The sequence below is a fragment of the Pristiophorus japonicus genome, chromosome 6 (genome assembly GCF_044704955.1).
Source record: "Pristiophorus japonicus isolate sPriJap1 chromosome 6, sPriJap1.hap1, whole genome shotgun sequence".
In the NCBI taxonomy this organism is placed as follows: domain Eukaryota; kingdom Metazoa; phylum Chordata; class Chondrichthyes; family Pristiophoridae; genus Pristiophorus; species Pristiophorus japonicus.
This window is the reverse complement of record NC_091982.1, coordinates 116033764-116171710: the sequence shown is the minus strand read 5'-3', so window position 1 is coordinate 116171710 and position 137947 is coordinate 116033764. Positions and strand designations below refer to the sequence as shown.

Below are 137947 nucleotides of genomic sequence, written 5' to 3'. Positions count from 1 at the left end.
AGGGAGGGGGAGTGGAGAGAGAGAGGGAGGGAGGGGGAGAGGAGAGAGAGAGAGAGGGAGGGAGGGAGGAGAGGAGAGAGAGAGAGAGGGAGGGAGGGGGAGAGGAGAGAGAGAGGGAGGGAGGGAGGGGGAGAGGAGAGAGAGGGAGGGAGGGGGAGAGGAGAGAGAGGGAGGGAGGGGGAGAGGAAAGAGAGAGGGAGGGGGGGGAGAGGAGAGAGGGGAGGGAGGGGGGAGAGGAGAGAGGGAGGGGGGGAGAGGAGAGAGGGAGGGAGGGGAGAGGAGAGAGAGAGAGGGAGGGGAGGGTGGGAGAGGAGAGAGGGAGGGAGAGGAGAGAGGGAGGGAGGGGGGAGAGGAGAGAGAGAGGGGGAGGAGAGAGGGGGAGGAGAGAGAGGGAGGGGGAGAGGAGAGAGAAGAGAGAGAGAGAGAGGGAGGGAGGGAGAGGAGAGAGAGAGAGAGAGAGAGAGAGGGGGGAGAGGAGGAGGGGGGAGAGAGGAGGGAGGAGAGGAGAGGGAGGGAGGAGAGGGAGAGGGAGGGAGGAGGGAGAGGAGAGGGAGGGAGGAGGGAGAGGAGAGGGAGGGAGGAGAAGGAGGGGAAAGGAGTGGGAGGGAGGGAGGAGAGGAGAGGGAGGGAGGGAGGGAGGGGGAAGAGGGAGGGGGAGAGCGAGGAGAAGGAGGGTGGGAGAGTGGGGTGGGGGAGAGGAGAGGAGAGGGGGAGAGGAGAGGGAGGGAGGAGAGGGAGGGAGGGAGGAGAGGGGGAGAGGAGAGGGAGGGGGGGAGAGGACAGGAGAGAGGGGGGGAGAGGACAGGGAGGAAGGGGGAGGGAAGAGAAGAGAAGAGAGGAGAAGAGAAGGGGAGGAGAGGAGGAATGGGGCGGAGGCTGAATGGGCCCAGCCGACGAGAGGAAGCCGGGCTGAAGACTTCAGGCGGGGCCCGCCTCCAGAAAGATGTCGGGCGGGCAGGCGGGCCCCTCCGAGGACATGGAGGGAGGGGGATCGGCTGAACTGGAAGGAGGTAGCGGGGGGGGTGGGGGGAGGAGCAGACCGGACCGGGAGCTGAACGGGGAGGGAGGGAGGGGCGGGAGAGAGCCGGAATGGAGCGGGAGCTGAACGGGGAGGCGGAGGCTGGGGGTTGGGTGGTGGGGGGAGGTGGGTAGAGCGGGAGCTGCTACTTTTTCTGGCAACTTTGTATAACTCCTCTTTGAATCTAATATTATCCTTAATTTGTTTTGTTAGCTATCGTTGGGCCACTTTTCCTTTTGTGTTTTTACACCAGAAAGGAATGTATTACTGTTGCAATTCATGCATTCGTTCCTTAAATGTTAGCCATTGCCGATCCACCATCCTGCCTTTTAATGAATCTTCCCAATCTATCACAGCCAATTCATTCCTCATACCTTCGTAGTTTTGTTTGTTTAGATTTAGGACCCTAGTTTCGGATTGGGCTACTTCACTTTCCATCTTAAAGAATTCAATCATGTTATGGTCACTCTTCCCTAAAGGACCCCGCACAACAAGACTGTTAATTAACCCCTTCCCATTACACAATATCGAATCGAAGATAGCCTGTTCCCTCGTACGCTCCCCAACATATTGGTCTAAAAAACCATCTTGTACACATTCCAGGAATTCATCTTCCACAGTATTATTACTAATTTGGTTTGGCCAGTCTATATGTAGATTAAAGTCACCTACGATTACTGTAGTATGCTTGTTACATGCATCTCTAATTTCCTGTTTGATGCTGTCTCCTACACTACCACTACTTTTTGGAGGCCTGTAGACAACTCCCACTAATTTTTTCTGCCCCTTGGTGCTCCTTAGCTCCACCCTGACTAACTACATCTTGATTTTCTGAGCCAATATCGTCTCTCACTATTGCTCTGATTTCATCTTTTACTAACAATGCCACACCACTCCATTTTCCTTTTTGTCTGTCCTTCCTAAATGTCGAATATTCTTGGATATTCAGTTCCCAGTCCTGATCACCCTGTAACCATGTCTCCATGATTGCAACTATATCGTATCTGCTTACATCTATTTACAGTGTTAAATTCGTCTACCTTATTACAGATGCTACGTGCATTCAGATACAATGCTTTTAGATTTGTCTTTTTAACATTATTAGACATCTTAACATTATTTTGTACTATAGCCCTATTTGTCGTATCGCTATTTTTTCTTACCTGGATCCTATTTGTTCGTGCACTCTTTTGTTTGTATGCTCTGTCCTTTCCTGGCATAATCTGGTTATCCTTACCACAATCACTTTCCTGCATTGCTTCCTTTTCTTTTCTCTTTTGCATTCTAACTTTCTCTGCGACCATCCTCCTCCACCCCCACCCCCTTTATTTAGTTTAAGCCCTGTCTACCTCCCTAGTTATTTGGTTCGCTAGGACTCTGGTCCCAGCATAGTTCAGGTGTAGTCCGTCCCCACAGAACAGCTCTCTCTTTCCCGAGTATTGGTGCCAGTGCCCCATGAATCGAAACCCACTTCTCCCACACCAACCTCTGAGCTACGCATTCATCTTCCTGATTCTATTGACCCTATGCCAATTTGCTCGTGGCTCAGGTAATAATGCAGAGATTATTACCTTTGTGGTTTTGCTTTTCAATTTAGTCCCTAGCTATTCAAGCTCTCTCAGCAGAACCTCTTTCTTAGTCCTACCTATCTCATTGGTATGTACGTGTACTACGACAACAGGATCCGCTCCCTCTCACTCCAAATTCTTCTCCAGCCCGGAGGAGATGTCCTTTACCCCGACTCCGGGTAGGCAACACAGCCTTTGGGACGCACGCTCTCTGCTGCAGAGAACCCTATCTATCCCCCTAACTATACTGTCCCCTACTACAACCACCTGCATCTTTACTCCCCCCACTTGAATGGCTTTGTGCACCACGGTGCTTTGGTCAGTCTGCTCGTCCACCCCGCAGTCTGCACACTTGTCCACAAGGGTTGCAAAAACCCAAAATCTATTGGAGAAGTGCAGGGACTGAGGCTTCTGCAATACTATCTCCTGGATCCCCTTACCTGCTTCACTTGCAGTCACACCCTCCTGTCCCTGACCATGTGTCAATTCTAAAGTATTTAATCTAGAGGGTGTGGCTGCCTCTTGATGCAAAAGGTCCAGGTAACTTTCTCCCTCCCTGGTGTCTCGCAATGTCTGTAACTCAGATTCCAGCTCTTCAACCTGGAGCCGAAGTTCGTCGAGCCGCACACACTTACCACAGATGTAGTCGCCCTGGACCTCCCACATATTGTAGCAGCAACACATCTCCTGTTTTCCCATTATTTTATTTAATTAATTCGTTTAGAGTTAATCAAGTATTTACCCTATATAGTTTATTAAATTAGTTAAACAAATAAAGGTTAGTTTTTAGAATTTATTTATATGCTATATGTTAATTTAAAAGAAAAACTTAGCCCACAATCACTACCAATCACTTACCTGCCTTACTTGTGATGTCACACAGCAGAGTTCTCCTCACCTGGAGGCGTGCGATCCCCTGGGAGAGGCAAAAAAACAGATAAAAACCCAGGCCACTTGGGGAAGAGAACGTGTTGACCCAGACATGATGCTGCGTGGGATGAGCGATGTCGCAGCTGCCATTGCAGCACAGGCGGAGGTGACCCAATGTCTAAGTGCTGCAGCGGAAGCACAGACCACTTTCATGCAATCTTGGCTTGGTGCCACCCAAGCTAAGACTGCTCACATGCAATCTCAGATTGTTGCCACCCAAGCTCAGACTGCTGCCATCATGGCTTGGTTTACCACTGTCGACCAGGGCTTACAGGGTGTCGCAGCAATCCAGCAATCTGTGCTCCTACAAATTGCTACGAAGGCTGAGGCGCCGCCGCGGGGTGGGGTGGCAGTGGGTCATTGGAGCAGGACCATGCTGTCTTCTCTCAAAATGAAAGCATTCCTGTTCCCACCACTGCCACTCCGCCATTGCCCTTGCAGCTGCCAGTCACCCAGACTGCTGCTGCTCATGCCGAGATGATGCAGTCTACAGCGGGGCCGCCTTGGGCCAGAGTTGCTCGAGGTCATCTTGCAAGGCCTACCCTATGAAATCTCATGAGACTTCCATCAGCCATGCTGCAGCCACTGGGGGAACACTTTGTAGGAACCATGGTCAAGCCCATGTGGTGGCTGGTGTGCAACGGCGACCACACGTTAAAAAAATCCACGCACAGGCATCTTCCACCCTTAAAGATATAGTTCGGGATCTGGAATATTAGGTCCTTCATTGAAACATGTGAACTCATCCCTTTTCGGTGTGGAAGCAAGTCATCATCATTTCGAGGGACTGCCTATGATGATGATGATGATGACTTCGTAGGAGCACTAGAATGCACACCCAAGTGAAAGGTGCTAACACATTGCACAAGAGTGGTTAGTTAATATTGTGTGTAAAGTAATTTCTGATGAATTTATTCATTTTGTTTAGAATTTTTTGTGGTGGCTCACATTTCAGCTTTGTGCCTAGTAGTCCCTTCTCCTGGTGTAGAGAGCCTCAGTGACGTCCCGGATGCAGCAATGGACAGCGCACTGTGAGAAGTTAGCTATGTCTGCTGCTGTAGAGTGGAAGGATCGCTGACAAAGAAATTGAGGCCCACAGTGACCTTGACTGCCATTCGGAGAGCTGTGGTTGGCCTGCTCTCGGGCTGCAGTTCTGTTTGCAGGAGGTGGCAGAGTTCTGTGACCACCTCCTTGGTGAAGCAGAGTCTCCTAAGCAAGTCTCTTGCATTTTGTGGTGCATATCAATGATTTAGACTTTAATGTAGGGGCTATGATTAAGAACTTTGCAGATGATACAAAAATTGTCCGTTTGGTTGATAGTGAGGAAGAAAGCTGCAGACTGCAAGAAGATATCAATTGACTGGTCAGGTAGGCAAAAAGATGACAAATGGAATTACATCTGGAGAAGTGTGAGATAATGCATTTGGGGAGGGCTAACAAGACAAGGGAACACACGTTAAATGGTAGGGTACTGAGAAGTGTAGAGGAATAGAGGGACATTGGAGTGCATGTCCACAGATTGCTGAAGGTAGCAGGGCAAGTAGATAAGATGTTTAAGAAGGCATACGGGATACTTTATTAGCTGAGACATATAATATAAGAGCAGGGAGGTTATGTTTGAACTGTTTAAAACACCGATTAATTAGACCACAACAAGAGTACTGTATGCAGTTCTAGTCATCACATTACAGGAAAGATGGCTCCATTACAGGAAGGATGATATGTTGCCTCCCTGGTGCCAGGGTCAAGGATATCACTGAGTGGCTGTAGGGCATTCTGGGGGGAGACGGCGAACAGCCAGAGGTTATGGTCCACATTGGTACCAATGACCTAGGTAGGAAGAGGGATGAGGTCCTGCAGGCAGAGTTTAGGGAGCTAGGAGAGAGATTAAAAAGCAAGACCTCAAAGGTAGTAATCTCTGGATTACTCCCAATGCCATGAGCTAATGAGTACAGAAATAGGAAGATAGAGCAGATGAATACGTGGCTGGAGAGATGGTGCAGGCGGGAGGGCTTTAGATTCCTTAGACATTTTGAGACACTGGGGGAGGTGGGACCTATACAAGCCGGGCGGGTTGCACCTCAACGGAGCAGGGACCAATATCCACATGGTGGGGGGAGGTTGCTAATGCTGTTGGGGAGGGTTTAAACAGCTTGGCAGGGGGATGGGAACCTGAGAGTTGATTCAGTAGGGAGGGGAGAAAAGCGGAAATTGGAAAGCAAAAATAAAGAAAATGAGTATGAAGCAGGGAGGAAACAAGCAGGAAAAAAGGGTAAAATAACAAATTTCAAGGCAATTTGTCAAAATGCACGTAGCATTTGCAACAAAAGTGATGAGTTGACGGCACAAATTGAGACAAATGGATATGATCTGATAGCCATTACAGAGACGTGGTTGCAAGGTGACCAGGACTGGGAATTAAATATTCAGGGGTATTTGACAATCTGGAAGGACAGACAGAAAGGAAAAGGAGGTGGGGTAGTTCTATTGTTCAAAGATGGAATCACTGCAATAGTGAGAAATGATATATGCTCAAAGGATCAGGATGTTGAAACAGTTTGGGTCGAGATAAGGAATAATAAGGGGAAAAGTCACTGGTGGACATAGTATATAGGCCCCCGAACAGTAGCAACTCTATTGATCGGAGCTTAAACTAGGAAATAGTGGGGGCTTGTAAAAAGGGAACCGCAATAATCGTGGGTGATTTTAACCTCCATATTGATTGGACAAATCAAATCAGTCAGGGTAGCCTTGAGAAAGCGTTCATAGAGTGCATAAGGGATGGGTTTCTTGAGCAGTATGTAACGGAACCAACCAGGGGGCAGGCTATCCTAGATCTGATCCTGTGTAATGAGACAGGATTAATAAACAATCTCCTAGTAAAGGATCTCCTTGGAATGAGTGATCACAGCATGATTGAGTTTCAAATTCAGATAGAGGGTGAGAAAGTTGGATCTAACCATCGTACTAAGCTTAAATAAAGGAGACTATGAAAGTATGAGGGCAGAGTTGGCTAAAGTGGACTGGGACAAGAGATTAAAGTATAGGACGGTTGATGAACAGTGGTGTACATTTAAAGAGATATTTCACAACTCTCAAGTAAAATATATTCCAGTAAGGAGGAAAGGTTGCAAGAGAAAAGAAAGCCATCCATGGCTAACTAAAGAAATAAAGGATGGTATCCGATGTAAAAACAAGGGCATACAAAGTGGCCAAAACAAATGGGAGGACAGAAGATTGGGAAGCTTTTAACAGCCATCAAAAAATGACTTAAAAAAAATGAGTAAGAAAGGGAAGATAGACTATGAAAGTAAACTAGCACGAAATATAAAAACAGATAGCAAGAGTTTCTATAGGTATATACATAGAAAAAGAGTGGCTAAAATAAATGTTGGTCCCTCAGAGGACGAGACAGGGTAATTAGTAATGGGGAACATGGAGATGGCAGAAACTCTGAATAAATATTTTGTATCAGTCTTTACGGTAGAGGACACTAACAATATTCCAACAGTGGATAGTTAAGGGGCTATAGCGGGGGAGGAACTTAACACAATCACAATCACTAAGGAGGTGGTACTTAGTAAGGTAATGGGACTAAAGGCAGATAAATCCCCTGGACCTGATGGCTTGCATCCTAGGACCTTAAGAGAAGCAGCGGCAGGGATTGTGGATACATTGGTTGTAATTTACCAAAATTCCCTGGATTCTGGGGAGGTCCCAGTAGATTGGAAAACTGTAAATGTAACGCCCCTATTCAAAAAAGGAGGCAGACAAAAAGCAGGAAACTATAGACCAGTTAGCCTAACATCTGTGGTTGGGAAAATGTTGGAGTCCATTATTAAAGAAGCAGTAACAAGACATTTGGAAAAGCAAAATTTGGTCAGGCAAAGTCAGCATGGATTTATGAAGGGGAAGTCATGTTTGACAAATTTGCTGGAATTCTTTGAGGATGTAACAAACAGGATAAAGAGGAACCAGTGGATATAATGTACTTGGACTTCCAGAAGGCATTTGACAAGGTGCCACATAAGAGGTTACTGCTCAAGATAAAAGTTCACGAGGTTTGGGGTAATATATTAGCATGGATAGAAGATTGGTTGACAAACAGAAAACAGAGTCGGAATAAATGGTTCATTCTCTGGTTGGCAATCATAACGAGTGGGGTGCCGCAGGGATCAGTGCTGGGACCCCAACTATTTACAATCTATATTAACTACTTGGAAGAGGGGACTGAGTGTAACGTAGCCAAGTTTGCTAATGATCCAAAGATGGGAGGAAGAGTAATGTGTGAAGAGGACATAAAGAGGCTGCAGGAGGACATAGACAGGCTAAGTGAGTGGGCAAGAATTTGGCAGATGGAGTATAATGTTGGAAAATGTGGGGTCATGCAGAAAAGAATCAAAGAGCAAGTTATTATTGAAATGAAAAAGATTGCAAAGTGCTGCAGTACAGCGGGACCTGGGGGTACTTGTGCATGAAACACAAACAGATAGTATGCAGATAGAGCAAGTGATCAGGAAGGCCAATGATATGTTGGCCTTTACTGCAAAGGGGATAGAGTATAAAAGCAGGGAAGCCTTGTTGCAGCTGTACAGGGTATTGGTGAGGCCACACCTGGAATACTGTATGCAGTTTTGGTTTCCATATTTACGAAAGGATATACTTGCTGTGGAGGCAGTTCAGAGAACTGGGGATGAGTAGGTTGAGTAGGTCGGGCCTCTACTCATTGGAATTCAGAAGAATGAGAGGTGATCTTATGGAAACGTATAAGATTATGAGGGAGCTTGACAAGGTGGATGCAGAGAGGATGTTTCCTCTGGTGGGGGAGACTAGAACTAGATCTTAGGATAAGGGGCCACCCATTTAGAACTGAGATGAGGAAAAATTTCTTCTCAGAGGGTTGTGAATCTGTGGAATTCACTGCCTCAGAAAGCTGTGGAAGTTGGGACATTAAATAAATTTAAGACAGAAATAGACAGTTTCTTAAACGATAAGAGGTTATGGGGAGCAGGCAGGGAAGTGGAGCTGAGTCCATGATCAGATCAGCCATGATCTTATTGAATGGCGAAGCAGGCTCGAGGGGTCTTATGGCCTACTCATGCTCCAATTTCTTATTTTCTTATGTGATTGCACTGGATAGGGTGCAGAGCAGATTTGAGGATGTTGTCAGGACTGGAGAATTTTAGGTATAAGGAAAGATTGATAGGCTGGGGCTGTTTTCTTTGGAACAGAAGAGGTTGAGGGGAGATTTGATTGAGGTGTATAAAATTATGAAGGGCCTGGAAAGAGATGATGGGAAGGACCTGTGTTCCCTAGCACAAAGGTCAATAACCAGGGGGCATAGATTTAAAGTAATTGGTAGAAGGATTAAAGGGGAATTGAGAACTTTATTCACCCAGAGGGTTGTGGGGGTCTGGAACTCACTACCTGAAAGTATGGTTAGGGCAGAAACCCTATTCACAATTTAAAAATATTTGGATAGGCACTTGAAGTGTTGTCACCTACAAGGCTACGGACCAAGAGCTGGAAAGTGGGATTAGGCTGGATGGCTCTTTTTCGGCTGGCACGGACATGATGGGCCCATGGTCTCCTTCTGTGCCATAAATTTCTATGATTCTGTGATAATACATTGCTCCTGGCTTAACTGGTATAAGAGAAGTGCTCTCTGAAGACCTGAGGTGGCTAATGCCTTCTGTTGTGACCCCTCCTGGCCCTCCTCCTCCTCCCCCTGCACGCATCTTCTTCGCTGCCTCTGTTGTCTCTCCTGAGATACTCAAGTGTGAGGGGGACTGCCAGTAGGGCCCACAGGATTGTGAGCAAGTGTTGTGAGCAGATGTCTTTAAGTAAAAGTTAAGTAATTCTCCACTTGCAACAGCACTCCCTTAGAACTGTTAAGTATGGAAGAACTCCACAAGACTGAGTACTGTGAGCTAAAACTGATGTGACCTTAGTCTCTTTAATACAACTCCAGTGTGCCTAAGCAGCATGGCAGACAACTTTTTATACTCCTTTGCACGAGGTGTGCAGGTGACCTTTGGGCCTCCAACAGATGCACCCTCTGGTGACAAGTCTTACACAGTTACAATGTTTACATACATAACTTCACTCCGCCGCCCCCCTGCCCCCCCCCCCCCCCCTCCGCCAAAGTCTTTGATGCAAATTATTTACAAGTTGAGACGATCTGGGGCCCTACGCTCCTTGGTTGATCGTCTGAGTTCAAACTCTGGCATGGGTGAGTTGGTCGGACCATTGCTGTACTGCGGCGTGGCTGGTCTGACAGGACTGTTGGGAATGGTGGGTTCATCCCCTTGATTGACAGCGTGGTCGATTGCTGGTTGGGTGTGTGTTGGTGGATCGATGATGGTGATGTCCTCTTCAGGTTGTTTCTCGTTGTCAGTGAACCGCAGTTTGGTCTGATCCAAATGCTTTCTGCACATTTGTCCATTCAATAGTTTGACTATAAACACTTTATGGCCAAGACAGTGCCAACGACCCATTTAGGACCATGACCGTAATTCAGGATAAACACAGGGTTGTTAACATCAATGCCACGCAATACAGCCGTGCGATCGTGGTACATGTTTTGCCGAAGTCGCCGAGTTTCCACATGATCATTTAGATCAGGGCGGACTAGGGAGAGCCTGGTTTTGAGTGCTCTCTTCATTAACAATTCTGCAGGGGGAACCCCAGTGAGCGAGTGGGGATGCGTCCAGTAGCTGAGCAGAACCCGAGATAAGCGGGTCTGCAAGGAGCCTTCCGTCACGTGTTTCAAGCTCTGCTTGATAGTTTGGACTGCCCATTCCACTTGACCGTTGGATGCGGGCTTTAACGGGGCAGATCGGGCATGCTTGGTGCCATTGCGGGTCATAACCTCATTGAATTCCGAGCTGGTGAAACACGGTCCATCGTCACTGACAAGGACATCGGGCAAGCCATGGGTGGCGAACATAGCCCGGAGGCTTTCAATGGTGGCAGTGGATGTGCTGGATGACATGATTACGCATTCAATCCATTTAGAATAAGCGTCCACTACAACTAAAAACATCTTTCTGAGAAAGGGGCCAGTAAAATCTACTTGGATCCTGGACCACGGTTTGGAGAGCCATGACCACAGACACAATGGAGCCTCCCTTGGTGCATTGCTCAATTGTGTACGCGTGACTCTAAGTCCGAGTCAATGCTGGGCCACCAAACATGCGACCTGGCTATAGCCTTCTTCAAGTCTATGCCTGGGTGGGTATTGTGTAAGTTGCATATAAACATTTCCCTGCCTTTTTTTGGCAAAACCACGCGATTACCCCATAAGAGACAATCCGACATTTCATCTTTGCTTCAGTGAAACGGCTTAATTTCATCTTGCATTTCCCTGGGAACGGTCGACCAGCTCCCATTGAGGATGCAACTTTTTACAAGTGATAGCACAGGATCCAGGTCCTGATCTGGTGAGCAGTGACGGGTGACCCCTCGCTCTCAAAAGCATCCATGACCAGAAGCAAGTCTGCGGGCTGTGCCATTTCCACCCTGGTAGTGGGCAATGGTAGCTGACTGAGGGCATCAGCACAGTTCACCGTGCCTGGTTTGTGCGGATTACATAGTCATAGGCGGACAATGTTACTGCCCATCTTTGGATGCGGGACAAAGCATTGGTGTTTATACCTTTGCTTTCTGAAAACAGCGAAATGAATGGTTTGTGGTCGGTTTCAAGCTCAAACCGAAGTCCAAATAGGTATTGGTGCATTTTCTTAACCCCATATACACATGCGAACGCCTCTTTCTTGACCATACTGTAGGCTCTTTCAGCCTTAGACAGACTTCTAGATGCATATGCAACCGGTTAAAGTTTACCCGATGCATTGGTTTGCTGTAACACACAGCCGACCACGTACGAAGTTGCATCACAAGCTAGCACTAATCGTTTACACGGGTCATACAATACAAGTAACTTATTAGAACAAAGGAGATTTCTGGCCTTCTCAAAGGCTGTTTCTTGAGATTTGCCCCAAACCCAGTCGTCACCCTTACATAGCAACATGTGCAACGGTTCCAGCAAAGTGCTAAACATGGATAGAAAGTTACCAAAATAGTTGAGGATTCCCAGGAACGAACGCAGCTCCATCACATTCTGTGGTCTGGGTGCATTCTTGATGGCCTCTGTTTTTGAATCCGTGGGTCTGATGCCGTCTGCCGCAATCTTTCTCCCCCCAAAATTGACCTCTGGCACCAGGAAAACACACTTGGAGCGTTTCAGCCTGAGTCCCACTCTATCTAGTCGACATAGAACCTCTTCCAGTTGTGCAGTTGTTCGGTGGTGTCATGACCGGTGATCAGGATGTCATCTTGAAACACAACAGTGCACGGAACCGATTTCAGCAGACTCTCCATGTTCCTCTGGAAGATGGCAGCAGCCGAGCGAATCCCAAAAGAGCACCTGTGGAATATAAACAGTCCTTTGTGTGCGTTGATGCACGTTAATCTTTTTGAAGATTCAGCCAGCAGGCGGAGGTTAGGTCCAACTTGGTGAATGACTTCACCCCTGCTAACGTTGCGAACAGGTCATCAGCCTTGGATAGCGGGTACTGATCCTGCAACGAGACTCTGTTGATCGTTACCTTGTAGTCTCCGCAGATTCTGACCATGCCATCGCTCTTCAACAATCAGATTGGCCCACTCATTGAACTCGACTGGCAATATGATTCCCTCCCGTTGAAGTCTGTCCAGTTCGATTTCTACTTTCTCCCTCATCATATACGGAACCACTAGAGCCTTGTGATGAACGGGCCTTGCATCAGGGACTAGATATATTCTGTCTGTAATGTCCTGATGAATGAGTCCACGAGGCAATGTGTTAATAACCTTGGTCCTTTATTCCAAACTCCAGAGTGCGGCTGCCCTTTTATGCAGCCCCAGGGCAGGAAACCCTGGTCTCCACCAGTTGCACCCTCTAGTGGTACCAGCATAGTACATACACAGTGTAAACCATATTGATAGTACATCAAGTCTCCATCTTATGCAACTATACAGTGACTACGCAGAGAGTATCTCTAAAGTCTGCATATATAACATCACTCTCCCCCAATTCCTTTGTGCCAATTACCTTTGCACTGTGGGCTCTGGTTAGCTCTCTCCCAAATTAAGTGTCAATAGCCCTTGCACCTTGGCTGTGCTTTGGCTTGGCTCTCTCCTTGTTAACCCCCAAGTCCTTTTGCCACAACTTTGGGTAGTGGTTACCAGTTTGGAAGGTTCGATGATGCAATGGAGATTCCAGAGGGTTCTGGGTGTGATCCCTGTGTGTGTCCATGGCTAGATACATTCATTTCCTCGCCCGTCCCCCCACCCCCTGCCCTTCCCCACAGCGAGATCATGCAGCTGGCCCGTTACATTAACATACAAGATCAGACACAGGTCAAGTACAAAGAAAGAAAGAAAAATATTTTTTTTTACAGTTTGAATCATGACACTTTGGTTCCGAGACTTACATTCGTGTGCTCAGATTGGGTAGATTGCATTCATGGTTTAGTCATGGTCAGTACTGAGATAACAGTACAGGTATGCAAGGACACTAGATCCAGAGCAACTGGACGGGGTCCTAGTCGTCTGATGGAGGCGCTGCACCCCCTGCTAGCAGGGTGGGCTTGGTTTGCTTACCTTGCCAGGACTCGGGGCCTTTGATGTTGCCTAGTGGTGGGCAGAGCCACAGATGTGTATGGTCTCCCTGTCCTCCTTTGAGGGCTGCAGAATCTTCTGCCTGCTCTCTAACGGTATTGGGAACCTGGCTGTTTCAGGTCCCGTTTGAGGAACTCGTTGGTTCTGACCTTTTGCTCCCGGACATGGCCGAGGTAGCGACAGGGTCTGGGGACTGTGCTGTCTCAACCCGGGTGGTGGGCAACGGCGGCCGACTGCGTGTATTGGCACCCTTTTCATTTCCAGGTCCGTGGCGAATAGTGCCATCGGGTGCCTGCAGCATGGGATAGACCTAGGGCAGGGTAGCAGGATCAGTGCCTTCAATTTCCTGAGGTTGCTGGCCTATAACTTGTGGGGACACCTGGGGCACGGCATCAGGATCAGCGCCTTTACCCTCCCGAATTCACTCGCTTGCTACTTTTGGGGACACTCTATTCCCGACATCTCGCAACAGCATTTTGTTCTTTACATTAGGAATAGTACCGGCATCTCGCAACAACATTTTGTTCACAATCCTAATCGGTTCGTTACATTGATTGTCATGCATACAATGTCTCTTTAAGTTCAGTTGGTTGCAGATCTTCTTTAAGAGAACCCTGCTGGCTTTACCCCAATCAAATCCTTTGTTAGACACCACGTGTTGGTCCCTCAGCTTTGCACCTCGTGGTATTGCCACAGCCATCTTTTTTTTCAGCCATGCTGCACCTCGTTGCAGCAGGGATGCCATCTTGCCTCTGTCCTCGAGGTCGACTGCCTTGATCCTTCTTTCCCGCGATTCTGCCACAAAAGCTGGAAGAGTGTCTGTGAATTTGATCTTCTTCCCCAAGAGTCCTGCCACTGGAGCCTGGAAGGTACTTTTCGGTCATTCTGGTCAGATCATTGCCACGCAGTCATGATGGACGGTCTGTGCCTCAGGTGCTGTGTTGGTCTGTTCTCTGGTGCCTGGCCCAAGCAAAGGTGAGGTTTTGCTCTGCCTCTGAGCATGGGGGACATCGATTGCTGGAGTGAAGAGGTCTTCCCATTTCCACTGGATCTTCCCCATCCACCTTCAAAGTAGCATTGGACCATCACCTGCAACAATCCACAGAGGTAACTTGTGCACCACGCCATTATGGATTACACTTACATCCACACAACCAAGGACTGGGATCAGCTCCTTGGTGTAGGTGTGCAATTTTTCCTGTACTGGAACCAGCTCGGATTGTTTTTCATTCCATAGCCTCTCAAAGGCATCCTGACTCATCACTGACTGGCTCACTCCCGTGGCCACTTCCATGAAGACTGGAACCCCGTTTATCTCAACTTCCATCTTCACTGGAGGACAATCGGTGGTGCAGGTATACACTCCATACACTTCTTCTTGGGGCTGAGCTGCCTCTCTGGCCAAATCATCATACTCCCCGCTGGATTCAAAGTCATCTACTGACTTCTCTGCTAGACAGTGAGTCGTATTTCTTTGCATACGTACTCAGCAAACTGACACTGGTGAGCCCTATGGTTTCCTCTGCAACACCAGTATGGTGCTACTCGATTAGCACCCCTCAGTGGACACTGAGTTCTGGAACCCTGAGGTCTGTGCTCTCTGCCCTGGGTAGAGCCACGTTCTGCAGACTTGCCTGTGAAAGGCACCATTCTGTGTACAGTACTTGCCGGGTTTGAGTCCACAGGATGAATAATTTGCTTAGTGTTGCAGGTCAAGGTCATGAATGCCTGATTGATACTGATGGCCTTCTGCAGATTGACTGTGATGTTGGCAGATAATAACTTGTGAAGGAGGCCCTCGTGGCTAATTCCTATAACGAAGATGTCTCGCAATGCTTCGTTGAGGTGCGTACCAAAATCACATGGTGCCACAAGTCTCCTGAGGTCGGCAGCATATTTTGCAATCTTGTGGCCCTCAGGTCTGCGTTGAGTGTAGAATCTGTGCCTGGCCGTGAGGAATCTCTTTTTTGGTTTTAGTTGGTCGTGAATTAGTTCAGTCAGCTCATCGTATGTCTTATCCTTGGCCTTCGTGGTGCCAGCAAGTCCCTGTCGAGACGTTAGACCTCAGGCCCACAACGGGTCAGCAGTATAGCCTTGCGCTTCTTTGCCAATGTGTCCATCTCCCCTGCCAGGTCGTTTGCCACAAAATATAGCTCGAGCCTTTCCGTGAAGGCATCCCAATCATCACCCTTTGCGAAGTCTTTTAGCGTGCCAAAGATAGCCATAATCGCGTGAAAGTCCGTAATCTCATCGCCAGTTATTATGTCTGTAATGTCCTTATGAATGACTCCACGAGGCAATGTGTTGTACTCAAACTGTAGTGACCTTGGTCCTTTATTCCAAACACCAGAGTGAGGCAGCCGCATGATGGCTGCCCTTTTATATAGCCCCTGCCACCAGGGCAGGAAACCCCGGTCTCCACCAGTTGCACCCTCTAGTGGTGCCAGCATAGTATATACACAGTGTAAACCTTACTGATATTAAATCAGGTAAACAAGTCTCCATCTTATGCAACTATACCGTGACTACACAGAGAGTATCTCTATAGTCTGCACATATAACAAGATGGATCTGCACCTTGGCACCTGTGAAGTTTCCGATGCCTGGTTCAGATAGCGAAGGTAACTTGCTCAGCACTTGGGTGCACGAAGCATCATCCACTGAAGATAGTGCTTTGATATCGTCCCAGCCCCATCGAATCTTTCCCAACCAACTTCTGCCGAATAGCATTGGGCCATCACCTGGTACAATCCACAGTGATAAATCATGCACAGCTCCATCGTACGATACCTTAACTGCCACACTGCCAATGACTGGTATGAGCTCTTTGGTGTCGGTGTGCAGCTTTGTCTGAATCAGAATCAGTTTGGGTCTTTGTGCCTTATTGCCCCACAGCTTCTCAAAAGCCTGGCTCATAATTGACTGACTCGCCCCCATGTCCAACTCCATTCATACCGGAATACCGTTCAATTTGACTTTCAGCATGATAGGAGGGTTCTTGGTGGTAAAGGTGTGTACCCCATACACATCTTCCTTGGGTTGAGTTGCCTTTCTTTGTTCTGCGTGATCCACGCCAGATCGATCATCCTCTACCGACCCTGCCACGTGGTGAGTCGCAGCACTCTTGCACATTGATGGGCTCGATGATTACCCCTGCAGCACCAACATGGTGCTAATGGATTTGCATTCATGCCCGATGGCGGACTCTGAGTCATCCCAGGTCTTGCAGCTGCAGAAGTGTAGCCCCGCCACATGCAGTTCTGCCTGCTAGCGATGTTATTTTAGGCACAGTACTTGCTGATGAGCTTCGATGCTGAGAAGATATCTGTCTGGTATTATCGTTCATGGACATGAAAGCCTGAGCTATCGTGATGGCCTTGCTTAGGTCTCGGGATTCGGCGGACAGCAGCTTGCGAAGAATGACCTCGTGGTCGATGCCAAGCATAAAAATTCCCGCAGCATTTCCCCCCCCAAAATCCAGTAAATTCGCAAGTTCCCGCAAGGTGTCTCAGATCGGCAATATAACTTGCCATGTCCTGGCCCTTGGAGTGGTGGTGTGTGTAGAAGCGATACCTGGCCATTAAGACGCTCTTCTTCGGCTTGAGGTGGTTCTGAACCAGCGTACACAACTCTATATATGCCTTTTCTGTTGGTTTCTCCGGTGCTAGCAGATTCTTGATGAGGCCGTATATTGTGGAGGAGAATCGCCCTGCGCTTGATCACTTTATCGTCCCCATCGAGCTGATTGTCCACAAAGTACTGGTCGAGATGCTAAATGAAGGCTTTCCAATCATCACCCTCTACAAATCTCTCTGAAATACCAATGGCAGCCATGACTGTATGAAAATTCGTAATCTGTTACTCGTCGCCAATTGTTAAGTATGGAAGAACTCCACAAGACTGAATACTGTGAGCTAAAACTGATGTGACCTTAGTCTCTTTAATACAACTCCAGAGTGCCTAAGCAGCATGGCAGACAACCCTTTATACTCCCTTGCACGAGGTATGCAGGTGATCCTTGGGCCTCCAACAGTTGTGCCCTCTGGTGGCAAGTCTTTCACAGTTACAAAAGTTACATACATAACCAGAACCTTGAAAGACGTTTATAAAGCTGCTGGAGTCGCAGAAAGTTGCACAGAGTGAGTCAAGCTGCAGGAACATGCAAGTAGTTGCTGTTGATCCCTTTAAGCACTACTGCTGGAGCCTCCTTACTGCTTCTCTATGCTTGCTCAGCTGGTTGCACTTAAGGCATGCCAGAACTTAAGCACATAAATCTCAGCTGACACTCCAGTGAAGTGCTGAGGGAGTGCTGCACTGTCGGAGGTGCCATCTTTCGGATGAGATGTTAAACCAAGGCCCTCTAGGTGGAATAAAAGATGCCATGGCATTATTTTGAAGAAGAGCAGGGGAGTTATCTCTTGTGTCCTGACCAATATTTATACCTCAATCAACATAACAAAAACAAATCTGAACATTATCACATTGCTTTTTGTGGGAGTTTGCTGTGCGCAAGTTGGTTGCCGCATTTACCATAGTACAACAGTGACTACACTCCAAAAGTACTTCATTGGCTGTAAAGCGCTTTGAGATGGCCGGTGATTGTGAAAGGTGCTATATAAATTCTAGTCTCTTTTTTTTAAGTGGAGCGACGGTGTTGAAACTCGCAGTTTGGGCATCAAGTGAACGTTGTACACTCATTAATGTCACGATCTGCATCATCTACATAATTTTGACGAGGGCCGACATCGGCAACGCGGTCAGCCACCCGAAAATGGTGGCCACTGTGGGACACGCCAGCAATGGGAGCAGAGGTGCGGTGTCCGCCATTTTTCCCCCAAAATCTGACGGTAATGGCGCTAAACCCCTGACTTTTAAGGGTTTTGAAAAAGTACTGAAAATTAGGGAAGAGACTTTTATTTTTATATATAAAAATGCCAGAGCAGTGGCGGACAGCTGATGTGATTCTTACCACTGTTCCTCCTAAGCTGCATGGCTGCTTGCCCTGCAGTTACTTCGAGTCTGCTGTGCACCAGCCATTGCAGGCCGCACATTCCCACTGGAACGGGCACCAGCCTCCAGCGCACAGCTGCTCTTTTTAATCCCATCCCACATGTTCATTCTTTAGGTCTGCAGGAGTGGGCTTCGGCGCCTGCACGCTTGATCCATCTCGGCACCTGCGCACTGGACCCATTTCAGTGCCTGTGTGCTGGAAGCCACTACAACCCGGAGCCTTGAGCCACTGATAATGTGAGCAGCTGCCAAATGTCGATACTGTTAGGAGTTGTAGTGTATTTGCTTAATGGATTCATTGCTTAAGAATTCATAACACATTGTTATTAAGAACTAGTTGGTTTTTTTAACAATCACACTACACAATACCAGTTCATCCACTTGGCTCAAAACTGCATACCTCATTGTGGATGACCTAAACCCAACTGACTAGGGTTTTATTGAGACCTGTGAACATCACGTGACTGGCTAAGCCACTCAAATTCAACAGCTCTACAACTATTTTGGTGAAACCATCAATCAAGTGACCCCTTCTTAGAGGGGCAATAAAACCGACACATTAAACAAATTAAACTTTTGACATTAAAAGGTCAACAGCTCTACAACTCTTTTGAGAGACAACATACACATTAGATCGTGTGCCCCCCGATCTGGGGGACACTCCAGACACTTATAACTGCCCTCTTTATTTTTGTTGTTTTTTTTGTGTTTTTTTCCTTTTTGTGATTTTTTTTTGGGGCATTAAAATCATATAATTTACAAGTGCCCCCTATAAAAGGGGAGGGGGACACTAAAACCGGCAATTAAAACAAATTAAACTGTAAAATAAATAAAATCAAATTAAAATTTTCAACAGCTCTACAAACCTATGAGTATACTCACAGGTGCATATATTACAGTAGTCCTGGCAAATGGCCATGTGCTTATATGTAGTGCCTGCGCACTGGAACCCATTACAGGCCTGAGCCGCAGAAAGGGAGGGGAGATAAGAATGGAGAGGGGGGAGAAGAAGGGAGGGAGAAGGATGGAGGGGAGAGAGTTGGGCCCAGCCAGAGGTTGCTCTTGCCTCAATTGAGGTTTTGCGCCCCCCTGCCACCCACCGCCCCCCCCCCCCCCCCACCCCGCCAAGTGTTCCCTTTCAATCTGTTTGGCCCTGCGTGACCCCTTTAAGTAGCCGCCTAGGCCATTCAAAATATAGCGCATGTTCATTTTTGTATTGAAAAGTCTGTTGCGTTGGTTCCCTGGATGGCTGCACAGCCGTGCAGATTACAGGGAATATTGCCTTGCCCCCCGCCCCCCTCCCCCACCTACCACGAGCAGTCATGAGAACATCGCAGGGTTTTTAGTTGGTTTGTTCCATCAATATACAGGAGAGTCTACTGATGATTTTAACACCATATTAGGTCAGCGTCCCATCCCATGTTTATTGAGAGCAGTGGAATAATTTTAACCTGCTCCCCGCCTGATAAAGTCTGTGCAGCCCAGAGCGAATCCTTTCTGTTACTTGGACTTTTCGATTCGATTCGAGTGGAGTGGACAGTGGATACTGTTATATATGTGGACTTGTATTTATTCTGTACAGCCACCAGAGGGCTCATTCCCCGGAGTCCCAAGGGATCCCATAATCCCTTGGGAGCACAGGTATTTAAGGAGGCTTCACAGATTGGAGAGGCACTCTGGAGACATGCAATAAAAGACTAAGGTCACACATTACTTTGAGCTCACAGTATTCAGTCTGACTCTTTCTCCATACACAACAGATACCATCTGTATTTGTAAGTTTGTTGGAGAGATAGAGTCTATCATTGCGTGTGAGTGACTTTGTTATCTCGGTGGGTAGCTTTGTCATTTTTGCTGCTATGTAATATTTATCCTACCTGTTTCACTCTCCTCACTGTGACAAAGCTTCCCTTGCGATACAGCACCGGCCGCCATGAGGTGGGGAAGAGGAGAGATGGAACCATCCATTGTCTGGCTCTGTGTTAATTCTCCGTGTTGTTTGATGCCAGAAATCCATTGTTTTGATGGAATTCAATGATAATTAAGCCAGTATCTAACCTGACCAAATGCTGTTAAGGGCATCATTTATCATCTGGGCTACTAGGTTTTTCTTTCTCAAATAACACTCGGCGAGCTGGTAACTTGGCAAGATGACGTTAAGCACTTTTTGGAAGGCTGACAGATTCCTACAGTTCTTCAGCAAACTCCCACAAACAGCAATGTATGATCATAATATAATCTGCTTCAGGTGTTGTTTCAAGGACACATATTCACCAGGACATCAGGTGAACATCCAGTTCTTCTTTGAAAGAAAGAGACCGACCTTCTTCACAACTTCGTCAGGTTAACTGTGTTTACAGTAATTATAGTGCTGGAAAGTATTAATCGGGATATTGGAGGAGCATGTAACAAAGGTAATGCAATAATTGTGGGGGACTTTAATCTTTATATAGACTGGGCAAACCAAATTGGCAGCTAGGAAACAGGCTCTTTTCGATCTAGTATTGTGTTAATAAGACATGGTTAATTATTAATCTTACAGTAATGGATCATCTGGGGAAGAGTGATCATAATATGATAGAATTTGATATTGAGTGCATAGAGGAACTCTCTTCAACTGTTGACCCCCTGCACAAAGCTCAAGAGTTCCTTGCAAGATCCAGCGTGCCATTTCTATAGCTTGTTGAGCCATTTGTGTCAGTGTTGAAGCACTTTCACCATTTTTTTACATGCAGCAAGCAATTCAGCTTTAAGAGCTGAACATTACTCAGTTTGGATTGATAGTTAATATTTTTTTCAGAAGGCAGTTGAGCTTTAATGGCTAGACATTGCCTATTTTTGAATATTTTTTTCAGGAGGCAGTTCACCTTTAAGAGCTCAGGTCTGCTTTCTAAAATGACAGCCTTGTCTTTAGAGAATGCAGCTTCGCTCCCGGGGCACTATTGCGATGAGACATTGACCTCCCGCTAAGCACACAGCCTGAAGTAGTGCGCTCGTCACTGGGCTGTGCACTAAAATCATTCAAATCAGCAGGCAACACCAAAATAACATGCTGCCTGTGCTTTTTAAACGGGCACGAGCAAATCTCACCCCATGGTGCCACCGCCGGCTTTCGGGCCTTCTCAAATATCTAGGCTGAGGTAAAGGTTGCATTTGGCAGGAAGAGAACCATAACCTAAAAGATTATAAGACAGATGCAATGTTTACTTAGTTAGAAAGCAGGAAGTAAGGAAAGACAGCTGCATTCGAGACTCTGGGGTGTGAACAGGAGAATGCACCTTCACCATTTCTCATTAAATCTACTCACAGTAATTTGTTAATAATTCATTAGAAAAAGGTGCAGTGACAGAGGACTGGAGGATAGCTAACATATACCTATATTTAAGAAGGGAGATAGAATATGTCCAGGGAACTATAGACCAGTCAGCTTAACATTGGTGGTAGGAAGAATAATGGAATCCCTACTAAAGGAGAAAATAGAAAAACATCTAGAAATCAAAAATATTATAATGAATAATCAACATGGATCTCAAAAGGGAAAATTTTGCTTGACCAACCTCATTGAATTCTTTTAAGAGATAACAGAGAGAGTAGACAAGGGTAATGTAGTCGATGTAATATTTCTAGATTTCCAAAAGGCCCTCTATTAGGTTCCACCTAATAGACTAATGAATAAGGTCAGAGCATGTGGAGTCAGGGGACAAGTGGCAGAATGGATAGCTAGCTCGCTTCAAGACAGAGAGCAGAGAGTTGGGTAAAAAGGTAGCTAGCTATTCACAGTGGCAGAAGGGTGCACAAGGATCAGTGCTGGGATTGCTGTTGTTCACAATTTATATTAATTTTTAGACTTTGGAATCAACAATACAATAAAAAAAATTGCAGACAACATCAATTGGGAGGTATGGTCAAAACTGAGGAGGACTGCAGCAAAATACAAGAACCAATTAATAAATTTGCAGAATGGGCATATAATTGGCAAATTAATTTCAACATAGATAAGTGTGAATTCTTACAATTTGGTAAGAAAAATAAGATCACATATTACTTGGAAAATAAGGATCTAAATGGGGTAGAGAAGCAAAGGGATCTGGGAGGACTACAGCACAAATCACTAAAAATAGCGATGCAGGTTAATAAGGCCATAAATAAAGTAAATCAAGCACTAGGGTTTATTTCTGGAGAAATCAAGGAAGACTTGGTTTTATATAGCGCCTTTCATGACCACCGGATGTCTCAAAGTGCTTTTGTACTTTTGGAGTATCACTGTTGTAATGTGGGAAATGCAGTAGCCAACTTGCGCATAGCAAACTCCCACAAACAGAAATGTGATAAGGACCAAATAATCTGTTTTTGTTATGTTGATTGAAGGATAAATATTGGCCAGGACACTGGGGATAACTCCCCTGCTCTTCTTCGAAATAGTGCCATGAGGTCTTTTATGTCCACCTGAGAGGGCAGACGGGGCCTTGGTTTAACGTCTCATCCAAAAGACAGCACCTCCGACAGTGCAGCACTCCTTCAGCACGGCACTGAAGTGTCGGCCTAGATTTTTATGTGCCCAAGTTCCTGGAGTGGGACTTGAACACATAATGTTCTGACTCAGAGGAGAGTGAGCTACCCACTGAGCCATAGAATTGAGGGATAGAATTGAAAAGTAGTGAAGTTATGCTAAACTTGTAATGGACCTTGGTTAGACCACACTTTGAGTACTACGTACAATTATGATCATATTATAAAAAGAATATTGAGGCACAGGAGAAGGTGCAAGAAGGATTTACGAGAATAATAACAGAACTGAGAAGTTATCCAATCAGGAAAGGATGAACGGGCTGTGTCTCCGTTCTCTTGAAAAGAGAAGTCTGAGTGGTGATCTAATATAAAGTCTTAAATTATGAAAGGTTGTGATAAAGTAGACACAGAAATAATGTTTCCACTTGTGGGGAAGAGCAAAACTAGAGGCCATTAATATAAGATAGTAACCAAAAAAATGAAATAATGAATTCAGAAGAGACTTCTTTACCCAGAGAGTGGTGAAAATGTGGAACTCGCTACCACAGGGAGTAATTGAGGCAATTAGTGTAGATGCATATAAGTGAGTGGGGGCGGGTGGGGGGGGCAGCTAGATGGGCATATGAGGAGGAATAGAGGATTATGCTGATAGTTAGATGAGGAAGGATGGGAAGAGACTAGAGGAGAGTTTAAACAGCAGCCTGGACTAGTTGGGCTGAATGGCCTGTTTCTGTGTTGTATATTCTGTGTAATTCTATGTGGTAAATTTTGGATGCAGGCCTAGCGTGAGCTTCTTTGCATGATTGGTTAGGGTGTTTAAGATTAATGTATGATTGGTTAGGGTGTTTAAGATTAATGTACGATTGGTTAGGGTGTTTAAGATTAATGTATGATTGGTTAGCATGATTCAGATTAATGTTTTGTCAATATGAAGTGAATTCTCAAACATATCACTGTCTCGAGTGGTATAAATATGATTATATAGGATAGTCAGGAATTATCCAAAAAGATTCTCCAATTTTTGAGCAAATACAAGCAAAGTTCTGCATTACCTGAGCACCTGATTGGTGCAGATGCTCTTGGTGCTGTCCCCTTTTAAAAATGCCACTGCTGTCAAAGTAGATGCAAAATAACTGCACTTTGATACTCAGTGAACTGAAACTAATGCAAATAGCCTGCAATAAGAACATTTAGTCTGGAAATTAAATAATTAACAGCAAAAATACTCTGGGAGCTTGGGTATCAGCAGACCCTGAGTAAACAGAGCTACGCCCCCTTTTAAACAGCGTAAGGGAGTGGCTTCTGACTAGAAGAGTCATTGCCTGGTGTGGAGGTGAATCATCCTTAACGAGAATCCCGGAGCAGTACAAAGTTCGAAGACCTTTGGACAAAAGTGTCCTCCTCAAGGTTTACTCCCAACCCCTGAGCAAGTGGAAGAATTGTTCAACATTGTCCTGAAATGGACCAGAGAGAATTGTCTTTATCTGTGTTCTCACGGAATATCCACCAAACACACCCTCCCCAGGACACGGTGAGTATTTTATCAAAACATGACAGTAAACTCATGTAAAACCTTGAGAGGTGCTGATGATTTGGGGATTTTGGTTGTTGTGTGAATTGCAGAGGGTCTCTGTGGGGTTCAAGGTGTTTCCAAACTACCAACCGATTGCTGCTCAATGGAGTATTTCTGTAGCGGGTGAAAACTGTACTTTTTACTTGAGTTTTAGTCTGACAAAATCTAACTTCTGAGTCGGCCATTTCCTGTCTTTCCCCCAGATTGCCACCAATGAACATGTGGGTGAAAGTGATGAGAATGTAGAGCGAGGTAACTGGTCCTCGAAAACTGACTACTTGTTCTCAATGATCGGCTGTGCTGTGGGTCTGGGCAATGTCTGGCGATTCCCTTACCTGGCTTACAGAAATGGAGGAGGTACTGTAGTCAAATCCATAATACAGGGAGAGAACGGAAGGAAATAAAGGGAACAATTCATTGAATTTAATATTCTTGATAAAGTAATGAACCAAGAAACCTTTTATTGTACTAGATAAATAATGCAGGGTTGAACATTGCTGATATAAGCAACGATGAATTGAATCTCAGTTTTAAACTATCAATTCTTTTTCTTGGGAAGTGTGAAATGTGACAGGGTGATAGTTTATATTTATAGTTAAGAGTGATATACATCAAGTAGATGATATTTTAAAACTTAAATGAATGATCCTTGGCAGGTGAGTAGAACTGATGATTTATTACTTTTGAATACCTTTTAAAGTCTTATTGTTTAAGATGCATGAACTGATCACATCAGGCACTTTTAGTGCGCAATATCTGAAATCCTCAGTTATCAATCTCCCAGTCAGGCTCTGGGCTCAGGTTTGTAAGTTAGGATCATACCTGCTCGTATCAGCTGCTCTTCACAACTCCACAAAACTGGATCAATGGAAACCGAGAGCAAAAGTGTAAAAATATTGTAACACGGTTGCTCAATGTCTTTAATTAAAGAGATGGAAAGTATTTCAATTCAGTTAGAGAGTAAATTTTACAAGGGAATTTTCCTGATAACTTCATTCATTTACTGACCTTTCAGAATTGTAGCTGAGACCTAAACACCTCCCATATATTAATGTACATTCACATTGTAAAATCTTATAGGAATCATGGTCCGGCCAATGAAATAGGAGACACTGAAGATAAATTGACTATTCTGTATAGTCATAGCTACAAATATAAATATTTTGGAATAGGTAACTAGATGACAGGCAAACATCTTTTCAAAGAGATTTAAGGGTAATTTTAACCCAACTTGCCTGGCGGGAACGAGGTTCAGCTTGAACACCTGTTTTAGCCCCACTCAATTTTACACTCCGTTGAACTCCATTACTATATTTTCCAGGCGCGTTCCTTATTCCCTACACACTTATGCTGGCACTCGCTGGGATGCCAATGTTTTTCTTGGAATCTTCCTTTGGGCAGTTTGCCAGCCTCGGACCTGTTAAAGTCTGGAAAGCCGTACCAATGCTACAAGGTTAGTGGTTATTCAGCAACACAAGGCAACAGTTTAAATGAGTAATCGTATTGAACTAATGTTAATATGCTGGTTATAATTTCCTTATAAGCCTTGCTGAAGTACTGTTTATGATCTGATCTGTCGTACACTTTACAAAGACAGATACAGACAGTGAAATGTTTTATTTTTTTGTTCTAAATTTAGTTAGATATTAGACCCAATACCTGGAGAACTTTCTATCTGTCATTCAATTATTAACACAGCTTCATGTTTCATTTTTCTAATAGAGATGAAGATTAATTGAGATTGTGTTAAAAGAAAGACTTGCATTTTTATCGCACCTTTCATGACCATAGGACATCCCATAGCACTTCCACAGCCAATGCGCTATTTTTGAAGTGTAGTCACTGTTGTAATGTAGGGAAACACTGCATTAATTTGTGCACAACAAGATCCACAAACAGCAATGAGCTAATTGCCAGACAATCTCTTTCAGTGATGTTGATTGATCAATAAATATTGGCCAAGACAACGGGAGAGCTCTCCTGCACTTCGTTGAGCAATGCCATGGGATCTTTTAGGTTTATCTGACAGGGCCCACTGCTTGGTTTAACATCTCATCCAAATCACCCCAACTCCATGCAGCATTCCCTCAGTACTGCACTGAAGTGTCAACCTGGATTATCTCTGGAGTGGGACTTGAACAAACCATCTTCTGATTCAGAGGCAAGAGTGCTACCACTGAGTATTGTTGGTTTGATTTAGATGCAGTATTTGGAGTGTAATCAGGTTATTGAAAGAGATTGAAGGATTTGGATAAATATTTTCCAGTGATATAAAGTGGAGGGAATTCAATCTCTCCGAGTGCAGTAGTGTGCCTGTGGAATGAGAAGCATAATGATATTGAAAACAAATTAACAGAGCTTTGAGAGAACGAAAGGAAGCTGGTATGCTGCTTAGGATAAAATAAAACCTAAATCACATGGGTAGCTCAACAGTGCAGCTCGTCCCGGGCAAAAGTGAGGGCTTTAGAGCTGTCCTGTGTCCTTAGACTGAGGAAGAAAACATCAGCCAAGGATCCTGTTACTGATCACCAACTCCTGTTAAAAAGTACATGTGGGTTATGAACAATAGGTGAGGACAGGACTGGGCCCAGCTGGGATGCCCTCCTGGTTAATAGTTAATGATGTTCACTGCTTAGGTTCTTGGGGGAAGAATGTTTACTTGGACAGGAGGTCAGAGGGTGTGCAGCATCTGTGGAACCAAACCGCAGAATGAGTTACACCTTCAGGAAAATGGAGGATGGTTTAGCAGCCAATTTGTGTAATTCAGCTAATTCAGTTTTTAATTTTATTCCCGAATTGAAAATGATAACAGTTTTTCATTTAAATGGTACAAAATTTGGATCCATTTCTGGGTGTTCCAAGTGCCCCTAGAGGTACAAAATGGCATCTGAGGCATGCGCACACGTGCCATATTGGTGAGTGCAAATTTGACGCCAGTGCTGCCACTTTGGAGCTCAACACTCTAGCTAACACACTCTCATATGCTTGCATAGCTGACCATGCATTCAGCAACAGGATGGACTTTCCACTAGTGCTATTTAAAGGGATCACCAACTACTTACAGATTAATTGCTGATTGATTTGTACTGGCTGTTGCTATGATTCTACAAGTGTTTAGTGCTTTCTAGTGTTCTCTAAAATTGTTGAAATCTACAGGGAGTGGTGTTACAGGTACTGAAGTACTTTTCCTGACTTCAAGGTTTCTGCAGAAACCACTTGCTCCCAGACATGGATGCAGTAGGCATTCCCCTTGGAATACAGCATGACTGGGAGAATGAGCAGAGGCTACACAGAGCAGAGCAAGCTGCTAGAATAAGGAAGGGGAGGAGAAGGGCTCTCAATAGGGGGCCATGTCCACCCAGGATGTTCAGGGAGTAATTATCCTACCTGAACCTCATTGAGGATTAACGTGTGAGACGTCTGCTTTTTAGTAAGGACATCCTCACTGAAATTTGCCATCTGCTGCAGCCACAACTGCAACCTCAGAGCAGGGTGAGGACCACATTGCTAGTGGCTGTAAAGGTGACCGTGGTGATGAACTTTTATGCACGGGCTCCTTCCAGGCTGGAGCTGGAGATATTTGCAATATCTTGCAGTTTGCCACCCACTGTTGCATAAGGGAGGTCACTGAGTCTCTCTATTCAAAGAGAGCTGACTACATTTCATTCTCTCTGTGAGCGAGCACACGGCTTGCGAGGATTGCAAGCTTTCTCATGATGCAGGGTGCCATTGACTGCATGCACATTGCTTTGTGGACACCGACTGTCAATTCTGAGAAATACCAGAGCTGCAAAGGATTCCACTCGCTCAACGTCCAGCTGGTGTGCGACCATAGGTAGCGAATCATGCAGGTCAATGCCCGGTATCCTTGCAGCAGTCATGATACCTTCCTTCTGTGGCAGTCCACTGTGACATTTGGTTTTGAGCCACCATGACAAACAAAAGGGTAGCTACTGGCCAACAAGTGCTGTCCACTGGCGACATGGTTCATGACTCCGGTGCAAAATCCAGACATATGTGTGCAGCAAGCATACAATGAAAGCCATACTGCCACAAGAAATATGATAGAGCAGAAAATTGGTGTGATGAAACAACTCTTCCACTGCCTAGACCGCTCTGGAGGAGCCCTGCAGTACTCGGCACAGCGGGTGTCGAGATTTGTGGTGATCTGCTGCATGCTGCATAACCTCGCTATCATGAGGGCACAGCTCTTGCTGCCAATTATACAGTGAGCAGCTAAGGAGCAGGAGGACGAGGAAGAGAAAGGGAGGAGGCAACCTAGACAGCCCTTTCTGGCCGGGCTGTCCTTGAACAACCCATCTGACCAATAATTGTAACCCCAATTCTCCATTCACCAACAGTCCCACACCTTACCTTCCCGCTGACACGGACCATCACATCTGCTTGGACGCGATGCCAAAATCATAGCCAACACCAAATAAACATTCTAAACCAAATTTATAAATCAAAGCATGCCATATTGCATACAAACATCAACTCATCACCCTTGTGCATTCCCTTAGTGCCTGCCTTCCGTATGCCTTTGCCTATCCTAGTGCTCCTACGCAGTTCTACCCCCCCAGTGGATGCAGCGTGGCGAGTGGGAGGCTGCTGACTTTCAGTGGGGATTCCGTAAACGGCCTTAGAGGATGACCTCGAGTAATACTCTGGGCTGAGAAGGCCCGGCTTCGGACTGCACCACCTCGGCATGGGCAGCAGGAGTCTGCGCTGCCTCGCTGACAGGTAACAGCAAAGGCACTGGTGGAGTAGCAGGGGTGGGAGGATGATTTCTGTCATCCTGAGAGAGGGCAGCAGGTTTGTGCTCCATGAATCCACACCACTCCCTCGGGGCGACATCTCAGCAATTCTAGTAATCTGTTGGAAGACAGATCGATGGACTGCTGTGACACGCTGCACGCATCTTTGAACACTGGTATCAGTCTGATGGCAGCAGTCTGAGCTTGTGTGGCAACACGCTGGCCTTGCATGACAGAAGTATGAGCTTCCACCCAGATGTTGGGTGGCTTCTGCTTATGCTGCAATAGAAGCTCAAACCTCGACCATCAGATGCTGCTTCATGGTTGGGTTCACAAGTGTGCTCATGGAGTTGGCGACCATTTCCCTGCTGGACATGATGGATTCCAAACTCTGCGAGAAGCTCTGTGCCAAGTTGATGCTGGACTTCTCCATGCTCCTTGACATTGAATGGAGGCTTTCTGGCAGGTCTGCCAATTCACCAAGCATTTCATTGTGCATACCCATCAGCCTGCCCGATTGAAGTCCTCATCTGAGTCCTCGTGTGCGACCTCGTCCTGAGGTAAGCTGGCACCTACAGAAGCCTTGCCCCCTGTCCTGGCTGCAGGCTACACATGCCAGGTGTCTCAAAACGTGCAGATCCCGCCTCTATGCTATCCTCTAAATTACACACCGTGTCATTACCCGAGGTGGTGGCTTTAAGTGTGAAATCAAATGAACATGTTTCTTCATCATCCATGTCTTGTTGCTCTTCCACCTGTTGTTCTTCTACCACTGCCTGGCGAAGTAAAGTTTTTGGGTATCTGAAAGGAGAAAGGCATAAGGGTAAGGTTGTGGTGAGTGGAAGGTGGCTGGGTGGGGAGGTGGAGGGGGGGGGGGTGAGTAACAGGTGATTGCTCACACCATCTGCAGCTTATAAATCTGAAGAGATTGTGGGATGAGAGAACAAGGATAAGATATGCGAAGATCATCATCTTTTACAGTTTCTGCCCCGCCACTGGCCATGGCCTCAGCAATGGCTGCTCCAATGATGGTGAGCACCGTCTCCTCCATGAGGATGTGCAGGTGTGCCTGTCCCCCGCTGGTTAGCTTCCGCTGCCTCCTGTTGTGCGCCACCTTGTCCTGGAAGAGAGAGAGAAAAGTGTATCAGTGAATGTGGTGCAATCTCTTTTGGCGATGTGGCTGTCATGGTTGAATAGCTGGCAATGAATGCAAGCTGTGAGATGTGGGTGTGAAGGTGAGGTGAAGCTACAACTGTTAGATATTTTTGTAATTCATTGCTGGGATATGGGCGTCAACTGACAAGGCCAGCATTTATTGCCCATCCCTAATTGCCCTCAAGAAGATGATGGTGAGCCGCCTGCCTGAACCGCTGCAGCCGTGCTCCACAGTGCTGTTAGGGAGGGAGTTCCAAGATGTTGACCCAGTGATAATGAAGGAATGGAGACATATTTCCATATTGGGATTCTGTGTGACTTGGAGGGGAACTTTGAGGTAGTGGTGTTCCCATGCACCTGCTCCCTTGTCCTTCTAGTTGGTAGAGGTCATGGGTTTGGTAGCTGCCCTCGAAGAAGCCATAGTAAGTTGCTGCAGTGCATCTTGTAAATGGTACACATTGCAGTCACGGTGCGCCGGTGGTGGAGGGAGTGAATGTTTAAGGTGGTGGGTGGGATGCCAATCAAGCAAGCTGCTTCGTCCTGGATTGTGTCAAGCTTGTTGAGTTTTGTTCGAGCTGCACTTATCCGGGCAAGTGGAGGGTATTCTATCACACTCCTGACTTGTGCCTTGTAGATGGTGGAAAGGCTTTGGGGAGTCAGGAGGGAAGACACTCACCTCAGAATACCTGGCCTTTGATCTGTTCTTGTAACAACAGTATTTATGTGGCTGGTCCAGTTAAGTTTCTGGTCAATGGTGATCCTCAGGATGGTAATGGTGGATGATTCGACAATGGTAATGCCATTGAATATCAAGGGGAGGTGGTTAGACCCTCTCTTGTTGGAGATGATCATTGCCTGGCACAAATGCTACTTGCCACTTATCAGCCCAAGCCTGGTTATTGTCCAGGTCTTGCTGCATGCAGGCATGAACTGCTTCATTATCTGAGGAGTTGCGAATGAAACTGAACACTGTGCAATCATCAGCGATCATCCCTACTTCTGACCCCATGATAGAGGGAAGGTCATTGATGAAGCAGCTGAAGATGGTTGGATGTAGGACACTGCCCTGAGGAACCCCTGCAGCAATGTCCTGGGGCTAAGATGATAGACCTCCCACAATTATATTCCTTTGTGCTAGGTATGACTCCAGCCAGATATCCCTTTGGTTCCCATTAAAATTCAATTTTACTAGGATTCCTTAATGCCACACTCGGTCAAATGCTGCCTTGATATCAAGGTCAGTGATTCTCACCTCGCCTCTGGAATTTAGCTCTTTTGGTGCATTGAGCAGTGGCGGAGGCTAATGGTGCAGTTGGTAGGATATGGCATTTGAGGATGCATTCACTGATCTTCATCACTCATGTGAAGTAATTAAACTTCTGACGGCAATGCATCCAGGTCCTCGGGGCTTGATTTCTGGCATTGACCACAACGGCTACCTGCTCCCATTTCCTTCTGAGTGTGTGTTTGGAGGGCATCCTGGTCCCCATGTCAATAGAGCAATTCTCTCCTTTCCACCTCCTCCAATGAGGCCTCCAGCTCAGCCTCATCAATCTTGGAGCCCGCTCTCTCCATGTTGTACCATCATTTCATCTTTTTCCACATAGGGAATAATGGCCATAATATGATCGAGTTTTATATTGAGTTTGAAAGTGATTTAGTTAAATCTGAAACTAGAGTCTTGTATCTAAACAAAGCAAGCTATGTAGGTATGAAGGGTGAGTTGGCTGAGGCGGATTGGGAAACTACGCTAAAAGGTATAATGGTAGACAAGCAATGGTTAGCATTTAAAGAATTAATACATAATTTACAACAAACATACATTTCTTTAAGGCACAAAACCCCCACAGGAAAAGTGGTCCAACCGTGGCTAACAAGAGAAGTTAAAGATATTATTAGATGAATGGAAGAGGCTTATAATGTTGCCAAAAAAGGCAGTAAGCCTAAGGATTGGGAGGATTTTACAAATCAGCAAAGGAGGACCAAGAAATTGATAAAGAAAGGGAAAATAAAATATGAGAGTAAACTAGCGAGAGACATAAAAACAGATGGTAAAAGCTGCTATAGATATGTAAGAAGGAAAAGAATAATGAAGGATATATTTGCATTGGAGGCAGTTCAGAGAAGGTTTATGAAGTTGATTCCGGAGATGAGGGGGTTGACTTATGAGGATAGGTTGAGTAGGTTGGGCCTATACACATTAGAGTTCAGAAGAATGAGAGGTGATCTTATTGAAACTTATAAGATAATGAGGGGGCTTCTCGAGGTGGATGCATAGAGGATATTTCCACTCATAGGGGAAACTAAAACTAGGGGACATAGTCTTAGAATAAGGGACCACCCATTTAAAACTGAGATGAGGAGAAATTTCTTCTCTCGGTGGATGGTAAATTTATGGAATTCTCTGCCCCAGAGAGCTGTGGAGGCTGGGTCATTGAATATATTTAAGGTGGAGATATATAGATTTTTGAGCGATAAGGGAGTAAAGGGTTTTGGGGAGCAGGCAAGGAATGGGAGCTGAGTCCATGATCAGATCAGCCATGATCTTATTGAATGGTGGAGTGGGCTCGAGGGGCCAAATGGCCTACTTCTGCTCCTATTTCTTATGTTCCTATGAAAGTAAATGTGGGTACCTTATAGGCTGAGACGGGAGAAATTATAATGGGGAATTAGGAAATGGCAGAAGACACAAAAAAAACTCTCAGAAATAATGGAGAACTAAGGGTCTAGCGAGAATGAGGAACTGAAAGAAATTAGTATTAGTAAAAAAATAGTACTGGAGAAATTAATGGGACTGAAAGCCAATAAATCCCCTGGACCTAATGGCCGACATCCTAGGGTTTTGAAAGAGTTGGCTACAGAGATAATGGATGCATTGGTTCTCATCTTCCAAAATTTCATAGATTCTAGAACAGTTCTTGCAGACTGCAAGGTATTGAATGTAGCCCTGCTATTTAAGAAAGGAGGGAGAGAGAAAATGGGGATCTACAGACCAGTTAGTCTGACATCAGGAGTAGGGAAAATGTTAGAATTTATTATTAAGGACATGGAAACAGGGTACTTAGAAAATAATTATAGGATTGGGCAGAGTCAACCCGGATTTATGAAAAGTAAATCATGTTTGACAAATCTGTTAGAGTTTTTAGAGGTTGTAACTAGTAGAATAGATAAGGGGGAACCAGTGGATTTTCATAAGACATTCGATAAGGTGCCACACAAGAGGTTTGTTGTGGAAAAATATTTCCGAGACTGTATAATATATAAAGAGAGGTTTATTAAATCGGAGACAAAGCTTTGGGAGAAGTGTTAGAGACCCCTGCCTCTGAACCACTTCTCAAATTGGTATCTCCAGTGAGGTTCTTTTATCTTAAAAATTGTCACTTTACATCACATGCTTTAGCACTAGTCCTTGAGTCTAATCATCGCATTCATACAATTACTATCCAAGGCTGAGCTCTTGATATAAACCAGCCTGCATTGTGACAGGGCATTATAAACAAGTGCAGGCCATTTTGGCACCGGTATAGATAAACATACCTCCACTTATCTCTCCAGTCGTTCATTATCTCACTTTCCTATCTCCATAACTCAAGGCCAGCATACCTTGAAGTCTATAACTGTTTTTTTTATATAAAGCATATTGCATCAGTATTGTCCCTTACAAAATTCATTAAAGGGAAAATAAAAACAAATGTTTGGTCCCGTATACTAGTCAAGTATATGTCCAAAAATCCGCTCCAACAAGGTTATTGAACAAAAGTACGGCTCATGGGTGATATGTTCTTACTATACAGTATAAATGCACACGAGGCCCATACTTGAGAAAAGGTCACTGTGTGACCAGTTACCTTTATTACCAAAACCTTAAGAGCATGAAGGTGGGTGGAGCTTCCGCTTTTATATCGGAAAGTCCAGGTTTGGAGTGTCTCCCACAAGTTCGCCCCCTTGTGGTCAATGTTCTCAAGGTGTACAACGTAGGTCAGTTTATACATGGATTACAATGATAGTTGAATACATGACATCACCTCCCCCCCAAAGTCTTATTGGGATCACAGGTTAAGTCCCTCTGGTGGTTTACGCTCCCTTGTAGAGCGCCTGAGTTGGGGCTCCGGTTGTTGGGCGCTGGCCTGAGTGTCTGCTGTTTGCGGTGCCTCAGGCCTGTCCAGATTGCCCATAGTGACTGGGCTCTCCTCCACTTAGTTCTGGTGTTCGGTCACCTGTGGTGGAGTAAATTCTACATCGTGTTCTTCCTCTGCTTCTTCTATGGGGTTGCTGAACCTCCTTTTAGTTTGATCCACGTGTTTGCGGCAGATTTGTCCATTGGTAAGTTTAACTACCAAAACCCTATTCCCCTCTTTGACAATCACAGTGCCTGCAAGCCAATTGGGCCCTGCAGCGTAGTTAAGGACAAAAACATGGTCATTGACCTCAATACATCGCGCCCTCGCATTCCTGTCATGGTAGTCACATTGTGACTGGCGCCTGCTCTCAACAATTTCTTTCATAGTAGGGTGTATAAGGGATAACCTGGTTTTGAGAATCCTTTTCATGAGCAGCTCTGCGGGTGGAACCCCTGTGAGCGAATGTGGTCGTGATCTATTGGCCAACAAGAGGCGTGATAAACGGCTTTGTAGGGAACCCCCTTGGATTCTGAGCATCCCCTGAATGATTATCTGCACTGCTCGTTCCACCTGGCCGTTTGAGGCCGGCTTGAACGGTGCCGTTCTGACTTGGTTGATTCCATTGCCTGCCATGAAGTCCTGGAATTCAGTGCTTGTGAAGTACGGGCCATTGTCGCTGACCAAGACGTCCGGTAGCCCATGGGTGGCGAACATTGCCCGTAGACTTTCTACCGTGGCAGAGGATGTGCTTGAATTTAAAATGGCACACTCAATCCATTTGGAGTAGGTGTCTACTACAACCAACAACATTTTTCCCATGAAAGGACCTGCGTAGTCCACATGGATGCGTGACCATGGCTTGGCGGGCCAGGGGCTAAGGGGGGCTTCCCTGGGTGGGTTGCCCAGCTGAGCACATGTGTTGCACCTGCGAACACAAAGTTCCAGATCTGCATCTATCCCTGGCCACCAAACGTGTGACCTGGCAATTGCCTTCATCATGACGATGCCTGGGTGCTCATTGTGAAGTTCTCTGATAAACACCTCTCTGCCCTTCTGGGCCATGCATGATTACTCTGTTTCCCCACAGTAGGCAATCGGCCTGAATCGAGAGTTCATCCTTGCGCCTCTGAAATGGTTTAAACTCCTCAAGGCATGTCCCGTACGTGGCTGCCCAGTCCCCATTCAGGCCACATTTCTTAAATAAAGACAGTAGCGGGTCTTTATTTGTCCAGACTTTAATCTGACGGGCTGTCACACGTGAGCCTTCGCTTTCGAAAGCTTCAACAGCCGTGACCATCTCAGCATCATGCTCAGTTGCCCACTCAGTGGTGGCTAGTGGGAGCCTGCTGAGTGCATTGGGGTTTTCAGGGCCCGGTCTGTGCCAAATTGTGTAGTCATAGGCAGCTAACAGAAGTGCCCACCTCTGTATGCGGGCCAATGCATTCGCATTTATGGCCTTGTTGTCAGCCAAAAGGGACGTTAGGGATTTGTGACCTGTCTCCAGCTCAAATTTCCTGCCAAACAGGTACTGGTGCATTTTTTTTACTGCATAAACACATGCTAGCGCTTCCTTTTCTACAATCCCGTAGCCCCTTTCTGCCTGGGACAGACTTCTGGAGGCATAAGCTACCGGCTGTAACTGACCATTGGCATTCACATGCTGCAACACACACCCGACCCCATAGAACGACGCATCGCACGTTAAAACAAGTTTCTTACATGGGTCATATAACATTAGCAGTTTGTTGGAGCAGAACAAATTGCGTGCTCTATCAAAAGCCCTTTCCTGGCTGTCCCCCCAGACCCAATCGCGACCTTTGCGTAGGAGCATGTGTAGCGGCTCTGACAGCATGCTCAATTTGGGAAGAAAGTTACCAAAATAGTTCAGGAGCTCCAGGAACGAACGCAACTCCGTCGTGTTACGGGGTCTGGGTGCTCTCTGGATCGCTTCCGTTTTGGATGCAGTAGGTCTGATCCCATCTGCTGCTACCCTCCTCCCCAGGAATTCTGCCTCTGGAGCTAAGAAGACGCACTTCGCCTTTTTCAGTCGCAGCCCTACCTGGTCCAATCTGCGTAGCACCTCCTCCAGGTTGTTGAGGTGTTCTTCAGTATCGCGACCCTTGATGAGGATGTTATCTTGAAAAACCACCGTCCTTGGAATCGGCTTGAGGAGGCTTTCTATATTTCGCTGAAAGATCGCGGCAGACGAACGAATCCCAAACTGACATCTGTTATACTCAAACAACCGCTTGTGTGTCGTGGTCAGCTTCTTTGACTCACTCGCCAGCTCCTGGGGTCATGTAAGCTGAGGTCAGGTCCAATTTTGAAAAAAGTTAGCCACCGGAGAACGTCGCAAAGAGGTCCTCCACTCTTAGTAGCGGGTACTGGTCTTGGAGTGACATCCGATTGATGGTGGCCTTGTAATCGCCACATATCCTGACCGACCCATCCACCTTGAGCACCGGCATGATCGGGCTCGCCCAGTCACTGAATTCGACTGGCGAGATGATGCCTTCCTTCAGCAGGCGGTCCAATTTGCATTCTATCTTTTCCCGCATCACGTACGGCACCGCTCTGGCCTGGTGTCCGGGTTTATGTGAATCACTACCTTGGTCCCCATGAAAATGCCGGTGCCGGGTTGAAATAATGAATCAAATTTGTCTAGGACCTGTGAGCATGATACTCGCTCCACAGAAGAAATGGCATTGACATCGCTCCATTTCCAGCAAGCCAACTCCTTCCCAGTAGTGCAGGACCGTCCCCCGGGACAATCCAGAGTGGTAACCTGTTCTCTGAATCTTTGTGGGTCACGAGTACCGTGGCAATGCCTAGCACCGGAATGATCTCCTTTGTATATGTCCAAAGCAGTGCGTCAATCGGCAATAATTTTGGCCTCCTGGCCTTGGACACCCACAACCTTTCAAATAGTTTGATACTCATCAGGGACTGGCTGGCCCCTATGTCTAGCTCCATTAATACTAGGATGTCATTGAGGAGCACTTTCATCATTATCGGTGACATCCTGGTATATGAACTGTATATGTGCTCCACATGAACTCTCTGAACTTCAGCTTCCAGCGATTTCCCCCAGTATTCATTCGGCCTCGTAGGGCTTCCATCAGACACGTCCTCCTTGTACATCAACCTAGCTGCAGGCTTCCTGCGCATACTTGTCAAGTGACCGCTGACGTTGCAGTTACTGCAGGTATATTGCTGATACCTGCAAGCTCTGGCTGGGTGTTTGCCTCCACACCTCCAGTATGAGCTGGAGGCCCCATTGTTGGAAACAAAAGGTCCATTACCAGTCGATCGTCTCGGACTGTCTCTGTAACTGTCTTTAAGCACACCATTAACAGGTGTTGATGGCCCCATTACTGGCTGCATTGTCTATTGCGATGGCATGAATCGCCGTTCAGTTAGCCATTGTCTCTGTTAAATTTCCCCTTTGGGTTCGACTGCATGCTGGGGCATGTCCGATTGCCCTTGTCTGCCTAGAGAACTGTGTGCCGTGTTAACAATGTTGACTCCCTGGTCGTTTGCCACATTTGAGCCAAGATTTGAGCCAAGATTTTTGCCATAAATCATTCTGGTCTCTTCCTCCCCTGAGATAATTGTCTGGGCTATCAGAGCTGCCGCTTCCAAGTTCAAGTCTTTGGTCTCAATCAGTTTCCTGAAAACCCTAGCATGCCCGATGCCTTCAATAAAAAAAAGTCTCGCAGCATCTCCGCTCTGCATGCATCTGGGAACTTACATAGGCTCGCCAGTCGCCGAGATCTGCCACAAAGTCTGGAACGCTTTACCCTTCTCGCCGCCGGTGCGTGTAAAACCGGTGTCTCGCCATGTGCATGCTGCTCGCCGGTTATAGGCGTTCCCCAATCAACTTACTGAGCTCTTCGAACGTCTTGTCCACCAGCTTCTCTGGCGCTAGAAGGTCCTTCATCAGGGAGTACGTTCTGGATCCACAAACCGTCAGGAGATGAGCCCTGCGTTTGTCGGCCGAATCCTGTCCCAACCATTCATTGGTGACAAAACTTTGCTGTCGTCTCTCAATAAAGTCGTCCCAATCACCACTAACACAGTACCTCTCTTCTGTGCTGCTCGTGGCCATGCTTGCGTGGTTTAAATCCCAGTTTCTCGTCGCCAATGATATGTCCTTACTATACAGTATAAATGCATGTGAGGCCCATACTTGAGAGAAGGTCACTCTGTGACCAGTTACCTTTATTACCAAGACATCAAGAGCATGAAGGTGGTGAAGCTTCCCCTTTTATACCAGAAAGTCCAGGGTAGGTGTGTCGCCCACATGTTCGCCCCCTGTGGTCAATGTTCTCAAGGTGCACAACTTCAGTCAGCTTATACATGGGTTACAATGATAGTTGAATACATGACGATGGATTTGGAGGTAATATACTTGCATGGATTGAAGATTGGTTAACAGACAGAAAAAAGAGAGTAGGAGTAAATGGATCATTTTCGTGTTGGCAGGCTGTAACTAGTGGGGTGCCGCAAGGATCGGTGCTTGGACCCCAGCTATTCACAATCTATATCAATGATTTGGATGAGGGGACAAAATGGAATATATCCAAATTTGCTGATGATACAAAGCTAGGTGGGAATGTAAGTTGTGAGGAGGATACAGAGAGACTTCAAGGGGATATAGACAGGCTAAGTGAGAGGGCGAGAACATGGCAAATGGAATATAATATGGAGAAATGTGAAATTATCCACTTTGGTAGGAAAAATAGAAAAGCAGAGTATTTTTAAAATGGTGCGAGATTGGGAAATGTTGGTGTTCAGAGAGACCTGGGTGTCCTCGTACACGAATCACTGAAAGTTAACGTGCCGGTATAGCAAGCAGTTAAAAAAGCAAATGGCATGTTGGCCTTTATTATGAGGATTTCAGTGTAAGATTAAAGACATCTTACTGCAATTATATATGGAGTATAGTGTACAGTTTTGGTCTCCTTACGTAAGGAAGAAGATACTTGCCATAGAGAGAGTGCAACGAAGGTTCAACAGACTGATTCCTGGGATGGGGGAATTGTCCTATGAGGAGAGATTGAGTAGACTAGGCCTATATTCTCTAGAGTTTAGAAGAATGAGAGGTGATCTCATTGAAACATACAAAATTCTTACAGGGCTTGACAGGGTAGATGCAGGGAGGATGTTTCCCTGGCTGGGGAGTTTAGAACCAGGGGTCACAGTCGCAGAATAAAGGGTCGGCCATTTAGGACTGAGGTGAGGAAAAACTTCTTCAGGTGGTGAATCTTTGGAATTCTCTATCCCAGAGGGCTGTGGAGGTTCTCTGTCTTGAATATACTCAGTCTTTGAGTATATTCAAGATAGAGATCGAGTAGAATTTTGGATATGAAGGGAATTTTGTGATATGAGGATAGTGCAGGAAAGTGGAGTTGAGGTAACCCCGCTGTTGAGAGGCTGCACGCTGCAATCATTTTAGTTAGCAGGCACCACAAAGTACGTGTTTTGCCTGCATCAGAAGCAACGGTCGCAGGTTAATCATGCATCGCGATCCCCGCGCCCATTTTTAGGGCTATCGAATTTAGCCCCCTAAATATTTTCACTAGCCTATCTCTCATAGTACTGCTCACAGTAGGTCAATTGATCAGCTGTTTATAAGGACAGACATTACACTATGCAACACACAATGTATTATTCTGCTGCTAAGGTAGCCCCATCTTTAACTTGACCCATGAGGCCACACTGTCTAAATGCTGCCCACAGCATGTCCTGAGGTCACTTAGCGGGTAATTGGTTCTGTGTGGATTGGCAGCTAGTTGCAAGTGCCTGCCTGCTCATTAAGGTCAGAAAAAGCAACAGGAAATAACTAACTCTCTTCCTCATTTTTAGATGTTATGGTTATCGAGTTTTTGCATCTGTAATAGAAGTGTGACATCTGAAGTCAGATAGACTCATTGAAGTGCAACTTGTCTTAATCTATGAAATAATTCCAGGGAATTATGGACACACAATAAGATAGAAACATTGGAACAAAGGCATTTCATTGCCTGAATATCCAACCAGTGTGTGATGACATGCAGCACATCATGGAGGTCTGCCCAGGTTTCCTGCTAGTTGCTATGATGTATGTAATCTGCTGTAATCCTCAGTCGCCCTTTCTTTCCTATGAACATAAGAACAGGAGTAGACTATTCAGCCTCTCGAGCCTGTTCCACCATTCAATTAGATCATAGCTGATCGATACCTCAACTTCATCTTTGCTCCATATCCCTTGTTATCCGTATCTAATGAAAATCTGTCAATCTTAATCTTCAATCTTAAGTTCACGGCGGAACAACAGCCTTTTGGGGAAGAGAATTCAAGCTTTCTACTAATCTTCTTTGTTTCCCAATTTCACTCGGGAAACTTGGAGCAGACCTCCCCTTGTGTCCCCTTGTTATAGATTACCACAAAACAAGAAATAGTTTCCCTTTATCTACACTATTGAATTCCTTTATCATTTAAAGCACCTCTATTAGATCATTCTTCAAGCTTCTAAACTCAGGGGAATATAAGCCAAGTTTACGTAACCTTTCCTCATAATTTAACCCTTTAAGCTCTGGCATTATTCCAGTGAATATGTGCTATCCCACCTCTAAGGCCTGTATATCCTTCCTGAGATACAGTGCCTAAACTGAAGGCAATATTTCAGATAGGGTCTGACCAAGGCTCTGTACAGCTGAAGCAGAACTTCATCCTTTTTTATTGCAGACCCCTGAGCTAAAGGCTAACATTCATTCATTTTCTGATTACATTTACTGATTTCTGTACCTGAACACCCAAATCCCTTTGCTGCGTCACAGTCCCTAGTCTCTTGCTATTAAGAAAATCTCCCAATTTGTTTTTTTTTGGATCCAAAGTTGAGGATTTCATACTTCCACACATTGAACTCTATCTGCCACAATTTCCCTACTCACTTAATCTGTCTACATTTATTTACAATGTCCTGCTCCTACGACACAACTTATTCTTGCTCCTAACTTAGTGTCATCTGCAAACTTGGATACAGAGTTCACTATTCCTTCATATAAGTCTTTGATATCTATGGTGAAAAGCTGAGGCACTAGAATACATCCCTGGTGAACATCACTTGTTAAATCCCAACAATCAGAGTATATTCCCTGCTCTGTCTCCCAACTAATTTCTAACCCATGTCACAAGATCATTTATATTTCTGTATGCTTTGTTTTTCTAATAATCTCTTATGTGGGACCTGATCAAATGCCTTCTGAAATTCCATATAGACAACATCCATGGACCCTCCCCCCGCCACCATGTTAATGACCTCCCCAACAATTCAACTACATTAGTCAGACATGATCTTTTCTTCACAAATCCATGCTGACACTCTTTTATTTAAAATAACCTTGCACTTAACTCACTTGAAGGTTTCAGAGGAGGGTGGAAGGTGTGAAAGAAAGACCACAGTGCAGCTAAAACTTTTGAAACCTACATAGCCAAATGGCAGAGAGCTGCACCATGCTTCTCTGATTCATCGCTGCGTACTCTTGTGGAGGCTGTTAGAGCATGCAGACTGGCCCTCTTCCCTGCTGACTGACAAAGGAGACCTCCACAAGAAACAAAAAGAGCTTGGCTGGTTTTGTATTGCTGCAAAAACTTCCTTGGAAACTTCCCACTGTTTGTCTGTGGGGTCACCCATTAACCCAGTTTATTGTGGTCAATTTAGTTCTCATCCATTCAAAAATCTTACTTTCGTTGTGACTCTTGCTTCTCCCACTCAAACCTAATATCAAATGAAATTATATACATATATTTCACCCACTCCCTTACGTGTCAGAATGTCTCTAGCTCAATGACTCTGAGCAGAGTGACTCGAGGCATTGACATTTCCTACAAGTGTAGTTATCCGGGACAGTCTCACTGTTCACAGCAGAAATTACCATGGTGCCCGATTGCAGTAAAAAACGCAATTGGTTTGTCCGACCAGTGGAATCCATGTGAAAGAATTTATTTCAATTAAATAGTTTCTAATCTAAGCTCCTGTTCCTCGTTCCATTTTAAGGTGTGGGGATCACCATGGTCCTTGTGATTACAATTTCCAACATTGTCTACCCTTGCATCATCGGCTACAGCCTGTTCTACTTATTTGTTTCCTTCCAATCCCCCCTGCCGTGGGCAGACTGCTTCAGGTGGTGGGGTGCAGATGAAACATGCAGCAGGACTCCCAAAGGTACTGTGTTAACTTCTATTGGGTAATTCTCTTTCTACATTGCATCTCAGCTTGTACATTTTTTTCTAGTGCTCTTTTTGCTTGTATCCACTGTTTGTGTCCACTGTTTGTGTGTGTCTCTCTGTTTATATTTCACATAGTTTCTCTTGTCTGTATATCTCTATGATTGTGCAGGAATCTTTTTTTTATCACTTTTTGTCTTAACGTTAGCTTTTCCCAATGTGTCTGCCATCTTCTGTATATTTTTTACTCTCCGTGCCTCTCTCAAACTCTCTGCCCTCTTGTCGCCTGTATTTCAAATGCCGTGTTCATTTTCTCTTGTCACCTCTCACGAAGTCCTGCCATTCGACTCATGACTCCAAATTCTAATTTGTAAGATATCAAAGATTAATTCTGCTTGAATTAAGCAGAAACAATTTCAAAATCTTAGATGTGACGGGTCAGTGTGAAACACCTAAAAGGAAGAAAAAAATGCTTTAAATTTTGAAGAAACTCTTATTATACAGACTGGGACAGTGGGCGATGTCTGACCTTATTATACAGACTGAGACTGTGGGTGATGTCTGACCTTATTATACAGACCGGAACAGTGGGTGATGTCTGACCTTATAGTACAGACTGGGACTGTGGGTGATGTCTGACCTTATTATACAGACCGGGACAGTGGGTGATGTCTGACCTTATAGTACAGACTGGGACTGTGGGTGATGTCTGACCTTATACAGACTGGGACAGTGGGTGATGTCTGACCTTATTATACAGACTGGGATTGTGGGTGATGTCTGACCTTATTATACAGATTGGGACAGTGGGTGATGTCTGACCTTATTATACAGACTGGGACAGTGGGTGATGTCTGACCTTATTATACAGACTGGGACAGTGGGTGATGTCTGACCTTATTATACAGACTGGGACTGTGGATGATATCTGACCTTATTATACAGACCGGAACAGTGGGTGATGTCTGACCTTATTGTACAGACTGGAACTGTGGGTGATGTCTGACCTTATACAGATTGGGACAGTGTATGATGTCTGACCTTATTATACAGACTGGGACAGTGGGTGATGTCTTACCTTATTATACAGACTGGGACTGTGGATGATGTCTGACCTTATTATACAGATTGGGACAGTGGGTGATGTTTGACCTTATTATACAGAAGGGACTGTGGATGATGTCTGACCTTATTATACAGATTGGGACTGTGGGGATATCTGACCTTATTATACAGACCGGGACTGTGGGTGAAGTTGGACATACAGACTGGAAACTGGGGATGATGTCTGACCTTTTGTGATGATTGAAAATTTTGGGCACAATTCGAGTCATAATTTAAGGGATTGTTGTTTTCATATCTTAAAGCTCTTCCCTTGGAGAACAGTGCAAAGTAGTGGAATGATTCACCGGCTGATTAACTGTAGGACAGGTCATAATTTAATTGCTTCTTCCACAAAAGGAACCATCTATATTCCAGCCGATAAGATGGTTAGTTTTACATGACTGGAGAGTTTTATGGGCAACCCCTACTCAAAAGACACAGATTTCTCACTGGATGCCAACCAGAATTAAGAGCCAGAGCTCCTTGTCTCCACTCACCAGGACTGTCTGGAATGGGGATCGAATTCTACACCTCCTGACACAGGGGCGGGAATGTTACCTCTAAGCCACCATCTCACTCCAATATTAGAGGTACTTTTTGGCCCACAATTTCCCACAGCAGGTCATCAGCTGGTCTTTCCCTTGCATGTTTAGGGGCTGAAATTCGGTGGTTACCATCAGACAATAATGTCCCGGAGAACCGAAAACCTCTGCGCAAATGGCTTAGCGCCCGTGTTCTGTGATGTTACCGCCTGTTGCAAACTTTGCTTGAGCTTTTACGACGGCACAAAGAAGTACCGCCACGCCTTCTGCCGCCAGAAAAATCATGACGTCATTATGCGTGCAACGCCTCCCTAGTGTCAGTGACCCAATCTCCGTTTTTTGCGCTTCACCGGCTGGCGTGAACTCGGCACAAAAAGTTGGCATTTACAACTCATGATTGCGATGCCGCGGCGGTATGTAAAGGAAGTAGCAACCAGGGCACAGAGATCACGGTGAGCACTACATATTCTCCTAGCAGAGTGCGTTGATGTTGGCATGCTGCTGCTGCTGAGTACTTATGTTGATGACTACCATTTCAGCAGTATTGAAGAGTTCCATTTCAGATCCATTGCCGAATACCATCTCACTCTTGCCTTTGGCAACTTGATGGGGGCAGTGCTGGCACACCAGCTGGCGGTGACTACTTCGAAGGTGCCAGCGACATCGATGGGATATGGCCAATGTGGGTCCATGCCTGAGGAGGGGCAGGTGGCCTTAACCCCCTAGGGTTTACCATGCACATTCTTCATACCTTGATATGTCGGAGGAGCAGTGCATAAGAACAGTGCACCTTCTGCAAGAAGGTGGTCACGGAGCTCTGCCATCTCCTGCACACAAACCTCTAAGCTGAAATTGGCACCAGGACCTCGCTGTCAGTGGCAGTGAAAGTGACAGTAGCACTCAACCTCGATGCTACCGGGTCCTTCCAGGCTCCTGTAAGCGATATATGCAACATTTCGCAATTTGCAGTACATTGCGGCATTCGCCAGGTGACCAACGTTCTTTACAGCCTCGAATGAACTACGTAAAGTTCAGCATGTCCAGGGAGAACCAGGATCAGTACTCCTGTGGCTCCGCCATGTTTCAGGGAGCCATTGATTGCACACATAGAATCATAAAAATTTACAGCAGGGAAAGAGGCCATTTCGACCCATCGTGTCTGCGCTGGCCGACTAAGAGCTATCCAGCCTAATCTCACTATCCAGCTCTTGATCCATAGCCCTGTAGGTTACGGCACTTTAAGTGCACATCTAAGTATCTTTTAAATGTGGTGAGAGTTTCTGTCTCTCCCACTCTTTCAGGCAGTGACTTCCAGACTCCCACCACCCACTAGGTGAAGAAATTGCACCTCATAAGAACATAAGAAATCGGAGCAGGACTAGGCCATTTAGCCACTTGAGCCTGCTGTGCCATTCAATAAGATCATGGCTGATCTGATCATGGGCTCAGCTCCACTTCCCTGCCCGCTCCCCATAATCCTTTACTCCCTTATCGCTCAAAAATCTATCTATCTCCGCCTTAAATATATTCAATGATCCAGTCTCCGTAACTCTCTGGAGCAGAAAATTCCACAGATTTACAACCCTCTAAGAGAAGAAATTCTTCCTCATCTTTAAATAGGTGACCCCTTATTCTAAAACTTTGCCCCTTAGTTCTAGATTCCCCCATGAGTGGAAACATCCTCTCTGCATCTACCTTGTCGAGCCCCCTCAGAAATTATATGTCCCAATAAGATCACCTCTCATTCTTCTGAACTCCAGTGATTACAAGCCCAACCTGCTCAACCTTTCTTCATAAGTCAACCCCTTCATCTCAGGAATCAACCAAGTGAACTTTCTCTGAACTGCCTCCAATGCAAGTATACCCCTCCTTAAATAAGGGGACCAAAACTGGACGTAGTACTCCAGACGTGGTCTCACCAAAGCCCTGTAAAATTGTAGCAGGACTTCCCTGCTTTTATACTCCATCCCTCTTGCAATAAAGGCCAACATTCCATTTGCCTTCCTGATTACTTGCTGTACCTGCATACTAACTTTTTGTGTTTCATGCACAAGGAACCCCAGGTCCCCCTGTACTGCAGCATTTTGTAATCTCCATTTAAATAATAATTTGCTTTTTTATTTTTTCTACTAAAGTGGATAACCTCACACTTTCCTACGTTATACTCCATCTGCCAAATGTTTGCCCATTCACTTAACCTATCTTTATCCCTTTGCAGATTACTTGTGTCCTCTTCACAACTTGCTTTCCACCCAGCTTTGCATCAATAGCAAACTTGGCTACATTACGCTCGGTCCCTTCATCCAAGTCATTAATATAGATTGTAAATAGTTGAGGCCCCAGCACTGATTCCTGTGGCACCCCACTTGTTTCCATTTGCCAACCAGAAAATGACCCATTCATCCCGACTCTCTGTTTCCTGTTAGTTAGCCAATCCTCTATCCATGCTAATTATCACCCACAAGCCCAGGAGCTCTTATCTTGTGCGGTAACCTTTTATGTGGCATCTTATCAAATGCCTGCTGGAAATCCAAATGCACCACATCCCATTATTAAAGATTAAAGTGTCAGATGGTTGATGAGCAGTGGCGGACAGTTAAGTAGATATTTCATAACTCTCAACAAAAATTTATTCCAATGAGAAGGAAAGACTTTAAGAGAATAGATATCCATCCGTGGCTAAGGAAGTAAAGGATGGTATCAATTTGAAAACAACAGCATACAAAGTCACCAAGACTAGTGGGAAGCCAGAGGAATGGGAAACATTTAAAAACCAGCAAAGAACGACTAAAAAAATAATAGAGAGGGAAGATAGATTATGAAAGTAAACCAGCAAGAAATAAAAAGACAGATAGTAAAAGTTTCTACAGGTACATAAAGAGGAAGAGAGTGGCTAAAGTAAATTATGGTCCCCTAGAGGATGAGACTGAGGAATTAATAATGGAAAACAGCAAAATGGCAGAGACTTTGAACAAATATTTTGTATTGGTCTTCACGGTAAAAGACACTAAAAACATCCCAATGCTGGATAATCAAGGGGCTATTGGGAGGAACTTAAAACTATCACTAACAAAGAATTACTTTATAAAATAATGGGACTAAAGGGGAACAAGTCCCCTGGACCTGATGGCTTGCATCCTACAGTCTTAAAAGAAGTGGCTGCAGAGATAGTGGATGCAATGGCTGTAATCTACCAAAACTTCCTCGATTCTGAGGAGGTCCCGGAGGATTGGAAAACCACAAATGTAAAACACCCCTATTTAAAAAAAGGAGGCAGACAGAAAGCAGGAAACTATAGACCAGTTAACCTAGCATCTGCCATCGGGGAAATGCTGGAGTCGATTATTAAGGAAGCAATAGCAGGACTTTTGGAAAAGCATAATTTAGTCAAGCAGTCAGCATGGTTTTATGAAAGGGAAATCGTGTTTGACGAATTTGCTGGAGTTCTTTGAGGATGTAACGAGCAGGGTGGATAAGGGGGAACCAGTGGCTGTGGTGTATTTGGATTTCCAGAAGGCATTCGATAAGGTGCCATGTAAAAGGTTACTGCATAAGATAAAAGTTGTGGGTAACATATTAGCATAGATGTGGATTGGCTAACTAACAGAAAACTGAGAGTCGGGATAAATGGGTAATTTTCTGGTTGATAAACAGTAACTAGTGGGGCGCTACTGGGGCCTCAACTATTTACAATCCATATTAATGATTTGGATGAAGAGACCAAGTGTAATGCAGCCAAGTTTGCTGATGATACAAAGATAGGTGGGAAAGCAAGTTGTGAGGAGGACACAAAAAATCTGCAAAGGGATAAAATCAGGCTAGGTGAGTGGGCAAAAATTTGGCAGATGGAGTATAATGTGGGAATGTGTGAGGTTACCCACTTTGGCAAAAAAATTAAAAAAGCAAATTATTATTTAAATGTAGAAAAATTACAAATTGCTGCAGTACAGAGGGACCTGGGGCTCCTTATGCATGAAACACAAAGTTAGTTTGCAGGTATAGCAAGTAATCAGGAAGGCAAATGGAATGTTGGCCTTTATTGCAAGGGGGATGGAGTATAAAAGCAGGGAAGTCCTGCTACAATTGTACAGGGTATTGGTGAGGCCACACCTAGAGTACTGCGTACAGTTTTTGTCTCATTATTTAAGGATGGATATAGTTGGATTGGAGGCAGTTCAGAGAAGTTTCACTTGGTTAATTCCTGAGATGAAGGGGTTGACTTATGAAGAAAGGTTGAGCAGGTTGGGCCTGTACTCATTGGAGTTCAGAAGATTGAGAGGTGATTTTATTGAGACATATAAGATAATGAGGGGGTTCGACAAGGTTGAAGCAGAGAGGATGTTTCCACTCATGGGGGAATCTAGAACTAGGGGGCACAGTTTTAGAATAGGGGGTCGCCCATTTAAAACTGAGATGTGGAGGAATTTCTTCTCTGAGCGTTGTAAATCTGTGGAATTTTCTGCCCCAGAGAGCTGTGGAGGCTGGGTCAATGAATATATTTAAGGCAGAGATAGACAGATGTTTGAGCGATAAGGGAGTAAAGGGTTATGGGGAGCGGGCAGGGAAGTGGAGCTGAGTCCATGATCAGATCAGCCATGATTTTATTGAATGGCGCAGCAGGCTCGAGGGGCCAAATGGCCTACTCCTGCTCCTAATTGTTATGTTGTTATTCACTTGTTCCCCCTTTCCTCTCAGCTCGTTACATCCTCAAAGATCTCCAGCAAATTTATCAAACATGATTTACCTTTCATAATACCATGTTGACTCTGCTTGACTGTATTATGCTTTTCCAAATGTCTTGCTATTGCTTCCTTAATAATGGACTCCAGCATTTTCCCAATGACAGATGTTAGGTTAACTGGTCTTTGGTTTCCTGCTTTCTGTCTAGCTCCTTTTTTAAATAGATGCGTTACATTTGCGGTTTTCAAATCCTGCTGGGATCTCTCCAGAATCCAGGGAATTTTGGGGTAGATTGCAACTAATGCATCCAATATCTCCGCAGCCACTTCTTTTAAGACCCTAGAATGCAGACTTGTCCACCTTTATTTCCATTATTTTACAGAGTACTTTCGTTTTAGTGATAGTGATTATTTTATGTTCCCCTTTCCTATAGCCCCTTGATTATCTATTATTATTCGGATGTTTTAATGTCTTCTACCAGGAAGATCGATGCAAAATATTTGTTCAAAATCTCTGCCATTTCCCTATTCCCCAGTCTCATCCTCTAAGGGAGCAACGATTACCGTAGCTACTCTCTTCCTTTTTATATACCTGTAGAAGCTCTTACTATCTGTTTTTATATTTCTTGCAAGTTTACTCTCATAAACCATCTAATCTCTCTGTTATTTTTTTTAGTTGTCTTTTGCTGTTTTTTTTTTAGATTTCCTTGCATCGTTCCCAATGAAATGTATTTCTAAAACACATTCCACAATTTCCAGATCCACTCTGCAATCTCACTCTGGATGATGGATATTTTGAAATAATTAATACAACATGGCTGCAGGCAAACAATGAAACATGCACGAATGGATCAGAAATCTACGTTCCTTACCAGGGTCCAAGTGAGCAATACTGGGAGTAAGTAAATTGCTACAGATCGCTGCACCTATAACCTGCACAGCTGTACCAGTAGCTTCCTCTTGGGAAGGTCAGTTGGGTGAATGTCCTGTTTAATGAGTGAAAAGCTGTTTGATTTAGATAGAGGCATTATTTACATCATATGTCTGTTACAAACTAACATCACAACAGGGGCCCTTTCATTAGTTAACAGAGCCCTGGTCTAACCCTGCAGGTTTACTTTAACAATATATATATACAGTGAGACGTTTTTTATTTTCTTCTTCACGGAAGAGATTCACCACTAGAACTGCTAAACATTAAATGGTTCAAATTATCTGTGACTGATATCCCTTTCACTGCTTTTAATTGAATACAGTATTGTGTTTAACCCACAGACCTGGTGATTGAATTGGGGAAACTGTTTGGGAGCAGGTCCCATGTTTAACAATATGAAGGAGCTGAATTCATTGGGAAATACATTGACTAACCCAAGTAGTTTTAACAGTGCTTTGTAAGTCAGTCAATGAAGCACTGATAGGAACTCCTTCAAATCAGCTCTCCAGGGAATCTCTTCAGCAATCACTGTTTAAACAAAGTTTTATGTTTAAAAGCATCAATAAAAACAGAGAAAATTCATAAAGGATATCAAATTTAATCTTAATTCTTGGTAGCAATTCAGTTCTAAAAGAACTTAAATTGGATATTGTTGAATGCCATTTTTTTGTATTCGTTCCTTGGATATGGGAGTCTCTGGCAAGGCCAGTATTTATTGCCCATCCGCAATTGCCCTTGAAGGTGGTGATGAGCCACCTTCTTGAACCACTGCATCTAGTAGATGGTACACACTGCAGCCACGGTGTGCCAGTGCTGGAGGGAGTGAATGTTTAAGGTGGTGGATGGAGTGCCAATCAAGCGGGCTGCTTTGTCCTGGATGGTGTCAAGCTTCTTAAATGTTGTTGGAACTGAACTCATCCAGGCAAGTGGAGAGTATTCCATTACACTCCTGACCTGTGCCCTGTAGATGTTGGAATGGCTTTGGGGAATCAGAAGATGAGACACTTTATGAAAAATACCTAGCCTCTGACCTGCTCTTGGAGCCACAGTATTTATGTGGCAGGTCCAGTTAGGTTTCTGGTCAATGGTGACCCCAGGATGTTGATGGTGGGAGATTCGGCGATGGTAATGCCATTGAATGTCAAGTGGCGGTGGTTAGACTACTGCTTGTTGGAGATAGTCATTGCCTGGCACTTGTGTGGCACGAATGTTACTTGCCACTTATCAGCCCAAGCCTGAATGTCATCTAGATCTTGTTGCATTCAGGCATAGACTGTTTCATTATCTGAGGAGTGGTGAATGGAACTGAACATTGTGCAATTTCCACTTCTGACATTATGATGGAGGCAAGGTCATTGATGAAGCAGCTGAAGATGGTTGGGCCTGAGACACTGCCTTGAGGAACCCCTCCAGGAATGTACTGGGGTTGTAATGATTGACCTCCAACACTACAATCGTCTTCCATTCTGCTGGGTATGACTCCAGCCAATGGAGAGTTTTCCTTGATTCCCATTGTCTTCAATTTTACTAGGGCTCCTTAATGCCACACTCGGTTAAATGTTGCCTTGATGTCAAGGGCAGTCACTCTCACCTCACCTCTGGAATTCAGTTTTTTAGTACATGTTTGGACTAAGGCTGTAATAAGGTCTTGAGCCAAGTGGTCCTGGCTGAACCCAAACTGAGCATCAGTGAGCAGGTTGGTCAGCAAGTGCCGCTTGATAGCACTGTCGACCACACCTTCCATCACTTTGCTGATGATTAAGAGTAGACTGATGGGGCGGTAATTGGCCGGATTGGATTTTCCTGCTTTTTGTGGAGAGGACATACATGGGCAGTTTTCCACCTTGTTAGGTAGATGCCATAGTTGTAGCTGTACTGGAACAGCTTGGTTAGAGGCACTGCTAGTTCTGGAGCACAAGTCTTCAACACAACAGCCGGGATGTTGGCAGGGCCCATAGCCTTTGCTGTATCCAGTGCGCTCGACCATTTCTTGATATCACATGGAGTGAATTGAATTGACTGAAGATTGGCTTCTGTGATGTTGGGGACCTCAGGTGGAGGTCGATATGGATCACCCACTCGGCACTTCGGGCTGAAGATGGTTGAAAATGCTTCAGCCTTGTCTTATGCTCTCGCGTGCTGAGCTCCGCAATTGTTGAGGATGGGGATATTCATGCAGCCTTCTCCTCCCGTTAGTTGTTTAATTGTCCAGCACTATTCATGACTGGATGTGGCAGGACCGCAGAGCTTTGATCTGATCCGTTGATTGTGGGATTGCTTAGCTCTGTCTACAGCATGCTGCTTCCGCTGTTTAGCATACATGTAGTTTAGAGGGAGCAGCCAACCCGGAAATCGGCGCGGTCCCGGCCTGCAAGACCATCAGCAGGCCGGGGCCATCAGAGGGAGCAGCGTGCAGCGGCATACCACTGCAGGAGGGCGACAGCTGAGAAGTCAGGTCACTGATTGCAGTGCGAGCAGGCACAGCAGGAGGGGGCGAAGGAGCGGCAAGAGTTTGTAGAAGGAAGTGACCAGGGCCCAGGAGAGGCGTGAGTCTGCGGCCCAGAAGAGGCGAGGGCCCAGGGGCAGCATGGGCCAGTCCACACTGCTATATGTGTGCACTAGATCCATGCAGCAGAGCTGGTCTCCAGTCGTCTTGGGTAATCCTTGCTACTGGACCAAGACCTAGCTCTGTCAAGCCCGTGTGGTGTCTGGTATACAATGGCCACCACACGTTAAAAGTCCAAGCACAAGCATCTTTCACCCTTCAACATGTAGTTCTGGATCTGGAATATTAAGTCCTTCATTGAAACATCTGTGAACTTATTCCTTTTTGGTGTGAAAGCAAGTCATCCTCGTTTCAAGGGACTGACTATGATGATGAGTTCTGTGTTGCACCTTCCCCAGGTTGGTGCTTCATTTTTAGGTACACCTGCTGCTGTTCCTGGCATGCTCTTCTGCACTCCTCATTGAACCAGGGTTGGTGGTAATGGTAGAATGAGTGATGTGCTGGGCTATGAGGTTACAGATTGTGGTGGAATACAATTCTGCTGCTGATGATGATCCACATTGCCTCATAGATGACCAGTTTTGAGTTGCTAGATCTGTTTTGAATCTATCCCATTTAGCATGGTGATAGTGTCACACAACACGATGGAGGGTTTCCTCAGTGTGAAGATGGGATTTTATCTCCACAATGACTCTGTGGTGGTCACTGTTACCAATACTGTCATGGACAGATGCATCTGCGACAGGTGCATTGATGTTGACGAGGTCACGTAGGTTTTTCCCCTCGTGTTGGTTCTCTCACTGTCTGCCGCAGATCTAGTCTGGCAGCTATATCCTTCAGGACTTGGCCAGCTCTGTCGGTAGTGGTGCTACCAAGCCACTCTTGGCAATGGACATTGAAGTCCCCCACCCAGAATGTCCTTGCTACCCTCAGTACTAATGTAAATGTAGATTCTTTTCTCTCAATCTGGTTCAGTAAAATTACTAAGTCGAATACCTCTTGTGCTTTGAACAAATCAGTCTTTATTTTACCGGCCGGCAAGACCTATCGGACAGAGGATATACATTCTCGGTCGAGCGTACACACTCCCTACGGATAAGTGAAGTTACATCGTAAAGCGACAACAGTTATACATTCTCGGCAAAAGATAACAAGATAGGGCTAGAGTGACATCCTAGTTCAACCTATCTCTTTTGGTCCCTCTTTCCCTTTGTCCACTCATAAGCCGACCTAAGTATGGTCTGATTTTAAACAAAGACCTTCTGTTAATGTTTCAGGTTAATAACATGATTTAATAAGACCTTGAGGTTTTTCTGCAAGCTGTGGGTTTTGTTTCAATATGTGTTAGTGTTGTAACATTTCGCAGTCTCGAGTCCGAGATGTCATGGCTATTCCTCCATAAATTCTTTGTTAGCTTATACTGTCCCTTTACAATTCCCACGTTCTCAACTTCAATGTCTCTATACATTTTAAACATTCACATTCCCCCCTTTTATCATTCCATGATAACACTTAGGATCATTCTAGGAGTAAAATGTATCGGGAATGTGAACACACCTAATATCCAGAAAAGTTCCCATTTTGCGCATAAACATAAGACATGTAGCTCTCGTCTCTGTCTCCCCTCCCATGCGCCGAAACTGTCTTATATCAACACTATTATACAGACTGTGGCATACAGACACAGTTTCATCTTATGGCTCAGGATTCAGATAAATAGTCCAATTATTTTGCTGATTAAAAGAGTTCAGTTTTCCCGTCTCTCTTCTCAGGTCACTGTCGGTGTAGCTGGCTGTCTATCACTACGGGTAAAAGTTCAAACTGGTCCACATTCCAATTAGGATGCCAACGGCCTTGTTCAGCTATGGAGAAGAGGAAGTCTGAAACAGAAACAGGAGTTAGAATAACCAGTAAAATAGGTTCGTTAGAGGGTGGTGAGCTTGCAGTGGTGCAGGTGAACCCAGGCACCCCTCCCCTCAACCTTGGCTGCAGTGGGGGTAGTGAGTAACACCTGAAAAGGCCCCTCCCATTGTGGCTCTAATCCCTTCCGAATCCATACTTCCCTGGTGCCACGAGGGACAATTCGGGTAAAACTGGGAGGTCGAGGTGAGCATCTTGAACCTGGTTGTGAACTCGTCGCAGAGCCTGAGTCAGAGAAAGAACATAGGTGGTCATCAGTCGAGCTGAGATCTCATATCTAGGAACAATTTCCCTCATTAACACCTTAACAACAGTTTGAGCATTATTGTCCAGGTGAGGGTAGGCTTCAATCCATCTGCTAAACACATCTACTATTACTAACACATATTTGTAACACTGAACTTTTTGCAACTCAATGTAGTCCAACTGAAATGTCTCAAGGGGACCTTCGGGTAGGGGCGTTTTACCCCAATCACAGGGGACTCCCTTCCCTGGATTATGTTGCTGGCCAACCAGGCAATGACTACTGATGTTCTGGGTGAGCGCCTGGAGTCTAGGGTGCCACCAAGTAGCCAAAAGTGTGTCACTCGTGGTCCTTGCTCCACAATGAGTAGCAAAATGCATACATTCAATAACCCATAGAGCCAACTTGTCAGACATGCAAGTCTGTTCCGTGGGAGTGGTCCAGAGTTTAGAAACATTGTCATAAGTACATGCATAATATTTCCACAACAGTTTATCTTTTTCAGGAGCGTCCTCCTGTGCTTTTATAACATCTTGGATGGTTGGCATTGGTTTTTCCAAGGCTAACTTATCCTTCGCAGGATTTTTAGTCTGACTCATAATTTTGGGCACTACCATCTGTTGGTCACGAAAGGCCTGTTTGGCCTCTTGGTCAGGACAACGATTCCCTATATCAACCAGAGAATTTCCAGTAGTGTGGGCGGTACATTTGACAATGGCAATGCGTTTGGGGAACATGAGGGCTTGCAACAAATCAGATACTAGCTGTTTATGAGATATCTCATTCCCCTGTGAGGTTAGGAATCCCCTATTTTTCCATAATTGTCCGAAATCATGGACCACCCCAAAGGCATACCTAGAGTCGGTATAGATATTGACTTTGAGATCTTTGGCCAAGATACAGGCTCAGGTGAGGGCGAATAGTTCAGCTTGTTGAGCAGAATAGGCGGTTTCAAAAGCGGCAGATTCCAAGACCTGATTCTCCTGGTTTACTATGGCGTATCCTGAGATTCATGTATCTTCTGGATTAATAGAAGTACTTCCGTCAACATACATAAACAATCATGACTGGGTTCTTCCTCATCTTGGGGTGGCTCAGTAAGAATACAGTCTGGATCTTCCATTGGTACATCAACTAAATCTTCCCTGACTGATGTGGCCTCTTAAATTAAAGATAAGCAATCATGACTGGGTTCTTCCTCATCTTGGGGTGGCTCAGTAAGAAAACAGGCCGGATTAATTGCAGTACAGTGCCGAAAGGTCAGTTTAGGATTGCCTGTGATTTCAGTGAGTTCTGTCGGATAGAGGGCCAGTCCACATTGCCCTGCACTGGGATCTCAATCGGATCAATGGGAGTATAACCCACTTGGGAGGGCTCCTCTGCCCACACATGAGGATCCACATAGTCAGGTATGTCCGAGCCAGTATGATGCTGTAGAGTCGTTAAGACCTTCTCGGGGTCCCCATGAAATTGGATTGTTCGGCCATGTTTTACGATTTGCACATCCCGGCTGGTAGGGTCAGCCTCATCTATGGCCTTACATACCATAACTCCCAAATCTTTAGCATGGTGAGGGGCTAATACTTCACGAGCAATATACGGTGCCATTGTTAGGGGCTGTTTCCACAGATTCTTATCCACTTCCACAAAATCTGCCTCTCTTTCCAGTCCAGTCACTCTAGCCCTTAATAGAATTCCCTTCACTTCCCCTTCGTGATCCTGATAAAAGTTCTGCAGGTCCTGATTCTTTCCACTGGGATCGTATGCTAGGATCACGTGATAGGGTGCCTGCGGCAGGTCCAGAGACCACCACTGAGGGGTTCTAGTGGTATAATACTGCCGCTTAAGGGTTTCCTGTTTTACAATAATCCCATCATCTCCACACTCCAAATGCAACTGGAATTTGCAGAGGAGATCTCTAGCCATCAAGTTACAGTCCAGATTGGTTGTGATAACAAATCGATGTTCCACCGATTCTTCCTGGTAATCCATTTTAACCGGTTCTGACACTGGTAATGTCTAGATTTGTCCCAGGAATCCTGAAAGTTCCTGTGTTTCAGTAGAGGCAGGGAGTTTAAGCTTTGATTGTACAGAAGACATGAAGGCTCCCGTATCTATCAAAAAGGGTTGCCACTCATTAAGAATTTTTAACAATATCATTGGTTCGTCGTCCGGGGAGGATCCCTGCACAATCAAGCTGCGTAGTCAATCGGGGGACAATTGACCAAAGGGGTTGTTCTGGGAGAAGTTAGTGTAAGATCCTCCTCTCCCCCCTTGTCCCCCTCCTCTTCCTCCTCTTCCTTTTCCATGCTGACGGTAGGGGCAATTTTTATTCCAATGTCCTTCCTGCCCACAGTCAATTCCTCTTACCCAGTCCCGGCCTCTTCCCATACCATGCCGGGGACAATAGGGAGGTTTATTAGCAGAGCTCGGGCCGTTTGGTTGTTTAGTATAACCGTATCCTTGCTTATCCATCCAATCCTGTATGCAACACTGCGGTTCTATTGATCCTTCCTCCCGAGATGGCTCTTCCTTTCTAGTCACGTATTCAGTCTTGACCCGGGTTGGGGGCGCACCTCCCCCCTCCCCTTTCTTTTCCTGCCAATAATATCTAACTGCCCTTTCCATTTGTCCGGATAGCGTGAGCAATCAAATAGTTGTTCGAAGATCACATAGACATCTATAGTGGGGTGGTCTGCGGCTTGTTGTGCATCAGGGTTTGGCATTGGTCTGACAGGGAATTGCTGTCGGGACTTTGGGATCTTGGAAATCATTTCTAGGTCGGAGGATGTTTCGGAGCTGTCTGACTGCTTGACAGTTCTGCGTCTCGATTGGCGGGCTGTTTGCTATATCTTTCACAACTTGGACTGGTAGATTGACTATAAGATTTACGGGACTGTCTGTGATGTCGAGATATAGTTCTGCCCTTTCGAGTGTGAGATCTGGTCCTTTCGGCTATATTGCTTGTGAACTGGGGATCCGAATCGCTATCAGAGGATGAGGAGTCAGTTTGGGTTTGTTGCTTTGGTAGTATGGGGTTATTTTTAACTCCTCTCGCCGGAGTGTAAGGTGGAGGGTGTTGGGAAGAGGACTGGAGCAAGGGGCCAGGGGGTGCGGGAGGCGCCGTTGGGCGCTGAGTCAGTGACCACTCATCAATTTCATCATCAGCCTCGGTTAACACAAGGCCAGCCATTTTACTACGTAGTCGGTCAATACCTTTCTCAGAGGTCCCAGAGGATCTCTTAGTAAGTTTCTCGTGCGCACATTCTTTTTTTTTTAAGACGTCTACAGTTTTAACATGTGTTCCCTCTGTCAATGAAAGTCCTAATTTAATAGCATTTATTTACCAACTTGACAGAAGTGATGCATCTTTTAATTTTTTTTTACAATCCCTGTGCTTTTTTGCTACTTCTACGCTTCTAGTGCCACCTAGAGGTCATTGATCATCTCCTAATAATTTGCTCAGGGCTCCTGATAATTTTCTAAAGTCTTCAGCTCTTTCAGAGAATTCCTCACATAACTTTTGTAGTGGACTATCCGCATCCGTTGTTTTATCCAACTGATTACCCATTTTCACGTTGCCCCTCGTATTACCGTGTTGTTACGCGTTCGTGTCGTCGTGCAATTTAAACAAACTTAAAATAAACACAGACTTTACGGAAACTAACACTGACTTTGAACCAACTCCAAATAAACAGACTTTACTAAATCTAACACTGATCCGCGTCGCCCCGCAGTTCGCGTCGCCGTGCGATTTAAAACACTTAAAACTAACAAAGACTTACTGACACTAGCACTGACTTTCGCGGTTCGCGTTGCTGCGCGTTCGCGTCGGCCCACGTTTACTTGGGCGCGTGCTGCTGCACGTCTCTCGTCACCACGCGTTAGCGTCGCTGCGCGTCTGCGTCACCACGCGTTAGTATCGCTGTGCGTCTGCGTCAGCCCTCCACTCGGCCGCACGCTCGCACCGCTGCACGTCTCGCATCGCTGCGCGTCTGCATCACTATGCGTTAGCGTCGCTGCGCGTCTACGTCAGCCCTTCACTCGGCTGCACGCTCGCGTCGCTGTGCGTCTCACGTCGTTGCCCGTCAGCACCGCTGCGCGTTTGTGTCGGCCCTACCTTCCGAGTTGCTGCGGGATTTAAATTCAATCAGTGCCTAGACGGGCCAAGTGATATACAAGGTCGACGTCGTACCTGAATTGAACACCTATCCTCTATTTAATTCCCCATTTTATTCCCTGTGAGCCTAATTTTCTAAATTTGATTTCTTATGAGCCTTATTTAATTTCTTTTAGTCTCCAAATTTCCCTATCCTTTCGCGTCACTGCGCAGTTTAAATTCAATTAATCAATGAAAGCCCTAATTTAATGGAGTTGTTCTGCCAACTGGACAGGAGTGATTTTTTTTTTTTACTGCAGTGGAATTTTTCCCATAATTTAAAATCTCAGAACATTTTTTTTTTTAGCACCTATTTAGTACGTTACTTTTTTTTTGTATTTTCCATAACTAGAGAGAAGTCTGGCACGTAGGCTGTGGACTGCTTTTCGTTATCTCAGTTGTTCCAGCCTCAAGGTCGTGTTATTTAATATAATATTTTTTTTTGAATCCTTTTGAATCCATCTCAGTTGTTTTGCTGTGCCTTCTCTGAATGTTTTCTTTCAACAAGTTTGTGAGCATGTTAAATCCTTTTTTTTTAACCACTGGGACCATGTAATTTTTTCTTTTTTTTTTAACAAACCTATCCTTTGTGCATTTCCTGGCTCCGTAACTTATCATCCGAATATACGTAACTCAATAAGGTTCACACTCTTAAACTTCCCACATACAGGACAACACTACGAAGGGTTAAAACAAACTTTCATTCTGTTTGAGATAAAACAAACCACAACTCCCCGGCTTTTTTTTTTACAGTAAAAATCACAGAAGCATTTCTCATTTAAACAGACATTCACCAGAGTCTCTTTTCTTTCCTATTTCTTTTTGGATCCATGATTGATCATCTATCCCCATCTAGCTCTAACTATAACTTATCTTTCCAAGTCGCCGCTTGGTTTGCGTCATCGCACAATTTCCCTATCTCTATCCCTATTCTAAGTTTGAAAGGTATTCACCAGATTGTCCTGGATCTCGTTCAGACACGACCTGAGAACCAGCGAGTGGCTAAACTTTCCTCAGACTTTTGAAACCGGGGGAAACTGGAGCAGTATTGAAATCATACTCACTCCAGTGGCCACTTTCCCCTCGTCTTGTCCAAGGCTAGTCTGGCTCTTAATTCGCAAGTTTTCTGCAGTCGTCCGTTGAGATCCCACTTCTGACACCAAATGTAAATGTAGATTCTTTTCTCTCAATCTGGTTCAGTAAAATTACTGAGTCGAATACCTCTTGTGCTTTGAACAAAGCAGTCTTTATTTTATCGGCCGGCAAGACCTATCGGACAGAGGATATACATTCTCGGTCGAGCGTACACACTCCCTACGGATAAGTGAAGTTACATCGTAAAGCGACAACAGTTATACATTCTCGGCAAAAGATAACAAGATAGGGCTAGAGTGACATCCTAGTTCAACCTATCTCTTTTGGTCCCTCTTTCCCTTTGTCCACTCATAAGCCGACCTAAGTATGGTCTGATTTTAAACAAAGACCTTCTGTTAATGTTTCAGGTTAATAACATGATTTAATAAGACCTTGAGGTTTTTCTGCAAGCTGTGGGTTTTGTTTCAATATGTGTTAGTGTTGTAACATTTCGCAGTCTCGAATCCGAGATGTCATGGCTATTCCTCCATAAATTCTTTGTTAGCTTATACTGTCCCTTTACAATTCCCACGTTCTCAACTTCAATGTCTCTATACATTTTAAACATTCACACTTCTTCCAAGTGGTGCTCAAGATGGAGGAGTACTGATTCATCAGCTGAGGGAGGGCAGTGGGTGGTATTCAGCAGGAGCTTTCCTTGCCCATGCTTGACCTGAAGCCATGAGATTTCATGGGGTCTGGAGTCAATGTTGAGGAATCCCAGGGCCATTCCAACCTGACTGTATACAACCAGGCCGCCACCTCTGGTGTGGCTACCCTACTGGTGGGACAGACATACCCAGGGATGGTGATGGAGGAGTCTGGGACATAGGCTGAAAGGTGATTTATATTTGACTACTCTGCTGCATTGTAGCTAATAGTGACTGTGTGTAATGAACAGTACTCTTATACAAGATGTTTTCTGTCATCATTTTTATTTAGTAAAGTGGCTTTGCGCCGTACAAGTTCAATGGATGAGACTGGGGAGATAGTCTGGCATTTAGCCCTCTGTCTACTTCTGGCCTGGCTGTTAGTTGGGACAACGCTATCTAAAGGAATAAAATCTTCAGGAAAGGTAAAACGATTGGTGAAAAATAGAGTTAAAACTCTGGTGACAAAATACAGATTTCTGCAACAATAAAACTGGAATTTATAAATCATTTGTGAAGTGGGCTGATTTATCTCTCCGGTGATAACAGTGACTCTTTGGGGAGTGTGAGATCCATAATTTATGAGCACTGCAGGCTTGAGTGATATCTGAAGATCTTTCTCCTGAGTGAAAGAACAGCAGTAATTCCCCAAACTCCTGAAATGTGCCCCTCATTCTCAGGGTTTCAGTCACTGATACAGGACTTTCGGTGAATTTCCAATTGTCCAATTGCTCTGGAAGGCTAGGCAGAGTTGGCTAAGTGAGTGAGCAGATTATGGTCATGGTTTTAGTTGAGTGAAATGTGATTTGTCAGGACAATGAGAATGGGAAAGAAACCCGAGGAGTAAATGTGAGGAATTAAATATATTCATATCACACTGTTCTATTCCTGTTTAAATGTGTTACTTCTCTGAATATGAGATATCAGTAAGTTAGAATAATATTGTGCTATTTAAATTTAGTTACAATATGCAGCTCAGTGTTAAATATACCTTCTATATAGTTATTACTCCTCCAATTGTCTTCTATTTCATTCTCTGCTTTCATTACAATCATTTTAGTTTCCCAATCAATTGGTTTTAATACTGTAGATGTTGTACCAGCAATACAGGAAAATATAACAATCTACTCTCCATGCTCAGGTGGTTTATTTCACTGCGACATTCCCTTATGTGGTTCTCACCATACTTCTGATCCGAGGAGTTACCCTGGAGGGAGCCTATAAAGGAATTAAATTCTACATTGGAAGCCAATCAGACTTCTCAAAACTTGCTGATGTGCAGGTAAATGCACCCGGATAATCGATAGAATTTCAGCTGTAGTTTTGAGTCAAAGGGCTAGAAATTGTGTCGCGCCCTGTTTGGGGCCATAACATTTCAGGGAGTGCAAAAGTAGCGTTGGGCAGAAAAAGAATGTTGGTCCTCGGAACATCCACTTTAGTGCTCCAAGAGGGAAGTGCAGCGCTAAATCAAGTGCTATCATTTCCCTTAGAGGGCTAAAATCAATGATAGGGGCGGAAGCGGCAGAGCACCGAACCATGTTCCATGCAGCGCTACCATCTTTGAAGGCTCCTTCCCTCACTTAAAGGGAAGGGCCAATGCTGGTGTGATTCAATCTTCATCCTGTCTCTGTGGGGCCATGGGACCTGCGCTACGTGCATAATAGCCTCAAACACTCTAAGTGAATGCAGGGCTGATGGATCACAGGATACAAAAAAAGCAAAAGGCACCAGACTGGGGAGATTAATACATTTTGCCCTTCCTGACTATCACTGCTTTTAAATAGTACTCCAAGTGGCAACGCCTCCTGCAGCTGCAGTTGTTGTCGCCCGGCTATGCTGCAAGGAGCGGGAGCGAATATCACATCCATGGCACTAACAGGGTGTTGCGCATCGGATGATGTCATGATCTGCGGAGAGGTAGTGAGTGAGGTGGTAAGTGGTAGCACCAGCGCAAAACCGCCAAGGAAGTTTACGGTCGTCGGTGAATTTGCCGCCCCCAGTCGGTAACCCTGTAGCGTCCCGTTACCGCCCCCCCCACAGGCGCTAACAGGAGGCGCAAACTAGGCAAATTTTTCTCACTTATGTTTCACTTGAATGCTTTTTTGTGTGCTTGTGTTATTCATTTTAAAATTTTTGTTCTGCTTTTGGATAATTGTTCAAATGTGGGAAATCTAATTTCAGTCATTGCATTTTGCTTCTGTAACACGATCTTTTGATAAATTCTAATGAGTTCGTTTATGGCTTTTATAATCTTCATGTTAGTGGGTGGGAAGGGTTGTGATGGGAGGAGAAGAGATAGGATGGAACAGGATGAGATGGGGTGACATGGAACAGGATGTAATGAAATAAAATAATTGATATTAGGATCTGATATTTAACTTAATGGGGTTTTGCTGCCCTTTAGATATGAGCCGTCATTTTATGGTGAAAATCTTTCCTTTGTCGCTGCTTTCAACAAAAGAATGGAGCCCACTGGGTGAGAGTGAACATGTTGCAAGTAAAGGATCGTCACTCACTAGAAAACATGGCTGACGGTGGAAAGCATCAAAGCTCCTGGAGGGAATTTGGCAGCAAGTAGTAGACAGGGAGGCAGAACGATGGCCTGACTATTTAAGGGAGACATTATTGATCAGCGGGAGCTCATTCAGTCAGTTTACCATTGAGCTGTGGATCTAGCCCAACCCTTGTTCCTCATGGTTAATGTTGTTTTATCTGCTAAATCACTTCTATGTAAAATCTCCCCGTGCTGATTAATTCTATCTTTTATTTACCAGGTATGGAAAGATGCTGCAACACAAATTTTCTATTCTGTTGCAGTGTGTTGGGGCAATTTAATAACACTATCATCCTACAACAAATTCCACAACAACTGCTACACCGATGCCATCATTGTCTGTGTTGTTAATTGTGCTACGAGTGTGTTTGCTGGATTTGCCATCTTCTCCATCCTTGGACACATGGCACATGTACAAGACAAGCCAGTTTCAGAGGTTGCACAATCAGGTATCTGCAGAGTCATAGAAACATAGAAACATAGAAAATAGGTGCAGGAGTAGGCCATTCGGCCTTCGACCCTGCACTGCCATTCAATAAGATCATGGCTGATCACTCACTCAGTACCCCTTTCCTGCTTTCTCTCCATACCCCTTGATCCCCTTAGCCATAAGGGCCATATCTAACTCCCTCTTGAATATATCCAATGAACTGGCATCAACAATTCTCTGTGGCAGGGATTTCCACAGGTTAACAACTCTCTGAGTGAAGAAGTTTCTCCTCATCTCAGTCCTAAATGGCCTACCCCTTATCCTAAGACTATGTCCCCTGGTTCTGGACTTCCCCAACATCGGGAACATTCATCTCGCATCTAACCTGTCCAGTCCCGTCAGAATCTTATACATTTCTATGAGATCCCCTCTCATCCTTCTAAACTCCAGTGAATAAAGGCTCCAGTTGATCCAGTCTCTCCTCATATGACAGTCCAGCCATCCCTGGAATCAGTCTGGTGAACCTTCGCTGCACTCCCTCAATAGCAAGAACGTCCTTCCTCAGATTAGGAGACCAAACCTGAACACAATATTCCAGGTGAGGCCTCATTAAGGTCCTGTACAACTGCAGTAAGACCTCCCTGTTCCTGTACTCAAATTCCCTAGCTATGAAGGCCAACATACCATTTGCCTTCTTCACCGCCTGCTGTACCTGCATGCCAACTTTCAATGACTGACGAACCATGACACCCAGGTCTCATTGCACCTCCCCTTTTCCTAATCTGTCGCCATTCAGATAATATTCTGCCTTTGTGTTTTAGCCCCCAAAATGGATAACCTCACATTTATCCACATTATACTGCATCTGCCATGCGCTTGCCCACTCACCTAACCTGCCCAAGTCACCCTGCAGCCTCTTAGCGTACTCCTCACAGCTCACACCGCCACCCAGTTTAGTGTCATGTGCAAACTTGGAGATATTACACTCAATTCCTTCATCTAAATCGTTAATGTATATTGTAAAGAGCTGGGTTCCCAGCACTGAGCCCTACGGCACTCCACTAGTCACTGTGTGCCAGTCTGAAAAGGACCAGTTTATCCCGACTCTCTGCTTCCTGTCTGCCAACCAGTTTTCTATCCACGTCAGTACATTACCCCCAATACCATGCACTTTGATTTTGCACACCAATCTCTTGTGCGGGACCTTGTCAAAAGTGCGGGACCTTGTCAAACTTAGTGGGCTGGATGTTGCTGGAGCGGGGCATTTTGCGGCGTGCCTTGAAAACTTCTTGATGCATCCTTCAACACATTATTTTTTGTACTGTAACTCGCTGGAAGTGTGATCTGATAACAAGGACAACAGGTCATCTGGGACCGTAATGAACGGTGGGACCAACAGTGTATCTTGTCAATGAGATTTAAGGATTGAGAAAGCTACAGAGGAATAGCAGAGAAGGAGGCTAAATTAGAGTCAAATCAGGTGCAAAAGGAGAAATACAGAGAGGGAAATAAAGATTGGATTAAGAAAGACCGAGAGAGAGAAAAAGGAAAAGTAAGAAAACAATTTTGGAATTATAAATTTGTCATTTTTTAAATCTCTAACAACAACTAGTGATGTCTTTTAAGTTGTTCCCTTTAAGATGAGAAATCTTAATTGACATTGCATAAACCGTTATAACATTGCTGAAAGGGTACTTGCACTCTTAATCACCAGACATAGCATTCTGTAGTGAGTTTAACGGACAATTAATGTACAAATCCAGCAAGTCCTTAAAAATAAAGGGGAGGCTGAGGGCGAGATTCTGTTTGTGCTGAGCAAATGGCAGCGCAGCTTAACTCAACCAGCAAGTTATGGAGATTCGCAACTCACGTCTTATCTTTTAATCCCCTGAATTTGCTGGTTGGTTTGTATTGTGTATGGAGAAAGAGTCAGACTGGATACTGTGAGCTCAAAGTAAATTGTGACCTTAGTCTTTTATTGCAGGTCTCCAGCGTGCCTCTCCAAACTGTGAAGCCTCCTTAAATACCTGTGCTCCCAAGGGATTATGGGAGCCCTTGGGACTCCAGGGGTTGAGCCTTCTGGTGGCTGTACAGAGTAAAAACAAGTATACATATATAACAACACTCCCCCTCCCCCCAAAGTCAATAGTGTAACTATTTACAATGTGAGTCGATCTGGGGCCCTTCTTGCCCTGGTTGATCGTCTCGGTGTGAAAGCTGGTATTGTTGAATCATTTGTTGGGCCCTCGCTGGGCTGCTGTGCAGCTGGCCTTGCTGGGCTCATTGGTGTGTTGGGCCCTGCTGGGCTGCTGTGGATGATGGGTTCTGCTTCGTGGTCAACCGTGGTGCCGGTTGCCACTGGTGTGTATGTTGGGGATCAAAAAAAGTAGGGTCCAAAGTGGGTTGCTCAGGATAGTATGTGAATCTGAGTTTGATTTGGTCCAAGTGTTTCCGGTGAATGTGTCCATTTGAAAGTTTGACCCAAAACACCCTGCTCCCCTCTTTGGCCACGACAGTGCCAGGAAGCCACTTGGGACCTTGTCCATAATTTAATACAAATACAAGATCATTAATTTCAATCTCGAGTGACACATTTACACTGTCATGGTATGCACTTTGTTGAAGCCGCCTGCTCTCTACCTTTTCATATGGATCAGGGTGAACTACGAGAGCCTTGTCTTAAGTGCTCTTTTCATGAGCAGTTCAGCAGGTGGGATCCCAGTGAGTGAGTGGGGTCTCGTGTGGTAGCTAAGCAGGACTCGGGATCGGCGAGTCCGCAGTGAGTCTTCAGTTACCCTCTTCAAGTCTTGCTTGATGGTTTGCACTGCTCTCTCTGCCTGACCATTGGACGCTGGTTTAAACGGGGCAGATGTGACATGTTTGATCCCGTTACAAGTCATGAATTCTTTGAACTCAGCACTGGTAAAACATGGCCCATTGTTGCTCACCAGGACATCGGGTAGGCCGTGTGTGGCAAACATGGCCCACAGGCTTTCAGTAGTGGCAGCAGACGTGCTAGCCGACATTATCTCACATTCAATCCACTTGGAGTACGCATCTACAACCACAAGGAACATTTTACCCAAGAACGGCCATGCATAGTCGACGTGTACCCTAGACCACAGTTTGGAGGGCAAAGACTATAAACTTAGTGGCGCATCCCTGGGTACATTGCTTAACTGTGAGCATGTATTACATCTGTGAATGCAGGACTCTAAGTCCGCATCGATACCGGGCCACCACACGTGGGATCTGGCTATCGCTTTCATCATTACGATGTCTGGGTGGGTACTGTGGAGGTCTTTGATGAAGGTGTCTCTGCCTTCATGGGGACCACTACTCGATTGCCCCACAGAACGCAATCTGCCTGTATAGACATTTCATCTTTGCGCTGCTGGAACAGCTTTATCCTCTTCCTGCATTTCCACTGGGACACTAGACCAGCTCCTGTGAAGCACACAGCTTTTGACTAGAGATAATTAAGGGGTCCTGGCTTGTCCGGGTTTTGATCTGCCAGGCAGTGATGGGTGATTGCTCACTCTCAAATGCTTCCATAACTATGGCTAGATCTGCGGGCTGCGCTATTTCCACCCCCATGGTGGGCAATGGCATCCAACTGAGAGCACCGGCACAGTTTTCTGTGCCTGGTCTGTGGCGGATGGCGTAGTTGTATGCGGACAACGTGAGCACCCATCTCTGGATGCGGGCTAATGCATTGGTAATTATCCCTTTACTCTCGGAGAACAGGGATATAAGTGGCTTATGGTCAGTTTCCAATTCGAATTTTAGCCCAAACAGGTATTGATGCATTTTCTTTACCCCATAGACACACGCTAATGCTTCTTTCTCAATCATGTTGTAGGCTCTCTCAGCCTTAGACAGACTCCTGGATGCATAAGCAACCGGTTGCAGTTTCCTGAAATCATTAGCTTGTCACACCCGAAGCCATATAACGACGCATCACATGCTAGTACCAAATGCTTACATGGATCATACAACATAAGCAATTTGTTTGAGCATAACAATTTTCTCGCTTTCACAAAGGCATTTTCTTGGCTTTTGCCCCAAGCTCATTCATCCCCTTTTCGTAGTAAGACATGCAGTGGTTCTAATAGTGTGCTAAGACCGGTTACAAAGTTACCAAAGTAGTTCAGGAGTCCCAGAAATGACCGCAGCTTCGTCACATTCTGTGGCCTCGGTGTGTTCTCGATTGCCTTCATCTTTGCGTTGGTGGGCCTGATGCTGTCCGCCGCAATCCTCCTTCCCAGGAACTCCACTTTAAGTGTTTTAACCTGAGTCCCATGCGGTTGAGTCGATTAAGAACCTTCTCCAGATTCTGCAGCTGCTCGACTGTGTTCTGACCTGTGACCAAGATGTCGTCCTGGAAGACCACGGTGTGCGGAACCGACTTCAGTAAGCTTTCCATGTTTCTTTGGAATATCGCCGCCGCTGATCAGATTCCAAACGGGCATCTGTTATGAACAAAAATACCTTTGTGCGTGTTGGTGCAGGTGAGGGCCTTTGATGATTCCTCCAGTTCTTGCATCATGTAGGCTGAAGTCAGATCCAGCTTCATGAACGTCTTTCCTCCCGCCAGCATTGCAAAGAGGTCGTCGGTCTTTGGTAGTGTGTATTGGTCTTGCAGGGAGAAACTATTGATAGTTACTTGCCACAGATTCTGATGGTGCCGTCTCCCTTGAGGAGTGGGACGATAGGACTGGCCCACTCGTTGAACTCGATCGGGAAATGATGCCCTCTCTTTGCAGCCGGTCTAGCTCGATCTCTACCCTTTCTCTCATCATGTACAATACTGCATTTACCTTGTGATGAATGGGTCACGCCCCTGGAATTAGGTGGATCTGCACTTTTGCTGCTTGAAATTTTCCGATGCCTGGTTCGAACAGCGAAGGAAATTTGTTTAAGACCTGGGCACAGCGGACGATAGCACTCAGACATCATCTCAGTTCCAGCGTATCTTTCCCAGCCAGCTCCTGCCGAGCAGCGTGGGACCATTAGCCGGTACCACCCATAGTGGTAGCTTGTGCACCGCTCCGTCGTAGGAGACCTTTACATTAGCACTGCCGATTACAGGAATCAGTTCTTTCGTGTAAGTTCTTTGTTTCATGCGAACTGGAGTTAAGACTGGCCTTGAGGCCTTGTTGCACCACAATCTTTCGAAAGTCTTTTTGCCCATGATGGACTGGCTCGCGCCCGTGTCCAGCTCCATTGACACCGGGACTCCATTTAGTTCAACATTCAGCAGTATCGGGGGACAATTCTGGTTCATCGTGATCCTCCGTGTATCTGTCCTCCTCTGCACATGTGGTTTTACAGGTTTAACAGGCTTTGCAGCTTGTCTGCACTCTCGTTGGAGGTATCCCATTGTTCCACAGCACAGCCCTTGCAAACGTACTCTTTGTATCGGCATGAATGGAAACGATGATCACCCCCGCAACGCCAACAAGGTGTTAGTGACCTTGCATTCATCACCCTTGATGGTGGACTCGGAGACATCTGCGGATGTGTAGCTGCAGGTATGTGTGACCTGCCCTGTATGTTACGATTCGAAAACAACATCACTTTGTTCACCGTACTTGTAGCAGCACTTGTGTGCTGAGAGATTTGCTTTGTATTGTCACTGGTGGCAATGAACGCCTGGGCTATCGTTATGGCCTTACTCAAGCTTAGGGTCTCTCCAGTCAAAGGTTTGCGAAGTATGGTTTCGTGGCCAATGCTAAGTACGAAAAAGTCTCTGAACATGTGCTTCAAATATCCTTCAAATTCGCAATGTCCTGCAAGGCGTCTTAGTTCGGTGACATAACTCGCCACTTCCTGGCCCTCAGACCTTTTGTAGGTGTAGAACCGGTACCTCGCCATCAGAACGCTTTCCTTCGGGTTCAAATGCTCTCGGACCAGTGTGCACACATCATCGTACGATTTATCTGTGTGTTTCACTGGAGTGAGCAGATTCTTCATGAGGCCATACGTTGGTGCCCCACAGACGGTGAGGAGGATCACCCTCTTCCCCATCTAGCTCGTTGGCCACGAAGTATTGGTCGATTCGCTCTACAAAAGTTGTTATATATGTGATAAGTCCTTACTATACAGTATAAATGCACACAAGGCCCATGTTTGAGAGAAGGTCACTCTGTGACCAGTAACCTTTATTCGCCAGCGCTGAAGTGATGAAGGTGGGTGGAGCTTCCCCTTTTATAGGAGTTAGGAGTGTCTCCCACAAGTTCACCACCTAGTGGTCAATGTTTTAACAGTGTACAACTAGTCAGTTTATACATGGGTTACAATGACAGTTAAATACATGACAATATATATACTTGTATTTACTCTGTACAGCCACCAGAGGGCTCATCCCCTGGAGTCCCAACCTGGGACTCCAGGGGATGAGCCCTCTGGTGGCTGTACAGAGTAAATACAAGTATACATATATAACAGTTTGCACATTAATAATGTTTCCAAACTGTGAGATAAAATTCAACAAGTTCAACAATCTCTGCATGTCCACTCTGTTGGTAAAATCTGTCCAGTAGTTTTGAACTAGATATAGTTTAACATAAACTTGCAAATGTTTGAATAAAATAACCACAGCACTAATTGACCAGCTGCTTGTAATTCATAAACAGGAATAACCAGAACTGGTAAAATATCAACCAGGGTCACACAGCTTTAACCATCTCTCTGAAATTAATTACCTGTTAGCTATGAAATTGCACACAATTGTTCCAGATTACAGACATTTCCAATAATCAATACTTGGATCCACAGCAGTAATTCTGGTGCAAAGTGATATTCAGGCCCGAATGTACCACACAATTAAATGGTGGTTAGATTATACTGGACAGGGATTGGAGCTCAATAATGAGCTGGAATGTCTGGAGATTAACAAACTTATTTGTTGAACCTTTCTCTTAACTGAGATACTCAAATAGAAACTGAACAGGATGTCACAGAGCAATCAATTATAAGTACAAAATGTAGGACCATTGATTTCCATTATAAATACATTAAAAGGGAGAAATTGCCTGTTTTAGCAACAGCCGTTAGCGCTAACGGGCCACAAAATTGTTTTCACCCGAGCATGGGGCAAAAATTGCCCTGCGCAGAACTGGGTGGGGGTTTTGCGGAGGTGCTACGCTCCAGTCAGGAGCGCCCCATTCAGCTGCGCGAGGCGATGATGATGATGATGTCATCACCGTGTGCATTACCCTGTTACCGCCCCAGAAGTTAAATTGCCCCACGCAATCTCACTTCCTGCCTGGCGATGACAACGACAGCATCAGCTGTCGCATTGCAGTCGGAAACCAGCTGGAGCTGCGCTATTTAAAGGTGCCATCTTGGGAAAAAAATTTCTGTCGGTCTTGACTCTTTTCTGCTTTCAAACATATAGGCAGAGTAGCTGGTCTTCTTCCTCCTAACTATTCCCCTGTATAACTCACGCAGATTTGAAGTTACAACATTTCTCTTTCTTGGGGCTGTGCTGGCACTCAACCTCCTGCTCCAACGTCACCATCATAAGACAAAGGCAGTGACAATTACAAAGAGAACGGCATGAGAGAAGGAAGAGAGAAATGCACTGACAAAGAGAGGGAGAGGCCCAAGGAAGAGGTATAGGGAGCAAGGCACAGACAAAGGCACAGACAAATGTGGCCAGAGGAAGAAGGCGGCACAGGGCTGGAAACGGGATGCCTTGCTTTCCCAGGGTATTCTGGCAGCATTTCTCTGACATCAATTTCATTGAGGAATAGTGTGTGCGAAGGCTGCGTTTCAGCAAGTACGTGGTCACAGAGTTCTGCCAAGAAAGGAAAGATAGATTACGAAAGTAAACTTGCGCAAAACATAAAAACAGATAGTAAAAGCTTTTACCGATATATAAAACGGAAGAGAGTGACTAAGGTAAATGTTGGTCCCTTAGAAGATGAGAAAGGGGATTTAATAATGGGAAATGTGGAAATGGCTGAGACCTTAAACAATTATTTTGCTTCGGTCTTCACAGTGGAAGACACAAAAACCATGCCAAAAATTGCTGGTCACGGGAATGTGGGAAGGGAGTGATTGTCTTGAGACAATCACTATCACGAGGGAGGTAGTGCTGGACAAGCTAATGGGACTCAAGGTAGACAAGTCCCCTGGTCCTGATGAAATGCATCCCAGGGTATTAAAAGAGATGGTGGAAGTTATAGCAGATGCATTCATTATAATCTATCAAAATTCTCTGGACTCTGGGGCGGTACAAGCGAATTGGAAAGCAGTTAATGTAACGCTTTGTTTAAAAAAGGGGGCAGACAAAAGACAGGTAACTATAGGCCGGTTAATTTAACATCTGTAGTGGGGAAAATGCTTGAAGCTATCATTAAGGAAGAAATAGCGGGACATCTTGATAGGAATAGTGCAATCAAGCAGACACAACATGGATTCATGAAGGGGAAATCATGCTTAACTAATTTACTGGAATTCTTTGAGGATATAACGAGCATGGTGGATAGAGGTATACCAATGGATGTGGTGTATTTAGATTTCCAAAAGGCATTTGATAAGGTGCCACACAAAATGTTACTGCAGAAGATAAAGGTACGCGGAGTCAGAGGAAATATATTAGCATGGATCGAGAATTGGCTGGCTTACAGAAAGCAGAGAGTCAGGATAAATGGGTCCTTTTCGGGTTGGAAATCGGTGATTAGCGGTGTGCCACAGGGATCGGTGCTGGGACCACAACTGTTTACAATATACATAGATGACCTGGAAGAGGGGACAGAGTGTAGTGTAACAAAATTTGCAGATGGCACTAAGATTAGTTGGAAAGCGGGTTGTGTAGAGGACACAGAGGACGCAAAGGGATTTAAATAGGTTAAGCGAATGGGCTAAGGTTTGGCAGATGGAATTCAATGTCGGAAAATGTGAGATCATCCACCTTGGGGGGAAAAAAAAACAGTAAAAGGGAATATTATTTGAATGGGGAGAAATTACAACATGCTGCGGTGCAGAGGGGCCTGGGAGTCCTTGTGCATGAAACTCTTTTGAGTTTACCTGCAAAAACAAAAACATTAAAACCATGCCACCCGCCTGGGTGACACAGCAGACATTTACAAGGCCTTTTTTTTTTTTTTTTTTTTGTTTTTGGGCACTAAAATCAAATTTTCCTTTTTTCCAGTGCCCCCTATAAAAGGAGAGGGGGACACTAAAAGCACCGGCAATTAAAACAAATTAAACTTAAAAACGTAAAATCAAATTAAAATTTGGTTGCCGGGCGTGATGATGCACTCCAGTCCCTCCGGTGCCCACCTCTCGCGGAAGGCCGCGAGCGTACCGGTGGACACCGCGTGCTCCATCTCCAAGGACACCCTGGACCGGATGCAAGAGCGGAAGAGAGGCAGGCAGTCAGGTTGAATGACCCCCTCGACCGCCCGCTGCCTGGACCAGCTGATGGCACCCTTGGCCGTGCCCAGGAGCAGTCCTACGAGGAGGCCCTCGGACCTACCCGCTCCCCTCCGCACAGGGTGCCCAAAGATCAGGAGAGTGGGACTGAAGTGCAGCCAGAATTTCAGGAGCAGCCCCTTCAAATAATGGAACAGGGGCTGCAACCTTGTGCACTCAATAAAAACATGGAACACGGACTCCTCCAGACCGCAGAAATTGCAGGCGGCCTGGGAGTCCGTGAACCGGCTTAAAAATTTGTTGCACGGCACTGCTCCGTGCACCAACCTCCAGGCCAAGTCCCCGATGAATAGTGGGAGGACCCCTGCGTAGAGTGCCCTCCATCGGGGACCCCCGCCTCCTCCGGACGGCAAGATGGTACGCCATGGCGTGTCCGGACGGCCGGCGAGGATGGCAAAGTTGAGGGTGTGCAGGAGCAGCCCGTACAGGAAACCCCTCCGCGCGGAACTGAAAGGCACGGAGGGGATTTCCCCGAGGCGGCTCAAGTTGTGAGGTGCCGGCCCCCGAGGGAGGTTCCGGGGTTTGGCGCCGATGAGGAATTCCGTCCGGACGGGGGTCAGTTCGGACGGGATCTCCCCACGTGCTTGAGCCTCCTCGATGCACCTAACGGAGTCAGGGCCCAGAGCTATTTTTAGCGACTCGATGACATCGGCCGCGTGGCGGACGTTGGCAGAATTTAGGCGCCGCGCCAGCGTGTCTGGCGCCATCCAGCCCGCTCCTCCGCCATCGAGCAGGTCCCTGACCCTGGTCACCTCACCAGCCACAGCCCTCTCTTCCGACCGCCACATAAAACCTCGGCCGTGGATGTACGGATTCCCGAGCAGCGGTTCCTGCAGGACGGCCGCCACTCCAGCCGGCGGAGAGCTGCGCTTGGTGGAGACTTTGTTCCAGACCCTGATGAGTTCCCTGTAAAAGACAGGCAGCTCCCGGAGGGCGGTCCTGGCACCCCCCAAGTTCACAAACAGGAGCTGCGTGTCATAATTGAGGTCGAGCTGCTGGCGGAAGAAATACCTCGCCAGAGCGCACCACCTAGGAGGGGGCTCGACGTAAAGGTATCTCTGCAGGGTCTGAAGACGGAAAGTCGCGAGCTGGGCGCTGACGCACACCAACGACTGACCGCCCTCCTCAAGCGGGAGACTCAAGACCGCGGCAGAGACCCAGTGCTTCCTGTTGTTCCAGAAGAAGTCCACCAGCTTCTTCTGTATCTTGGCGACAAACGCAGGGGGAGGGGTCAAAGTGACCAGCCGGTACCACAGCATTGCGGCCATCAGCTGGTTTATGACTAGCGCTCGACCCCTGTAGGACAGCACTCGGAGCAGTCCTGTCCAGCGCCCTAGGCGAGCGGCGACCTTGGCCTCCAGCTCCTGCCAGTTCGCCGGCCAGGCTCCCTCGTCGGGGCTAAGGTAGACTCCCAGATAGAGGAGATGGGTCGTGCTCCAGGCAAAAGGCCTGAGCTCCTCCGGCAGGGAGTCCACCCGCCACTGACCCACCAGGAGTCCGGAACATTTCTCCCAGTTGATCCTGGCGGAGGACGCGGCCGAGTAAATCTCCTGGCACTCACGCATCCTCCGCAGGTCAGCGGGATCGTCTACCGCGAGGAGCACGTCATCGGCGTAAGCCGAGAGGACGACCTCCACGCCCGGCCCTTGCAGAGCCAGTCCCATCAACCTCGTCCGCAAGAGGCGCAGGAAAGGCTCCACGCAAACGGCGTATAACTGGCCGGACATGGGGCATCCCTGGCGCACCCCTCTCCTAAAGCGAAGGGGCGCCGTCAAGGACCCGTTAACCTTAATCAGACACTCCGCGGCGGCGTACAAAAGTCGGATCCGGGCGACGAAATGCGTCCCGAACCCGAAAGCGCGCAGAGTTCCGAGCAGATAGTCGTGATCCACCCTGTCGAACGCCTTCTCTTGGTCGAGGGATAGGAAGGCGACCGACAGACCAGCCTCCTGGGAACAATGGATGAGGTCCCGGACCAGATGGATGTTATCGTGGATTGTCCGGCCCGGGACCGTGTAGGACTGGTCGGGGTGGATCATGTGGTCCAGCACGGCACCAAGGCGAGCAGACATCGCCCTGGCGAAGATTTTGTAGTCCGTGCTGAGGAGGGAGACCGGGCGCCAGTTCTTAAGGAGACGGAGATCGCCCTTTTTAGGCAGCAGGACGATGACTGCCCTGCGCCAAGAGAGGGGCATCTCCCCGGTCGCCAGACTTTCCCCCAGGACCCGCGCGTAGTCGCTCCCCAGGACGTCCCAGAACGCCCTGTGGAACTCCACGGTCAGCCCGTCCAGCCCCGGGGATTTTCCCCTCGAGAGCCGGGCGAGGGCACCGGTCAGCTCCGCCAGGCTTAGCGGAGCTTCCAGATTTTCGGCGCCCTCCGGGCTGACCTTCGGCAGGTCCTCCCACAAAACTCTACGCGCTTCCTCGCTGGACGGATCCGGAGAGAACAGAGCCCCGTAATATTCACGGACCCTGTTGTTGACGCCCTCCGGATCCGAGACGAGAGAGCCGTCGTCGGCCAGCAGCGTCAAGAGCTGCTTACGGACACTCTGCCTTTTTTCCAGCGAGTAGAAGAAGGGGGAGCCGCGGTCCAGATCTCGCAGGAACCGGATCCGCGACCTCACGAACGCGCCTCGGGACCCGACGAGCTGCAGGTCCTTCAGCGCGGCCTTCTTCGCTTCGTACACCGTCCGCAGGGCCGGGTCCTGGACGACTTGACCGAGACGGGCTTCCAGGTCGAGCACCTCTTTTTCTAGGCGCCCGACTCTGGCCGCCCGCCTCTTGGTCGACCCCCTCGCGTACTCTTGACAGAAGACGCGGACGTGAGCCTTGCCCACGTCCCACCATAGCCTCAAGGAGGGGAAGCCCCCCTGCTTCCTTCTCCAGTCGGACCAGAATCGACGGAACGAGTCCTGGAACCGCACGTCCTCCAGCAGCCGGTTGTTAAAGTGCCAGTACGCGGACCCCGTCCTCGCGCATAGCGAAGCGAGCTCCGCCCACACCAGGTGGTGGTCCGAACACGGCACCGGCCGCATGGAGGCCGCCGGGACGCAGGAAACGTACGCCCGAGACACGTAAAGGCGGTCGACTCTAGACCATCCAACTCCAGGCCTCACCCAAGTAAAGGCGCTGGAGTCGGGGTGGAGATTTCGCCAGACGTCCACCAAGTCGAAGGACCCGACCAGGTCCCTCAACTTCTCCATCGCCGTCATGCACTGCGGGGCACCGGAGCGGTCCCGCGCCTCGAGGGTGCAGTTAAAATCCCCCCCGAGGACAATGCAGTCGCCGACGTCGACGGAGCCAAGAAGAGCGGACACCTCTTCAAAGAAGCGCGTTTGCTGCGGGCCGGGCTGAGGGGCGTACACGTTCACGAGATGGAGCGGCACGTCCCCCAGGCGAACCGTTACGTGCAGCAAGCGGCCTGGCATGGGCTCCTCGACCCCCAAGATCTCCGGCTGAAAATGCGGGCCCAGCAAGATGGCCACCCCACTAGAAATGGCGGTGAGGTGGCTCATGCGGACCTCTCCTTGCCATTCCAGGAGCCACGTGACTTCGTCTCCCGGAACGGTGTGGGTTTCTTGCAGGAAGCACACCGCATATTTCCCCTCCCGCAGGAGCGAAAAATTGTCAAATCTACGGCGTGCCCCTCTGCCGCCGTTGATGTTGAGGCTGGCTATGGTTATCTTCATGGCAAAAGCATAGTGCAACCTCTACCTTAACCTATTGTGGGGGAGGGAGCGGAGTCTTTTGTTGAACTCCGCTCCCTCCGCAGCCCAGTGAGCTCGCGCAGCTCAAGCTGTTGCGCCTTTGTCAAGGGCCCGCCCGCGGCCAAGGTTTTGACGGCGGCGCGGACGGACCCCTTGATCAGCTCTGGCTCGGACCATTTTTCCAGGGCCAGTCGGGCTTGGTTGCAGCGACCCCGGCTCTGGGCCAAAAAGTCCCGGAGTTCCCGTGCAGGAATGAGGATGGTCTCGGCGGCGGCCGCGAGCAGATCCACCGCCTCGCTGGCGGTGGTCTCTAGATTTTCTCCCGCGTCCCCCACCGAGTCCGCGTCCTCCTCCGGGAGGTGGCCGCCAGCAGCCGGCCCATCGACCGCACAAGGTACGGCAAATGAACCGGCCGCTCCAACCGGCCCTGGCTCTGCCCCGATCCCACCCCCAGGATCGTCGGCAGAGGAGTCCCCACTGGGCTCTTTTAAAAATGGTGCTGGGTCGGGAAATGACAGCGGAAGGGGTTCCCCCTCCGCCCCAGGAACCGGGGAACAAGGAGAGACCCGGCCATAGGAAATCCCCAGGCTCCCCAAGTGCTCCAGCTCCAAAGTAAGGGGCGAGGGTGGGTGTTCCTCCCCCTCCCCGCTGCCACCCCCCGGCCCAGCATCTACAGTTTCATTAAAATCAGTAAATTGTGTTTCTGCCGGGTCGAGCGACTCCCGGGGGAAGTTGGGTATTGGCTGGGCGGGCTCAGGTTCGGCCTTTTCGGCCTCGCCCGCCTCAGTCCCCGGGACGCCCGGCCCGACGGCAATGCATTCTTCCGCTGGCCCCACGCCCCCCACGACAGGCAGATCTTCCACTCCATTCCCAGGAGGCAGCGGCTGGGCAGCCTCGACTGCCTCACCCTCCCCGGGGACAGACTCTTCGCGCCTGCAGCGCAATTTGGGAGCGCTGGTGGGGGACGCGGGACACGCGGCGGGCACCGACTCCTCCGCGGAGGGATGTTGTTCCCCCTCCGCCTCATCAGAGCCGCGCCTCCTTTTGTTCCTGGGGGCGCGCGGAGGCAGGGAGACCCCCATGTCTGCCGAGGCCTCCCGCTCCGCCCCCCCCTTTTCCTTTCCTTTCCCGCGCCCGGGCCCCTCTGTGGTGTTATTCAAGGGCTCGGGCACGGGCTCGGGGCACCACGCGCTCGCCGGTGACTGGGTTGGGCTGAGCGCGGTGGTCAAACTTTCCGGCGCACTGAGGGGACCCGCCTCTAGATGTCTCATCTTCTTCCGCGCCTTCCTTCCGTTCGGACGCTCTCCCTCCCCCCCGCCGGAGGCCCCGAAAACAAAGGCCTCCGACGATGCCCGCGCACCTATGGCTCCCGGCACGCGGACGCAACTAGGGGGAGGGGTGGCGGCGGCGCCAGCCTTGGCCGCCTTTGGTGGTTTGGCGGCCTTGGAGGCGGGGCAGTTCTTGCGAATGTGCCCCACCTCTCTGCAGATGGCACTAAGATTAGTTGGAAAGCGGGTTGTGTAGAGGACACAGAGGACGCAAAGGGATTTAAATAGGTTAAGCGAATGGGCTAAGGTTTGGCAGATGGAATTCAATGTCGGAAAATGTGAGGTCATCCACCTTGGGGGAAAAAAAACAGTAAAAGGGAATATTATTTGAATGGGGAGAAATTACAACATGCTGAGGTGCAGAGGGGCCTGGGAGTCCTTGTGCATGAATCCCAAAAAGATATTTGCAGGTGCAGCAGGTAATCAGGAAGGCGAATGGAATGTTGGCCTTCATTTCGAGAGGGATGGAGTACAAAAGCAGGGAGGTCGTGCTGCAACTGTACAGGGTATTGGTGAGGCCGCACCTGGAGTACTGCGTGCAGTTTTGGTCACCTTACTTAAGGAAGGATATACTAGCCTTGGAGAGGATACAGAGATGATTCACTAGGCTGATTCCGGAGATGAGGGGGTTACCTTATGATGATAGATTGAGTAGACTGGGTCTTTACTCGTTGGAGTTCAGAAGGATGAGGGGTGATCTGATAGAAACATTCAAAATAATGAAAGGGATAGACAATATAGAGGCAGAGAGGTTGTTTCCACTGGTCGGGGAGACTAGAACTAGGGGGCACAGCCTCAAAATACATGGGAGCCAATTTAAAACCGAGTTGAGAAGGAATTTCTTCACCCAGAGGGTTGTGAATCTGTGGAATTCTCTGCCCAAGGAAGCAGTTGAGGCTAGCTCATTGAATGTATTCAAATCACAGATAGATAGATTTTTAACCAATAAGGGAATTAAGGGTTATGGGGAGCGGTTGGGTAAGTGGAGCTGAGGCCACGGCCAGATCAGCCATGATCTTTTTCAATGGTGGAGCAGGCCAGATGGCCTACTCCTGTTCCTAATTCTTATGTTCTTATGTTCTGCAAGAAGATCTCAAGCCTCAGACCAGGGTGAGGATGGCATTTTTAGTGGCAATCAAGGTCACCATCACGCTTAATTTCTATGCCAATGGACCCTTCCAGGGAGCAACGAGGTTACAGATGCTCTGTATAGAAGGAGGAGGGACTACATCTCCTTCCCCATGAGCAGAGAGAAGCACACAAGAGTGCATTATCAGGATAGTGGGCATCCCCATGTTGCAGGGTGCCATTGACTGCAGCCACGTCGCCTTGCGGTCACCGCATCACAATTCTGAGATCTTCCATAACCGTGAAGGCTATCACTCACTGAATGTCCAGTTGGTGTGTGACCACACATGCAGAATACTCACCGTCAATGCTCGCTATCCTGGCAGCAGCCACAATGCCTTCATCCTGCGCCAGACAAGTGTGCCAGCTCTGTTCCAGTCCAGAAATGAAGCTTGCGGCTGGCTGCTCGGAGACAGGGGCTATTGGTTATCCACCTCGCTCATGACCCCCCCCCCCTGCCCTGCAACCCCACCACTCCTACCTAGCACTCATACAATGAGAACTATGCCACCACCAGGAACATCATTGAGCAGATATTTGGAGTGCTGACGCAATGGTTCCACTGTCTTGACCACATGGGAGGAGTCCTCCAGTACTTGTCTGAGCAGGTGTCCCAATTTGTCATCATCTGCTGCATACTGCACAACCTGGCCATCATGAGGGCACAGCCATTGGCACCAGGCATAGCCACACCACCTGAGGAGAAGGACCAGGAGGGGCGGGAGGAAGGTTAAGAAGAGCAGGAGCAGCAAGATGAGCAATGGAGGGGGACGTGAGGCCCTCGGACTGCTGCAAGGAATCTCAACAGACCGGGTTGCAGTGAATTCCATCCCACTTCCCGGTTCCTCTGGACATCCCTATGATCACATCCATTTTCCCTTCCATTGCAAATCCCCAAAACTGAAATGAGAGACATTAGCAATGATTAAACATTCCAATCAAAATGTATATCATAATAACAACAACAAAGACTTACATAATGTACTAACTAATGTATTAACCCTTGTGCATTTCCTTATATCCTCTCTTTGATCTAACTAATCTAGTGCTCTGCTGCAGCGTGTCCCCTGTGGCTGCAGCAAGGCTGAAGGAAGGCTGCTGAGTGTCACGGCCAGATGTTTTTGCAGGACGCCCTCGACCAGCTCTGGGCCGAGAAGACCTGGCTGCAGGCTGCACCACCTCAGGCTGGGCAGCAGCAGACTGGGCTGGTGACGAATGTAATGGCGGACTGGCAGTGGTGGACTCAGGAATGCAGTCATCCTGAGAGAGGACAGCAGGTTCCTGCTCCACTGACCCACTGCCATTCCCCCGAGGCAGCACCTCACCATCCCCACCGATCTGCTGGAGCACAGTTTGGTGGGCTGCTGTGACACCGTAAGATCTCTGGTGTACTGTGATGGATCCAATGGCAAGGCCAGCAGTCAGGCCACATCTGGCATCCAGCTGAGACTGTGAGAGCAATCTGAGACCGGATGCCAGCAGTCATTGATTGCATGCCACCAATCAGAATACGCATAGTATCAAGCTGAGACTGCAGGACAGCATTCTTGGACTCGATGCCAGCACTCACTGACTGCGTGACAGCACTAACACATTGTGTGGCATCAACCTGAGACTACATGAGAGCAGTCTGAGCTTTCATGTCACCGACCATTGCCTGCATTACAGCACTGAGACAATGAGTTGCTTCTACATGTGCTGCAATGGAAGCGGCAACATCGCCAATGACACATGTCATGAGGTCTGGATCCACACAGTCTCTCTGGGAGTCCACCATCGCCTTCAGACTGGCAATAATGGGCTCCATGTTGTGCGCAGAGCTCTCTGCAATGCTGGAAGCAGACTCCTCCACGCTCCATACCACTGCCGAGAGTCTCTCGATAACACTTGCCATCGCACTTATCATGTCAGAGTTCATGGCCATCACCCGTTTTGTGAATGCCTCCCCATCGAGGTTCTCATCTGAATCTTGTAAAGCAGAACTCGCCATCCCGGGAGATGGCTCCAGAGGTTCCCTTTGTCCTTAGCCTTGCTGCAGCCCAATAGGCCCCATTGCATCACCCAGTGCAGACCCCTGTACTAACCTAATCTCTAAGGAACACATAGTGCCAGTCTCTGAGCTGATGCCTGCGGGTGAGAGATTTAATGAAGCAGTGCTCAGCTCCTCCTTCTCCTCTTCCTTTTCTTCCTCTCCCTCAGGAGGGCTCAGGTGTAGGCTGCACAGCTTCTGCCTGGTTATCTGAAAGCATAAATGGCACATGACTCGCATTAAGCTGAGGGCAGTGGTGCAGGAATGGAGCAAGGAATGCACACAGTATGAGGAGCTGGAAAGTGATATAGCATTCTGGTGTGGGATGGGGGGAAAGTGGTATGAGAGAAGCAAAGGGTATAAAGGTAATATTGTTGCCCCTAGCGGGGTCGACGTCTTTGCCACGGCTAGTCATATGGGGATATGATAAAGTAAATAGAGAGAGAGGGATGGGTGGAGGTGCAAGATAAGTTGGTGTGAGTAAGGATATACAAGAGTAGGGTAGGGAAGATGCAGTGATGGGGATGTGATGAGTGGCACAGCAGGATGTGGCTTTGCAGTAATGTTTTGTGACCATTGAGATCATCTACCTGTAAATGTAGTCTGTTTGGATTTCCAGAAGGCATTCAATAAGGTGCCACATAAAAGGCTACTGCACAAGATAAGAGCTCACGGGGTTGGGGGTAATGTATTAACATGGATAAAGGATTAGCTAACTAACAGAAAACAGAGAGTCGGGATAAATGGGTCATTTTCCGGTTGGCAAGCAGTGACTAGTGGGGTGCCACAGGGATCAATGCTGAGGCTTCAACTATTTACAATCTATAATAATGACTTGGATGAAGGGATCGCGTTTAATGTAGCCAAATTTGCTGATGATACAAAGATAGGTGGGAAAGCAAGTTTTGAGGAGGGCAAAGAAACTGCAAAGGGATATAGACAGACTCAGTGAGTGGGCAAAAAATTGACAGATGAAGTATAATGGGAAAATGTGAGGTTATCCACTTTGGTAGGAAAAATAAAAAAACAAATTATTATTTAAATGGAGAGCGATTACAAAATGCTGCAGTACAGAGGGACCTGGGGATCCTTGTACATGAAACACAAAATGTGGGCATGTAGGTACTGCAAGTAATTATGAAGGTAAATGGAATGTAGGCCTTTATTGCAAGGGGGATGGAGTATAAAAGCAGGCAAGTCCTGTTACAACACCTAGAGTACTGCGTACAATTTTGGTCTCCTTATTTAAAGGATATACTTGCATGGGAGGCAGTTCAGAAAACGTTCACGAGGTTGATTCCTGAGATGAAGGGGCTGTCTTATGAAGAAATGTTGAGCAGGTTGGGCCAATATTCAATGGAATTTAGAAGAATGAGAGGTGATCTTATTGAAACATATAAGATTTTGATGCAGAGGATGTTTCCCCTCGTGGGGGAATCTAGAACTAGGAGGCATAGTTTCAGAATAAGGGGTTGCCCATTTAAACCGGAGATGAGGGATTTCTTCTCTCAGGGGGTCGTGAATCTGTGGAATTCTCTACCCCGGTGAGCTGTGGAGGCTGGGTCATTAAATATATTTAAGGTGGAGATAGACAGATTTTTGAATGATATGTGTGTTAAGTCCTGACTCTAATGTACTGACTTACACAAGACACATGCTGAAGTCAAGGTCACTCAGGACCTGCACCTTTAATTCCAGCTCTCCAGTGCTGCACTTGCCTGAGACCTCCCTTTATATAACTCAGTGGGACAGGTATGAGTGTCTCCTGCAAGTGCACCTCTGGTGGTAAGGTATGCTTATTGTTACAGGTCATATCCAGTTACAGTCATGTATAGCATGGTAAGATACAGTTATATACAGTAATGTGAGATACATGACATCAAAACAGTGGTGACGAGATACGGGATCACAGAATGCACAGAATGGCTACCAACAGCTCAGATGAGAAATACAATGCTGGAGACAATTGGGATGACTTTATAGAAAGGCTCCAGCAAAGCTTTGTGACCAAAGACTGGCTGGGCGACGATAAGGTAGACAAGAGAAAAGCCCATCTTTTGACCAGCTGTGGCTCGAAAACATACGCTTTAATGAAAGACCTGCTGGCACCCGAGAAACCAGCAAGCAAGTCGTTTGAGGAGTTGAGCACACTAGTGAGAGACCAGCTGAAGCCAGTTAGCAGTCTACACATACTCATCACGGGCAGGGACACCGACTCTCATCTCCACAATCTTGAGGAAGTACTAAGTCGATTGGATCGGGTAGGCCTAAGAGTTAAGAAATCCAAGTGTCTGTTTCTCGCGCCTGAGGTTGAATTTTTGGGCAGAAGGATGCCGCTGATGGAATCCACCCAACCGAATCCAAAACCGAAGCGATTCGCCTGGCACCCAGGCCCCGGAATGTCTTGGAACTGCGCCCCTTTCTCAGGCTACTCAATTACTTTGGGAACTTTATGCAGAACTTGAGCATGCTGCTGGAGGCTCTCCATGTGCTACTCAGAAAGGGGTGCGATTGGTTTTGGGGGGATGCCCAAGAACGCGCCTTCAATAAGGCACGCAACCTTCTATGTTCCAAGAGTGTTTTAGCCTTTTTTGACCCAGGTAAAAAGTTAGTCCTTTTACGGGGTCGGGTGCGTTTTACAGCACGTCAGTGATGCGGGTAAATTGCAGCCCATTGCTTATGCCTCCAGGTCATTTTCGCGGGCAGAGCGCCGGTACGGTATGGTTGAGAAGGAGGCGCTCGCCTGGGTGTATGGTGTCAAAAAGATGCACCAATACCTTTTCGGGGCCAAGTTTGTGTTAGAAACCGACCACAAACCCCTCACGTCCCTACTATCCGAGTGCAAGGCAATCAACGCCAACGCCTCGGCGCGCATTCAGCGGTGGGCACTCATGCTGGTGGCTTACGACTACACGATAAGGCACAGACCAGGCACAGACAATTGTGCCGATGCGCTTGGCAGGCTACCCCTGGCGACCACAGAAGGGTCCGACAAACAGGACTGTGAGATGGTCATGGCAATCAATGCCTTTGAATCCACAGGTTCGCCCATCACGGCTTGCCAAATCAGAGCCTGGACGACCAGGAACCCCACATTATCTCTCGTTAAAAGATGCGTTTTAACCGGTGACTGGGCAGAGGTTCACGATGCCTGCCCCGAGGAGGTCAAACCCTTCCATAGGCACATGCATGGACTCTCATTACAGGCAGACTGCCTGATGTGGGGCAGCCGAGTAGTTATGCCCTTACGAGGCAGGGAGGCGTTTATCCGGGAACTCCATCGTGAGCACCTGGGGATCGTCCTTATGAAGGCCATAGCCAGATCTCATGTCTGGTGGCTTGGCATTGACGCGGACTTGGAGCTCTGCATCCGTCGGTACACCATTTGTGCCCAACTCAGTAATGCCCCCAGGGAGGCCCCCCCTAAGCCCCTGGCCCTGGCCCACCAAACCGTGGTCGCGGGTGCATGTAAACTATGTGTGCCCATTCATAGTCAAATGTTCCTCGTAGTCGTTGATGCATTTTCAAAATGGATCGAGTGCACCATTTTAAACTCGAGCACCACCTCCACCACTGTGGAGAGCCTTACAACCATGTTTGCAACGCACGGCATTCCTGACATATTGGTCAGTGATAATGGTCTGTGCTTCACCAGCACAGAATTTCATGATTTTATAGTTGGCCACAATATAAATCACGTTAAGACGGCACCTTTCAAGCAGGCCTCCAATGGCCAGGCGGAGCGAGCAGTGCAGATCATTAAACAAGGCATGCTCAGAATCCAAGGTCCCATGCTGCAGAGCCTCCTGTCGCGACTGCTGCTGGCATACAGATCTCGTCTGCATTCGTTGACTGGGCTTCCCCCCATGCAACTATTGATCTATTGATGAAACGAACCTTAAAGACCAGGCTCTCGTTAATCCTTCCAGACATGCATGAAATTGTTGAGGCTAAGCGTCAAAAGCTAACTGAGTACCATGACCGAAATTCAAGGGGGAGGTGGAATGAGATAGGGGACAAAGTGTTTGTGCTAAACTATGGCCGGGGTCCCAAATGGTTTGCAGGGACAGTAACAGACAAAGAGGGAAACAGGCTACTGGTTGTACAAATGGACAATGGCCAAACCTGCCGGAGGCATGTAGACCAAGTAAAAAGTAGATTCAGTGATAACACTGAAGAGCCAGAGGCAGACTACAATGTGGAACTCACACCACACCTGGTGGACAGACAGGTGGAACAACCTGAGGAAAGGGCAGTCTCAACAGACAGCCCAGGCGAGATACCAGCAATCACACCGAACAAAACAGACAGCCCAGGTGAGATACCAGCAATCACACCGAACAAAAAACAGGCATAAAGGCAAACAACTGAACCACAACTAAGATGCTCCATGCGAGAGCGCAGACCGGCTGAGAGACTGAATCTATAAAGGCAATAAGACCTTGTGGGAGGGTGATGTCATGTATCTCACATTACTGTATATAACTGTATCTTACCATGCTATACATGACCTGTAACAATAAGCATACCTTACCACCAGGGGTGCACTTGCAAGAGACCCTCCATACCTGTCCCACTGAGGTATATAAAGGGAGGTCTCAGGCAAGTGCAGCACTGGAGAGCTGGAATTAAAGGTGCAGGTCCTGAGTGACCTTGACTTCAGCATGTGTCTTGTGTAAGTCAGTACATTAGAGTCAGGACTTAACAACGTGAGTCAAGGGTTATGGGGAGTGGGCAGGGAAGTGGAGTTGAGGCCAAGATCAGATCAGCCATGATCTTATTGAATGGCGGAGCAGGCTCAAGGGGCCAAACAGCCTACTCCTGCTCCTATTTCTTATATTCTTATGTTTGCGCCACTGCAGCTAGGTCCTCCTGATGACTTCCCTGTTGGTATCCTCCTGTGCAATGTGCAACTAGGCTGCATTGGTCTCCTTTGGGAGATCTCTTTTGTCTATTGGAAGGGAAGAGCATCTCCCTGTGTGCTGTGACTCCCTGCATGAGCATATGGAGGGAGGCATGGGAGAGCCTGGGTGCAGCTGTGCACCTTTTGAGAAGTGCTTTTCAGTGTTTGCAGCAGCTCAATGCTGCAGAATACTGACAGCACAACTGTCAAAATCAATGTGGACATGTCCCTTTAAGGAAACTAGCTGATGGCGTGTCATCAAATTACGTCATCCGACCCACTTCCTTTAATTGGCCAAGAACATAAGAATTAGGAACAGGAGTAGGCTATTCGGCTCCTCGAGCCTACTGCACCATTCAGTGAAATCATAGCTGATCTTCTACCTCAACTCCACTTTCCTGCAGTATTGCCATATCCATTGATTCCCTTAATATCCAAAAATGTATTAATCTCTGTCTTGAATATACTCAAAGACAGAGCCTCCATGGCTCTCTGGGGTAGAGAATTCCAGAGATTCACCACCCTCTGAGTGAAGAGGTTTCTCCTCATCTCAGTCCTAAATGGCAGACCCCTTAATCTGAGATTGTGACCCTGGTTCTAGACTCCTCAGCCAGAGGAAGCATCTTCCCTGTATCTACCTTGTCAAGCCCCATAAGAATTTTGCATGTTTCAATGAGCTCACCTCTCATTCTTCTAAACTCTAGAGAATATCGGCCTAGTCTACTCAATCTCTCCTCATTGGACAATTCTCCCATCCCAGGAATCAGTCTGGTGAACCTTTGTTTCACTCCCTCAATGGCAATTATCTCCTTCCTTAGGTAAGGAGACCAAAACTGTGCACAATACTCCAGGTGCAGTCTCGCCAGTGCCCTATATAATTGCAGTAAAACGTCTTTACTCTTATACTCAAATCCTCTTCTAATAAAGACCAATATACCATTTGCTTTCTTAGTTGCTTGCTGTACCTGCATGTTAACTTTCAGTGGTTCGTGTACAAGGACACCCAGATCCCTCAGAACACCAACACTTCCCAATCTCTCATCATTTAAAAAAATACTCTGCTTTTCTATTTTTCCTACCAAAATAGATAATTTCACATTCCTCCACATTATATTCCATTTGCCATGTTCTTGCCCATTCGCTTAGCCTGTCTATATCCCCTTGACGTTTCTTTGCATCTTCCTCACAACTTACATTCCCACCTAGCTTTGTATCATCAGCAAACTTGGATATATTACATTTGGTTTCGTCATCCAAATCATTGATATAGATTGTGAATAGCTGGGGCCCAAGCACTGATCCTTGCGGCACCCCACTAGTTACAGCCTGCCAACCTGAAAATGACCCGTTTATTCCTACTCTCTGTTTTCTGTCCATTAACCAATCCTCAATCCATGCTAATATATTACCCGCAAACCCATGAGCCCTAATTTTGTTCAATAACCTCTTGTCTGGTATCTTATTGAATGCCTTCTAAAAATCCAAATACAGGTTCGACCTCCAAAATCCGGAGTTCCGGAATCCAGAATGTTCCAGAATCCGGACACCGGGCCGATCCGTGGTGGGGTCATCTAGAAACTGGAAAATGTTTGATATCCAGACTCCCCCCACCTTGGCGAACTGACCTCGCCCCGGCCCAACTTCGCCCCGGCCCCCCTCCCTCCCCTTTACCTCGGCTGCCCGACCCCACCTACCTCGGGCCAGACAAGAAATTCCTCCACAGCGGCGGGGTCCCGCCTGATCAGGTCCTCGGTGGCGGGGCCCTGCGCGAACATCTCGACGGCGGGGTCCCAGGCGAACATTTCGACGGCGGGGTCCCAGGCGAACATCTCGACGGCGGGGTCCCAGGCGAACATCTCGACGGCGGGGCCCCACGCAAACATCTCGACGGCGGGGTCCCAGGCGAACATCTCGACGGCGGGGTCCCAGGCGAACATCTCGACGGCGGGGTCCCAGGCGAACATCTCGACGGCGGGGCCCCGCGCGAACATCTCGACGGCGAGGTCCCACGCAAACATCTCGACGGCGGGGTCCCAGGCGAACATCTCGACGGCGGGGTCCTACGCAAACATCTCGACGGCGGGGTCCCAGGCGAACATCTCGACGGCGGGGTCCTACGCAAACATCTCGACGGCGGGGTCCCAGGCGAACATCTCGACGGCGAGGCCCCGTGCAAACATCTCGACGGCGAGGCCCCACGCAAACATCTCGACGGCGAGGTCCTACGCAAACATCTCGACGGCGGGGTCCTACGCAAACATCTCGACGGCGGGGTCCTACGCAAACATCTCGACGGCGGGGTCCCGCGCAAACATCTCGACGGCGGGGTCCTACGCAAACATCTCGACGGCGGGGTCCCACGCAAACATCTCGACAGCAGGGTCCCAGGCGAACATCTCGACAGCGGGGTCCCACACAAACATCTCCGACGGCGGGATCCCACACAAACATCTCCGACAGCGGGGCCCCACACAAACATCTCCGACAGCGGGGTCCCACCCAAACATCTCCGACAGCGGGGTCCCACCCAAACATCTCGACGGCGGGGTCCCACGCAAACATCTCGACGGCGAGGCCCCGCGCGAACATCTCGGCAGCGGGACCTGCGCGAACACTTCCACGGCGGTGAAGCCCCACCCGGTGACCCGAATAGCTCATCGACGAGCATCCCCCCTCCCCCCATCTTTCTGACGTTCCGAAATCCGGAAATACCCGAACCTCTGCTCAGGTGTTTCCGGATTCGTGACGTCGGAAAGACGATCCAAAATCCAGCAAAACGCAAAATTCGGAATGGCCTCGGTCCCGAGGGTTCTGTATTCGGGATGCTGCACCTGTACAACACATCCACTGATCCCCACTTATCTATTTTGCTAGTTACAACCTCAAAAACCTCTTAACAGATTTGTCAAACATGACTTTCCTTTCATAAATCCGGGTTGACTCTGCCCAATCCTATATTCTTTTCTAAGTGCCCTGATACCACGTCCTTAATAATAGCTTCTAGCATTTTCCCGACTACTGATTTCAGGCTAACTGGTCTGTAGTTCCCCATTTTCTCTCTCCCTCCTTTCTTAAATAGCAGAGTTAAATAAAGGTAACTGGTCACAGAGTGACCTTCTCTCAAGTATGTGCCTCGTGTGCATTTATACTGTACAGTAAGAACATATCACTCATGAGCTGTACTTTTGTTCAATAACCTCTTGTGTGGCACCTTATCGAATGTCTTATGAAAATCCACTGGTTCCCCCTTATCTATTCTACTAGTTAAAACCTCTAAAAACTCTAACAGATTTGTCAAACATGATTTCACTTTCATAAATCCGGGTTGACTCTGCCCAATCCTATAATTATTTTCTAAGTGCTCTGTTACCACGTCCTTAATAATAGATTCTAACATTTTCCCTACTCCTGATGTCAGGCTAACTAGTCTGTAGTTCCCCACTTTCTCTCTTCCTCCTTTCTTAAATAGCAGGGTTACATTAGGTACCTTGCAATCTGTGGGAACCATTCTAGAATCTATGGAATTGTGAAAGATGACAACCAATGCATCCACTTTCTCTATAGCCACCTCTTTCAAAACCCTAGGATGTAGGCCATCAGGTCCAGGGGAGTTATCAGCTTTTCTGCAGATTAATTTCTCTTGCACTATTTTTTTACGAATACTAATGTTTTTCAGTTCCTCATTCTCGCTAGTATTGGGCAGGCTTAACAAGCCCAATCAAGATAAAATCTCTTCTACAGAACGGGATGGAGCCAGCAGCGGGTTGGGACCCTGCTACGGACATCGCCTGCCTCGCTCCTGCCTTGGAGGGGAAATCATGGCCAATGTGCCTGGGGAGTCTTCCCTGGCATGTAAACATCACGCAGAACTCACAATGTGTTACTGCTTCTAAATATTTTTAAATCATAATATAGGATCAGTAATTTATATTATATATACATCATATAATGTCAGAGATTAATATTATAAATACATAATACAGTCAGTGATATTATAAATAAATTATATAATTCGCTAAATATGATAGTTTCCAAAAATTGGTGCAGGGATCATGATGTGCGATTAACCCGTGCCCAGTGATTGAAATGCAGCAGCACACCAACTTTGTGCTGCCTACTCATGAACATGATTTCAGCATCCATAAGAACATAAAAATTAGGAGCAGGAGGAGACCATGTGGCTCCTTGAGCCTGGCCTGCCATTCAAAAAGCAAGGCCGGATTTCAACCTCAATTCCACTTTCCCACCTGATCTTCATATCCCTTGATTCCCGAAGAGTCCAAAAATCTATTGATCTCTACCTTGAATATACTCAATGATTCAGCATCCACACCCCTTTGGGGTAGAGAATTCCAAAGATTCACAGCCTTCGGAGTGAATAAATGTCTCCTCATCCCAGTTCTAAATAGCCGACTCCTTATCCTTAGAATATGACTCTTAGGGCCCAAGTTTCCACATGATAAAAAACGGGCGCCCCTCTGAGCTGGGCGCCCGTTTTTCGTGCCTAAAACGGCGCCGGAAAAAAAACGAGCGATTCTGGAGCGTTCTGCAGCTCCTTGTCTGCTTGGCGCGGCGCCCAGGGGGGCGGAGCCTACACTCGCGCCGATTTTGTAAGTGGGAGGGGGCGGGTACTATTTAAATTAGTTTTTTTCCTGCCGGCAACGCTGCGCGTGCGCGTTGGAGCGTTCGCACATGCTCAGTGTGAAAAAAACATTGGCACTCGCCCTTTTGCCGTTGGGAAATGGCTCCTCAATTTCTGAGGCTTCCTGCAGCCTTCTCTCTTTCCCGCCAGCCGTCTGGAACGGCTCCATTCCCTCCCCCCCCCCCCCCCCACCCCGCGTTCGGTCGGCTCCCTCCCTCCCCCCCCCCCCCCACCCCGCGTTCGGTCGGCTCCCTCCCTCCCCACCCCCCCACCCCCGCCCCTGCGTTCGGTGGGCTCCCTTCCCTCCCCCCGCGTTCGGTAGGCTCCCGCCCGCCCGCGTTCAGTCGGCTCTCTCCCTCCCGCCCCCCCCCCACCCCCGCGTTCGTCGGCTCCCTTCCCTTCCCTCCCCGACCCCCCCCCCCACGTTCGTTGGCTCCCTTCCCTTCCCTCCCCCCCCCCCGCGTTTGTCGGCTCCCTTCCCTTCCCTCCCCGACCCCCCCCCCCGCGTTCGTCGGCTCCCTTCCCTTCCCTTCCCCCCCCCCCCCCGCGTTCGTCGGCTCCCTTCCCTTCCCTCCCCGACCCCCCCCCCCCCGCGTTCGTCGGCTCCCTTCCCTTCCCTCCCCGACCCCCCCCCCCCACGTTCGTCGGCTCCCTTCCCTTCCCTCCCCCCCCCCTCCCGCGTTCGTCGGCTCCCTTCCCTTCCCTCCCCCCTCCCCCCCGCGTTCGTCGGCTCCCTTCCCTTCCCTTCCCCCCCCCCCCCCCGCGTTCGTCGGCTCCCTTCCCTTCCCTCCCCCCCGCCCCCCGCGTTCGTCGGCTCCCTTCCCTTCCCTCCCCCCCCCCCCACCCGCGTTCGTCGGCTCCCTTCCCTTCCCTCCCCCCCCCCCCCCCCGCGTTCGTCGGCTCCCTTCCCTTCCCTCCCCCCCCCCCCCCCCGCGTTCGTCGGCTCCCTTCCCTTCCCTCCCCCCCCCCCCCCCCGCGTTCGTCGGCTCCCTTCCCTTCCCTCCCCCCCCCCCCCCCCCGCGTTCGTCGGCTCCCTTCCCTTCCCTTCCCTCCCCCCCGCACACATTCGGTCGGCTCCCTCCTCCCCCCCCCACCCCCGGCCGGCGTTCGGTCGGCTTCCTCCTGCCTCCTCCCTCCCACCCCCCCCTACCGGCCCGCGTTCGGTCGGCTCTCTCCTCCCCCCCGCCCGCGTTCGGTCGGCTCTCTCCTCCCCCCCGCCCGCGTTCGGTCGGCTCTCTCCTCCCCCCCGCCCGCGTTCGGTCGGCTCTCTCCTCCCCCCCGCCCGCGTTCGGTCGGCTCTCTCCTCCCCCCCGCCCGCGTTCGGTCGGCTCTCTCCTCCCCCCCGCCCGCGTTCGGTCGGCTCTCTCCTCCCCCCCGCCCGCGTTCGGTCGGCTCTCTCCTCCCCCCCGCCCGCGTTCGGTCGGCTCTCTCCTCCCCCCCGCCCGCGTTCGGTCGGCTCCCTCGTTTTGTGAGGCTTGCTGCAGAATTCTCGCTGGCTGAAGCACTTTCACACAGGTCGGAAGATGGTTTATTTAATCTTTTCTTTGCTTATAAATGTTTATTCAGGTTGGATTTATTTATATAATATTCGTTTAAGTATAAATAAGAATTTAATGAGTTCCCTTCCCCCCTACCTCGTTCTGGACGCCTGATTTGCAACCTGCGCCTGATTTTTTAATGTGTAGAACAGGTTTTTTCAGTTCTACAAAAATCTTCACTTGCTCCATTCTACTTTAGTTTGGAGTACGTTTTCACTGTGGAAACTTTCAAATCAGGCGTCAGTGGCCGGACATGCCCCCTTTTGAAGAAAAAATTCTGTTCCAAAGTAGAACTGTTCTACCTGACTGGAACTGCAGAAAAAAAAATGTGGAGAATTACAAATTCTAAGATAGTCCGTTCTCCACCAGTTGCTCCTAAAAATCAGGCGCAAATCATGTGGAAACTTGGGCCCACAGATCTAGACTCTCCAGCCATGGGAAACAGCCTCTCAGCATCTACCTTGTCAAACCCTCTCAGAATTTTATGAGATCTTATTTTTCTCAACCCCAGAGAGTATAGGCCATTCTACTCACTCTCTCCCCATAGGACTACCTCCAGGTGTGGTCTCACCAAAGTCCTGTACAATTGCAGCAAGACTTACTTATTCTTTTACTCCAATCCTCTTGCAATAAAGGACAACCTACCATTTCCCTTCCTCATTGCTTCCTATACCTGTGTGTTAACTTTCTGGGTTTCATATACAGGGACACCCAAATCCCTCTGAACACCAACATTTACTCATTTCTCACCATTTAAAAAACATTCTGTTTTTCTATTCTTCTTCTCACAGCTTACTTTCCCACCTAGCTTTGTATTGTCAGCAAACTTGGATACATTACACTCTGTCCCTTCATCATTAATATAGATTGTAAATATCTGAGGCTCCACCACTGAACATTGCGGCACCTCGCTAATAACAGCCTGCCAACCTGAAAATGACACGTTTATTCCAACTCTCTGTTTTCTGTCCTTTAAACAATCCTTTATCCGTGCTAATTTATTGCCTCCAACCCCATGAGTCCAGCCAGTGCTAACAACACTGTTCATTGGCTAGGCGCATCAGCAGGGAGCCAATATCGTCACTTGCTAGCACTAGTTAAAGCTAGCCTGCACTACTTACTGCTAGCCTGCACCTCTTGAAGGGGAGGTGCATTGTGGCTGGAGCAGGTGCTGGAGGTCTGTGGATCTGTCCTGGGAAACAGTGAGGAATGGCACAACATGGGAGAGAATGGGCTCTAAGGTTTTTGGATGCTTTACTAGAGGCCTTGGTGGAGGAGGTGGAAATTAGTAGATGGGGCTAGGAGGCCCTGCAACACACGCTCAAAAGGCAGTGGGAGAAAATAGCCGTGGAGGTTAGTGCCAGGAGTCAAGCCCCAAGGACCAGGATGCAATGCCACAAGAAGTTGAATGAGCTCACACGAGTGGTCAAGGTCAGTGAATGCATCTTCAAATGCCGTATCCTACTAACTGCATCACTAACCTCACACACTGCTCAATGCACCACATCCCATCACTCACCTACTGACAATTTCTGTCAATCAGAACTCAAACCTAACATTCATGTGCTTCACCTCACCCTCACACACATAGCACTGCTGCAAGCCTCACACCCACATCTCACTGCTTGCATAGACTGCCAGCTATTCAACCATGACAGCTACCTCACCCATACTTATTGACACATTTCCCTCTCTGGCAGGACAAGGTGGCGCACAACCGGAGGCATCAGGAGCTATCCATAACGACACAGGTTCACCTGCATGTCCTAACCCCCATGGAGGAGATGTGCTGGCTTTTATTGGAATGGCAATTGTTGAGCCTGTGGTCAACGGCAGGGCTGTATCATTTGAAGATGATGGTATCCTCATACCTTCTTCCCACATCCCACTTCCTTCTCATCCCACAATCCCTTCTGATTTACAAGCTGCAGATGGTGTAAGCTTTAGCTGGAGAGTTGAGCTCCAAAATGGCTCCAATGGTGTCAAGATATCATGAGCTGCTTGTTCTGCATACTACCGGCAGTTGCTCACTGTGCACAGGCTAATGCCTGCACCAATATGGCATCCAACGCGATTAGCCTTTCATTGCTAAATGTTGCCAATCTGGATTCTAAATTAATCAATCGGACAAAAATTTGGTACCGCCCCATTCCGTGAGGTGGCAGTTCATGCACCAAATGGAGAAGTCCCGCTCCACTGGTAATTTTAGGCTTACCACCCCCGAGAGGAAGTGGAGCGCAAAATCTTTCTCTCGGGGTTGGGACCGGGGCGCAAAGGGATACAAATTTTCCAGCGTTGCGTAGTGGGATGCGTAGCGCTGGCGGGAAGACGGGCCCCCCCCCCCTTCCATTAAAGGTGACCTACAGCCCGGTTCACTCCCCCGAAGCTGTCGCAGGCATTGCCCGCAGCAGCTTCACAGGGCGCTACCGAATTTTCGTTCCGGGGTGAAAACGTGACGCTGCGTACGATGATGCCATTGTCATCGCCAGCGCCGCAGCCCAGGGCGCTATTGGTAGGAACGGGGCACTACCGATTAGTGCCGCCGCTAAACTCCTGTGGAATTTTGCGGAAGTCAATAGCAGCGTCGAGCTCAGGCAAAAAGTCGTTTGTGCCCTGTTAGCTAACAGGGCGCAATCAATCCAAATTTTCCCCCAATGAGTTCTAAAAAATTAACATCAATTTAGAGTATTTCTCGTTTAAGCACCATTAATTGCACCATTTCAATTGTATCCATTGTTTAGGTTTTGGATTGGCTTTCATTGCCTACCCAGAGGCTCTTGCACAGTTGCCGTGGGCACCTTTATGGTCCATTTTATTTTTCTTCATGCTGGTCACTCTGGGACTCGACACTCAGTTTGCAGCTGTAGGTAAGAATGACACTTTACACTTTTATAAAAGGAAGTGATGTAAATTATTATGTTTATAAAATAAGGTGAGAAATGACTGTTTGTGATGTTAGTGAATGAATGCGTAGGTGCCAAAATTGCCCCTTTCTATAAAGCCTCTGGCCACCAGAAAGCAGAGTCTCCGCGGAGGGGCCGCCATTTAAAAATTTGCCCTTCCTCAGGTTTGGAGCAGTGTACGGGACTGCTCCGCTGGTTTTTCCACTGCGGCGTGCACGCGCGAACCCCTTACTGACTGCCAGGGAGCTCTTCCCAAAATTGCCCCTCGGGAAATTGCCCCTGCAATTCTCTGTGCTCTCTGTGTCTTGGCGGCATGGCTGCCCTTAAACAGGAGGTGGTGCTACTGGTGACGCCAAGTTATTTTTTATCCCAAGCTCTGCCACCTCACATTTCTCAGCTTGCGCCCTGGGTGTCTGAGGATAATAATTATACAGGTTGAGATACATCCCTAAAGGTTTCCACACAACAGAGTAACAGGAACGGGATGGGTTTAAATGCATGATTCAGAGAGTGGACTCATGGATAGAGGAAGCTGTCCTCATCCGCTCCTCTGGTCTGCAGGGCTTTGGTCTCTCCAGTGGTGGGTTTCTCTGGGACTGTGTAAATTATTCATTAATTACTGATTTCATTTAACTTTTTGTTTCATCAGAAACAATTAGAACAATCCTGCAGGACCAGTTCCCTAAGTTTCTGCAACCAAAGCGCCTTTATCTGACAATTGGTATTTGCTTGTTACATTATTTCCTTGGCCTTGTATTTGTAACCCAGGTATGTGGTCCTTCAACAGTTTGTGATGTCTTCACATATAGTGCTGGTTATAACCCTATGAAGCGATAAATTTCACAGGATTAAGTAATAAAGAAGGACCTTGTGTGTTGGTCCTGTTGTTTTTCCATTTATTTAATATTGTGCATACTAAATACAGAGCCTGGTTAAAGAGATGAAACTCAGTTTTATTATCACCCTGTGAATCAGATTTACATTGTGTTCATTTTAAATCAACAGGATATTGTTGGAAATCTCTTTCAGTGAAGGGATGACCAGTTTGGTAAGTTTCTGTCTGAGTGTCAGCTTGGCTCAGTTGATAACAATCTCGCCTCTGATCAGAAGGTTGTGGCTTGTAAATCCCAACCCAGGATTTCAGCACATAATCGAGGCTGACACGGTGCAGTACTGAGGACGTGCTGCGTTGTCAGAACTGGAGGCTGTTGAGGTATTCGGGAGCTATGATGTGGTGAGAATATCAGAAACATGGGTAAATATAGAATGTGGAAATGAAAATAATATTCAGGGGTTTACAATGTTTAGAAATGGCAATGTGGACAAAACTAAGAAGCTGGTGCACGCCAGATGTCAGGGACACCTAGGAGGTAATTTCTTTGGGAGGAAGAAATGGCTTGTACAAAATCCTGCAGGGAGGTAAGAGGCAGGACTGACTGCAATGAATGCAAGAAAATGCAGACACACAATAAAAAATGATAAGTGAGACAATGAGAGACCTGGTAAAAAGGCATTGCAGTTGATGCTTAACTTAACAATAAACAGTTCCTTCAGTACCACGATAGCAGGAAGGCAGCAGAGAGTGTTATATATGCAGACTATAGATATACTCTCTGGGTAGTCACTGTATAGTTACATAAGATGGAAACTTGTTACCTGATGTACTTTCAATAAGGTTTACACTGTGTATATACTATGCTGGCACCACTAGAGGGTGCAATTGGTGGAGACCGGGGTTTCCTGCCCCTGTGGCAGAGGCTGTCCACCAGAGGGCACTGCGGTGGGAGACCTGAGGGTCACCTGCAGAGGTGGTCAGGGCCCAGTATAAAAGGCTGGCCACCATGCTTATAGCTCACTCTGGAGTTACGAATAAAGGACCAAGGTCACTACAGTTTGAGTACAACACGTTGCCTCAAGGAGTCATTCATAAGTGCATTACAGACATAACACAGAGGGTGTAAAAAACATAAAAAGACTCAAACAGCTTGAATCCGAGGATGGAAAATAGTGAAAATTCTGAATGATGACTGTCTCCAAGAATTCACAAGAGAAAACAAGCAACAAGCACTCTCCAGACAGCGATATCCCAACTAAAATCAATGACTTCTTCATAAATTACATGAAAATCCAAGACCCTCTAAATGGGCTTAATCCCCAGGGCTGCAATGTGTTTATCCCAGAGTGCCGAGAGAGGCTGTAGGGAGGAGATGTCTGAAGCACTGACAATCATTGTGATGGAGGCAATGAACACTGGAGCAGAAAGTGGACAACATACATACTTCATGAATGGTGTGAAACAACTAAGAAAGAAGCTGAACAAGATCAAGGAATCGTAGTAGACTCAATGCTAACCGGGTCCAAACAATGCAGATTAACAACAACAAAACCAAACAGAATGTTCAACTACATCGCAACAGCAGCATAATATAAATCAGAGAAGGTGATCATCAAACTTTATAATGCTCTAGTCAGACCCACCTTGACTACTACATCCAGTTCTTGCAAGAAAGGAGAGCGATATTCAAACACTGGAAGTCGTGCAGAGAAGAGCCACAGGCTGATTCCCAGTATCAGGGTTTGAGATAGAATCATGGAAACATAGAAAATAGGTGCAGGAGTAGGCCATTCGGCCCTTCAAGCCTGCACCACCATCTGATAAAATCATGGCTGATCATTCCCTCAGTACCCCTTTCCTGCTTTCTCTCCATACCGTTTGATCCCCTTAGCTGTAAGGGCCATATCTAACTCCCTCTTGAATATATCCAATGAACTGGCATCAACAACTCACTGTGGCAGGGAATTCCACAGGTTAACAACTCTCTGAGTGAAGAAGTTTCTCCTCATCTCGGTCCTAAATGGCCTATCCCTTATCCTAAAACTGTGTCCCCTGGTTCTGGACTTCCCCAACATCGGGAACAGTCTTCCCGCATCTAACCTGTCCCGTCCCGTCAGAATTTTGTATGTTTCTATAAGATCCCCTCTCATCCTTCTAAACTCCAATGTATAAAGGCACAGTTGATCCAGTCTCTCCTCATATGTCAGTCCAGCCATCCCGGGAATCAGTCTGGTGAACCTTTTGCTGCACTCCCTCAATAGCAAGAACGTCCTTCCTCAGATTAGGAGACCAAAACTGAACACAATATTCCAGGTGAGGCCTCACCAAGACCTTGTACAACTGCAGTAAAACCTCCCTGCTCCTATACTCAAATCTCCTAGCTATGCTGTACCTGTATGCCAACTTTCAATGACTGATGATCCATAACACCCAGGTCTTGTTGCACCTCCCCTTTTCCTAATCTGCCGCCATTCAGATAAAATTCTGTCTTCGCGTTTTTGCCCCCAAAGTGGATAACCTCACATTTATCGACATTATACTGCATCTGCCATGCATTTGCCCACTCACCTAACCTGTCTGAGTCACTCTGCAGCCTCTTAGCGTCCTCCTCACATTTCACACCGCCACCCAGTTTAGTGTCATCTGCAAACTTGGAGATATTACATTCAATTCCTTTATCTAAATCATTGATGTATATTGTAAAGAGCTGGGGTCCCAGCACTGAGCCCTGCGGCACTCCACTAGTCACTGCCTGCCATTCTGAAAAGGACTCGTTTATCCCGACTCTCTGCTTCCTGTCTGCCAACAAGCTCTCTATCCACGTCAGTATATTACCCCCAATACCATGTGCTTTGATTTTGCACACCAATCTCTTGTGTGGGACCTTGTCAAAAGCCTTCTGAAAGTCCAAATGCATCACATCCACTGGTTCTCCATTTTCCACTCTACTAGTTACATCCTCAAAAAATTCCAGAAGATTTGTCAAGCATGATTTCCCCTTCATAAATCCATGCTGACTTGGATCGATCCTATCACTGCTTTCCAAATGCGTTGCTATTTCATCCTTAATAAATGATTCCAACATTTTTTCCCACCACTGAGGTCAGGCTAACTGGTCTATAATTACCCGCTTTCTTGCTCCTTTTTTAAAAAGTGGTGTTACATTAGCTACCCTCCAGTCCATAGGAACTGATCCCGAGTCAATAGACTGTTGGAAAATGATCCACTATTTCTAGGGCCACTTCCTTAAGTACTCTGGGATGCAGACTATCAGGCCGGGGATTTATCGGCCTTCAATCCCATCAATTTCCCTAACACAGTGTCCCGCCTAATATGGATATCCTTCAGTTCCTCCTTCTCACTAGACCCTCGGTCTCCTTGTACTGCCGGAAGGTTATTTATGTCTTCCTTCATGAAGACAGAACTAAAGTATTTATTCAGTTGGTCTGCCATTTCTTCATTCCCCATTATAAATTCACCTGAATCCGACTGCAAGGGACCTACATTTGTCTTCACTAATCTTTTTCTTTTCACATATCTATAGAAGCTTTTGCAGTCAGTTTTTATGTTCCCGGCAAGCTTCTTCTTGTACTCTATTTCCCCCCTCTTAACTAAACCCTTTGTCCTCCTCTGCTGAATTCTAAATTTCTCCCAGGTTTGCTGCTTTTTCCAGCCAATTTATATGCCTCTTCCTTGGATTTAACACTATCCTTAATTTCCGTCGTTAGCCAGGGTTGAGCCACCTTCCCCGTTTTATTTTTATTCCAGACAGGGATGTACAATTGCTGAAGTTCATCCATGTGATCTTTAAATGTTTGCCATTGCCTATCCACCGTCAACCTTTTAAGTATCATTTGCCAGTCTATTCTAGCCAATTCATGCCTCAAACCATCGAAGTTACCTTTCCTTAAGTTCAGGACCCTAGTTTCTGAATTAACTGTGTCACTCTCCATCCTAATAAACAATTCTACCATGTTATGGTCACTCTTCCCCAAGGGGTTTCACACAACAAGATTGCTGATTAGTCCTTTCTCATTATGTTGTGTCCTTACAAACTACTATAAATTCACACGAGGCACATTCTGCAGACAAGGTCACTCTGTGACCCCACCTTTTATTCACAGGACCAAGAAGTGATGACCCTGCGTGGGACCTCCCTTTATATACCTAGATGACCAGGTGGGGAGTGTCTTCCGCAAGTTGACCCCCTGTGGTCAAGGTGTGCATTTCTTAGGTGTATACAGTATGCAGTGTTGTTACATGAAGGTTAAAGTTACATGAAGGTTACATACATGACATCACCTCCCCCCACGTCTTATGGGGTCAAAGATTAAGTCTTTCAGGTGGTCGACGCTCTCTCATAGAGCGCCGCAGTTGGGGCTCTGGTTGTTGAGCCTTGGCATGCATCTATGTCACCTGTGGTAATTCCGGCTTGTCCGGGCTGGCCGCAGGGACTGTGCATGCTGCTGAAAGTTCTTGTTGCTCGTTCACTGGCGGTGGTGTGGGCAGCATCTCATGATCTTCCTCAGGTTCCTCAGTGTCCATGCTGAACCTTTTTTTTTATTTGGTCCAGATGCTTGCGGCATATCTGTCCATTGTTAAGTCTGACCACTATGACCCTGTTCCCCTCTTTGCCAATTACAGTACCCTCAAGCCACTTGGGCCCCAAAGCGTGATTAAGAACAAATACAGGGTCATCGATTTCTATACATCTCCTCTTTGAGTTACGGTCATGGCACTCATTTTGGGACTGGCGCTTGCCCTCAACAATATCTGACAGGACTGGATGAATGAGGGACAGCCGAGTTTTGAGTGTACGTTTCATGAGTAGTTCCGCGGGCGGGATTCCCGTGAGTGAATGCGGTCGGGACCTATAGGCCAACAGGAGGCGCGATAGGCGGCATTGAAGGGAGGGTCCTTGAATCTGGAGCATGCCTTGTTTTATGATTTGGACCATACGTTCTGCCTGGCCATTGGAAGCCGGCTTGAACGGCGCTGTCTTGACATATTTGATGCCATTACCCGACATGAACTCCCGGAATTCATAGCTAGCGAAACATGGACCGTTATCGCTAACCAGGATGTCCGGCAAGCCATGGGTCGCAAAGACCGCACGCAGACTCTCCACAGTGGTGGATGTCGTGCACGAATTCAATATGATGCACTCGATCCATTTCGAGTACGAATCAACAACAATGAAGAACATTTTTCCCATGAACGGGCCCGCGTAGTCTACGTGAATGCGTGACCATGGCCTGGTGGGCCAGGGCCACAGGCTGAGTGGGGCCTCCCTGGGGTCATTGCCCAGCTGAGCACACGTCATGCACCTGCTAACAGTGTTCCAGGTCTGAGCCAATTCCCAGCCACCATACATGTGACTGGGCAATGGCCTTCATTAGCACGATGCCTGGTTGCTCGCTGTGGCGTTCCCTGATGAATGCTTCCCTTTCCTTCTGGGGCATGACTACCCAGCTGCCCCATAGTAGGCAGTCGGATTGAATGGAGAGCTCATCCATCCGTCTGTGAAACGGTCTGACCTCCTCGGTGCATGCTCCGTGTGCGGGCGCCCAATCCCCAATCAGGACACATTTCTTAATTAAGGATAGGAGCGGATCTCTGTTGGTCCAGATTTTGATCTGGCGGGCTGTGATGGGGGAGCCTGCACTGTCAAAAGCATCGACAGCCATGACCATCTCAGCACTTTGCTCCGCTGCCCCCTCAGTGGTGGCCAGTGGAAGCCTGCTGAGCGCGTCAGTGCAATTTTCGGTGCCTGGCCAGTGCCATATGGTGTAGTCATACGCAGCCAGCATAAGAGACCATCGCTGTATGCGAGCTAACGCATTGGCATTGACAGCATTGCTGTGAGACAACAGTGATGTTAATGACTTGTGGTCCGTTTCTAACTCGAACCTTCTGCAAAAAAGGTACTGGTGCATCTTTTTCACCCCGTAGACACATGCGAGTGCTTCCTTTTCAACCATCCCATATCCCCTTTCTGCTTGGGAGAGCGACCTGGAGGCATAAACCACAGGTGGCAGTTGGCCCTCATCATTACTCTGCTGCAACACGCACCCAACCCCATAAGATGATGCATCACATGTTAAAACCAATTTCTTACAGGGGTTGTACAGGGTCAACAGCTTATTAGAATAAAGCAGGTTCCGCGCCCGATTGAAAGCCCGTTCTGACAGTACCCCCAAACCCAATCGCAACCCTTACACAGGAGCACGTGTAGTGGCTCCAACAATGTGCTTAAGTTCGGCAGAAAGTTCCCGAAGTAGTTCAAGAGTCCCAGAAATGACCGCAACTCCGATGTGTTGCTGGACTTGGGCGCACGACGAATCGCCTCCGTTTTGGATTCGGTAGGCCGGATCCCGTCTGCGGCAACCCTCCTGACCAAAAACTCGACCTCTGGGGCCAAAAACACACACTTGGACTTCTTTAGTCACAGGCCTACCCGGTCCAGTCGGCGTAGCACCTCCTCCAGGTTGTGGAGGTGTTCCTCGGTGTCTCGACCCGTGATAAGGATGTCGTCCTGAAATACGATTGTTACAGGGATGGATTTGAGCAGGCTTTTCATGTTCCTTTGAAAGATAGCGGTTTCTGAACGAATGCCAAACGGACACCTGTTGTAGACAAACAGCCCCTTGTGCGTGGTGATGGTGGTCAGTAGCTTGGATTCTTCGGCCAGTTCCTGGGTCATGTAGGCCGAAGTGACGTCCAACTTGGTGAACATCTTGCCGCCTGCCAGCGTGGCAAAAAGATCCTCTGCTCTCAGAAGCGGGTATTGGTCTTGTAGTGACACTCGTTTGATAGTGGCCTTGTAATCGCCACAGATCCTGACCGAGCCATCTGTTTTTAGGACAGGGAGGATGGGGCTTGCCCAGTTGCTGAATTCAACAGGCAAAATTATGCCCTCTCTTAGCAACCTGTCCAACTCACTCTCAATTTTCTCCTGCATCACATACGGCACAGCTCCGGCTTTGTGGTGCACTGGTCTGGCGTCCGGGGTGATGCGTATCACTACTTTGGTACCTTTGAAAGTCCCGACACCAGGTTGAAATAGTGACTCAAATTTCTGTAGGACCTGTGAGCATGAACTTCGCTCCACAGATAAAATGGTGTGCACATCGCCCCATTTCCAGTTCATCTCGGCTAGCCAGCTCCTCCCCAAAAGCGCGGGACCATTTGCCGGGACAATCCAGAGTGGCAGCCGGTTCTCTGATCCATTATGTGTGACCACCAACATTGCACTGCCTAGCACTGGGATGATCTCTTTGGTGTACATCCATAATTGCATGCCAATGCGTTCTAGTTTGGGTCTGCTAGCTCTGAGTGGCCATAGTTTCTCGAATTGTTGGACACTCATAAATGACTGGTTGGCCCCTGTGTCCAGCTTCATGCGTACCGGGATGCCATTTAATAGGACTTTCATCATCATAGGTAGCGTTTTTGTATATGAGCTGTGGATGTTTGCCACATGAACTCGCTGAACTTCAGCATCTATTGCTTTGTCCCAAGCATCAACCTGCCTTGCAGACCCTTCTTGTGGTTCATCTGCCTCGTAAATTAGCCTCACTGCGGGCTTCCTGCAAATTCTGGCTAAATGTCCACTGAAGTTACAATTTCTACAGATAAATTGTTGAAACCTACAGGTTTTTGCAGCATGTCTGCCCCTGCACCTCCAGCCTGAGCTGAGATTGTTGTGAACAAAAGAGCTGTTACCAGGCATTCCTCTCTGATTGTCTCTTTGATTACTCTTGAGCACTCTGTTAGTGGGTGTCAATGGCCCCATCCCGGGACGTATTGTCTACTGTGATGGTGTAAATGTCTGTTCAACCTGCCATTGTCCCTGTTGAGGACCCACTCTAGAGTCTGTTGCTGCCTGGGTGGTGTCGAATTTGCCCTTGCCTGCCTGCGGGGTTCTGAGTCGCGTTTACAATATTAACTCCCTGATCCATCACCACGTTGGAAGCAGAGTTGCGCGCGTATATTATCTTGATTTCCTCCTCCCCCACCATGAAGGTCTGAGCCATCAACGCCGCCACTTCCAAGGTCAAGTCCTTGGTCTCAATTAGCTTTCTGAAAATCCTGGTATGACCAATGCCCTCAATGAAGAAATCCCTTAACATCTCCCCCCTGCAGGCGTCTGTGAACTTAGAGGCTGGCCAAGCGCTGAAGGTCCGCAACGAAGTCCGGTATGCTCTGTCCTTCCCGATGTCGGTGTGTATAGAATCGGTGTCGGGCCATGTGTATACTGCTTGTCGCTTTGAGGTGCTCACCGTTCAGTTTGCTGAGCTCTTCAAAGGTTTTGTCCGCCGGCTTCTCGGGTGCGAGCAGGTCTTTCATCAGCGCGTGCGTCTCGGGTCCACAGCTGGTCAGTAGATGCACCCTTCGCTTGTCAGCCGCTGCATCTCCCAGCCAGTCCTTCGTGACAAAGCTCTGCTGGAGCCTCTCAATGAAATCGGTCACTAAAGCCATTGGTACAATGCTCCTAGGCAATTAAAAAAGGAGATGGGATGTTGAGATGCATAGCAAAGGATATAGCATATAAATCTAGAGAGGTATTTGACCCTAGTGAGATCACATCTGGAGTACAGCGAGCAGTTATGGTCTCCCCCTTTCAAAAAGGATGTTCAGTTATTGAAGCGGTAGAGAGAATAGTTACACAATTGTTCCAGGACCTAAGGGATTAAGGAAAAATTGAACAGATAAGTTAGAATTTGGTGGTTTGTAGTTGAGTAAAAGTGCAAATTTTCATATCCCATTAATCTCTTATATTGAATGTTGGAATTTTATGCTTCTCTCATGCAACATTTTCTAATTTTCCATTTAATTTTAGGGTGGGATTTACTGGTTAACTGTAATTGATTATTTCTGTACTGGATGGATTCTCATTGTAATTGCTGTGCTGGAACTCATCGGTCTCAGCTGGATCTATGGTAAGTACAACAGGAAAAGCACTAAAACAAAACAAAATAATTCAATCAGAAGTACTTGTGTGGATCTTCATGTTTCTTCAAAAAAAGCAAATCAACTGAAGAGGGTAATGTGATGTAGATAGTCCTTCATATCTGAAGATGGTGAGAATTCAATTGCTCTCCTGAGTTATCAAAGCTCTTTCCCCATTTGATTCCAAAGGCCAATATGAGACAGGCAGGGCCTTCTGTCCTCCCCTGTGAAGCCTCCTTGTTCTTGCTGGGTTAGACTTTGCTGCAACCATTTTCCTGCCAATTGTGCTTTGTTATTCAAACATTCACCCCGAGTCAGGTAGCAGTTTCTCTCAACAGTTACAACAACAGGACAGGTTCTGCTTTAATGTGTTCATGATCTTTCTTCTGACCTCCTGTGATCCATTTGCTTTTCTTCATCCCTGGACAGAGGACTCATTTTGATAGTCCATCCTGCCCCATTCTGATAACAGGTAACCTGGCCATCTCAGCACAGATCTCATACATGAGCCTTTTCTAGAGTGAGCACCTGTTCCTCGGGATTTTATACAAACATTTTACCTTCATGGGTAATCAGGTAGGTGACGAGGGCAATTTACGCATCCTGTTTGGAGTTCTGAATGACCCCTTTTCTTATTTAGCTCGACAAACAGTACGAGATGACCTTCTACAGCAAACAAGCTGCCCTAAAGACAAACCATGTGATTGTAGATCACTGCTTTCTTGTTGTTCACAGGGGTAAACCGATTCATCAAGGACATTGAGATGATGATTGGGGAAAAGAATTGGCTTTTCTGGTTGTGGTGGAGAGCGTGCTGGTTTTTGATCTCACCATGCTTGCTGGCAGTAAGGAGATGTTACATCTTTTAGTGATTTAAATTGAAAATAATCAAGTTTCAGATAATCTATCTCATTGTGTTTCTGATCTGATCTTGTTTTGTGTAATCATTTCATTCAGGTAATTTTATTCTGGTCCTTAGCAACATTTGTCCCACCAACATATGGAGCTGTTGAATACCCTGTCTGGGCAATAACCCTTGGCTGGTGTATGATAATCTTCTGTATTATGTGGATCCCCATTGTTGCCATTGTGAGAATTGTCCAATCTGAGGGCTCCACCTTGTGCCAGGTAAGAGACACCTTGGGGCTAGAAATTACGTAATGTCCCATTTGGGGCGATAACTCTTCAGGGAGCGCAAAAGTATCGGCGTGCAAAAAGGATTTGCAGCTGATGGAAAATTCTGCTTTAGCGCCCCAAGAGGGAAGTGGAGTACTACAACAAGCGCTACCACTTCCCTTAGAGCGCTAAAGGGAGTGAGAGGGACGGTATCGGGTTAAAGGGAAGGGACAATGCTGGGGTGAATGAGTTTTCATGCTGTCTGTGTTGGGCCACGGCACCTGCGCGATGTGCATAGCAACCCCAGTGCTCAGAGTGCAGGGCTGAGCAATCGCGTGGGCAAAGTAAATCAGGAAGCACCAGAATGGGGAGAGAATTACATTTTGGCCTACCTGATCACCAATGCCTTTAATTAGCGCTCCCCAAGTGGGCAGCCAAGATGACAATGCCTCCTGGAGCTGCTATTAGCGCCCGGCAATGCTGCAGGGGGCAGGATTGAATATTTCATCTGGGGCAGTAACTGGGCACTGTGCACCAAATGATGTCACGATCTCCGGGGCGCAAGAGAGCGAGGCAGTAAGTGCTAGAACCAGTGAAAAAAAACGCTACGAAAGTTTGCGGACGTTAGTGATTTTACCACGCTCGGTCGGTAACCGCTTAGCGCCTGGTTATCGCACCCCCCGCAGGCTCTAACGGGAGGTGCAAACCAGGACAACTTCTCCCTCTAAGGAAAATAATTTCTGTGAAGTTCTCATAATCTCTCACCATACCTTCAGTGGTATACCATTCAGGTTAATATGTCTCTACTTAGAATAACTCCACGAGGCCTAGTGCTGTGCTAGAACTGCTGTGACCTTAGTCTCTTTATTTTAACTGCAGAGTGCCTTCACAGTGTGGTGACTAGCGTTTAATACAGCTCCTGTCTGGGCCTCCCACAGTTGCACCCTCTAGTGGTACCAGAATAGTATATACACAGAGTATATATATATATGACAACATTCCCCCCCAAAGTCTTTGATGCGAGTTAGTTACAGGTTGAGGCAATCCGGAACTCTGTGCTCCCTGGTTGATCATCTGAGTGTCACTTCTGGCATGGGTGAGTTGGTCGGGCCACTGCTGATTTGCAGCGCTGTTGGTCTGACTGGACTGTTGGAGATGGTGGGATCATCCTTGTGGTTGGCAGCTAGGTCTGTTGCTGATTGGGTGTGTGTAGGTAGATCGCTAAAGGTAAGGTCCTCTCCCGGAAGTTCCTGGTTATCTGTAAATCACAATTTGGTCTGGTTTCAAATGCTTTCTGCACGTTTGTCCATTAAGCAGTTTGACAACAAACACTCTATTGACCTCCTTGGCTAAAACAGCGCCAACAACCCATTCGGGGCCATGACCGTGATTCAGCACAAACACCGGGTCGTTTACAGTGCTGTCGCATGATACAGCCGCGCGATCATGGAACATGTTTTGCCAATAACGCCTGGTTTCCACCTGATCATTGAGGTCAGGGTGGACTAAGGAGAGCCTGGTTTTGAGTGCACGTTTCATTAGTAACTTCGCAGGGGGGACTCCGGTAAGCGAGTGGGGTCGTATCCTGTAATTCATCAGCACCCAAGATAGGCGGGTTTGTAAGGAGTATTCTGTGACGTGTTTCAAGCTCTGCTTTATGGTTTGGACTGTCCACTCCGCTTGGCTGTTGGATGCGGGCTTGAACGGGGCAGACCTGACATGCTTGATGCCATTGCGGGTCATGAATTCATTGAATTCCGAGCTGGTGAAACACGGACCATTGTCGCTGACCAGAATGTCGGGCAAGCCATGGGTGGCGAACATGGCCCTGAGGCTTTCAATGGTGGTGGTGGATGTGCTGGATGCTATTATTACACATTCGATCCACTTAGAGTAGGCGTCCACTACAATTAAGAACATTTTTCCTACAAAGGGGCCTGCATAATCTACGTGGATCCTGGACCATGGTTTTGAGGTCCAGAAGCACAGACTAAGTGGAGCCTCCCTGAGGGCATTGCTCAATTGTGAGCAAGTGTTACACTGGTGCACTCACAACTCCAAGTCCAAGTCAATGCAGGGCCACCAGACATGGGACCTGGCAATAGCCTTCATTATGACTATGCCTGGATGGGCACTGTGCAGGTTGCGTATGAAGGCTGCCCTGCCTTTTTTTGGCAGGATGACGTGGTTGCCCCATAAGAGGCAATCCGATTGGATGGACATTTCGTCTTTACGACGGTGAAATGGCTTTATCTCATCTTGCATTTCTCTTGGGACCGCTGACCAGCCCCCATTGAGGATGCAACTTTTTACAAGAGATAACACAGGATCCTGGTTGGTCCAGGTCCTGATCTGGCAGGCCATTACGGGTGACCCTTCGCTTTTGAAGACGTCCATGACCAGGCACAGGTCTGTGGACTGCGCCATTTTTACCCCAGTGGTGGGCAATGGTAGCCGGCTGAGGGCATCGGCGCAATTCTCAGTGGCTGGCCTGTGGCGGATCGTATAATCGTAGGCCAACAGTGTTAATGCCCATCTTTGGATTCACGATGAAGCATTGGTGTTTGTGCCTTTGCTTCCCGAAAACAGTGAGATTAGGTGCTTGTGGTCGGTTTCTAACTTGAACCTGAGTCCGAACAAATACTGGTGCATTTTTTCTTACCCCATAGACACAGGCCAATGCCTCCTTCTTGACGATACTGTAGGCTCTTTCGGCCTTGGATAGACTTCTAGACGCAACCGGTTGGTGTTTGCCCGCTACATTTGCTTGCTGTAAAACACATCTGACACCGTACGACGACACGTCACATGCTAAAACTAGACGTTTACCTGGGTCAGGCAATACAAGCAATTTGTTCGAACCCAGCAAGTTTCTGGCCTTTTTGAAGGTGGCCTCTTGATTTTGACCCCAAACCCAGTCGTCTCCCTTGTGTAGCAACTTGTGCAACGGTTCGAGCAAGGTGCTCAACCCTGGAAGAAAGTTACCGATAAAGTTGAGGAGTCCCAGGAACGAGCGCAGCTCCATTACATTTCACAGTCTGGATGCATTCTTGATGGCCTCTGTTTTCGAGTCCATGGGCCTGATGCGATCTGTCGCAATCTTCCTCCCCAGGAATTCTACCTCTGGCGCGAGGAAGACATAACTGGATCGTTTCAGCCGGAGTACGACTCTGTTTAGTCGACTTAAAACCTCTTGCAGGTTGTGCAGGTGTTCGGTGGTGTCGCGACCAATGATTAGGATGTCATCCTGAAATACAACAGTGCGTGGAACCGATTTCAACAGACTCGCCATGTTCCTTTGGAAGATGTCTACAGCTGAGCGGATCCCGAACGAGCACCTGTGATACAAAACAGTCCCTTGTGTGTGTTAATGCATGTTAATTTTTTCGACGACTCAGCCAGCTCCTGGGTCATGTAAGCGGAGGTTAGATCCAGCTTGGTGAACGCCTTTCCCCCTGCTAATGTCGCAAAGAGATCATCGGCTTTGGGTAGTGGGTACTGGTCAGTCGGTTGATTGTTACCTTGTAGTCGCCACAGATTCTGACCGTGCCATCGCTCTTTAGTACCGGAACAATCAGGCTGGCCCACTCGTTGAATTCGACTGGTGATATGATTCCCTGTAAGTTCGGGGCTGTGTTGGCAGACATGCTGCAGGACTTCTTTGTAATTAGCATCAACCACGAGGTGATCCTGCGTAAACTACTGGCGGTGGACTTGAACAGGGCCATCCCAATCGCTCAGTCGTGCATGACGACGGATAGAAGTCTAAAGCAGATATCAGTGAAAAATCAAAATTCGGCAAGTACTGTAAATATGATTGATTCGGCGTTCAGCAGAGCGGCACATGGCAGGGCCTACCCAACTGCATATACGAAACCTGTGGCTGCCCAAAGTCCGCCAGAGGGAATGTATCCGAGTTCTCCGTGTTGGCGTTGTGGGGGAAATCACCAGCACCAGCAATGCTGATTTAAGCAATATAGTTGCAAAGGCTGTCTGAGAGTGGGGCATCTCCAGCACAAGTGTCTGCAGATGAGCAAGCATGCTGCGACACACCACGGAGGATGATGGTCAGATTAGCGCAGATTCGGATACGCAATCCGAGATACCAGAGAAGGAAGTGTATGGACTGAACTCGTTCTCAACTAAGAGCAAACCGATAATGATCAACGTGAAATTTAATGGGGTGCCGGTATCAATGAACTGGACACAGGGGCGAGTCAATCTATAATGAGCCAGAGGGCATATGACAAGCTGTGGGATACTAAGGTTGTGAGGTCCAGGGTGAGCCCAGTCAATGCCAAGTTGTGCACGTACACCAAAGAACTCATAACGGTGATTAGCAGTGCCACAATTAAAGTGTCATATGAAGGTGTGGTTCACGAGTTACCGCTATGGATTGTCCCAGGCAATGACCCAACACTGTTCGGTAGCAACTGGCTTGAAAAAAATAAGATGCGATTGGAATGACATCAAGACGTTGTCGTCTGAGAAAGATACATGTGCCCAAGTACTGAGCAAATTTCCCTTGCTGTTCGAACCAGGTATCGGCAACTTCATGGGAGCCAAGGCACAGATCCACATGGACTCGGATGCAAGACCCATCCATCAAAAAGTTTGGGCAGTTCCTTATATGATGAGGGAGAAGGTCGAAATCGAACTGGACAGACTCCAGCGTGAAGGGATCATATCACCGGTTGAATTTAATGAATGGGCCAGCCCCATTGTTCCTGTGCTGAAAAGTGATGTCACAGTCAGAATCCGTGGAGACTACAAGGCTACGATCAACAAGGTTTCGAAACAGGATCAATACCCATTTCCGCAGGCTGATGACTTGTTTGCATCGATAGCCGGGGGGGAAGTCGTTCACCAAACTGGACTTGACGTCGGCCTACATGACACAGGAGCTGGTCGAGACGTCGAAGAGACTTACGTGCATTAAAACGCATAAAGGACTGTTTATTTATCACAGGTGCCCTTTTGGAATTCGCTCGGCTGCAGCAATATTTCAGAGGAACATGGAGAGTCTACTGAAGTCCGTTCCCAGAACCGTCATGTTCCAAGATGACATCCTATTCACTGGTGGTGACTCTGAGAAACATCTGAACAACCTGGAAGAGGTTCAACATCGTCTGGACAAAGTGGGACTCAGATGTCGAATTCCTGGGGAGGAAAATTGCTGCTGAAGGCATCAGGCCCACGGACGCGAAAACCAAGGCCATCAAGAATGCACCCAAGCCACAGAATATGATGGAGCTGCATTTGTTCCTGGTCTACTCAACTACTTCGGTAACTTCCTACCAAAATTGAGCACCTTATTAGAACCACTGCACATGCTGTTAAGAAAAGGTGTGGGGTGCGTCTGAAGACAGAGCTTTTGAGAGAGCCACTAAGCTGCTTTGCTCTAACAAGCTGCTGGTACATTATGACCCATGTAAACATGTAATATTGGCCTGTGATGCTTCGTCATATGGAATTGGTTGTGTACTCCAACAAGCTAATGAGTCGGGTAAACTTCAACCAGTCGCGTATGCTTCAAAAAGTTTGTCGAAAGCGGAAAGAGCCTACAGCATGGTAGAGAAAGAAGCACTAGCCTGTGTATATGGGGGTTAAAAAAATACATCAGTACCTGTTTGGTCTTTGTTTTGAACTGGAGACAGATCACAAGCAGCTCATTTCACTGTTCTCTGAAAACAAATGTATCAATACCAATGCTTCATCCCGCATCCAGAGCTGGGCGCTGACATTATCCACTTATGATGTCATTTGCCATAGACCTGGCACAGAGAATTGTGCCGCTGCTTTGAGCTGTCTGCCGTTGCCCACACCGGAGGTGAAAATGCCACAACCGGCGGATCTATTGTTAGTTATGGATGCTTTTGAGAGTGAAGGAACCCCTGTCACGGCTCAACAAGTTAAGACCTGGACCAGCCAGGAGCCGACTTTATCGGTGATGAAGAGTTGTATCCTCAAAGGTGATTGGTCTGCCATATCCAAGCAAATGTGCGAGGAGACCAAACTTTACGTTCGTCGCAAAGTCGAACTGTCTATTCAGTCGGATTGTATACTGTGGGGCAATCGTGTTATTATGCCCAAGAAAGGGAGAGAGAAATTTATACGTGAGCTACATAGCATAGATTCCAGCATTGTAATGATGAAAGCAATCATCAGGTCTCATGTATGGTGGCCGGGAATTGACTCTGAGTTGGAATCATGTGTGCATCAGTGCAACACTTGCATGCAGCTCAGCAAAGCACCAGCGGAATCACTGCTGAGTCTGTGGTCGTGGCCATCCAAATCATGGTCCAGGATCCACATAGACTTTGCAGATCCCTTCCTGGGGAAGATGTTTTTAGTTGTGGTGGATGCATATTCGAAGTGGATAGAGTGTATAATCATGTCATCCAGCATATCCACAGCTACCTTTGAGAATCTCAGTGTCATGTTCGCGACACATGGTCTGCCTGACATTGTTGTTAGTGACAACGGATCGTGCTTCACCAGTTAGGAGTTTCAAGTGTTCATGAAACTCAATGGTATCAAACATGTAAGGTCAGCGCCGTTCAAACCTGCATCCAATGGGCAAGCAATGTGCTGTCCAAATCATAAAGCAGAGTATGAAGTGAGTAACCCAAGGGTCACTGCAGACCCGCCTGTCATGCATACTGCTGAGTTACAGGACAAGACCACACACGCTTACCGGGGTCTCGCCTGTTGAACTAATGATGAAGAGAGGTCTTAAGACCAAGCTATCTCTTGTACACCCTGACTTGAATAATCATATTGAATATGGAAGACAAAGTCAGCAAGGGTATCACAATCACACAGCTGTGTCACACGATATTTCTGTAAATGATCCTGTATATGTTCTGAATTATGGTCAGCGTCCCAAGTGGATTGCTGGTACTGTCATGGCCAAGGAGGGCAACAGAGTATTCATTGTCAAGCTCAAAAATGGGCAATCATGCAGGAAACATATGGATCAGACAAAGCTGTGGCACACAGATGAACCAAAACAGTTGGAGGAAGAGACAATCGACGACCAACCAACCTATCCCCAGTCATCAGAGGACTCAGTGGTCATCAGTGAATTGGAACTTTCAATCACTGACATGTTCAATGAAAATGGACTTTCAATCCCTGACATGGCCATTGCCACTCCCACCAGGTCAGCCGCCCAGCTACCAGTCACAACAGAGTCTGAACACTCACCCAAGGCTGGAGTTAATTTGAGATGGTCAACCCGGGAGCGTAAAACACCGGACCGTCTCAATTTGTAAAAGACTGTGTTAATATTTCAGAGGTGGGTATTGTCATGTATATACTTTTGGGATCACTAGCCACTAGATAGCGTCACTGTTGGAGGCCATTGGGCTGCGTGCACGTGTGTGCAGCCCAAGTATAAAAGGCCAGCCATTTGTATATTAGTCATTTTGGGCCTTAATAAAGCAGAGCCAACATCATAGCTCTTGGAGTTAAACAGTACTCAGTCTAACAGTTATTGCATACACAACAGAGTGTGTGTGGAGTGTGGATGTTTGGACTGTGTCTGGGTGTCTTGCTGTGCCGAGTATGTCTTTGTTCTTTGAGGATGTAATGAGCAGGATGGATAAAGGGGAATCAGTAGATATAGTGTATTTTGATTTCCAGAAGACATTCGAAAGGTGCCACATAAAAGGTTTCTGCACAAGATAAGAGCTCATGGGGTTGGAGGGAATATATTAGCATGGATAGTGGATTGGCGAGCTAACAGAGTCGGGATGAATGGGTCATGTTGGCAAACTGTAACTAGTGGGTGCCACAGGGATCTGTGCTGGGACCTCAACTATTTACAATCTTTATTAATGAATTGAATGAAGGGACCGAGTGTAATGTAGCCAAATTTGCTGATGATACAAAGATAGGTGGGAAAGCAAGTTGTGAAGAGGAGACAAAGAATCTGCAAAGGGATATAGATAGATTATACGAGTGGGCAAAAATTTGGTAGATGGAGTATAATGTGGGAAAATGTAAGGTTATCCAATTGGTCGGAAGAATAAAAAAGCAAATTATTATTTAAATGCTGTGGTACAGAGGGATCCGGGGGTCCTTGCATATGAAACACAAAAAGTTAGCATGCACGTACAGCAAGTAATTAGGAAAGCAAATTGAATGTACGCATTTATTGCAAAGGGGATGGAGTATAAAAGTAGCAAAGTCTTGCTACAATTGTACAGAGCATTGATGAGACCACACCTGGAGTACTGCGTATAGTTTTGGTCTCCTTATTTGAGGAGGGATATACTTGCTTTGAAGGCAGTTCAGAAAAGGTTCACTCGGTTGATTCCTGAAATGAAGGGGTTGTTTTATGCAGAAAGGTTGAGCAGGTTGGCCATATACTCATTTGAGCTTGGAAGAATTAGAGGTGATCTTATTGAAACATAGGATAGATGCAGAGGGAATGTTTCCCTTCATGGGGGAATCTAGAACTAGGAGGCATAGTTTCAGAATAAAGGGTTGCCCATTTAAAACGGAGATGAGGAATTTCTTCTCTGAGTGTTTTGAATTTTTGGAATTCTCTACCCTGGTGAGCTATGGAGGCTGGGTCATTGAATATATTTAAGCTGGAGATGGACAGATTTTTGAACGATAGGGGAGTCGAGGGTTCTGGGAGCGGGCAGGAAAGTGGAGTTGAAGCCAAGATCAGATCAGCATTGATCTTATTGAATGACAGAGCAGGCACGGGGGGCCAAATTGCCAACACCTGCTCCTATTTTTTATATTCTATGTTCATATGTCTGGGTGTGCGCAGTGTGTCTGGGTGTGCGCAGTGTGTCTGGGTGTGCGCAGTGTGTGCAGTGTGTATAGGTGTGTGGAGCGTGTCTGGTTGTGTGCAGCGTGTCTGGGTGTGCACGGACTGTGTCTGGGTGTGCACGGACTGTGTCTGGGTGTGCACGGACTGTGTCTGGGTGTGCATGGACTGTGTCTGGGTGTACGCGGACTGTGTCTGGGGTGCAGGTGTGCGGACTGTGTCTGTGGGTGTGGGTACATGGACTGTGCCTGCGGGTGCGGGTGTGCAGAGTGTGTCTGGGGGTGCGGGTGTGCGGAGTGTGTCTGGGGGTGCGGGTGCGCGGAGTGTGTCTGGGTGCGTGGAGCATGTCTGGATGTGCAGAGCGTGTCTGGGTGTGCATAGACTGTGTCTGGGTGTGCGCGGACTGTGTCTGGGTGTCTGGGTGCACGGACTGCGTCTGGGTGTCTTGGTGCGTGGAGTGTTTCTGGGTGCGCGGACTGTGTCTGGGTGCGCGGACTGTGTCTGGGTGCGCGGACTGTGTCTGGGTGTCTGGGTGCACGGACTGTGTCTGGGTGTCTGGGTGCGTGGACTGTGTCTGGGTGCGTGGACTGTGTCTGGGTGCGTGGACTGTGTCTGGGTGCCTGGGTGCAAGGACTGCGTCTGGGTGCGTAGACTGTCTCTGGGTGTGTAGACTGTGTCTGGGTGTCTGGGTGTGTGGACTGTGTCTGGGTGCGCGGACTGTGTCTGGGTGTCTGGGTGCACGGACTGTGTCTGGATGCGTGGACTGTGTCTGGGTGCCTGGGTGCAAGGACTGCGTCTGGGTGCGTAGACTGTCTCTGGGTGTGTAGACTGTGTCTGGGTGTCTGGGTGTGTGGACTGTGTCTGGGTGCGCGGACTGTGTCTGGGTGCGCGGACTGTGTCTGGGTGCGCGGACTGTGTCTGGGTGTCTGGGTGCACGGACTGTGTCTGGATGCGTGGACTGTGTCTGGGTGCGTGGACTGTGTCTGGGTGTCTGGGTGCGCGGACTGTGTCTTGGAGTCTGGGTAAGTGGACTGTGTCTGGGTGTCTGGGTGCGCGGACGGTGTCTGGGTGCGCGGGCGGTGTCTGGGTGCGCGGGCGGTGTTTGGGTGCGCGGGCGGTGTCTGGGTGCGCGGACGGTGTCTGGGTGCGCAGACTGTGTCTGGATGTCTGGGTGTGTGGAGTGTGTCTGGGTGCGTGGACTGTGTCTGGGTGTCTGGGAGCGTGGACTGTGTCTGGGTGTCTGGGTGCACGGACTGTGTCTGGGTGTCTGGGTGCGCGGACTGTGTCTGGGTGTCTGGTTGCATGGAGTGTGTCTGGATGCGTGGACTGTGTCTGGGTGCGTGGAGTGTGTCTGGGTGCGTGGAGCCTGTCTGGGTGTCTGGGTGCATGGACTGTGTCTCGGTGTCTGGGTGCACGGACTGTGTCTGGGTGCATGGACTGTGTCTGGGCATGTGGGGTGGTGTCTTGGTGCGTGGAGTGTGTCTGGGTGTGTGGAAGTGTCTAGATGTGTGGAGTCTGCCTGGCTGTATCTGAGGGTCTGGGTGTATGGAGTGTGGGAGATCGCCATCGCCCCACGCCACTATCTTTTAATGTTTTGCCGACTCTCGGGTTGGTTTTATGCCGTCCCCAACCTAGCGTGGTCGGGGCCGCCATTGTGGAGCCTGGCACTCCGTTTTGGGTGGTTCAGCAGCGGCCATCAGAGGCCTTGCAGAGTACGCAGTGGCTCTTCCTTTAAGCGAAGGGGAGGGGCATTGAAGCGCGTCAGTGCTACATGGAGCATCCATGTAGCGCTAAACAACTCATCCCGTGAGCGGCGCTGGAACACGCTCCACTTCCTTTGAGGAACTGTAAGCCCAATTCAGCGGCCGGAGTGGGACTTCTGCGCAGAGAGTCCCGGTCCCAGCAAGTTTTCGTCCCAATCGGGGTTCAAGGCAATTTCGCCCTCAAGAAGTTTTCCCCTGTAATTGTTCGGTATTTTTTAGGAATGGAAGCTCTGCAGCCTTGATATTTCACTTACTGTTTTTGAATTTACCTTTTCCTGAATCCTCCTACCCTCTGCCCCCTTCATTAGTTATTTGATTTTCCGGGATACTGGTCCCAGCTTGGTTTAAGTGGAGCCGATCCCAATGGAACAGCTCCCTCTTTCCCCATTACTAGTGTCAGTGCCCCATGAAGTGAAACCCCTGCCTCCCACACCACTCTTTCAGCCATGCATTTAACCTTCTTATCTACTTGTCCCCATGCCAATTTGCGCATGACTCAGGTAACAATCCAATGATTCAACTCTAGTTCCTCAGCAGAAACTAATTCCTGTTTCTACCTATGTGGATCATGACAACTGGATCCTCCCCTCCCACTCCGAGATCTTCTCCAACCACGTGGTGGGCAGGCAACACAGCCTTCAGAACTCTCAATTACGGCGGCAGAGAACAGTATCTATTCACCTGACTATAGTGTCCCCTACCACTACCACATTCCTTTTCACTCCCTCCACTTGAATAGCCACCCATACCACAGTGCCATGGTCAGTTTGCTCATCCAGACTGCAGACTTTGCCCTCATCTACACAGGCAGCAACATCTTCATGCCTGCTGGATAAGGGCAAAGGCTGAGGCCCCTCCAGCAATGCACCTGGGGTCTCCTCACCTGCCTGAGTTGAAGTCATACACTCCTGTCCATGACCACTAAGCAGACCTGTACCACTACCTAACCTCAGAGGTGTGACTGTCTCCTGGATCAATGTGTCCAGGTAACTCTCCTCCTCCCTGATGCCCCGCAATGTTTGCACCTCAGACTCCAGCTCAACAACTCAGAGCCGAAGTTCCTTGAGGTGCAAACACTTACCGCAGACGTGGTTGAACGAGATCGCAATGCGCTCCACAAACTCCCACATGCTGCAATTGCGGCCAACCACCTGTACTGCTATCTCAGTATAACCTTGTTTGATTTATTCAATTAATTAATGCTTACGTATTTAATTAATTTAGCTTATAGTTTCATTTTTTAACTAATGACTTGATCTAGTTTAAATTATAGGTAGATGAAGTGGGAGAAATTCGGCTGCTTAGTGCCTCCCGTTAGTGCCTGGGGTGGGCGCTAAGGGGTTAGCGACCAGACGCGGCGACACCCACAAACTTCAGTGCCGGTTTAGCACTGGCGCTATCTCTTACCGCCAGGGTCTCTAGCGCCTTGCTGATCGTGATGTCATAAAGTGCGCAGCGCCCCGTTACCGTCCCGAATGTGAAATTGCCTCCTGACCCCAGCTGTATTGTTGGCGTGAACAATGGCAGGAAGTGGAGGCGTTGTCAACTCGGCTGGTCGCTTCGGGAGTGCTAATTAAAGGGAATGGTTTTCAGGTAGGACAAACATTATTATCACCAGTCTGATGCCTGCTGAAAGTTTTCAATGTTTCATTGCTGCAAGTAGTCCAAACTCTCAACCTTGTGAGAGTGTTTGGGGCTGTAATGGCAGTCATGCAGGTCGTCTTGCAATGCAGAACTGCCGACAAGTAGGCTGTGCACCATTATTGTTCCTTCCCTTTAAGTGAAGCAGCCTGTGATGCCATTAGCAATGCGTTGCAAATTGTTCAGCGCTTTATCACCCTGAGAAAAGTGGTTAGCACTTGATTTAGTGCTCCACTTCCCTCTTTCAGCGCTAAAGCTAAATTTCCCGGCAGGAGAGAATCATTAGCACCTGGCGCTATTTTTTCTACTTTTCAAAAGTTAGCATCCGAAATATTTACATGTAACACAAACCACTACAAGTGTTGGAGGCAAAAAGCAACACCTCCTTCCCCCTCTGCACCGGATTTGCAATCTCTCCAAATTAGACATGGGAGTGTAATCTCTGTGAAATATTTTTCGGTACAATATAAGCTGCCATAAGTTGGAACAAACTGCAGGATCAGGGGTTTTTTCTAGTTAGAAGTTAATGGTCTGTAAAAATCAGGCAAAAATGATTAAACTTTTCACTTTTGTTTTCACAGAAAATTTCTGCTGCTTGTATACCAGCTCCTGACTGGGGTCCATACTTAGAACAACACAGAGGGGAACGATACAGAAACAGGCCTGATTCTACAGAAGTCCCTAATCGTGTGCAACTTCTTACTGCACCTGAGATGTGAACATTTTAAGGGAACGTTTCTTGTTCAATTTGTAAAATTCCACCACCATTCTGGTGTACTCCCACTGTAACTTCAATGGGAGTTCCCCGGAACAGCTAGCAAATCGGCCAGGACCCAGGTACAACTTTGGCTGAAGTTTCCTCTGCCCATTGCAACCATGGGCAATAATTTGGGGCAGGGTGGAATTACTGAGCATTAGAGTTCCCACATCATGAGCCTTGAGTCCTGCTCCGCCCAAGTCCTGGTGTTAATATAAAGGTTTCCAGCCACTGCACATTGTGAACAGGAACTTCTGCTCTCACAACAACTCTCACCTACAGACTACAGTGGCTGGGTTCCCCCCATTAGCCGCAGGATGTGGGTAAGATTGGCACAGATGAAACCTGATTAATTCTTCTTGAGTAATTCTTTTCTTCTCTTTACTTTACAGGTGGAATTTGTACAACTGCTAAAAAAATTCTTCATTTTCATTTTGCATATATGTTTATAACTGGTATTAACACTGCTGTATGTAATAGATTGTGTGCTTCAATCAAATTTAGACCAAGCTCAAATTGGCCTCAAGAGCAGCAATGTTAAGTTGTGAAACTTATAATGGAAAATATTAAATGAACAATGTTCAGTGTCCATCTGGTGCTGATCTGGCACTGGAGCAATCACAACCCAGTACTGGGGCAGTCTGTAAACAATTCCTGGGGCAGTGCCAACCTTTCAGCAACAGGGTTATCCGTTCTGCCTGGATCTTTGTTTCCAGCTGAACCCACCTTACGCTTGAGCAACAATATCTGAGCTGGCTTTACACTCACTTCCCTCTGATCTCAGACACTTATTAAATGAATAAACACAGATTCGAATCACCGCTATATTTATTACTCTGTGTCAATTAATGCTGATTTAAAGTGTTACACTGAATGTCCTGCATAACCTCAGCTACTCATCTGTACACTTTTCTCTGCTTGTAATTGACTAATACTGCCTCACAAGTTAACCCAGTTAATCATAAGAACATAAGAATTAGGAGCAGATGTTGGCCATTTGGCCCCTTGAGCATGCTCCACCATTCAATAAGATTTTGGCTGATCTTTGACCTCAACTCCACTTTCCTGCCTGATCCCCATATTCCCTGCATCCTTTAGAGTTCAAACATCTGTCCATCTCAGCCTTGAAAATACTCAACAACTGAGCATCCACAGATCTTTGGGGCAGCGAATGCCAAAGATTCACAACCCTCCAAGTGAAGAAATTCTTCAAAATCTCAGTCTTAAAAGACCGACCCCTTATCCTGAGACTATGCCCCCTACATCTACATTTCCAACCAGGGGAAACAAGCTCTCAGCAACAACCTTGTTAATGCCCCTCAGAATCTTATATGTTTCAATGAAATCACCTCTCATTCTTCTAAACTCTGGAGAGCATGGGCCCAATTTACTCAATCTCTGCTCATCGGACAAAGCTCTCATCCCAGGGATCAATCTAGTGAACCTTTGTTGCACCGCCTCCAAGGCAAGTATATCCTTCCTTAGATAAGGAGAAAAAAAATCTGTGCACAGTACTCCAGCTGTGGTCTCACCAAAGCCCTGTACAAGACTTCCTTACTCTTGTACTCCAGACCTCTTTCAATAAAGACCAACATTCCATTTGCTTTCCTAATTGCTTGCTGAACCTGGATGCTAACTCTCTGTGTTTCTTGTACGAGGACACCTAAATCTCTCTGAACATTGAATCGTTTTTCACCATTTTAAAAAATAATTTGCTTTTCTATTCTTGCTACCAAAGTGAATAACCTCACATTTCCCGAACTTGTCTATATCCCTTTGCAGGCCCTTTGAGTCCTCCTCACAGCTTACTATCCACCTAGCTTTGTATTGTAAGCAAACTCTGTTGGTCGGAACATAAACTAGGAAATAGTGGGGGCTTGTAAAAAGGGAACAGCAATAATCATGGGTGATTTTAATCTCCATATTGATTGGACAAATCAAATTGATCAGGGTAGCCTTGAGGAGGAGTTCATAGAGGATGAGTAAGGGATGGGTTCCTTGAGCAGTATGTAAAGGAACCAACCAGGGGGCAGGCTATCTTCGATCTGGTCCTGTGCAATGAGACAGGATTAATAAACAATCTCCAAGTAAAGGATCCCCTCGGAATGAGTGACCATAGCATGATTGAATTTCAAATTCAGATGGAGGGTGAGAAAGTTGGATCTCTAACCAACATACTGAGCTTAAATAAAGGAGACTTTGAAGGTATGAGGGCAGAGTTGGGTAAAGTGGACTGGGAAAAATAGATTAAAGGGTAGGACAGTTGATGAACAGTGGTGTACATTTAAAGAGATATTTCACAACTCTGAAGAAAAATATATTCCAGTGAGGAGGAAAGGGTGTAACATAGAAAATAGGTGCAGGAGTAGGCCATTTGGCCCTTCGAGCCTGCACCACCATTCAATCTGATCATGCGACTTCAGTACCCCATTCCTGCTTTCTCTCCATACCCCTTGACCTCTTTAGCCATAAGGGCCACATCTAACTCCCTTCTGAATATATCTAACAAACTAGCCTCAACAATTTTCTGTGGTAGAGAATTCCACAGGTTCACAATTCTCTGAGTGAAGAAGTTCCTCCTCATCTCGGTCTTAAATGGCTTACCCCTTATTCTTAGACTGTGACCCCTGGTTCTGGACTTCTCCAAAATCGGGAACATTCTTCCTGCATCTAACCTGTCCAATCCCGTCAGAATTTTATATGTTTCTATGAGATCCCCTCTTATTCTTCTAAATTCCAGTGAATTTATGGACCACTTCCCATGTCTTGGGAGCCTCCTATCAACAAGAGCAGGCATTGATGACTAGATCCAACACAGCATCCAGTGCGCCAGTGCAGCCTTCGGTCGCCTGAGGAAACGAATGTTTGAAGACCAGACCCTCCAAACTGCCACCAAGCTCATGGTCTACAGGGCTGTAGTAATATCTGCCCTCCTGTATGGTTCAGAGACATGGACCATGTACAGTAGACACCTCAAGTTGATGGAGAGATATCACCAACGATGTCTCCGCAAGATCCGACAAATTCCCTCGGAGGACCAACGCACCAACATCAGCGTCCTCACTCAGGCTAACATCCCCAGCATTATAGAAGAATTAGGAACAGGAGTCGGCCATCTAGCCCCTCGAGCCTGCTCCGCCATTCAACAAGATCATGGCTGATCTGGCCGTGGACTCAGCTCCACTTACCCGCCCGCTCCCCATAACCCTTAATTCCCTTATTGGTTAAAAATCTATCTATCTGTGATTTGAATACATCCAATGAGCTAGCCTCAACTGCAGAGAATTCCACAGATTCACAACCCTTGGGAGAAGAAAATTCCTTCTTAACTCGGTTTTAAATTGGCTCCCCCGTATTTTGAGGCTGTGCCCCCTAGTTCTAGTCTCCCCGACCAGTGGAAACAACCTCTCTGCCTCTATCTTGTCTATCCCTTTCATTATTTTAAATATTTCTATAAGATCACCCCTCATCCTTCTGAACTCCAATGAGTAAAGACCAGTCTACTCAATCTATCATCATAAGGTAACCCCCTCATCTCCGGAATCAGCCTAGTGAATCGTCTCTGTACCCCCTCCAAAGCTAGTATATCCTTCCTTAAGTAAGATGACCAAAACTTCACGCAGTACTCCAGGTGCGGCCTCACCAATACCCTGCTTTTGTACTCAGTCCCTCTCGAAATGAAGGCCAATATTCCATTCGCCTTCCTGATTACCTGCTGCACCTGCAAACTAACTTTTTGGGATTCATGCACAAGGATCCCCAGGTCCCTCTGCACCGCAGCATGTTGTAATTTCTCCCCATTCAAATAATATTCCCTTTTACTCTTTTTTTTCCAAGCTGGATGACCTCACACTTTCCGACATTGTATTCCATCTGCCAAACCTTAGCCCATTCGCTTAACCTATCTCAATCTCTTTGCAGCCTCTCTGTGTCCTATACACAACCCGCTTCCCCACTAATCTTAGTGTCATCTGCAAATGTTGTTACACTACACTCTGTCCCCTCTTCCAGGTCATCTATGTATATTGTAAACAGTTGTGGTCCCAGCACCGAACCCTGTAGCACACCACTAACCACCGATTTCCAACCTGAAAAGGACCCATTTATCCCGACTCTCTGCTTTCTGTTAGCCAGCCAATTCTTGATCCATGCTAATACATTTCCTCTGACTCCGCTTACCTTTATCTTCTGCAGTAACCTTTTGGAAATCTAAATACACCACATCCATCGGTACACCTCTATCCACCATGCTCGTTATATCCTCAAAGGATTCCAGTAAATTAGTTTTCCCCTTCATGAATCCATGTTGTGTCTGCTTGATTGCACTATTCCTATCTAGATGTCTATCTAGAAGCACTGACCACACTCGATCAGCTCCACTCGGCAGGCCACATAGTCCGCATGCCAGAGAAGAGACTCTCAAAGCAAGTGCTCTACTCTGAGCTCCTTCATGGCAAACAAGCCAAAGGTGGGCAGTGGAAGCGCTACAAGGACACCCTCAAAGCTTCCCTGATAAACTGCAACATCCCCACTGACACCTGGGAGTCCCTGGCCCAAGACCACCCTAAGTGGTGGAAGTGCATCCGAGAGGCCGCTGAGCACCTCGAGTCTCAATGCCGAGAGCATGCAGAAATCAAGCGCAGACAGCGGAAAGAGTGTGCGGCGAATCTGTCCCACCTGCGACAGTGTCTGTGGCTCTCATATTGGACTGTTCAGCCACCAAAGAACTCACTTCAGGAGTGGAAGCAAGTCTCCCTCGATTCCGAGGGACTGCCTATGATCATCGATCCAGTCTTTCTTCATATGTCAGTTCTGTCATCCCAGGAATCAGTCTGGTGAACCTTCGCTGCACTCCCTCAATAGCAAGAACGTCCTTCCTCAGATTAGGAGACCAAAACTGTACACAATACTCCAGGTGTGGCCTCACCAAGGCCCTGTACAACTGCAGCAAGACCTTCCTGCTCCTGTGCTCAAATCCTCTCGATATGAAGGCCAACATGCCATTTGCCTTCTTCACCGCTTGCTGTATCTGCACGGCAACTTTCAATGACTGATGTACCATGACACCCAGGTCTCGTTGCACCTCCCCTTTTCCTAATCTATCACCATTCAGATAATATTCTGCCTTCCTGTTTTTGCCACCCAAGTGGATAACCTCACATTTACCTACATTATACTGCATCTACCATGCATTTGCCCACTCACCTAACCTGTCCAGGTCACCCTGCAGCCTCTTGGCATCCTCCTCACAGCTTACACTGCCACGCAGCTTTGTGTCATCTGCAAACTTGGATATGTTACATTCAATTCCTTCGTCCAAATCATTAATGTATATTGTAAATTGCTGAACCTTGTGGTACCCCCTAGTCACTGCCTGCCATTCTGAAGAGGACCCATTTATTCCTACTCTTTGCTTCCTGAGGACCCATGCCAACCAGTTCTCTATCCACGTCAATACATTACCCCCAATACCATGTGCTTTAATTTTGCACACTGATCTCGTGTGGGACTTTGTCAAAAGCCTTTTGAAAGTCCAAATACACCACATCCGCTGGTTCTCCCCTGTCCACTCTACTAATTACATCCTCAAAAAATACTAGAAAATTTGTCAAGCATGATTTCCCTTTCATAAATCCATGCACTGCTTTCCAAATGCGCTGCTATTACATCTTTAATAATTGATTCCAACATTGTCCCCACTACCGATGTCAGACTGACCGGTCTATAATTCCCTATTTTCTCTCTCCCTACATTTTTTAAAAGTGGGGTTACATTAGCTACCCTCCAATCCATAGGAACTGATCCAGAGTCCATAGAATGACCACCAATGCATCCACTATTTCTAGGGCCACTTCCTTAAGTACTCTGGGGTGCAGACTATCAGGCCCTGGGGATTTATCGGCCTTCAATCCCATCAATTTCCCTAACATAATTTCCTAATATGGATTCCCTTTAGTTCCTCCTATTTGCTAGACCCTCGATCCCCTAGTATTTCCAGAAGGTTATTTTTATTGTCCTTAGTGAAGATAAAATCAAAGTATTTGATCAATTGGTCTGCCATTTCTTTGTTCCCCTGATTATAAATTCACCTGATTCTGACTGCAAGGGACCTACATTTGTTTTCACTGTTGTGGAAAAATATTTCCGAGACTGTATAATATATAAAGAGAGGTTTATTAAATCGGAGACAAAGCTTTGGGAGAAGTGTTAAAGACCCCTGTATCTGCAGTGAAGTCCTTTTATCTTACAAATTACGTCACTTTACAACACATGCTTTAGCACTACAAAGCTTTGACTATCGAAGGCTAAGCTTTTGATATAACCCATCCTGCAGTGTGACAGGGCAGTATAAACAAGTGCAGGCTTTTGACACCGGTATAAACACACATACCTAGCACTTAACTCTCCAGTGTTCATAATGCATCAGTATTGTCCCTTACAAAATTCATTTAAAGGGGAAAATAAAACAAATGTTTGGTCCCGTATATAATCAAATATATGTCCAAAATTCCACTCCAACAATATTCCCCCTTTTGGTCCTGGAGGATGTTTACGAAATCCAGATGACCACAATGATAGTAGCATATATTCGTCCTTTGGGGTATGTTACTTCCCTGATGTTCCATATATCCACCTTGCCTGTAGCTCTAGGCTACCCTTCAAAGATAGTGATCGGTATCATTGTTGTCTGTTTCTTCATCCTTGGTGTCTTCAGGTATTTCCATCAGGTGTGCTTCTTCTTCGGCGATTACACTGGCTACTGGCATCAGTCGAGCCATCATAACTTTACAGCAGATATTAAAACACCCGATAATCAGACAGCAAGTAATTATTATTACAACCAGAATAATTACTCCATGCATAAGATAGGACCCCCAGGATTCCCCCTAACAGCCAGTCAAATCAGCCAGATCCTCCTGCTGTCGTGGATAACTTCTTTACCTCCCTTCTTATGTGATCAGCGAGGTTGGTTATGTTTTCTGAATTATCGGGAATGTAAGTGCAACATTCAGCTCCAATTAAGGCACACTGTGCGTATGGCTACCATTTCAGCCGTTATGCCCTCCATTGCTTCAGCAGTGTCGTTAACTATCTGTTCCAGTACCCTCTTTAGATTATGTAATTCATCCATGGTACGTCCTATCCCGAATGGGAGCATCATGACCCCAAATAGCCTCTCTACCGGGGTAAGATATCGTCTTAGTCGACCTGGTGTCTGTACTTCTGCTAAAGTACGTACCCGTCTGACAAAAGGGACCACATATCCCAAATAACAGGACCCCCTCCAGTTCTGAGGCAACCAGGGGTAGGCCTTATGCCCACACACAAAATAAGTGCCATTGTATGCTGTTAGATTCGATCCCAATCTCTCTCTCAGCCCCCGTCGCCACCTAATCTGAGGGTCCCAGTCCTGGCTATTTGTCTGATTCTTCAAACCCTCTATTTCAAAGAACCGCTGGTTTGTTGTTTCGCTGGCTATTATGTTCCACCTGGCGAGGTTAAAGTATCCTGCTACAAAACCTGTTTCCTCACCGGTCAGGTTTCTAGTGAAACAAATGTCAGCGGTGGGCCTTCCAACTCCTGAGGTGTTGGTCAAAACCAGGAACGGGGGTCGTACCGACCTATTGTATTCCAGCTGGTACCATCCGTCAATGCATCCAAAAGGTAACCCCCTGATCTCCACGTTTCTTTATCCCCACTCTGGTTCCAAGTATCATTTACTTCCCCTGTACCGTTTTGTCGCATTACCCACTCTGCTACTTGCGAAATGTTAAGGGAGATTGACCTCAAAGGGATGCCTCCTTTGCTATGTATGGGGATGTGCGAACATACCCAGCAACTGGAAAAGTTCTCATTTTGCGCATAAACACAAGACATGTACAAAAAGGTATTTACATGTAACTCTCGGTTCGATCTAGCTAGCAGGCTGGACCTAACACGAACTATGATAATCGCACCGATCGCAATATATAGTTTAATCTTATTACTCTATAATTAACAAATAGTCAAAGGCAAAATGGCCGTATGGCTTGCTTGAAGAATCTCTCGCTGTCAATCTGTAAATAGACAAACAACAACAACTAATACGTGTGCTAAACGGATGGTTCAAAAACCTTAAGCTGGGTCCAATGCTTCCATTGTCCGTTCCCTTTAACATCGATGCAGGCACAAATGTCCTTGCTGATTATAACCTCATACGGTCCTTTTTGGGGAAAACCCCGGTTTTCCCGGGAGGACCCTTACCATAACGCGACTTCCCGCCAACGGGACTTCAGGGAGCTTTGTAAGCTCTGCTTCCGCGTCTCTTTCTTCCTGATTGTCCCTAACTAATTTACGCATCCCTTTTAATTGAGTACTTAGTTCCAAAACATACCATTTTATTTTGTCTTTTAATGGGCCTACATCGGCCCCCCCTGTTATGATGTTCTCTGGTAATTGCATCGCTCTTCCTGTCATTAGTTCATAAGGAGTTAATCCGGTTGTCCGGTTTGTCGTGGCTCTTAACTTCATCAATATAATGGGTAATACTTCTGTCCACGTTTTTCCTGACGTTTGCATGGCCTTTGCCAGGGCGTTCTTAAGGATACGGTTCATGAGCTCTACCATTCCAGAACTCTGCGGGTGGTAGGGGATGTGGAATTTTTGTTTTATGCCCATCAGCTGGCATATTGTTTTTACAATTTTTTTTTTCCCGTGAAGTGGGTGCCTTGGTCGGAATCTATTTGAAGAGGCACTCCCCATCGGGGAATCACCTGCTCGGTCAATATCCTTGCCACAGTTGAGGCAGTGCAATCACGTGTGGGGAAAGCTTCTACCCATCGGGTAAATTGATCTATAATCACTAGGCAATATCTTTTTCCATGGGATGGGGGCAAAGGACCTGTGAAATCAATTTGTACGTGTTCCCATGGCCCCCGTGGACGGGGCTGGTGTCCCATTTTAATTTTAATGGGCCTGCCTGGATTATATATCTCCCCATCCCTTTCCACCACCAATCTCTCCCAAGACAGGCCATGATGCAACTCCAATAAGGTATTCTGTATGCATTCAGGCGCCATTACCTTGTCGTTTCGTCTCCAAACGTTATCCTTCCCTTGCGTTGCGCCCTGCTTTGTCCACATACCTATTTCCTCCTCAGAAGTGTCCTGGTGTAGTTTCTCAATACTTATCTGTTCGTCTCAGGCCCCAGCGGCACTGACTTAATTTTAATAATTTAAAATCATTATCAATGGAGAGTGTTTTTTTCCAATTAAACCAATATCTTTTTCACAGCTGATATCAACTGGTATTTAGTAAGTTATGTCTTTATCCATCACAAACACCCCTTCTCCCCCATATCCTCACAGACCTCTTCGCAAAAGTGGGGTTCCCCTTCACCCATCATACCTTCTGCGGGGTTGTTTCCTACATCCCTAATTATGGTTACCGCTTTGTTGGGTGTTAAGAGGACTGCTTCCCACTTTGCCCGTCTCATATTAGATACGGTTCTCAGTTTTTCTGTGTTTAACATTTCTACCAATGTGTGTTTAGTGTGGAGAATGATGTTTCCAGTCATCACCACAGGCTCGCTTAATTTTTACCACCCACGCTGCGCAATCTAGCGCGGCTATACATCTGGATTAGTAATGGATATTGAGGCTCCCGTGTCCACTAGCATCTCACACTGTCGGCCCCCTACTAGTGCAGACACATATATCCTTCCCTCCTTTTTACTTTGTGCAGGGGCCGCCGGACATCACCGGGTGGCTTAGTACGCCTGCCACTTCTGGTATTCCTGTTCTGACAGGGTCCTTGCCTTATTAGGATAGCCATTTTTACCATAGCATGTCGCTTCCAGGTGCCCTTTCTTACCACAATACGTACATTACTTTTCACTGCCTTTCCCTTTGCATTCCCTGGCAAAATGGCCCGGTTTTCCACAATTATGGCAAGTCTCCCTTTTCTGCCCTCCTCCTGTTCCCGTGGCAGAGATCTTTTCCTGCTTTATCTTTTTCTTTTCTAAACTGCTAAAGCTTACTGTTTTAGCCTTTTTCAAAAGTCCCCTTTACACCTTCACAGATAGCTCACCACTCGCCCAGGAGTTTGACCTAATCCCTGAAGGTATTTCTAAATTTAAAACTCTTTTTTTTTACTGAGCTAGAAGCTTTCGTGTCAAGGTTTTACACAAAGGAAAATGGGAGCGTTTTAAAAGGCATTCTTTATCTCATTCCTAGACTAAATTTATGTCTTTCAACCCAATTGCATGTTTTTTTTCGACAAGTGAGCGTGTCAAATTCTTTTTTTTTACTACCGGGACCATGTATCTTTTACTCAACAAACCTATCCTTTGTGCATTTCCTAGCTCCGTAACTTATCATCCGAATATATCCACACCTTCGTTTCTAACTTAAAATGTAATACCATAAGGTTCATAGTTTCTTAAACTTCCCACATACAGGACAACACTACGAAAGGTTAAAAAAAAACATTTCACTCTGTTGGAAAGAGTGGGTGGAGCTAAAACAGGCAGGCAACTCCACACCTTCCCAAACAGGCTTTCATTCATTCCACAGTCAAAATTACTCGAGTACTCTCTTCATTCAAAATAGACACTCACAAAAGTCTCTCTTCATTCAACAAAGCTTATGTCTGGATCCATATGTCACTTAAGATAGTCACTATCAGCTTTTTTATGGCATTACGTAATTACGCAAGTTACAATTAATGATAGGAATTAATTAATGACCCGGGCAGCCCGCGTTTTACATTCCCTTCCTTACCTTCCATGTTCGCCAGTCTCGGACGTTTCCCTTTGTTTCTGTAATACTCACGGCCACGACTACTCTGTGGAGACCCTTTGTCTTCGCAACAAAGCTAGCGTGTTTCCTTACCACCGGAGTTTTCAGCTCTAGGTTGGATCGATCAGTTCCCTTCCGCACCGACCTTATTTACTAAAGGGACAACTCAAACTGGTTAGTCAGCCTCTTCCCGCTATCTCTTTACTCGTATCTTATACACTATCCCGTCATGCCCGTACACCTCTCTTTTCAGTCTCTAACACCAGATTCCAGATACTGTCTTAAGTGATCACGTCTGATCAGACAGTATCCTGTTCGTGACGCCATTTTGTTGTGGAAAAATATTTCCGAAACTGTAAAATATATAAAGAGAGGTTTATTAAATTGGAGACAAAGCTTTGGGAGAAGTGTTAAAGACCCCTGTCTTTGAACCATCTTCTCAAATTGGTATCTGCAGTGAAGTCCTTTTATCTTACAAATTACGTCACTTTACAACACATGCTTTAGCACTACAAAGCTTTGACTATCTATCGAAGGCTAAGTTTCTGATATAACCCATCCTGCATTGTGACAGGGCAGTATAAACAAGTGCAGGCTTTTAACAAACATACCTAGCACTTAACTCTCCAGTGTTCATAATGCATCAGTATTGTCCCTTACAAAATTCATTTAAAGGGGAAAATAAAACAAATGTTTGGTCCCATATACAATCAAATATATGTCCAAAAATCCGCTCCAACATTCACTAATCTTTTTCTCTTCACATATTCATAGAAGCATTTGCAGTCAGTTTTTATGTTCCCTGAAAGCTTCCTCTCATACTCTTATTTCCCCACCTCCTAATTTAACCCTTTGTTCTCCTCTGCTGAGAAAAGATAGCCATCCGTGGCTAACTAAAGAAATAAAGGACGGTATCCAATTAAAAACGAGCATACAAAGTGGCCAAAACTAGAGAGAGGACAGAAGAGTGGGAAGCTGTTAAAAGCCAGCAAAGAACAACTAAAAAAATGATTAAAAAAGGAAAGGTAGACTATGAAAGTAAACTAACACAAAATATAAAAACAGATAGCAAGAGTTGATATAGTTATATAAAAAGGAAAAGAGTGGCTAAAATAAATGTTGGTCCCTTAGAGGACGATACCAGGGAATTAGTACTGGGGAACATGGAGATGGCAGAAACTCTGAACAAATATTTTGTATCAGTCTTTATGGGAGAGGACACTAACAATATTCCAATAGTGGATAGTCAAGGGGCTATAGGAGGGGAGGAACCTAACACAATCAAATCACTAAAGAGGTAGTACTCAGTAAGATAATGGGACTAAAGGCAGATAAATCCACTGGACCTGATGGCTTGCATCCTAGCGTCTTAAGAGAAGTCATGGCAGGGATTGTGGATGCATTCGTTGAATTTACCAAAATTCCCTGGATTCTGGGGCGGTCCCAGCAGATTGGAAAACTGCAAATGTAATACCCCTATTTAAAAAAGGAGGCAGACAAAAAGCAAGAAACTATAGACCAGTTAGCCTAACACCTGTGGTTGGGAAAATGTTGGAGTCCATTATTAAAGAAGCAGCAGCAGGACATTTGGAGAAGCAAAATTCAGTCAAGCAGAGTCAGCATGGATTTATGAAGGGGAAGTCAATGTTTGACAAATTTGCTGGAGTTCTTTGAGGATGTAATGAACAGGGTGGATAAAGGGGAACCAGTGGATGTGGTGTATTTGGACTTCCATTTGACAAGGTGCCACAGAAAAGGTTACTGCACACAAGATAAAATTTCAGGGGTTTGGGGGTAATATATTAGCATGGATAGAGGATTGGTGAACTAACAGAAAACAGGGAATCGGGTTAAATGGTTCATTCTCTGGTTGGCAACCAGTAACTAGTGGGGTGCCGCAGGAATCAGTGCTGGGACCCTAACTATTTACAATCTTAACGACTTGAAAGAAGGGACTGAGTGTAACGTAGCCAAGCTTGCTGACGATACAAAAATGGGAAGAAAAGCAATCTGAGGAGGACACACAAAATTTTCAAAAGGACATAGACAGGCTAAGTGAGTGGGCAAAAATTTGGCAGATAGAGTATAATGTTGGAAAGTGTGAGGTCATGCACTTTGGCAGAAAAAAATCAAAGAGCAAGTTATTATTTAAATGGAGAAAGATTGCAAAGTGCCGCAGTACATTGGGACCTGGAGGTACTTGTGCATGAAACACAAAAGGATTGTGTTATGTATGCACATCAATGATGTACTGTAACACTAGACCTGAATGTACGTTCACCCTGTATATACCATACCTGTACACCAGAGGGTGCTACTGCTGGAGACCTAGGGGTCACCTCTACACTGCAGGTAACCAAGTATAAAAGGGAGCTCACCTCTTGGCGTCCTCACTCTAGGAGCTGCAATAAAGGACTACAGTCTGTACAATTCAAGTGCCATCCCTCTGCCTCGTTGCATCATTAACAGGGTGCTTACATATACAATGCCGATGAGGTTACGAATTCCACGCACAACATGTCTAATCTCAGCAACTTCCAACAATTCACTGATGGGGAAGATTGGGGCGCCTTCGTGGAAAGGTTAGAATACTTCTTCATCGCGAACGACCTGGGTGGGGACTTACTGGCCATGCTGGTGATCAAGCGCATGGCCATCCTGCTCAGCAGTTGTGGGCCCATTATCCATGGCTTCGTCAGGGACCTGCTAGCCCCAGCGAAGACAACAACCAAGAGCTATGCAGAGCTCGTAACTTATAATACAAGAGCAACTGAAACCCAAAGAGAGCATCCTCACAGTCAGGCACGGGTTTTACATTCACCGGCGGCCCGAAGGCCAAGAAATTGCTAAGTATGCTGCAGATCTAAGAAGATTGGCTGCACCATGTGATTTTGGCGACCACCTCACCGAAGCAGTAAGGGACGTTTTCGTTATTGGAATCGGCCATGAGGACCTCCTCCATAAACTGCTCTCTGTGGACACTACAGTCACCCTGCAGAAGGCAATCAAAATGAGCCAAGCTTTCATGATTTCGGTCTGCGACTCCAAACAAATGATGACCCACACCCAGGACTCTAAACTGACGAGCGCAGTGAACAGAATGGCGACTTTCAGAGGCAAGAATGCTGCCCTGAGTCCCGCAGTCCTGAGTCAGCCACATTGGGCCAACCGGCTAGCCCCGTGTTGGCACTGTGGAGGAAACCACAGGGCCCACCAATGCTGATACAAAGAGTACACCTGCAAAGGTTGCAACGCGAAAGGTCACCTTCAGCGAATGTGCAGAAAAAGTTTTACTTACCGCATCGCTGAAGAGTTGGCCGATCACCTGGGCTCTGATACTAATGAAGACAAAGCTGTTCAGCCCCTGGAAGAAGAGTACGGAATATATACCTGCTCCACGAGAGTTCCCCGTGGAAGATGGAAGTGGACATCAATGGGGTTCCAGTTTTGCTGGAGATCGACATGAGGCGAGCCAGTCATTGATGAGCCAGATGCCTTTGAAAAACTCTGGAACAATCCCGCCGAACGACCAAAACTGTCCCCAATCCAGGCAAAGCTGCTCACCTACACAAAAGGCACCATTCCAGTCATTGGCAGTGTTGACGCTGCTGGGAAGAAGTTGGATGAAGCAGGTCCAAATCGGTCGGAGCGACAACGGCCTCCGGGCCCCCGCGATCAACATCCTTGGATCCATCGCAGCACCTAGAAATCCTAACGTCCAGCTTGACTGCATGACAATGACACAGACTGCACAACAGCGTGGCGAGATCATCCTACCTGAACGTCCAGACCTCACCTTCCGGGCCGTGGCAGGACTCCGAGGGAAGAAGATCGATGAAAAAGGTGGATTCCCGACATCCGTGGCCGAACTTGGGGAGAAAAGGATCACACAGCCTACCTCGAGGAGAGCGAGAAGATGGCGGCCCCACCACGAGGCGAAGAACCTGGAATCAAAATGGCCGCAACCAGACCACGAGGGGCAGCGTTGGAGGAGCAACACGTGGCACCGAGCGGCAAACTGGATTGGAAGGCCCTCTTAAAGGAGACCGGCAACCCAAGGCAATTAAAGGGACAGTTCCACTCTAGGCACAGTGATGCCAAGGACATTAAAGTTAAAAATGCAGTAAGCGAATACAGGTATACAAATGTAACGTTAAATGGTGATGCCAGATTAACTAATGAAAAAAATGTAATGAATGCTTTTAAAAGTGATGTAAGCAACAAATTTGTACCATTAAATGATGATGCCAGAAATGCTAATATGATAAATGTAACCCTGTATGGAGACACCGATACACAAGAAAGTGTTGTAAGTGCAAAATGTGATAACGTGAAGAGAGATGACAGTGTAGAGTCGACGAGTTGCGATCACAGCCGATGTGTCATGCATGTAAAAAGTAGACTGTTAAAGGTCACCAGGTTCTACAGGTATAATGTCAATGCCAGAGGAAACCTCCCGTGGGAGACCCCCAGGTCCAGCTGGCTACCTGACCATGTAGCCTGGGCTTTTGGGACAAATGTGATGCCCCAGGAAGGGCTCGCACACACCTAGTGGGAGCAGACCCACTGCAGGGTCAGCGGTCAATGGGCAGCACAGCCACCACCACTGGCAACGTGCCCCAGATTGACCTTACACTCCCTGGCCACCAGGGCCAGCACCGGGAGCGAGAGGCCAGTAGCCCCCAGCTTTCATGATGGACCCTGGGATGACCAGACTTCCACCACCAATGGAGGACAAGGAGCCCATACAGCCCTCTGGCCCTGCCCACCACCAAATGCCACTACTTACCCACTCTACAGTGTATGTACCTTACCCATTGCACTGGCTCCACCACTGAGGAATCCTCCAACAGTGACACCCACATGGACTGTGTGTGAGGGGGTGGAAATGGATGTGGGCAGCCACAAGCACAGGGATCACACCTGGCACCCACACAACCCTCATCACAACCACGCTCAGCCCACTATTGATCACCTCTCTATGTCATAGCAATAAGGACTTGGGAAAGGCTTGGGGGGGGGTGGTGTTGTTATGTATGCATGTCAAAGTTGAACTGTAACACTAGACCTGAATGTACCTTCACCCTGTATATAGCATACCTGTACACCAGAGGGTGCTGCTGCTGGAGACCAAAGGGTCAGCTGTACACTGCAGGTAACCAAGTATAAAAGGGGGCTCACCTTTTGGTGTCCTCACTCCAGGAGCTGCAATAAAAGACTACAGTCTGTCATAGTTCAAAGTGCCATTCCCCTGCCTCGTGAATTCATTAACAGGGTGCTTACATATACAATAGATAGTAACATAGAAACATAGAAAATAGTTGCAGGAGTAGGCCATTTGGCCCTTAGAGCCTGCACCGCCATTCAATAAGATCATGGCTGATCATTCCCTCAGTACCCCTTTCCTGCTTTCTCTCCATACCCCTTGATCCCCTTAGCCGTAAGGGCCATATCTAACTCCCTCTTGAATATATCCAATGAACTGGCATCAACAACTCTCTGCGGCAGGGAATTCCACAGGTCAACAACTCTTTGAGTGAAGAAGTTTTTCTCCTCATCTCAGTCCTAAATGGCCTACCCCTTATCCTAAGACTATGTCCCCTGGTTCTGGACTTCCCCAACATCGGGAACATTCTTCCCACATCTAACCTGTCCAGTCCCATCAGAATCTTAAACGTTTCTATGAGATCCTCTCTCATCCTTCTAAACTCCAGTGAATAAAGGCCCATTTGATCCAGTCTCTCCTCATATGACAGTCCAGCCATCCCTGGAATCAGTTCGCTGCACTCCCTCAATAGCAAGAACGTCCTTCCTCAGATTAGGAGATCAAAACTGTACACAATATTCCAGGTGAGGCCTCACTAAGGCCCTGTACAACTGCAGTAAGACCTCCCTGCTCATATACTCAAATCCCCTAGCTATGAAGGCCAACATACCATTTGCCTCCTTCACCCCCTGCTGTACCTGCATGCCCACTTTCAGTGACTGATGAACCATTGCACCTCCCCTTTTCCTAATCTGACGCCATCCAGAAAATATTCTGCCTTCGTGTTTTTGCCCCCAAAATGGATAACCTCACATTTATCCACATTACACTGCATCTGCCATGCATTTGCCCACTCACCTAACCTGTCCAAGTCACCCTGCAGCCTCTTAGCATTCTCCTCACAGCTCACACCGCCACCCAGTTTAGTGTCATCCGCAAACTTGAAGATATTACACTCAATTTCTTCATCTAAATCGTTAATATATATTGTAAAGAGCTGGGGTCCCAGCACTGAGTCCTGCGGCACTCCACTAGTCACTGCCTGCCATTCTGAAAAGGACCCATTTATCCCGACTCTCTACTTCCTGTCTGCCAACCAGTTCTCTATCCACATCAGTACATTACCCCCAATACCATGCACTTTGATTTTGCACATCAATCTCTTGTGCGGGACCTTGTCAAAAGCCTTTTGAAAGTCCAAATACATCACATTCACTGGTTCTCCCTTGTCCACTCTGCTAGTTACATCCTCAAAAAATTCCAGAAGATTCGTCAAGCATGATTTCCCTTTCATAAGTCCATGCTGACTTAGTCCGATCCTGTCACTGCTTTCCAAATGCACTACTATTTCATCCTTAATGATTGATTCCAACATTTTCCCCACTACTGATGTCAGGCTAACTGGTCTATAATTACCTGTTTTCTCTCTTCCTCCTTTTTTAAAAAGTGGTGTTACATTAGCTACCCTCCAGTCCATAGGAACTGATCCCGAGTCGATAGACTGTTGGAAAATGATCTACTATTTCTAGAGCCACTTCCTTAAGTACTCTGGGATACAGACTATCAGGCCCTGAGGATTTATCGGCCCTCAATCCCAATTTCCCTAACACAATTTGCTGACTGATAAGGATTTCCTTTAATTCCTCCTTCTTGCTGGACCCTCGGTCCCCTAGTATTTCCGGAAGGTTATTTGTGTCTTCCTTGGTGAAGACAGAACCAAAGTACTTGTTCAATTGGTCTTCCATTTCTTTGTTCCCCATTACAAATTCATCTGATGCTGCTGCAATGGACCCACATTTGTCTTCACTAATCATTTTCTCTCCATATATCTATAGGAGCTTTTGCAGTCATTTTTTATGTTCCCTGCAAGCTTACTCTCATACTCTATTTTCCCCCTCCTAATTAAACCCTTTGTCCTCCTCTGCTGAATTTCTCCCAGTCCTCAGGCTTGCTGCTTTTTCTGGCCAATTTACATGTCTCTTCCTTGGTTTTAACACTATCCCTAATTTCCCTTGTTATCCACGGTTGAGCTACCTTCCCCTTTTTATTTTTACGCCAGACAGGGATGCACAATTGTTGAAGTTCATCCATGCAATCTTTAAATGTCTGCCATTGCCTATCCACCATCAAGTATCCACCATTAAGTATTATTCGCCAGTCTATCCTAGCCAATTCACGTCTCATACCATCGAAGTTACCTTTCCCCAAGTTCAGGACCCTAGTCTCTGAATTAACTGTCATTCTCCATTTTAATGAAGAATTCTACCATATTGTGGTCACTCTTCCCCAAGGAGCCTCGCACAACAAGATTGCTAATTAATCCTCTCATTACACAACACCCAGTTTAGGATGGCCAGCTCTCTAGTTGGTTCCTCGACATATTGGTCCAGAAAACCATCACTAATACACTCCAGGAAATCCTCCTCCACCGTTTTGCTACCAGTTTGGTTAGCCCAATCTATATGTAGTTTAAAGTCACCCATGATAACTGCTGTACCTTTATTGTACGCATCCCTAATTTCCTGTTTGATGCCCTCCCCAAACTCACTACTACTGTTTGGTAGTCTGCACATAACTCCCACTAGCGTTTTCTGCCCTTTGGTGTTCCGCAACTCTACCAATACAGATTCCACATCATCCAAGCTAATGTCCTTCCTTACTATTGCGTTAATCTCCTCTTTAACCAGTAATGCTACCCCATCTCCTTTTCCTTTCTGTCTATCCTTCCTGAATATTGAATACCCCTGGATGTTGAGTTCCCAGCCTTGGTCATCCTGGAGCCATGTCTCCGTAATCCCCATTATGTCATATCCGCAGCCTAAGGGGGATGAGAGGTTGGTGCAGCCTTTCTTTGCTGCTACTGTTGTTGTTGTTGATGATGTTACTGTTTTCAAATTGAAAGTATTTTGTAAGTTTTGTAAATTTACAACTTTATAAGTGATCTTAAAGAGTCAAAATAAAGTAAAGTTTGATACAAGAATAATTTTATTACAGTGTGGTTAAGTACATTGTAAACTTTTGAATAAAATATATTTTATATTAAAACTGAATCATG

The 137947-nt window shown here is 47.0% G+C and overlaps 1 protein-coding gene and 1 long non-coding RNA gene across 4 annotated transcripts; one reads left to right on the top strand and one right to left on the bottom strand.

The window, feature by feature from the left end:
- Nucleotides 1–24157: 24157 nt before the first annotated feature.
- On the top strand, nt 24158–118810 carry LOC139265763 (sodium- and chloride-dependent neutral and basic amino acid transporter B(0+)-like). Of its 2 annotated transcripts, none has more exons than XM_070883136.1 (14): nt 24158–24229; nt 24475–24628; nt 25593–25724; nt 42346–42513; nt 49600–49738; nt 60680–60812; nt 61529–61669; nt 63162–63390; nt 94835–94960; nt 95646–95764; nt 104674–104773; nt 105519–105628; nt 105741–105911; nt 118673–118810. In XM_070883136.1, the coding sequence occupies exons 1-14, from the start codon at nt 24158–24160 to the stop codon at nt 118808–118810; spliced, it is 1932 nt and encodes a 643-aa protein (XP_070739237.1). The 2 variants fall into 2 exon arrangements, with proteins under 2 accessions (XP_070739237.1, XP_070739236.1); XM_070883135.1 differs by having other exon boundaries at nt 24158–24233; nt 24449–24628.
- LOC139265764 (uncharacterized) lies at nt 53280–60302 on the bottom strand. 2 transcript variants are annotated; one of them, XR_011593625.1, is made up of 2 exons: nt 59825–60302; nt 53280–54425 (listed from the first exon to the last, which is right to left on the bottom strand). It is a non-coding gene; the product is annotated as an uncharacterized lncRNA (long non-coding RNA). The 2 variants fall into 2 exon arrangements; XR_011593626.1 differs by having other exon boundaries at nt 53280–54160.
- Nucleotides 118811–137947: the final 19137 nt, after the last annotated feature.

Coding starts and splice junctions, on each gene's coding strand:
- LOC139265763 (XM_070883135.1), top strand. CDS start 24,158: ATGGACCAGAGAGAATTGTCTTTATCTGTGTTCTCACGGAATATCCAC. Junction 25,725..42,345: donor AGCCGTACCAATGCTACAAG/GTTAGTGGTTAT, acceptor TTCCATTTTAAG/GTGTGGGGATCACCATGGTC. Junction 63,391..94,834: donor TTCAGAGGTTGCACAATCAG/GTATCTGCAGAG, acceptor TCCATTGTTTAG/GTTTTGGATTGGCTTTCATT.